Raw genomic sequence first — 121896 nt, forward strand, 5'->3', positions numbered from 1 at the left:
CAATGCCACTCTAACGGAGATCCAAACTTGGTTCAACGCTATCCACTTAAAACTCAATCCAGATAAAACAGAACTAATCCTATTCTCTCCTGTTAGACGGACCGGGAGGGTCGGCCGAGGACAAGGGGAGAGGTCTCCGGGGAGAGCCGTCTCCAGCGATCGTACAGACTAATAACTTCCCCCCCCCACTGATGTACACCACACAATGATAAGGTTCAACGTTCTTTATAAGCAAGCTTTCGGTACGATAGAATGGTACAAGGAGGTCAGGACTAAGGGGTCCCCTCGATTCTAGTCTCTTGGTTGGGGAAGGGGGTAGCGGGACAGTCTTGTTACCAATCTGGTGGGTGCGATGTTTATGATGGATGGCTCACAATACTCGAGCTCGGCGTTCTAGAAGGACGGGCCGCGGCAGCGCCAGCAGGTCCCGGAGAAGATGGTAGTTACACGGTCCGCGGCAGCGCCAGCAGGTCCTGATGAGGATGGTAGTTACGACGGTCCGCGGCAGCGCCAGCAGGTCCCGATGAGGATGGTAGTTACGACGGTCCGCGGCAGCGCCAGCAGGTCCCGATGAGGATGAATGATGCAGAAGGCCGCGGCAGCGCCAGCAGGCAGGATGATAGTTTACAAGGCAGGGCTACGGCTCTCGACTCCAGGATACAACTAACTTCCTGCTCTGGAGCTGCCCCAGTTATAGGTCTGACGCCCTTTGATGTCCGGACCCTCGCACTGGGAGGTCGGGAGGTCCGGGATGAGGGAGTCCAGACACCCAGCAGGGGGGTGGAGCCAGCGCCCGGGGAAGCTGGGGGGCGCTCGGCACCTTGCGGGGGAGAGCTATCGACACCTCTTTCTCCCGTTGACCTGTCAAGTGGTCCGTTCACCTCCTGGGTGGATGGTGGTGCCGGGATGTCGGGGCTTGGCCAGGCCCAGGGTTAGGGTCGAGCTGAGGCCACGCGGCCTCGTGGTGTAGTGTCCAAGATGGCGGCAGGGCCGGGCGAGGGGGCCGGTAGTGGTTCGGCCCCATGATACAGAGATGTCCGGGGGCAAGAGTCCCGTCTTGAGACGGGGTGCGGGGTGCTTCTGTGGGTAACACCTGGAGGGCCGGGGCTCGGGCCCTGTCATGCGGGGAGGGGGCAAGCCCTTCATGTGGCCTGTCCAACATGCGTCCCCCACAGCTGAAGGCGGGGAGAGTCACCCATCCTCTTGGGGACTCTCCTCGTCGAGGCGGAAAAAGCGTGACAGGCCATCCGCGTTGGCGTGGTCTTGGCCCGGTCGATGCTCCACAGTGAAGTCCATCCCCTGCAGGGAGATGGACCAACGCAATAGTTTGGGGTTTTCCCCCCGCATCTGCATTAGCCACTGCAGGGGCCGATGATCTGTTTGCACCCGGAAGTGTGTACCGAAGAGATAGGGCCGGAGCTTTTTGAGGGCCCACACCACTGCGAAGGCCTCCCTCTCGATAGTGCTCCAGCGCTGTTCTCGGGCCATGAGGCGTCGGCTGATGAAGGCCACCGGCTGGTCAAGTCCCTCGGAGTTCAACTGAAAGAGGACCGCCCCGATGCCATGGTCGGAGGCGTCTGTTTGCACGATGAATTCCCGACTGTAGTCGGGGGCCTGGAGCACAGGGGCAGTGCACATGGCGGCTTTCAGCTTCTCGAAGGCCGCTTGACAGTCGGGGGTCCAGTTGACCTTCTTCGGTTGGTTTTTGGATGTGAGTCCCGTGAGGGGGCCCACAATGCTGCCATAGTCCCTTACGAACCGCCGGTAGTAGCCGGTGAGCCCCAAGAATGCTCGGACCTCGGTCTGCGTGACTGGGGGCTGCCAGGACTGGATGGCAGCGATCTTGAGTTGTAGAGGGGCCACCAGGCCGCTTCCCACCTGGTGTCCGAGATAGGTCACGGACCCCTGACCAATTTGGCACTTGCTGGCCTTGATTGTGAGGCCGGCCCGTTGGAGGGCCTGCAGGACCTCTCGGAGGTGGTGGAGGTGGTCGGACCAGTGGCGGCTGTACACAGCGATATCGTCCAGGTAGGCGGCGCTGAACTCCTCTAGTCCCGCCAAGACCTGGTTCACCAGTCGCTGAAAAGTAGTTGGGGCATTCTTCATGCCGAAGGGCATGACCTTGAAGTGGTAGTGGCCATCTGGGGTAGAAAAGGCGGAGCGTTCTCGGGCCCGGGGTGTGAGACCGATCTGCCAGTAGCCCGCTGTCAGGTCGAAGATGCTGAGGTAGCGGGCCGCCCCCATGCGGTCGATCAGCTCATCCGCTCGGGGGATGGGATGAGCGTCGGTTCTGGTGACAGCATTCAAGCCCCGATAGTCGACGCAGAATCGGAGCTCAGGAGTGGTGCCGGGGGCAGCAGCCTTGGGGACCAGCACGACCGGGCTGGCCCAGGGGCTGTCCGAGGGCTCGATGACCCCGAGCGTGAGCATCTTTGATACCTCTTCTTGGATGCAGGCCCGTACCCGATCTGGTACGCGGTATGCCCGGTGTCTGATAGGGGGACTGTCCCCAGTGTCCACGTCGTGCAAGCACCAGGGGGTGACCCCTGGGGTGAGGGAAAACAGGGTCGCAAACTGCAGCAGGAGGTCCCGGCAGCCTTGGCGCTGTTCCGGGGTGAGGGCCTCGGAGAGCCGGACCCCGTCCACGGAACCATCTTTCTCACGCGCCTTCAGGAGATCAGGGAGAGGCTCGGAGTCTTCTTCCGCTCCACTGTCTGTAGCCATCAGGAGACTGAGCTCCGAGCGCACAAAGTGGGGTTTGAGTCTGTTGGTGTGGAGGACCCGGAGGGGGTTCCGTGGGGATTCCATATCGATGAGATAGGTGACGGGGCTCTTGCGCTCGACCACTTTGAAAGGCCCCGTCCACTTGTCCTGCAAGGCACATGGTTCGGTGGGGGACATCACCCACACTTGCTGGCCAGGTTCGAATTCGACGGAGGAGGCATTTCGATCGTACCATTTTTTCATGTCTTCCTGACTGGCCTCAAGGTTCGCTTTCGCCACCTCCCTGAATCGCCTGGTCTGATTGCGTAGGGTCAGGAGGTATTTGAAGACGTCTGGAGGGCTCTTTAGGGGGGCCATTTCCCAACCTTCTTTGACTAGGCTGAGGGGCCCTCGCACCGGGTGTCCGTACAGGAGCTCGAAAGGGCTGAAGCCGAGGGACTTCTGGGGGACTTCTCGATATGCGAATAGGAGGCACGTAAGTAGCACATCCCACTGGCGACGGAGGGGCTCTTCCAACCCCCCGATCATTCCCTTGAGCGTGCGGTTGAACCGTTCGACTAGTCCGTTTCCTTGAGGGTGATAGGGGGTCGTGAATCGGTAGGTGACCCCGCACTGTTGCCAGAGGGACTTCATATATTTTGAAATAAAGTTTGTGCCTCTGTTGCTGACGACTTCTCGGGGGAAGCCCACCCGGGAGAAGATCCCCATTAAGGCCCGGCCGACCACCGGGGCTGTCACAGTTCGCAGGGGCACAGCCTCGGGGTAGCGGGTGGCGTGGTCCACCAGTACCAGGATGAACCGATGTTCTTGTGCTGTACGGGGGTCCAGGGGGCCCACAATGTCTATTCCCACCCTCTCGAACGGGTGGTGACAACTGGGAAGGGTTGCAGAGGGGCTTTAAGTTTGCGGCCGCTCTTCCCGCTGGCCTGGCACGTGGGGCAGGACCGGCAGTGGTTGAGGACGTCGTTTCTCATCTTTGGCCAGAAAAAGTGCGTCACCAGGCGACTGTAGGTTTTGTCCTGGCCCAGGTGTCCAGCCAGAGGGACATCGTGGGCTAAATTTAACAAGAAGTCTTTAAAACGGAGGGGCACCACCAGCACTCAACTGGCCCCTAACTCCGCAATTCTCTGTTCACTGTACAACAGGTCGTTATCCCAATAGATCCAATGGGCTCCGGTGGTGTCCCCTGCGCTCTGGGCGAGGGCTTGCTGGCGGAGTCCCTCGAGGGAGGGACAGGTCTTCTGCTCCTGACGGAACTGTTCCTGGGTGGGCCCCCCTTCTTGACGCCACTGAGCCAGGTCGGGAAGGTCCTGGGTTTGAGCGAGCCCTTCGGGGGTTTGCTCTGGGGGGTCGGTATGGTCGGTGTCCTCTCCTGGAGCGATCGGGGGAGGAGGTGCTGGCCATTCTGGTTCTTCTGGTCGGGGGATGGCACGGGCGGCCATGGACCGGGTGGTTACGCACGCCCAGTCCGGGAGGCCCAACATCCCCAGGTGCTCTCTTCTTTCTACGGCGGCCCACGGGGAACTCTCAAGATCATTCCCCAGGAGACAGTCCACGGGGGCATCATCTCGGACCGTCACCTTCAACATGCCGGAGACTCCTCCCCATTCGAAGGGGACGCAGGCCATTCGACATAGACTCTCCGAATTGTCGGCTGAACGGACGGGGCAGAGAATGTTCGGCAGGATCTGCTCTGGTTTTACCAGGTGACAGCGGACGGCCGTCACACTGGCCCCCGTGTCACGTAGCGCTTCGGCCCGGCGTCCATTAATGTTCACCCACTGACTATATTTTCTGGTGTTGGCGGGTAAGGGAGCCCGCGGGACCATGTCTCTTCCCCCTAGGCACGCTAGCACCATGGCGGCCGGTTCCCACTCTTGTGGTTCCTGTTCGTATTCTTCCTGTCCTTCGGAGATCTGTTCTCCCCCCAGGGCGGCGGCAGCTACCTGGCGGGGTCTCGGAGTTTGGTTCTGTGGACAGTTCGGGTCGCTGGCGTAGTGGCCGACTCGCTGGCATCGGTGACACGTGACATTGGCTCGGAACCCCGGACGCATCGGGGGGTTGCCCCGGCTGACCGGGGGTGGGGTGCTGGCAGCGGGAGCGGCCGGGACGGTGTCTCTTCCTCGTCCCTGGCCTCCTCCTCCTCCTCGGGGCCGGTGCGGACCTTGGTTGTTCCGGTTCTGTTCGTGCGGCCCTCTCCGGCCTACTCGGGTGCTTTCCCCCCGGTCAGCTTCGGCGGCGAGTTGCCGTGGGTCAGTCAATTTACTGTCGAGGAGGTGCTGTCTGAGCTCGACGAAGCAGTTGTTAGAGAGGTGCTCCCATACCATGAGATTAAAAAGTTGCTCGTAGGTCGTTACGTGGCTTCCCTTGATCCAACCCTCGAAGGCTCGGCTGAAATAGTTGACGTATTCCACCCAAGTTGTACCCGGGATCCGGGTGCAGTCTCGGAACCTCTGGCGGTACATTTCGGGTGTGAGCCCATACCTGGTGAGGAGGGCAGCCTTCATGTGGTCATAGGATGACATCAGATGGTCTGGGAGCTGTAACAGGGCATCGCGGCCTTCATTGACGAACCTCCCCCATAGACCGGCTCCCCAGTCATTTCGATCGATCCGGTGGGAGGTCATGGCGATCTCGTAGGCCTTGAACCACTGCTGTATGTCGTCCTCTCGGAAATACTCTCGCACGACATCCTTGGGGATGTGGACTTTTTTTTCTGTCGCTCCTGAGGTGCGCGGTTGCTCGGGCACCTCCAGTTCTTTGTTCTGCTTCCGTAGGTCTATTTCTGCCAGTTTGCGCTCGTGTTCGTATGCTAGTCTCTTTTCTTCGAGCTCTCTCTGCCTCTGTTTTTCCTCCCGTTCTTCTCGGAGCCGCAGATGTTCTAGGTTCAGTTTTTGTTCGGCTAACTTTAGTTCACCGTCCATTTTGAGCCGTGCCATTTCTAACTCATGTAGTCTGTTCTTTTCTCTCTCTTGGATCTCTTCCTGCGAGAGGCCCGTTCTTCGCTCCTCGGTAGCTGTGGTGTCCCTCTCTGATGCTGCAATGTTTTGGTCCGGGGATCCGGCGGCCCCGGTTTCTGCCCATGACTCAATGGCGTGCTTGAAATCGTCTTTAGTACTCAGACCGGTGGTAGCAATGCCTAGTTCAATGCAGAATTGTTTCAACTCACGATGGCTGTACTCTTCCAATTTCTCCATTTGGAATTTCTCGGTAGATCCGCTCTCTTTGGTTGGCATTGTGGTTTTGTCGTGGGGTGAGCTACTCTCTGTACGGTTACGCGTTGATTCGGATCGCGCCGCTGGCCACCAATGTTAGACGGACCGGGAGGGTCGGCCGAGGACAAGGGGAGAGGTCTCCGGGGAGAGCCGTCTCCAGCGATCGTACAGACGAATAACTTCCCCCCCCACTGATGTACACCACACAATGATAAGGTTCAACGTTCTTTATAAGCAAGCTTTCGGTACGATAGAATGGTACAAGGAGGTCAGGACTCAGGGGTCCCCTCGATTCTAGTCTCTTGGTTGGGGAAGGGGGTAGCGGGACAGTCTTGTTACCAATCTGGTGGGTGCGATGTTTATGATGGATGGCTCACAATCCTCGAGCTCGGCGTTCTAGAAGGACGGGCCGCGGTAGCGCCAGCAGGTCCCAGAGAAGATGGTAGTTACACGGTCCGCGGCAGCGCCAGCAGGTCCCGATGAGGATGGTAGTTACGACGGTCCGCGGCAGCGCCAGCAGGTCCCGATGAGGATGGTAGTTACGCCGGTCCGCGGCAGCGCCAGCAGGTCCCGATGAGGATGAATGATGCAGAAGGCCGCGGCAGTGCCAGCAGGCAGGATGATAGTTCACAAGGCAGGGCTACGGCAGCGCCGGTAGTCCGTCAAGGATGAGTTCTTCACGGTGTCTCTCGACTCCAGGATACAACTAACTTCCTGCTCTGGAGCTGCCCCAGTTATAGGTCTGGCGCCCTTTGATGTCTGGACCCTCGCACTGGGAGGTCGGGAGGTCCGGGATGAGGGAGTCCAGACACCCAGCATGGGGGTGGAGCCAGCGCCCGGGGAAGCTGGGGGGCGCCCTCGGCACCTTGCGGGGGAGAGCTATCGACATCTCTTTCTCCCATTGACCTGTCAAGTGGTCCGTTCACCTCCTGGGTGGATGGTGGTGCCGGGATGTCGGGGCTTGGCCAGGCCCAGGGTTAGGGTCGAGCTGAGGCCACGCGGCCTCGTGGTGTAGTGTCCAAGATGGCGGCAGGGCCGGGCGAGGGGGCCGGTAGTGGTTCGGCCCCATGATACAGAGATGTCCGGGGGCAAGAGTCCCGTCTTGAGACGGGGTGCGGGGTGCTTCTGTGGGTAACACCTGGAGGGCCGGGGCTCGGGCCCTGTCATGCGGGGAGGGGACAAGCCCTTCATGTGGCCTGTCCAACATCTCCAAAAAGCAACCATCGTCCAATCCAAGAGTGGCTCAAGAATCTGGTCGCCCTAAACTGCCCCATCGTCTTATCTGACTCAGTGAAGTCTCTGGGCATCACCCTTGACAAGAACTTATCTTTGGAGGCCCACATCAAAAACTCTGCAAAAAGTGCTCTTTTCTCTCTAAAACACCTCAAGAAATTGAAACCTTTTCTTCCCCATGATGACCTCAAGACAGTAGTCCAATCCCTAGTTCTCTCTAAAATCGACTACGTCAACGCCATCCTAACAGGGACTCCAAAAGCTCACCTAGCCCCTCTAAAGGCAGTGTTGAACATGGCCGCTCGACTCGTATCTGGAGTAAAAAGATTTGATCACATCACTCCAGCTCTCAACTCCCTCAACTGGCTTCCCATGGAAGGGAGGTGTATTTACAAACTGGCCTGCATCACACACAAAACCCTTCACTCTCCGGCCCCTAACTACCTGAACAACAAACTGTTAAGAGCAGGTCAATCCAGATCGCTGAGAAGCTCCAACTCACTCCTTATTCATCGGAAACTGAAAAAGAAAACCACACAATACCGATCGTTCTGTGGCAACGCTCCCAGGATGTGGAATGCTCTCCCTATAGCCCTCAGATGCAACCCCTCCTTCTCCCGTTTCAAAAGGGACCTGAAAATCCATCTCCTTAACAAATACTTTCCTGACCAACGTCAACTAACCTAGACTTTAATATCCGAGTTTACTCCTCTCTCTTGACATTCAAGGATAGTTGGCTACCGGACTGTGTTAACCACCTTATCTTCCATGCTGTATTTTTTTTTATCCCTGGTTTTGCTTCCTTACTGCCTACTATGTAATGTAATTTCCGTCTGTTTTTCTTTACAGTATGTATGTAAAGCGCTCTGATACCTACGGGTCAAGCTAGCGCTATATAAAACTTTTAAAATAAAAATAAAATAATCGATAGCGCAGCGCCTGGTGAATCCAAGCTCCGGGATGGAGGCAATGCAAGATAATATTCTTACGAACCTGGCTATAAAACCTTGCTTATGTGCAGCTATTACTGATAAGGGCCACTCTCCCAGAGATTCTAGGGGACATAGTAGCGATATCCCGAGGGCGGGAGGGTACACCGGTATCCACCAGATTAACCACTAGATTAACAGCACTGGGCTACCCCTCCCAGGCCTCGAGTGGCAAATATGGACCCCCCTAAGCCCAAAAACAAAGTCTGGCACCAAGCACAAGCCCACTCAGGGTCCTCAGAGCGCAGTGTCACAGCTCGAATTGCCAAGCGCCTAACTGTGGGCCAGTATCAGTGAAGGGGAGGACCTTAAAAGGAACAGCCCAGTAGCACCAATTAGTCCTGCTCCGCCAGACGCCCCTCTATCCAGGAGAGCTAAGAAAAAGCTGAGGAAACAGCAAACAAAATGCCAAAGTTAAAAGAAGGTCAATATTGCTACTCACCTCGAACACACCAAGTCCAGGAAACTATATTGAAGGAAGGCCACTTTATCCAATTGTCACTGTCAAACAGGGGCCCAAACTAGGGGCAACAAAATATGGAAAGACTCAAGGGCCGAAGGCGCCTCTTCTCCTCAGCAACATACAGGACCCCCCAGGTCCCGAATGGTCAAAAACAGATCCTGGGCCTAAAGAAGTACCGGTGACAAGTCTCATGAAGACAGACGCCAGCACGCCCATCTCGGCAAACAGTACCTCAAGGGCCAAGGCACTAACAAACCCAGAAGGGTCTCCCACACTATCACAGCAGAGATTGATGATGAAGGAGAGTCCGGCCCCTGGCTCCCTAATCAGTACTCAGGGACAGGGCCTAGGAACAGCAGAAGCATTAGCCTTCAATGAAATCTCCCGTGCTATGGGGTAGTGCTTACTCCTAGATATTATATCAAGGGCACCCATGACATCTTGAACAGGAGTAACATCCTTCGCTTATTCAAACATGTAGCATCTCTTGTACAAGTCGATTCAGATGGAATGGGTAAGAGTCCTGAAACTCCCGGAGGTCACCCACGGCGACTCAACCCTAGTGGGATTATGCCGACAGCGACTTAAACTCACAGAACTAGGGGAATTGCAACAACTCGCTGATTGGGGTATAGATGCAGAGTCTCCCCGGCCAAAGAAATACCCACATGTCCTTAACCTCATCTACAGGACGAAGGAGATCCCCTCAGTCTTGCAGGGCACCAACAGCAACATTAAAGATGGCAGTATTAACCAAACTAGTCTAAGCACCCCAACTAATATCAGGGTCACTTATTGTAATAACCAACGAGCTGCGTACCTATATCAATCTGCCTCTGCTCCTATAGAAGTTAAAAAACACACAGAGGGGGGCGTGGTCTCGCCAGGAATGGAGTGAGACGTGCATTGCTTCGTCTCCGGGCCGCCGCCGCGACAATTTGCCTTCTTAAAGCGGCTCCGCGGCAGCAACGGAGTTCTGATCGACGCCCGAGTGGGGCTGAAGGCGAGGGGCACCCGGTGTGGGGCTCGGAGGTGCTGGCGGTACCAGAGGGCGCGGGACTCGGAGGTGGAGAAGGCCCGGAGATCGCTGTCCTGCCCGCCATTTTACCCGCCGAACACCACCAGCCTATGGCACCCGATACCTGAGGAGGGGGAGAGGTCGGAGGCCCGGCGGGCCGGGCGAATTGCAGTGAGCGGCCCTATTCTAGCCTCGGACATACCTGGTGGTGCAGCGGGCCCCAGACCGCCTGGGATACCGGTCTCGGGGCCTCCGGGGGCGGAGCCGCGGAGTGGCGGTCGCCATCTTCCTCCGGACTGGCCTTCCTTCCCGACTGACAGCCGGCTTGTGGCGCGGATTGGAGAGGCGGCGAGCAGTGGCGCGACGGCCGGGCCCGCAGAGACAGCACACGCAGGGGTGAGACGGGGGCAGGGGCCCGCGAGGAGAGCCGAGCCGTGGACTCCGGAGGGGAGATGCTCACCCGGAATAGCCAACCGCTGCTGAGGAGGGCTGCCGCTGTCTGAGGCGGGAGCGGAGGACGGGGTCGACCCCCTAGGAGAGTCCGGTGAGGTGACGGGCCCGTGTCTCTGGGAGTCCTCTGCTGGATCGCTGGTGATTCCTGGGACCCTTGAGGTTTCTGGGGCCTCGCACGAAGGTCGGCCGCCTGGCCTGCGCCGCCTCCCGGGATTGATGGTTTGAGGCAAGCACCGGAGCCGGGCCCTGGGAGCGTCCTCGGTGGCGTGAGTTGAGGCCCTGAGTCTCGCTGGGAGCCTGCATCTGCCCCGAGTTGGCTGGGAGCAGTGTCCTGGAGCTCCCGCCTGTGCCCCTGTGATCGCTGGGGGCCTGCTGCGCTCCCGCCGGAGCCCTGGGTTGGCGCTGGGGACCCGAGGAGTGACCGTCAGCTGCTGACCTGTCCGCGCTGGGCCTCGTGGCTGGCTCGAAGGGGGCAGGAGTCCGTGGAAGACCGACGACGGAGCCCTGCAGCGACGGCTAGCGCACAGTGAGTTGTTCCAGGGGGGTGACCTGCAGGCCCCTAGACTGTTGCCCGCCTTGCCGATACCGGGGTGTCCCGCGGGGGGTCTCCGCGCCCACTGGGGAGGGGCCTGAACGGCCGGAGGAATCTGCGGGTCCCCTGATTAGACTTAAACGGGAGCCGAGACACTGGCGTTGACCTCGGGGCTTGGGGTCTGCCCACGCGCGGCTCGCTGCGGGGACTCCACCACCTGGGAAGTGTGTAGACGGGGCCTGTGGAGGGGCCCCTGGAAGCGAGAGGTTGCCGATCCGGGGTTTCTGACCTACTGCCCGCCTCGGCGCGCTCGGCGGTGCTTGCCTGGGGGCGGCCTGTCAGCAGGGGGAACGGACCTGCCTGGCGCGGTCTGACACAGGCCGGTGTACAGCATGACTCGCACGAAGCCTGGGAAGGAACCCCCGGCGACCAAGGACACCTCAGTCGCCGACCTATGGGGGAAGTCGGGCGCTAACTCGTCAGGAGGGGGAACCCCGGCGGAACCGGTCACGCAGTCCTTCATGGCAACATTCATGCAGGAACTCAAGACTGAAATTGGGTCCCTTCGCACGGAAGTCCAGGCCTGCGTCAAGGACCTTCGGAAGGAGGTAGGAGATCTGGGAGATCGCGTGGATGATATGGAAAAAACTCTGGACGCCCGCACAGAGGATCAGGAACATCTCTGGCAGCGATTGGCGACCCTGGAGGAGCAGCATGTCGAGCTCCAGATCAAACAGGAAGATTTGGAAAATAGGGGGCGCCGAAACAACATTCGCATCAGGGGTGTTCCGATTGGGGCCGAAGGGGAGGATATAATGACATTTGTGGCGGACTTGCTTCAGGAGATCCGCGGGGACGATGATGCTTCGCCGCCAGCTCTAGACCGAGCGCATAGGGTAGCAGGACCGCCTGGGAGACCTGGACTCATCCCTGACATTCTGACGAGGGTCCACTTCTTTGTGGAGAAGGAAGCGATACTCAAAGCAGCCAGAGACAAGCCTGAAATTCGCTATAAAGGCGCGCCGGTTCAACTGTTCCAGGACCTGGCCTCTACGACCCTCAGACGTCGCAGGGACTTTCGGCCCATTACGGATAAGCTGCGAGAACTTAATATACGCTACCAGTGGGGCCACCCCTTCGCCCTCATCTTCCAGTGGGAATCCAAGCGCCGAGTGCTCCGCTCCTACCGGGAGGCGGCCCAGCTGCTCCAGATCCCGGACTCCCCTTCGGCCAGTCCGGCGCGGCGCAGTGCTGCTGATCGTGGGGCTCCTCGGGGACCGCAGTGGTCCACGGTGCGTCGATCCCGGCGCCCCTCCTCTCCAGCTGGCAGCAGATCATCAAGGGACAAGCAGGACATTATCAAGCACATCAAATCCTTGGAGGGCGGCTCGCCGCTTATGGGCTCACAGGTATCGCCCCTCAAATGAGACTCCCTGGGGTGCTCAACTCCTGATTTAGCCTGCTCTTCGGCATGACACGACGACTCTACAGGAGAGGCGGTGGCCCGGAGCGGGCTTTTGGTTCTGTGATCTATTGGCCGGGCGATGACAAACCCCCACGCCTATCCATGGGAGAGTGACATCTCTGGGACAGCTTGTGCCGCGAGGCCTGGCTACTCCTTAGACTGGATTAGGACATGTTGGCCAGGTTGGCCGGTTAAGACTGGATGTGGTTTTCTTTGGTTTTCCCCTTCCCTTTTTTCTCTCCTTCCTTGGTACCCCTGTGGCGGGGGGGGTGGGCGGGCGGGTGTATGAGAGGGATGCGGCATGCCGGGGGGTTCTGGGACTATGAATACTGAGCCGTGCTGGAAGGTCCTCTCCCTTAATGTGAAGGGGCTTAACTCGCCCAATAAGCGTCGCCAAGTGTGGCGTTACCTCTTGCTCCAGAATCCTGACCTCATTTTCTTACAGGAGACCCACCTTCTTAAGGCTGACGTGGCCCGTATGGCTCACCCTCGATACCCCCGACAGTTATGGGCCTCGGCTACTACCAAGACGGCGGGGGTGGCCATCCTCTGCAGGGCGGGAATTACCCCGGGGGGTTCTAAGGTGCTACGGGACAGCGAAGGTAGATTCTTGAGGGTCGAGGTCATGAGGGGACATCGCACTCTCACCCTATGTAACCTCTATGCTCCCAACCAGGGCCAAGATTCTTTTCTACGCAGGCTGATCAAGGATCATTTAGAGCAGATTGACACTGATCTCATAGTTGGGGGGGACTTCAACTTGGTGTGGGATGCGGGGCTGGATCGCTGCGGGGGCACCTTTCATGGGATGGGGGCCATGTCTGCGGCAGTGAAGAGTTCCCTCAGTGCCCTCAATTTAGTGGATGTTTGGCGCTACCATTCCCCAGGCTTGCGAGACTACACGTATTATTCGCATGCGCATCGCTCCTACTCTCGTATCGACCTGCTGTTGGTCTCGCACTCCCTGCTTAAAGACACCATAACGGCAACACACTCCAGCATCTCTATCTCTGACCACGCCCACGTGGAACTGAGTCTCCGCGAGCGCTGCACTGGTCCCCCGCGTCCGAGTCGGTGGAGGTTTCCAGACCACGTACTCCGGGACCCGGTAGACAGGGGGGAAATACAGGCCGCTATCCTAGCGTACTTTGCGGACAACGACCTACCAGGGACTCCCCTTCCCCTCTTGTGGGATGCCTTTAAAGCCACCATAAGGGGCACCCTCACCGCTATTGCGGCCGCGAGAGCACGGGAGTCTCGCCTGTACGAGCACAAGCTCGAGAGGGAGGTCAAACTGCTGGAGAAGATGGATCAAGAAAGTCCGACGATGACACGCAAACGCCGCCTGGCTATCCTTCGCGGCCAGCTCCGCGCCCACAGGACGAACAAGGCGGAGCGCGCCTTACTGGCGCTCAAGCAGCGTTACTATGCGGGCGGGGACAAGGTGGGAGCCGTGCTGGCACGACGCCTGCGTACGCGGGCGGCCAAGGCTCACATCGCTAAGTTGCAACGGGTGGACGGCTCCTGGGCCACCACGGAGTCGGCCAAGCTCCAAATGTTCCACGACTTCTACGCGGCACTCTACACCGCTGACACCCCAGCGCCGGATCTGATAGCCTCTGCCATGGGGGACTGTGTCTGGGACTCGTTAAGTGAGCACCAGTCGGGCCTCCTCGAGGCTCCCATCACGTCGGAGGAAATGGCTGGCGCCTTGCGGGATCTCCCACTGGGTAAAGCGCCAGGCCCGGATGGGTTGCCGGTGTCCTTCTACCGTGCCTACTGGCCGCAACTCCAACCGTATCTTCTTCGCCTTTTCAACTCGTTTGATGAGGCAACGGGCCCGTCGACAGATATGGCTATGGCCGAAATTGCTCTTATCCCGAAACCCGGGAAAGATCATACTCTCTGCTCCTCCTACCGGCCTATTGCACTGTTAAACACCGACCTCAAGTTGTACACTAAGCTGTTGGCAAAACGGCTCAGTGTCCACATGCCCAATCTCATCGAGCCGGACCAGGTGGGGTTCATCCAACACCGTCAGGGGGCCGACAATGTGCGCCGCGTAGCGCACATCGTCGGAAAAGCCAAACACTGGGGGATACCGGCGTGCTTGCTCTCGCTTGACGCGGAGAAAGCGTTCGATCGTGTTGACTGGCTGTTCCTCCGGGAGGTTCTACGGCGAGTGGGTCTGGGCCCGAAGATGGTGGCGCGCATTATGGCCCCCTACATCTCGCCAGTGGCTAGGGTACGAGTGAACGGTCAGCTTTCGCAGGCCTTCCCCATCTGTAGGGGTACCCGGCAGGGCTGCCCCCTGTCCCCCCTACTGTTCGCCCTGGTGGTGGAACCCCTGGCCATCATGATACGCCGGTCACCCGATATCCATGGTATCTCCCTTCGAGGGATGGAGCATAAGATTGCCCTCTTCGCAGACGACCTCCTTCTCACCCTATCGGACCCGCTGCATTCCCTGCCGGCGGTCCACTTGCTGCTTCAAGAGTTTGAACGGGCGTCCGGGCTCAAAATCAACCATGCGAAATCTTGGGCCCTCAATTTAACGATCCCAGATGGGGATCTCGTGGCGCTCCGGTCCTGTGTTCCCTATCAATGGGCGACCGAGTCGGTGCGCTACCTCGGCCTGAATCTGACCCCGGACCTGGCCACTTGGACGCAGGCCAATTGGCAGGAGTATAAATGTTCGGTCCAGACAGACCTGCGTGCGTGGAAAGCCCTGCCGCTATCTTGGCTGGGTAGACTCAACACGGTGAAGATGTCCATCCTCCCAAAGATCTTGTACCTCTTCCAAACGCTACCGACGCCGATCCCAGAACACCAGATTCAAGGGCTCCAACGCGAGCTGGTAGCGTTTATATGGGGTGGGAAGAAACCGCGTTTCTCTAACACGCTCCTGATGCTCCCCCGTGACAGGGGTGGCCTCGCGTGCCCGAATCTTCTTGAATACTATTGGGCATCGCATCTTCGTTACGTCTTAGAATGGGGGGCGTGGGAGAGCGAAAAGGTGTGGTTCCACATGGATCGGGCAGTCACCTGCCGCCCTTTGTGGGACCATGCCTGGCTACCTCGGGAGATGTGCCATCGCAGCGCTTATTTGGCTGTCCCCACTCGAACGGTCCTGGAGATATGGGACAAGGTGGCGGTTCGCAGGGGTCTCACCTCCTTCCCATCTCCGCACACCCCAATTGCGCGCAATCCGCAGTTCCCCCCTGCATGTCGTCCGCCCTTCTTTGCCAATTGGACGGAGACTGGCTGTAGGACGATTGGGGACCTCTTCACAGGGGGGGGCTTCAAGTCTTTCGCGCAATGCCAGCACGAATTTGGGCTCTCAGAGAACGACAAGTTCCAGTACATCCAGCTCCGACACTGGATCCAGGGCTCATCCCTGTCGCAGGCGGCTACACGGTCCTACACACCGTTCGAACAACTAGCACGGACATTCGGCACATATAAGGGGCTGATTTCGCGTATCTACCAGGTGTTGCAACACGCACAGCGGCCGGCTCCCCATCTATACCAGTTGAAGTGGCAGACAGTCTCTGGCTCGGGTGCCACCCCCTCTCAATGGGTGAGGCTGTGGAGGGACATCCCTAAAATTCTACGCAGCATCCCTCAGCAGGAGTCAGCCTATAAGGTGATGACTCAATGGTATTATACCCCGGTTCGGCTCCAGAAGATGTTCCCTAAGACGTCCCCTCTCTGTTGGCGATGCACGCAGGCGCCGGGAGATTTTATACACATTTGGTGGACCTGTCCCCTCCTAGCGATCTTTTGGAAGGAGATACTCAGTCATATCAAACGGGTGTTGGGGTACCCCCTACCTGCGGATCCACTGGTGGTTGTTCTGGGCCTCAGGCCAGTGGCTGTGAGAGCTATGACGGGGCGGGATCGGCACCTTAGCCTCCACATGTTGGGCGCCGCCAGGCAGACGGTGACGCTCTACTGGAAAAAGGCTGAGACGCCCTCCGTAAACGTTTGGTTTACCCGCTTGTGGCAGGTGGTGGCAATGGAGCTGCTCACAGCCCGTCTTCAATCCCGTGAGACTCAATATGGGAAACTCTGGAAGCCCCTGGTAGATCATTTAGGGCGGTTGGAGCATGCTCGGATGCAACCGCCGCGGCTGCGAGCCTTGAGGTTTTTTGAGGACGCTGTCTGCCCGGCGGATCCGGGACGTATTTGGGGGTTGTCTGAGGACGGAGTGGGGGGGCCTGATGCCGCCCCCCACCCCCATGGAGAGGAGGCCCCGAACCTGCAAACCCGGGATCTGGCGGCCTCAGCCGATTAGCCTAGTGATAGCGTTACTGACTCTTTCGCCTTCCGCCCCCCCTCGCCCCCCCCTCCGCATAGTCGGTGCCCTCCCTACCCTCCCACTGTTGTCTCACTTTCCCCTCAGTTAGTTGACCGCCTTATGGACACTCCTGGCATCAGGGACTGCCCCGGGGCCCCGTGCATCACCTCATTACTGCCGCATCTGAAATGCCTGGGGGCTGGCTTTACGTAGAAGTGGCTGGCCTGATAGCGGCTCTGCTTCCCCGTACCTTTTAGGTCCCTAGGGTTTGATGCTGGGCATTCAGGGACCATCACCCCGGTCTTAGCATACCGGCTGTGTGAGCATGGGTTGCTTGCTGCGAGGCGGGAATGGTGGGGCACTCGCCCGGGGTTGGACAGTTTGGACAAAACTTTGCTTCCAAGGCCGGGGCCTCGGCGCATTTAATGCTATTATATATGAAACTTAGCAGCCAAGAGGGAGTTCCAGATTTCAACACTCTGCAGGAACCCGCCCCCGCTGTAAGGGTTGCTGCTGCTGCGGGGTTTTGAATGGCGGGAGCGGGGGTCCCTTTCCATGATGGAACTGCATGTGTGCTTGTGCTCAAGACATGGCATGTAATCTTGATCTTCCGGGCCTTCGCCCTTGGTTGTTTGAAGAAGGTTGCTGCCGGCCCTTGTGGTTGTAGGCGAATAAGCTGTGTATTGAAGCCGGAGTGTTCCATTCCATTTAATAAAACAAAAAGTTGTTAAAAAAAAAAAAAAAAAAAAAAACACACAGAGGCATTAGTCTTAACAACAGGCACGGTCAGTCCATTGGGTATGGGGAAAGGGGAGAAGCCTCCGATCAACAACTGTCAATTATCTCCTGGAGCTCAGTAGGGTTTAGGAAAATCACTAAGGACAAGCCGATCCAGGACTATCGAGCCAATGGTGCTATTGCGTGTCTCCAGGGGTCTTCGGCCATGAGCACTACTCCATACGCAGGCTATTACTAGTCTCAAGTAGCAGCCTTCAAACTGAACATTTTGGCTGACCATCGGGAGGTCTCGCGGTCTTCTTAAAACATGCTCGAAAACTTGCTGCAACTACAATACCAATTGAATCACCTGATATCCAAGACTACCTTATTAAAGGCGTAAAACGTAACTCTCAACCCCTTTGTCTGTTGCTAATAAACTGATACATCAACCTTGCACAGACTCAGAAGACAGACACCAGGGAATCCCTAAGAATACTTGACGATCAGACTAAATACGATTCTCAGCAGGCAATTATAGCTGGGGACTTCAACATGAGGGACCTGGAGGAGACACCAGACTTTCCCAGGCGCGTAAGCGGGCCGCTCCCTTTCATACTTTTCTCCACAATCACAAACTATGCTCGACCTACTCACTAAAGGCACCCCGTTTTCCTTCCCGAAGCCAAAACTAACCTTTAGGAATGCGGCAACTGACTACATCTTATTAAGCGATACGATCGATCGCAGTCAGGCTTGTAGAATTTGAAATTGATGACAGAGGTGAAGGCGATTACAGGCCACTGCATGCCACTTTGCAATTAGCAGCCCCTATAGCGGTCTCATTCCAAGCCATTGGGGAAACTATAGGAGAAGAGCGGTACAAGGTTCGTCAAAGAATCCAATGGTCAGCTAAGCTTGGAGATAATCTGTCAGCGTGGGTGGAGAAGAGAAAGCTAGGCTCAAAGCCATCTTCCTCAACCTCAGTATTAGGTGATTGGGAAGCTCTCATCGCAGATCTTCAACAGAAGCTGGGGATCGCACAATACAAGATCCCGAGTAATAGCCTTGCAACAACATCATATGTTCTCCGCCATCTCACGAACTTAATCAACTCTAAATGCGTTCTTCACAGGGCCTTGGATGCCAAGAAAAGAGGAGGCAAATCAATTGACCGGCATTTCATTACAACTCTTAGGTCATCCTACAAAAAGAAAGTATGAAAAAGTGAAAGGGAGCACATCGAAACAGCGGCTTAAAGTCTTTTCTCTATTGAAGGGGGAAGAACCACTCCAGGCTGTGGAGGTACTTCAATCGGCTTGACAACTTAGGAAGGGCAAAGGAGATTGGGGTCACTGAACAGGCCTGTAGAAGGTATGTCAAACATCTCTACTCAACAGATTCACTGGATGAGGGGACCACTTCAATGAGTCACTCGGAAATAGTCCGTGTCCCCCCCCCCCCTCCAAGGCATTTCAATCATCGAAGGCAAAGTAATAGAGATCAATAAAATATGGAAAGATGAAGCACCAGGGCCAAACGGGATTCCTGCCGCAGCATTAAAATCAGCACAGCCCCTCTTTTTAATCACGGTTTTATCACCGCAACGACGCCGTGCTCTTGGAGAGGCTCTATAGTCTTTCCTATCAGTTAAAAAGGTGACCGCTCCAACCCAGCAAACTACAGGCTTGTTGCCTTGCTTGACCTAGAAGCAAAGGCTTATGCCAGAGTCCCCTTGAACAAGCAGGAGTCATGGGAAAAATAAATAGGAATCCTACGCTTTTTACAGTCAGGATTTCGGCCACATTCAACCATGGACATCATAGAGTCGGCATATCTATCCAAACAAGCGGTCAAGAAGAAGCAGCCATCCCTGTTCTGATATTTAATAGACTGCAGCATCGCCTTTGATAGGGTGGATTGCGGTAAATTATGGGAGGATCTCGCGTGAGCTCCTCAAGGTGGAAATATTGGGTTTATTAGGCTGTTGATCTGGAGAAATTCTCCATTTTTGTTTCAACAATTTTTGCAAATTGTCCTGGCCTGTGCCCCCCCCCCCAGATGTTGACGAGGTCTTATCCCCCAGTTTAGTCTCCAACTCCTCAATAAGATTTTCTATATCAGTTCAGACACAATTGTCTGCACAGTGTGTTACTGGCTTCATGTTCCTCTTCTCCCGCTGAAGGATTAACACAGCTTTCCTCTTTCCCATCTTGGCAGTATTTATTATATACGGCTCTCCTGAAGTGCCAAGGCACGGGTGTAATAAAAATTCAACATCAGAACACGATTAGGCCATTAAAGAATTCGGTTGAAGTGGGTCATACAAAGTTAGACCAGTGTATGAATCTGTTACCTTATTCTTGGCGCAATCAGGATGGCTACTCGTCATGGAATAAGGGCGCGTGAAACACTTGAGCCTGAGCTAAGAGGGGTTGTCCAGCCTGGCCCAGCGTCCTACGGGAGATGTCGGGCTGCTCTTGGCCCGGGCACATCCCACAGGAGCAGCAAGATCATTTTGACGCACCCACCCGCCTCTATGGTTGGTGCGGCATCCCAGCCGCCGAGCAGGATGGGCAAGGGAGTTCTGCTCCCCACCTGGGCAGAAATCAACTGTGCGTCCCAGAAGGATTATGTTACTTACCCTGTAAGCATCTGCTCTTGGCACGTAGAGCTGTAGATTCACATGTTTTGCATACTCCTGCCATCTAGTGTTGGGTCCGGATGTTTGCAAATTTTTTTTTTTCAAAGAAGTCTTTCCCAGTCACAAAGTAAGGTGACTTCTACTTTCGGTGATATTGCGCGTGGTCATCGACTACATTGTTAGACTCTTTTCCCGCAAGAGGGTGAGACTGGGGTAAGTAAGTGAAGTATAGAGATGGCCATGCTTATGTAATGTAAATGAGAACTACAACAACAGGTGTCCAGGGATGTGAAAGGGTGCATGTGAATGTACAGCTCTACATGCAAAGAACAGATGCTTACAGGTTAAGTAACAATCTGTACGAGAAATGTGTGCTGTTGATACACATGCTTAGCGTAGACTATAAAGCAGTATTCTCCCTAAGCGGTGGCTAACCTGTAGGTGTTGCAGTTGTTTGAAAAAGTGTATTAGAACTGCTTGCTCTTATTAGCTTGATGTGCGAACACATCCACACAATAATGTTTAGTAAAATTGTGTGGTGTAGAGCAGGTTGCTGCTTTACATATATCAGCTATGGGAATGTTCCCTAAAAAGGCCATAGATGCTCCTATTTTCCAAGTGGAATGTGTTCTAGGAAGTCTAGAACACAAGCAAAGGTGCACCACTAAATACTACACAGACTAGACACTTAATAAAACATCAAATACGTGTCCACAGCGATTTTTTCTTTTGATTATCTTCTTTTATTTCAAGTTGCATAAAGAATCATCCAAGACACAGAGACAGCCGACAAGTTTCGTCCAATCAAATGTTCTTCTTCAGGGCAGACAAACAAATAGAAAGGTTCTTGTGGTGAGTAAGTCTCAACAAAGAGTATCCATAATAGTGGATCTTTAAGTAGAACCGCGAGGTAGGTCTCACCTGGACCGTCGAGGTATTAACAACAATTCTGGCAATAATTTTCCTTCAAAATATATCCTGTGAGTGAGGTCCTTAGTACGGCACAACAAGATATAAAACACACGGAATTTCAAATTCACGACGGTATGTGCTCCTTTTAAGTATTATGGAGGACAATGATAGAACAACGCAACAAATTTTAAACTCAAAACAATGTGTGCTCCTTTTAAATATTGAGGAGAACAACGGTAAAAAAGTCAGAATGCAAAGAAACAAAAAATCTCATCAGAATCAGATGGACTGAATATGTAGGCAACAGTCACTGGCCTCGGCCTAGATAGGGTCGAACGCCAACCTCGCAACGCCTTTCGCAGTTTACTGACGGTCTGTTCTAGGAAGTAAAGATAAAGTTCTTTTAGCTTTAACATAGCAAGTTTGAATACATTTAACAATCCATCTGAAAATTTCAGATTTAGAGACAGGCTTGCCTTTGTGAGGTGGAGCAAATGCCACAAAAATGTGCTTTGTTTTATGAAACATCTTTTGTCCTCTCAATATAGTAGAATAGTGCTCTTCTGACATCAAGTGTGTGAAGAGGCCTTTCTGCCACTGGATCAGGTTGAGGAAAGAACACAGGTAACTCAACTGATTGGTTAATATGAAAAGCAGAAACCACTTTTGGAAGGAATTTTGGGTTTGTGCGAAGAACTACTCTATCTTTATGAAGCTGAAAGAAGGGTTCTTCTAAGGTTAATGCCTGTAGCTCACAAACTCTCCTTAATGAAGTGATAGCAATTAGAAAGGCAACTTTCAATGAGGGAGTAAACTGTCTCAAATATGGGGTAAATGGAATGAATATAGAGGTAATATTTATGTCCCGCCCTTTATTCCTTCCTGTCCTGTTTCACCTATGATATAAGATGCAGTACAGATATGTCATTTATTGTTGTTATATGCACCCAAATTTATACCGAAGATACAGATGCAAGTACCTCACTTGAACACTGTGAGGCAATGTTGCACTACGGTCATCAATAAAAAGATTTCTTAAAAAAAGAGAAAGGCAACTTTCCATGAAAGAAATTGTAATGAACAATTGTGTAATGGCTCAAAAGGTGGACCCATGAGCCTTGTGAGAACGATGTTAAGGTTCCGAACTGGTGCAGGTGGTACCCTGGGTGGTATTACTCTTTTAAGTCCTTCCATAAAGGCTTTAATTACTGGAACCTTGAACAAGGATATGTGTTGTCTGTTTTGCAAATACTCGGCTACTGCTGCAAGGTTCAATCGAATGACTGTATAGGCTAGACCAGCTTGCTGCAGAGGCAAAAGGCAACAAATAATATTTTGTATAGGTGCATCTAGCGGATTAATAATGTTGTTGCTACAATATACAACTTATCTCTTTCATTTCACCGCATAACAGGCCATGGAGGTAGGTTTTCCTTCTTCTTTAAGAACTGTCATACAATCTGGTGGTACATGTAAGTATCCAAACTCTGACTTCAGGATCCAGATCGCCAGGTTGAGCTCCTTGGGGTTTGGGTGTCTGATCTCTCCATGGTTCTGAGTGAGAAGGCTGGAACTGAGGTGCAGCTTTTGATGTGGAATCACTGATAGTTCTAACAGCGTGGTGAACCATGGTTGATGAGCCCATGTGGGAGCCACTAAAATCCGTGTGAGTGATGTCTGCCTGAGTTTCCGAACCAGAAACGGAAGGAGAGGAAGAGGCGGAAAAGCATAAGCAACTATCCCTGACTAGTTTATCCATATAGGCATTGCCTTTGGATAGAGGTGTGGTAACCAGAAGTCGAAGTTTTGGCATTTTGAGTTGTCTGCTGTGGTGAACAGAGCTATTTGTGGGAATCCCCATTTTTGGAAGGAGAACCTGGGGATGAAGTTCCCATTCATGTATTTGTTGTCACATCCTGCTGAGGAGGTCGACAATTTGATTGTTCACGCCTGGGAGATGCTCTGCCAGAACATGAATTCTGTGATGGATTGCCCAACACCAAATAGTCTGAGTGAGGCGTGACAGTTGTAGAGAGTGCCCCCACCCTCTATGTTTGTACATAGAACATGGCTGTCCTATTGTCTGTGCGACCTAGGACAACATTCCCTATGAGGTGAGGTTAAAAAGCTTTTAGTGCTAGATGCACAGCTAGAAGCTCTTGGTGGCTGATGTGGAGACTTTTGTGCTTGTTGTCCCATAGACCCCAACCTGTGAGAGAAGCGTCTGCTGTTAGTAAGATCTGTGGAACAGGGTCGATGAAGGGCCGCCCTTTTGATAGGGTTTGTGCGTTCCACCACTGCAGAGAGGGATGGGTGCGGCTGTCTACCAACACTAGATCTGTCAATCGACCCTGAGGTTGATTCCACTCACGTGCTAAGCATTCCTGTAGGGGACGCATGTGTAATCTTGCATGAGGCACTATTGCGATGCATGATGCCATCATCCCTAGTAGCTGCATAAAAGTCCTGACTAATAAGTATTTGTTGGTTTGAAATTGTAGTAACAGAGTTTGAAGACTTCGAACTCTGGCTGCATTGGGAGAGGCTAGAGCTGTGTGTGTTTAGAGTCGCTCCCAGATAGAACTGTATTCATGAGGGTTGAAGATGGGACTTTAGCGTATGGACTGTAAATCCCAATTGATGGAGAGGTGTAATGTAGCCTGAATGTGTGTTGCAAGCACTTTTACTGTGTGCTGGCTTGATGAGCTAATCGTCTAGATATGGGAAGACATGAATTTGTTTTCTTCTAAGAGGAGCTGCTACTACTGCTAGATATTTTGTGAACACTCTGGGTGCAGTAATAACTCTGAATGGGAGTACTTTGAACTGATAATGATTTCCTGCTATCACAAATCTGAGATACTTACGATGTACTGGGAGAACAGGAATGTGGAAGTATGCGTCTTTTAAGTCTAGTGTGGATATAAAGTCGCCTTGCTGTAGAAGTGAGAGCACTGGTTGAAGTGTAACCATATGGAAATGTTTTGACAGTATTTACAGGTTGAACATCCTTAGGGTCTAATATTGGTGTTAGGGACACGTCCTCTTTGGGAATTAGGAAGTACAGTGAGTCAACACCTGACCCTTGGTGTTGTAATGGAACTGGTTTCTATAGCTTTGTTTATTAAAAGAGTTTGTACTTCTTGTTTTCTTGTTTGAGGAGCTGTAGGTGCTGTAACAAACGTTTGTGAATGGGAGGTGGAATATTGGAAGGATTGCTGGTAAGCTCCAGGCAATATCTATGTTAGATAATTTCTAATACCCATTTGCCTGATGTTATTGATTGCCAAATGGGAAACAATTGTTGAAGTCTTCCCCCGACAGCTGTAAAATGATCAGGAGGAATTGTAGGGAAGTCACTGCTTATTGAGAGATTGGGCGGTATGTGTTGGTCTGCCTTTACCTCTACCCTTTAAATTGTTTCCTATCTACCCACCTTTATAGAAACCTCTTGATGGAGAGGGTTGCGTGTTGAATTTATATGAGGAGGCATTAGGGTCTGAGGAATTACCTCTAGATCCTGCTCTAGAGAATGAACGACCAAAGGAGCCTCTGTTAGATGGGGACTGAAGTGCTCCCATAGATTTTGCTATCACTATGTCTTTTTTCATTTTGAGTGCCTCATCTACTTGAGGTCCAAAAAGGTTTTCTTTGTCAAAAAGAGTATCGAGGATAGATTGATGAACCTCCGGTTTAAACCCCGAAATCCTAAGCCATGCGTGTCGTCTAAGGAGAATGCTGGTGTTAATTCCCCTTGCTGCAGTGTCAGCAGCATCTAGAGCACATCTTATGAAATAATTAGATATTAGTGTAACTTCTTGCACTAATTCTTGTGCTCTCTTTTTATGCTCATCAGGGAGGTGTTGGAGCAGGTCTTCCATTTCGACCCAGTGGGCCTTATCATATCTGGCTAATAAGTCGTGTGTGTTGGCAATGCTCCATTAGTTAGCGTCGAGCAGCTACGCTTTTACCGGATTCACCTATTCATTTGGACTCCTTGTCTGGAGGAGGTGCATCTGCTGAAGTGTGTGAATTTGCTCTTTTGCAAGCATTAGATACTACTAAAGAATCTAAAGTTAATTGTCCCTTAATAAAAATGGGATCAGACGGTGGAGGTATGTAATTTTTGTCAACACGGTGTTAATATACGTGCACCTACAGGGTCTTCAGAAATGTCATCGGCATACCTCATCATGCCTTTTAGCATAGGCAAACTTTGACTGGTTATATGTGTAGAACGTAGTGTCTCGAACAGAAATGTCATCTTCTAAAGACTCTTTGTATAATATAACCCCATGGTAAGATGCTGCCCTGGAAATCAACCCCTGATATGCTACATTGCCATCGGGAGGGGATGGTTTTGCAGGATATAAATCAGGGTCATTATCCATTGGCGGATCGATATTATAGTCATCCCATGTGTCTGTTGGTAGTAGACTATTATCTTTATCATCATCCCCTATATCAGGCAGTGTGTGGGGAGAACTCTTAGGTGTTATTAGTAACTGGTCAGAGCCTGGCAATGGTAGTAGTGGTGGAGATGGTGGAGGGGGTTGAGGATTAGGGTAGAAAGGACTTGTAGCCATGTCCTTTTTTAGAGGAATTTTGTAGCTGGTGTTCTCTGAGATAATCTTTCTTTTGGAAGGTGTTACACCTTTAGCCAGTATATGTCCAGTGTCTGGATTAATATAAAACTTTTTTTGCTTAGGGTACAGTTTCTCCTTCATAATGTCCAGGATAGGTTCCAGAGGCTTTTAAAGGGTATCTTTTAATTTCGGTGCCGAAGGTTTTTGGTGCTGAAGATGTCCTTTCTCGACTCGGTCCTGAGCCGGAAGTCTGAACTGACTGTTTCGGTGCCGAGCCAGAGGGCAGGGCGTTGGAAGCAGGGTCTCGGTGCTGACCATGGCCAGAAGGCAGTGGTGGTGTCGAAGCTTTTTGCTTAATTGAAGAGAGTTTGAGGGGGAAAGGGGGCTTTGCTACTCACGGCTCCCTGTCCTGGTGTAATGTCTTCGGACTCTAACTCGATTTCCAGCTCGGAGTCCGATTCTTGGATAGAGAAGGCCTCCCCCTCTTCTGCCACGGACACCTCCTTCTCTTCGTGTTCGGTGTGTTTCCCGAAGCTATTCAGAGTATGTTCAATGTTTTGACGGTGTATGTCCTTTCGTCGAACCCAACGATCCCGCAAAGTCTTTTTCGATCAGAACAATCGACAAGCATCGCAATCCTCTTCTGTGTGCTCTAGTGAGAGGCACAAGTTGCAGACTTTATGTAGGTTGGTGCGTGGGCACTTGAAGTGGCACCGAGGACAAAATTGAAACGGAGTCCGTTCCATCGGCAGAAAACTTGCTAATACTGAACGGAGTGGAAGTCAACCGATGCGGCTAGGTCCGAAGGCTGCCCACAATGTCTTCTCAATCGAAGATGGAGAGTTTTCTGATTAGGATAGGATAGGATAGGATGTATGCTTGTAGAGCGCTCGAATGCTGTGGCGTCTTGGCGCTAAAAAGGGTAAGAACCTAGTGGAGCCAACAGGCCTGTCACCTGCAACTATGTTCTGGTGAACAACAGAGTTTTCATGGCTCTCCTAAACGCCAATCTGTTAGGTTGTAGACGCATGGCTACCGGCAATGAGTTCCATAGTAGGGCGGCACGGTGTGAGAACGCTCTACCACCCCATCTCACTCTCCTTATCCTGTCCAGGCAGAGAAGATTCAAGTTACCCGATCGTAATGGTCGGACTGGGATGTAAGATCTAAATAATGTGCGCATAACCTCTGCCCCACCTCCATAAAGCGCCTTGTGGACCAGGCATAGAGCCTTAAATTCGACCCGATGCTGCATTGAGAGCCAATGTAAGGTTCGAATAGCCACAGAGGTGGGTTTACCTCTAGGTATGTCCAGGAGCAATCGGGCACCGGCATTCTGTAATGATTGAATCCTATTCATTTGCGTCTCATCAATTCCCAAAAATAGGCCATTACAGTAATCCAACTTTGATAGCAGGAGGGCCACCACCACTAGCTTCTGTTGTTCCTTCCTGATAAAAGGGAAGATCTTCTTTAGAGTTTTTATCAGGAAGAAGCAAGAGGAGGTAAGGCTGTTTACTTGGGCTGAAAAGGTTAATTTGCAATCAAAAATAACCCCCAAGTTTCCAATCTTGGACGCCGGAGTAGGGCACTGTCCAGCCATCGTGGGCCACCATGAGGCGTCCCATCTGGGTTGTCCCTGGCCGAATTCCATAACTTCCGTTTTGTCGGTGTTTATCTTAAGGTAGCTATGATTCATCCAGGCTATGATCTCCTCCAGGCAGGCATGGAACCTAACAGCCGTGTTCTCAGGATGTTTAGTCATAGAGACGATCAGCTGAGAATCATCGGCGTAGGATGTAAACTCAAAACCGTGCCTCCTGATCAGGGTAGCCAGTGGCAGCATATAAATATTAAAAAGTGTGGGTGACAAGGCAGAGCCCTGAGGTACCCCACATGGTAGAGAGAAACTCTCCGACTGCAAACCCTCCCAGCTCAAGCTCTGAACTCTTCCATCCAGGAAGGAAGACAGGAGGGACAAAGCTGTGCCCTTGATGCCCACCTCTTGGAGTTGTTGGACCAGCACTGTGTGGTTCACAGTGTCGAAAGCTGCCGACAGGTCCAATAGAACCAAGATTACGTTTCCCCCTTGATCTATGGTTCTACGAATCTCTTCTGTGACAACTATGAGGGCAGATTCAGTTGAATGGCTTGGTCTGAATCCGTGTTGGGCTTTATCCAATATTTCATTTGTTTCAAGATAGTCGGTCAAAGTTCTATTCATAGATTTTTCTATGATTTTGGCCGTAATGGGTAGTCCGGCTATCGGCCGATAATTCTTTGGCTCAGAAGGGTCAAGCGTGGCCTTCTTCAATATCGGCTTAATAATTGCCCTCTTCCAGCAAAGCGAGAATGTGCTAAGTTCTACAATCTGGTTTAACAATGGGGTTAACACCTCCCCAATTCTACCTGCGATACGATGCAGCATAGTGACAGGACAGGGATCGGTAGATGATCCTGATTTTAGGGAAAGAAGAATATCACCGACTTCCTCTGAACCCATTGTGGGGAAGCTAGCCAGATCCTCAAGAGGTGAACTCACTATCACTGCTGAATCTTGCCCCTTATCAGGGAGTGGGCAGATCTGCGAAAGGTCATTATAGATGTCTTGAACCTTCTTTTGAAAGAACATGGCCATCTTATCACACAGATTTTGGTCTGGATGAAAAGCGGAGCCCTGCTGAGCTTTAGAGAGTAGATTAACTGTTTTAAATAACTCTCTGGTGGAGTTACCTGCTTCGTCAATTTTATTTGCAAAAAACATCTTTTTTGCCTCAATAATGGCCATCTTATAATCTTTAAGGGCAGTATTATATATCACTTTTGCGGATGTGTCATATTCCTGCCGCCATTTACGTTCAGCAGTTCTACATTTAACCTTGATAGCTTTAAGCTGGGAGTTATACCAGGGGGAGGTTGGCTTATGCCTTCTGATGGTAGACCATCTTACAGGGGCTACCTGGTCGGCCGCTGACTGTAACCAGTCATTGATATTAAGGGCAGCCGTGTTGCAATCTTGAGGTATCAATCAATCAATCAGTCTTTATTTCGACTTGTTGTCATAAAAGACAAATTAAAAACACAATTCATCATCAGATACATAAAAAAAAAACACAGTTCATCATCAGGTACATCCGTTAGAGCTACACATTTAAGTTATACACAGAAAGCATAACACTGAAACTAAAAACAGCAGGATTTAAGTTCACTACATAAATGGTATTCCTACTCTACCAAATAAGAAAATAAATATCTGTCTTCCATAAAAACATACTAAGACTATAAAAAAGTACCACAATTGTACTGGGTTTACTTTAGGGCGACTGGAGAGCTTTCAGTTTCCCAACTCTTATTGTCCACATCCATTTAAAAAATTTTGCTATCGCTATCACTATTGTTTCAGAACAGTCAGTTTGAAATATTCTCAGTGCAGTAATCCCCATCATAATACCCTTTTGAATGCAAACTGCTCTTATCCATTTGTGACGGGGGGCCTTATATTCTGGGCAGATAAACAAAACATGAGCTATGGTTTCCGGGTGTGTTATGCAGAAAGGGCACATTTGATCACTTTTACTAGATGCCCATTTACAGGTGACCATATTCAATGGGAGGGTACCTACCCTAAACTGATGGAATAATTTCCTATCATGAGGCATTGTAATCAGATCCCAGTACATCTCATACCCAGGAGTGTGTTTCAGCTCCAAAAAAGCCTTAGTATACGATGGAGCAGTGTGTGACTGAAACTCCTCCTGGGATATGAATGACCAGTAGGCCTCTTTTAACTGTTGTTTGGTAGGAAATAATGTCTCCTGAGGATTATCCCAAAGATCCCCCATACCTAGAGACTTAAGGAGAGGTTTAACCTTTCTAAATTATAGAATTTTACCCCCAGAGTCCATTTCACGCGTTTCCAGGAGTGCTAACGCATAGTGATGCAATTCTGGGGTTACCCACAGTCTTCTCCAATAGGCAACTGGTCTAAATCTACAGATATTTTCTAGACTCTGACATCCCAGATCCATGCGCAGAGGTACGAGTGGTGTGGAATGTGGAAGCCCTGTTATACAGTGGAGAAATTTGTTGTGTGCTTTTTGTAGACCTGCTATATCAGACGACCCCCACAGTTCAGCTCCATATAACATGGAAGATCTTACTCTTGAGTCATAAATTCTTAATACTGGGGCTACAGGTTTAGTGGCTGACAACTTAAATTCTCTTAGAAGGGCACCAGATAGTTGTGCGTGCTTGGAGATTAAATGGGCCACATGCGGCTTCCACTGTAACCTAGAGCCCAATGTGATACCCAGGTAGCTGAAGCTATCAGTCTGCTCTAACGGTTCCCCATTCATAAAGACTCTGCCCCTAATGTTCCTATGCCTATGCATCGTCATAAATTTGGTTTTAGAAACATTAACAGAGAGGCCATAGTCATTGCAAAATTTTTCAAAGCAGTCTATTGCCTTCTGAAGCCCTTCCTGAGTCTTTGATAATAGGAGGGTATCATCGGCAAACATTAGCAGGGGGACGGGGATGCCGTTCTGTTTGGGTGCATCAGTAGTAGAGTCCCTATAATAATCTATAACTCTGTTTATATATAGTGTGAATAATGTGGGTGCCAGCACACACCCTTGCCGCACACCCCTTTCCGTTGGAAATCTGACGGTCACCTGGCTCTGGTTACCCCATCTGACCTGCGCGTAGTTATTTTCATGTAGTTTTATCAAAACCGCAAGCAGTTCTGGTGGGATACCCTGCTCGTGGAGCGCTCTCCACAGCCTATCTCTTGGGACTAGGTCGAATGCAGCCTTTAAATCAACAAAGGCTGCATAAAGTGTGCCACCCCCCAGGACCACCCATTTCCAATATATTGTGGAAAATCTAAAAACTTGATCTACCGTACTAGTCAGGGGTCGGAAGCCAGCCTGTAAAGTAGACATGACTCCCGAGTCCTCGATCCAATTCTGGACCCTAAGAAGTACCATTCTGGCCACAACCTTCTGAATACAGGCTATTAGGCTAATTGGCCTGTAGTTTCCCGGGTCAGCTCGGTCACCCTTCTTAAAAATTGGTATGATTTCTGCTCCCCGCCATATATCCGGCACCGTAGTGCCTTTGGCAATAGTGTTCGCCAGTAGTTCGATGTAAGGGACCCAGACTGATTTACTATGCAGAAACAAATCTGCAGGAATTTTATCTAAGCCCGGGGCCCTGCCCTTGGGTATTAAGTTAAGGGCACATTCAACATCTTTCTTGGTGAACACTAGCGTGTTTGCTAATAAAGGACGGCTGAAAGAGGCTAGGGCAGGTGTTGGGACATTATTTGTGTTAGCAAACTGGGACTTAAAGTGCTTAACCCAGTGTTCTGGCGGGACATGATTAACCGGGGTTGGTTTTTGGTTCCCCGTGCCCCACCTCACAAGATGCCAGAAGTCCGTCGAATCTCTGGACTTACTGGCTACCAATAACTCCTCCCAGTATTTAGTGTCCCACGCTTTTTTCGCGGCATTTTGTGTCCATTTGTAATGGTTCCTTGCCGCCCGAATGGCCTCCCTATCAGTGGATCGCACTGCATCAGCTAAAGATTTGTATGCAGTCCTGCAGTTTTTATCATACCATGACTCCGGTTTTCTTTTCCCCTTACTAGAGTTCCTCTTCCTCGGAATACTAAAATATTTACTTAGTTTAAAAAAAAGGGTCGAGTGAATATGGACTACCCTGCTGCAGTAATCCTCATAATCCAGCTGCCCCTGTATTTCAATGATTGCTTCATTTACCATGTCATTCATTTCACTAATGGTTTCGGGTTTACCCAGACACTCGGCCCATCTAACCCGCCGAGTATCATTTGCCATGACGATGTCATCTATTATATCATTTGGTATTAACCCCAGCCCTTTGTGAAGCTGTAGCTCAAGACTGAGAGGGTTGTGGTCACTTTCGATACGATGAATTACAGTCATATCACATATTGATGACCAGAATTCAAGATTGACCAGAATATAGTCAATTCTACTGGTGCTCAGTCCGTTATTAAAAGTTGGATTACCCTGCTCATCCCCTCGTGTCCTACCATTCACTGCTCTCAACCCGTGTTCTAAACTGAAGGTCTTAAGTTGTAGAGCTGCCTGGGTCCACCGTTTAATAGGGGTTATACTAAGGGGGGGATTTGCCAACAGATATCCTCTGCCTCCGTGAGCTCTAGATCCATATGGTCCAGAGGCTCATAGGAGCAGTTGAAATCTCCGCAAATTAATATATTAGCACCTCCCCTCCAAATACTAACATAGTGTCCCAGTGCCACCACAACTTCTGACGATTTCCCTCCCGGCTTTCCCCTGGCGTACACGTTATAAATAATGAGTTCACCAAATGAGGGAGATTTTAACTTGACCCCCAGAATATCCCTTGAATTAATTGCTAGTTGTGTAGTTGTAAATCCATCATCCTGTTTTACCCAAGTGGTCAGTCCCCCCTTAGGTCTTCCTTTATTTGTTTTGGTTGCAGCTATTGCAAAGTGAAGATACCCTGATCTATGTTGGGGTTCTAATGCCCATGTTTCTTGCATACTGACAATCATATAATTATCAATAAAGGTAGCCCAATCCCTGGAGGCCATCTTATTTTTGAGACCTGCCACATTCCACGAGACCAAAAACTGGCTCTCCACATTACTGCTTAAAGGATTGTGAACATATGTAGTATCTCCTATGCTGCTGTTAGCCAGCACTCCCTCTGTCTCTGGTCCACTGACCTCCACCAGACATCCAGTTTCATTGGCCTTCCCTGAACAGTTACTAGGTGTAAAATAACCTGTGACTCCAGGGACAGCTTCGTAGTTGGTTAGACCATGGATTGTTGTATCACTTACACGGCTACCTTGGTTGTCTGTTTGTGTGTAGTGGTCAGAATTATTTGGCACATTTATAATGACACTAGTCGGATCAGAAACTCCATCAGATATACTTGGAACAATGGGTACATTCCCTTCCAAAGCCTCAACCAAACCACCTGTAGTTAAAAAATGTGCACCCACTGTCTCCTCCCCTCCTGACTGTAGACTTCAATCACAGGCATCCAGACCACTAAAGATGTCAAACCTATTTGACATTTCCAGTGGAGTGAATGGCACTGGATAGTCCGTGCTCCTATGTACAGTGATACTTGGCCTAGTAGGTACTATATTCCACCCAGATGTTTCTGCAATTGAAGCTGCATGATGCACATAGGCTGAATTCCTATTATTCATCATAATGGGGAAGTTGGTAGTAGGAAAAGAGTAACCATGGGCAGGTTGGGAAGGAAATACTACAGATCTTGGGTAGAAGTAGGTCAGAGGGCGTGGAATGATGCTACTGTTAAGATTTACCTGAGGCCAATTCAGGATGTAGCGTACTGCATTGTGATCTCTAAAATTGACCACAACCACGTCCCCCCCAATGTCTTTAGGTCTTCCACCCAACCACTGAAGACGGCGTACATGGATTATTTCGCCATCTATGTTGCTGGCAATTGGCCTGTGTGATGTCAGCCAGTGTGTTATTTTGTTCTTTAGTTAGGAAAAACCCTCTCTCTTGTTCACTGGGAGCTCTGGTACCCCTGTGAGAATCACTACATATGGTGCGGCCTCTGGCGGAAGATCCGGTAGTGGTCTCCTTAACTGTTCCCCCCGGGTCTGCCTGAGGCCTCCCTCCTCATGTCTCGTTGATCCAATCGGGCAATTGCCCAGGTCTCTGGTAGATTTATTATCAGAGATTGTTGGATAACAGTTAGTTTTAACTGTTGCAATGCTTACAGGAGCATTCGTCTGATTAGTAGTGAAATTATTATGAACGAGTTTAGGAGCAGGAGCTGTCCCATTCGAAGGGTGACTACTAGAGGACGGGGCGTCTAATATGGGGTTATTTGAAATTGTATTTAAAACGGACACAATTTCGGTAGGTGATGGTCGAGAGTTATTGGCGGATTTAACCGCTAGGGAAGGAACTGAGACCAGTTTAAGCTCTAAATTAGCTTTTTGTCTAGTAGGGCTTCTCTTCCTACCCAGGTCTGCTTCTATTTTCCCTAATCTGTTCTCCATATTTTTCAATCTTTCCACTATTGCTAGAGTATAGGTTCGCATAATCATCTCAATACTATCCAAAAGATTACTGGTATGTATTGTATTAGACCCACTGTCCTCCAAGCTATGTTTAGTACTATGTTCCCCCTCTGTATGTGCAGAAGTTAACACTGATATAGGAGCATTATCCATTCCAGTCACGTCCGTGAGAACTGCAGCAGTTATAACATTAGTACTAGAGGGGATGGCCTTTTTCCCCAAAGTCAGTAGAGCTCAGCTTCTGCTTGGAAGGTTCCATCCTATTGCGTCTCTTCTTGGTAGGTGGTGGACCATACTTTGTACAGGTTTCTTAGACCTTTGTCGTATTGTCTTAGGAGGAGTGGGTGTCACAGCAATCAGAACTCCAGAAGTACTGGGAATGCAAAAAGGATTATGTGGTGAGATTGGAATATCTATTCCAGTAGAACAAGTGCTGGGCACTTCACAATCTCTCAGCAAAAGAGGTACACCATCTGTGAATAAGGTATCATTAGCAAGGTCTGGGGCTAACTCATTATTAGGAATGGCTGCGGGGTTAGGCTCAGACAGTGCCCTATTCTTAATATTTTCAATAGAGCGTCGACGCTCAGCTCGGCGCTCTGCAAGTGAAAGTTCTGTTAAGCCACCGGATGGTGTTCTAATAATATAATTATCCAGGGTGCCATTCAATAAAGTCCCCACTCTATCAGCCACCGTTATTATCGGACTCAGCACAATCGAGGACATGTTATAAACTTGACAAGTAGATGTCGTAGCGATAGAGTGTAATAGCAACTTACTGTATGCTGGGTTCTTTTGAATCACAGTTTGCCCAGGGGGACGGGTCCAGTCCAATCTTGTAGGTCCTCGGAGGGCCACAGAGGGCCCGCCCTTTGCCCGGGCTTAGCCCGGCGCGTCCCGCACGCGTCCCGCGAGGCGGGCCTCCCCGATCTATGTAGGCGTCACCTGGCGCTCTCAGCGCGTCAGCTGTACGCGCCGCCGCTGGGGCTGCCGGGAGATTGAGTCCCGGGGCGGCGACGCAATGATTTGGTTCAGGTGCTACTGCTGCTGTACACGGTGTTGGCCCCCGTATGACTCCTGGCGGTGGCGGCTGTGAAAATATCGCCGTGACCCAGGTAAGGTTTGCTGCTTTTCCTCCTCCTTTTCAATCTTGAGGTAGTAATCCCGGACCTAAACTAAGGGCCGATAAGAGGTCCTCTGTGTTAACTTTATTCCACCGTCGAGTCAGAACTTTCGTAGATTTTATTTGTTTCTGTGATGGTGGAAGAGGAAATCTGATCCGAAACAAAATTGCATAGTGGTCAGTCCAAATCAAAGGTGTAACTTTTTCCACATCTATATTGGGGTCATTCGAAAAGATCCCATCCAGGGTGTGACCCACCTGGTGAGTAGGTTCTGCAACCAGCTGGACAAGACTAAAAGTAGTGAGAGTGTCAAGAAGTCTTTCCGTGTCAGCATTATCCCCCAGCTCTAGATGGAAATTGAAGTCGCCAAGCAACAAGGATGACCCTTGATCAGTTTGTGATTCTAGGTAAGTCATCAATGATTGAGCAAATCCTACTTTTGGGCCGGGTGGGCCCCTGAAAATTAGTCACATTATTTCTAGTGATGATGAAATGCAGGGCCTCTGCTGAGAGATCTTGAATGGGCTGTATCCGTAGGTTAATATAATCCCGATGAATGATTGCAATGCCCCCCCCTTTTCCACCTTCTCTGTTATGTGATGCCACCACGTAGCCTTGAGGAAGGGCTATGTTCCAATCTGGACACGAGGCTTCATCTGCCCAAGTCTCAGTCAAGAACATCATGTCGATATTAGTGCTTTGAATTATATCTTCAATTTGATACTTATGTTTGCTCAAGGAGCGAACATTAAGCAGCATGCATTGGAAGTATTGTTCCTGGACAACCAGGTGATGACCAGCCACCTTCGGTTGATGGGGGGGAACATTCAGCCTATCTCCAAAAGCTTCCGATGAACTAGCCTCCCTCTCCCCTATTTTTGCCTCCTTCAGGCCACCCACGTGAAATAGGCAGCTTGCACAGTCAGTCTTACCTAATGGAATTAAGTTGTGTAGTTTACATCGGCCTCGATCACAGGCCAACAGCTCCAGCCTGCTGTATTTGATGGGGCAAAATCGACCAGGGGTCATGGCGCTGGGCGCGAGACGGACGCGCCTTTGGCGCGCCTGCTGCACGCGTCCGCTGCGCGTCCGCCGCCTCGCGCCTAATAAGTGCTCCGTAATAATGGAGGATGAAGAAAGACTAGCGCGCCAACCCTGTGTGCTGTGCGGTCCCGTTCTACATCCGGGTCCCGCCAGCATCAAGCGCGACAGAAAGCGCGATTAAAATTATGGAGGAACCAGCAAGTAGGTGTTTACATGTAGAATGACTTCCCCAAAAAGACCTCCAGGGTTCCCAATCCGGGGTATACACAAAATTAGTAAAAACGAGGTTGAGGGTGGATATTTAAAATGAAACACAAGGTTACAGATGATTCTTTTAAAAACGATGGTACAACTATCTAAAATAACAGTCAGAGTCCCCAATACAATAGCAGCAAGAATAAAGTGCAATTCGATTTTAAAATAGCAGGATAGCTTTTTAAATTTCAATTATCCACACATAACACAGCAGCAACAACAGAACTGTCGGTGCACTAAGGATCTTTACCCACTGCGCGTCTGCCGCCTCGCGCCTAATAAGTGCTCCGTAATAATGGAGGACGAAGAAAGACTAGCGCACCAACCCTGTGTGCTGTGCGGTCCCGTTCTACATCCGGGTCCCGCCAGGGTCGAGCGCGACTGAAAGCGCGATTAAAATTATGGAGGAACCAGCAAGTAGGTGTTTACAAGTAGAATGACTTCCCCAAATTCGATACACGGAGAATAGTGAAACGCGCCGCAATTCAAGTCAAAACCTGATTGTGGAAAGAAAGCAATCTTACGATGGAGTCGATGCCCACGCACAATACCATCGAAAGGAAGAGTCGCCTTACCTTGTGACTGGGAAAGACTTCTTCGAAGAAAAACAACTAGCAAACATCCAGAACCAACACTAGATGGCAGCAGTATGCAAAGCATGCAAATCTACAGCACACATGCCTCAAACACGTGTTATTCTAGGAGACTTTGGAGCAAAGAGAAGTGCTCTGACCAGGGTTAGGCCAAAGTCTGCACAGACAGCAGGGGTGCTTGGCAGAATTTGGTGTTGCCCTAGGGCAAGGGTACTCACAAACTTTCTCTTGGGGGCCAGATTTACAGTGTGGTTTGTGGCCGAGGGCCTCACCGGTGGGGGTGAGGCCAGTGAGGGAGGGGGCGGGGTTAGAGTACACAAAAAAACTGTGACCATGAGGTTGAACACAGGCCCCTGCAGCAGACGCCTTAGTCCACTGAGTCACCAGACCCGGTATACACACATCTCTCTCTCTCTCTGCCTCTGTCTGCCCCTGTCATTGTCTGTCTCTGTCTCTATCTGTCTCCCTCCCTCTGTCTCCACCATACTCCCTCTCTCTCTGTCTCCCTCTCTGTCTCCCCGTTTCCCTCTCTCTCTGTCTCCCTCCCTCTGTCTCCCTCGCTCTGTCTGTCTCCCTCGGTCTGTCACCCTCTGTCTCCGTACCTCTGTCTCCCTCTGTTTGTCACCCTCTGTCTCCCTCCCTCTGTCTCCCTCCTCGTCCCTCTCTCTCTGTCTGCCCCTGTCTGTCTACATCCCTCTCTGTCTCCAACCCTCTGTCTCCCTCCCTGTCTCCCTCTCCCTCCCTCTCTCTCCTCCATACTCCCTCCCTCTTTCTCCCTCTTTCTCCCTCTGTCTCCCTCTGTCTCCCTCTCTGTCTCCCTCTCTCTGTCTCCCTATCTCTCCGTCTCCCCCTGTTTCCCTCTCTCTCTCAGTCTCCCTCCCCCTGTCTGTCTGTCTCCCTCCCTCTGTCTGTCTCGCTTGCTCTCTGCCTCCGTCCCTCTGCCTCCGTCCCTCTGTCTCCGTCCCTCTGTCTCCGTCCCTCTGTCTCCGTCCCTCTGTCTCCGTCCCTCTGTCTCCGTCCCTCTGTCTCCCTCCCTCTGTCCCCCCTTCCTCTGTCCCCCCTTCCTCTGTCTGTCACCCTCTGTCTCCATCTCTCTGACTCACTCCCTATGTCTCCCTCTCCCTCTGTCTCCTCCATACTCCCTCCCTGTCTCCCTCTGCCTCCCCCGTCTCCCTCCCTCTGTGTCCCTCTCCTTCTAGCTCCCCATTTCCCTCTATCTCGGTCTCCCTCCCTCTGTCTGTCTCCCTCTGTCTGTCTCCCTCCCTCTGGCTCCCTCTCCATCGGTCTCCCTCTGTCTCCTCCATACTCCCTCCCTCTGTCTCCCTTTGCCACCCTCTGTCTCCCTCCCTCTGTCTCCCTCTCTTTCTGTCTCCCTGTTTCCCTCTCTCTCTGTCTCCCTCCCTCTGTCTGTCTCCCTCCCTCTGTCTCCCTCTGTCTGTCACAATCCCTCCCTCTGTCTGTCACCCTGTCTCCGTACCTCTGTCTCCCTCCCCGTCTCTCTGTCTCTGCCTCTGTCTGCCCCTGTCTGTCTGTGTCTACCTCCCTCTCTGTCTCCCTCAGTCTCCCTCTCCCTCTCTCTCCTCCGTACTCCCCCGTCTCCCTCTCTCTGTCTCCCTCCCTCTGTCTCCCTCTCTCTCTGTCTCCCCCGTTTCCCTCTCAGTCTCCCTCCCTCTGTCTCCTTCTGTCTGTCTCTCTCTGTCTCCCTCCCTCTGTCAGGACCCCAAGATTACAAATAGGTTTAATTGCGCATCGAAGACTCAAAGTTTGTACACCCCGAGCAATGGAGGGTACATGGGTGGAGCTAACTCGGAAATGGCGCCAGAAAAGGCCACCAGAACCGAGTAGCTGTTAGCGTTCTAGTGTTTGGCAGAGAACGTGCTGGAATCCTAGGTGAGGCTCGCGCTGCCTAGGAACTGCGCACTTCACCAAGAATTCTAGAGAGTCAGGTGCGCACTTCAGAGCGCGCTGACAAAAAGTGTTTCAGGTTTTGTTTGAAGGCTTTTTAAGAATCAAAACTGAAGGGCTTTCGGAAGTCTCTAGATACAAGTTAGAAACCCGAGTTCAATGAAGTAGAGTGACGTGTGAGGAGAACAGCAAGTCTCAGTCTGAGAAGATTTCGCACCGAGTCGTCAGGGAGAGGAAGCAGCGTCTACAGGAGCATCTGAAGGAAGAAAAACGAAGCTAAGTTAACGAGTGTATATTTGTCACGTCAGAGAACTGAAGTAAATTACTGATATCAATAGAGTTATAGAACTTACTGTGAGGAAAGTGGCTTACTGTAATTCTTCACAGAGGTAACGAGTTGTAACGGCAAGTCCTGAAAAAACGAAGAGAGAATTACAATACATGTTAGAACGCTTGAGCAACTACAAATAATTAGAATAAGATAAAACAATACTTACCACAGAAATAAGTCGTCGGACAGTAGCTAAGGACAGAGAGTAAAATACCACCACGAAAAGAATAAGAAGAGAAAACATTAAATACACAGATGAATAATTACAAATAGGAAAAGACCTCAAACTCAGTAAGTAGAATACCAAATTAAAATAGATAATACCAAGTTAAAAGAGAGCAGAAGTTCTTAACAGATAAATGTAAATATATTGCAGGTGTGCAAAAAGAAAAGAAAACTGCGAACTAAAGCAGATACCAAGGAAGATAAAACATAGGAGAGTGAAAAGAAAAATAGGAAAGTAAGTAAGAAGCACAGGGAGAAAGATTCATATGAGGCAGAAAAACTTTGGGTACTAGCTATTTCCTTTTTAATTGCAGAAGAAGAATATAGTTAAGGAATAAAAGGCACACACAGAAAAGAAATAAAAGAAATAGAAGAGAAGCAGAGTTCTGGAATTGGCATGGTAAGGAAACAAGGCAATAGGGGTTAAGAGATAAGAGAGGTTAAGGACTAAAGGTTTATGATAACAATAACTCTTGTCTACAGGTTACCTCTTCAGCAATCGAAGTCTGCTGGACGGACTCCTGAAGGAAGCCGCAGAACAGTCTCTTCTCTCTTTTGTTATTTTATCCATTTTCCCCCTTCCCCCAAGATAGCCACTCTAGAGACTTGTCACACTAAGCTCTGGATTGCTGTCGGGGTGGGTTTGGGAACTAGCATCTCTGTTCCTGTGTAGTTGAGTACCGTAACTAGAGTCTGACACCCTCCCTCTGTCCCCCCTCCCTCTCTCTGTCGCCCTCTGTCTCCGTCCCTCTGTCTTCTTCCCTCTGTCTCCATCCCTCTGTCTGCCTCCCTCTCTCTCCGTCTCCTGTTTCCCTCTCTCTCTGTCTCCCGGTTTCCCTCTCTCTGTGTCTCCCTCTGTCTGCCTCCCTCTGTCTCCCTCCCTGTCTCTCTGTCTCTGCCTCTGTCTGCCCCTGTCCCTGTCTGTCTCTGTCTGTGTCTCCCTCCCTCTGTCTCCCTCTCCCTCTGTATTCTTCTCTCTCCCTCTGTCTCCTCCGTACTCCCTCCCCCTGTCTCCCTCCTTCTGTCTCCCTCTCTCTCTGTCTCCCTCCCTCTCTCTTTCTCCCCCGGTTTCCCTCTCTCGGTCTCCCACCCTCTGTCTGTCTCTCTCTGTCTGTCTCCCTCCCTCCCTCTGTCTGTCTCTCCCCCTCCCTCTGTCTCCCTCCCTCTGTCTTCCTCCCTCAGTCTTCCTCCCTCCCTCTGTCGCCCCCTCCCTCTGTCTGTCTCCCTCTGTCTGTCTCCCTCCCTCTGTCGGTCTCCCTCAGTCGCCCTCTGTCTCCCTCTGTCTCCGTCCCTCTGTCTTCGTCCCTCTGTCTGCCTCCCTCTGTCTGCCTCCCTCTGTCTGCCTCCCTCTGTCTGCCTCCTTCCCTCTCTGTCTCCCTCTCTCTCTGTCTCCCCCTGTTTCCCTCTCTCTCTCTCTCGGTCTCCCTCTCTCTAGGTCTCCCTCTGTCTCCCTCCCTCTGTTTCCCTCCTTGTCTCCCTCCCTCTGTTTCCCTCCCTGTCTCCCTCTCTCTGTCTCCATCTGTCTGTCTACCTCTGTCTGTCACCCTCTGGCATCTCACCCCAGCTTCCCGGGCACACACACAGCTGCACCTCACAGGTCTTTAAAAGACCATTTACTTGTTAATGAGGCTTTGTTGTGAATCGCCCAGCCCCCATAGAGCAGTGTCTCGGAGTCTGCGCTGCTGCGGCGGTGTTTGCTGACACTTTAATTTTCTTTTTTTTTTTTTTTTTTAAACACAGGTACAATGGTTGCAAGGTCCACGGGCCGCCAAGGAAGGCTTGCCGGGCCGCTGGCGGCCTGCAGGCTGTACTAGGAGTACCCGTGCCCTAGGGGAAGGAGAATCACAAAATCATGGGGTAATCTCTGCAAGTGGCATGCTTGGAATGCTGCGAGACTGCCTCAGATCCAAACAGCCTGATGCTGGGCACGGTTAACATTCTCCCTCTTTCCTACTGCACAAGGTTGGTGCCACTGCTTCTGTGAGCCCCAACCAGGCACCAACTGCAATATACTTATACATTTACAACCTTGTCAGCAAAAGCTACCTAAACATCCCAATCACAATGCTCCTTTTCTAGAGAAGAAGGAATTTGAGGAAGGTGATGAGAGCAGTGGTGACTTCGTTTTGCATTTGAGGGAAGCTTGCATTACTGGTCCTTGAGTTTGTGCTTGGACTCCTCTTTGCAAGTTGGTGAAGCCTGGTAATATATTTTCACTACAAAAAAGCCAAAAAGATTGGCATGGCCCACGCTCGGTTATTATAGTTATAAATAGGTTAACTAAAAGGACCCACAAGAAGCAGGAGAGCACAAACTACAACTTCAAACAGCCTACAGGGCACACAGAACAGTCACTCACACTACAACCTGAAGAAGCACAACAAAACACTCACAAATCCAGGAGAGGACAGGAGATTTGACAGGGCATTCCGGGTGAGGGATTATGTAACAGCAGGGGAGGGATTAAATAGTTTCCTTTTACTGGGCAAGCAATGTTGCCTCTCTTTAGAAACACTTACCATAATAAGGATTCATGAGGGTAGCACTTTGACTGCATTTAACTCTGGTCACTGAAACAAAACTGATGGATTAATTGTGTGCAGAATCCGGGGTACTTGGCAGATCACAGATCCAAATCAGAGTAAAGTTCAGATGTAAACAAAAGAAGACAGGTAATACTAGCACTGGTTCTTTGCAGCACAACATAACTGCAAAACAGCGGTAAAAAATGTAAAGTGTCAGACAAGTGTGTTCGGTGGCCCAGCAGCTTCCGCCATTCCGTAGTCAGGCCCATGGTCTCCGCATGAAGCCCACCGTTAAGACTTCATTAGTTTGAGGTTGAAAGGGGGGGACCTTTGATGCATCGCAAGAAGGACAGTATGGAGAATTTTACCTTCTTAGATTAGTAATTTAACACATACAGTGTTCACCTTCCAGAATTTTTTAATTCATTTTGTGTTTTTGCTACTGATAATGACATTCATATCTATACAAGAATTATTCATTGTTTAAGTACAGAAGAGTTTCAAAAAATGTATACATCTATAATACAGTAAAATGTATCAGATCCTGATTCAGATAGTTCACAGTTCTAGAATATGTCTGTAAAACGAACATATCCTGCAGCTTCTACTATGAACCAAGACCAGCCTCTATTCAGTTTGGTCTTTGAAAATAATAATGGAAACATTTTCAGGTAAACATCCTCGCCAGCAGGTTATGAAAAAAAGAAAAAAAAAAAAGAAAAAAAAAGAGCTTACAGTGAAAAGAACCCGTAACATGAAGGTGCGCTGCTGAATGGGAGGAATGGTACAGTACTAGTGATTTTTCCTCAGTTTTTCCTTATTGCCTTCTGTCTCGAGGTAAATGTAATAACCCGATTCCTTTTCATGTGTGTATGCGTTGGTGCCTGATCACATAGTATGGCTGGCGGAACCCCTTTCCGCAGTAAGCACATGTGTAAGGTTTCGCTTCCGTGTGTTTGACTGCCTGGTGCTTAACAAGGGCTGACTTATTCCTAAAACGCCTCCCACAGACAGTGCATGTGTAAGGCCGCTCCCCAGTATGTGTTCTCAGATGTTTAACTAGGGAAGACTTATCCGTGAAACCCTTTCCACATTCACTGCAGACAAACGGTTTCTCTCCAGTGTGTGTTCGCTCATGTTTAATCAAGGATGCCTTATGGGTGAAACAATCACCACATGTGAGACATGCAAATGGCTTCTCTCCAGTGTGTATCATCTGATGGGCTGTCAGCTGTGATGACTGACGGAACCTCTTCCCACAGTCACTGCACGTAAAGGGCTTCTCTCCAGTGTGTGTGCGGTGATGTCGGTCGACGCAGGATTTCTGTCTGAACCTTTTCCCACAAACACTGCATTTGTATGGCTTCTCACCTGTGTGTGTTCGCCGGTGTGTACTAAGGGACGACGAGTCACCAAAACACTTTCCACAAAACAGACAACTGTAGGGCTTTTCTCCGGTGTGTTTCCGTTGATGTATAGTTAGAGTTGAGATATGGCTAAAGTTCTTGTTACATTCATTGCAAGTGTACTGTTTCTGCCCTATATGTATTTGTTGGTGATTAATCAAGTGGGACGACTGGTTGAACCTCTTCCCGCATTCTTTACACTCATACTGTTTCTCTCCTGTGTGTATTAGCTGGTGTCGTAGCATGTGAGACGAGGAGCCAAACACCTTCCCACATTCGCTACATTTATATGGTTTCTCTCCTGTATGTACTTGCTGGTGTTTTATCCTTGTGGATAAATGAGTAAAACTCTTCCCACAGATGGGACACACATATGGTTTCTCGCCTGTATGAGTCCTTCTGTGGCTGTGGAACGAAGAAAGGTACATATAGCTTTTTCCACATTCAGTGCATGTATAAATCCTCTGGTGGGTCTTTCTTCTCTCTGGTGTGCTACTATGAGATGGTTGGCTTACATTTTCCTCAGTTTTAATGGCCATTTTGTGCAATTTGTGATTTCTGTTTTGTGTCTTGTGTTGCTTTTCTCTATCTTTTTTCAGTTCTGAATAATTCACGACCATCTCTTTTTCTTTTCTTGATTTTTCTAAACGAGACTTCAAAAATGTTGTAAACTCTTCTTGGTCCATTTTCTGAAATTTACTCTGGAACCCACTGTCTGTTGGATTGAAAGAAAGTTCAGACATTATATCAAAAGCCATTGCAAACAGAGATTTGGTTAATCAGGTACGACTGGAAAATTTCAAGTTAGAGCACTCTTGATAAATCTGGAGAATTTGCTATGCCAGGGCTTATTACCTACACACCGCGGTTCAGTGTTTTTTTATCAACAAGTAACATACGTTTTCACAAAATAACTAGATATTTCGAACAAGTCATAATGAGATGAAGAAAATCCGACTTAAGAAAATTCCCCCTTAATGCTCATGCAACATGCTTTCAAGCAGTCATTTCTGAATGTATGAGTGGATTACAAAGACCATTAAATTCACAGTATTTAAGGAGCCAAACCGTATCACCTGCAACAAAAATGGAAGTATATGTATTGGTATTGGTATTTATAGAGAAGCGACTGTCGCTCCGGAAGGAGCATCCTGGCGCTAACTGGAAAGTATGCTTGAGGTTGAGGGAAGGCGGGATTAGATGGCGTCCAGTACGTACTCGTCAGAAAGGCTGAAGATCCAGGTTTTTAGTTGTTTCCTAAAATGGATTTCCTTGGTTAAGGACCTCAGGTGCTGGGGCATGGAATTCCAGGCTCTAGAAGATAAGTGGGTGAGGGTTTTACCCCCTTTGGTTTTTAGGTTGAAGTTGGATGGTTTTAGTAGATTGTTATTGGAGGATCTCATGTATCATGATCAAAGGTGGACGCGAGCCAGACTGTTTATGAATAGAAGCATTTAATGAATTACATTTTCTGTAAGTTTTCTAAATGGAAATATTAGAGCATTGTTTTTAGCCTTATTCCATCTGGAGAGGCACAGGCAGTCAGGAAAAAAAAAAAAAATTAGAATAAATCTAATTTCGCAAGAGGCACAATAATTTTCTCATTTGCCAGAAGATTTGACCCAACCACAGCAGTTTGTGTGGGGTAAGGTTTAAGCTTTTCATCAAAAACTAAGCAATTGAGTGAGTCATAAAAATGAAATTCATTCCACTTGCACACATATTGGGTTGGTTGAGTTAGTTGTGTTGCACTTGCATTTATTTTATAAACGGGTCATAGTAGCCAGAGGAGTAGAGTATTTTATTTACTCCTGTACTGTGTCATATGCTCAAGCCTGTGCCTCAGGCACTACACACCAGTTGATGCTGCATTTTTCCCCGTTTGAGAGTGCTGCTGTGGACGACAGGAGCAAATTCCGTCTGTTTGTGTGTCCAGACTGGTAGATACTCTTGTTTCTCTCGTCCTTTTCAGGACATACCCTTTCTGGACTGACACACTAAAAGGCCGATACAGGTAATGGACACCTAGAAGCACAACGGTATAATTAGCGAAGCTCCATGTTACAGGTCGCTTTAGGATTCACAAGGACTGATCCAGGACACCTCTGGATCTTCCCATTACAGGGTTGTGTGAGTAGGGAGGTGTTAGATGATTCTCTTGGCACACAGAGAGTTACAGGACATACAGTCCCGGATTTCCTAAAAAATTACTTTTCATCCATCACCTTTCCACCAATATGTATACATTAGTTCTTCATACAGCTATTTTGCTATTATCATGACATTATTGTCTGCTAGTTTAGTAGGTAAGATTATTACTAATGCTAAAGGACAGACTATAGGTATACGCTGTGCAGGCTTTATTGCTGCTGTTGAGTTCTTTATGTGTTTAGTTCTCACAATATATGTTCACGTTTACAAGGGGAACTTTCTCACATATGGCATGGGAAAGGAACACCTGTGTTTCACAAACTTTTTCTGCTTATTACCAGTATAAAAATGCCTGCCTCACACTTGCTCAGGAAGAGCATCTTTGTACCACAGGGAGCCTCACACTGCGTTTAATGGAGTACAGCACAAGGCTCTCACATGCTGTAGCGCGAGATGCCCCCATTAAAAAGTAAGGTATGTGTATCAATGAAGCAGCAGGACGGTATAGGGATGCCATAAAGAAACAAATATTATGTTGACTATTTTCTTATTATTTATTTTTCTTGCGTTTGTCTATGATGTTGTAATTACTACGATAATCCTTTTGCACATCTTCAAGCCTGTATAAACCATAAATAAATGGTACTTAGCTATAACAATTGGTTTGTGGCTTTTAGTGTTAACCACATGCTCTGCTTTCACCGGACATCTAGTATTCGGTTCCAAGTGAATACGTTACTTACCTCCAGTAATGGGTTTTGTAGTAGAGACTCTATTTAGTCACCTCCGGAGGGAGGTTTTCAGCTACTGCTCCTCAATGTCCAAACATGATGGTGGAGATGGTGATGCCCGAGGTCAGAACCCTTCCCTGTTGTTGAAACAGTAAGTCCTCCTGGAAGGGCAGCCTAATCAGAGATCAGATGCTCCAGCCCAGGAGTTCTGGATACCATACTCTACGTGCCCAATCTGGGGCCACTGGATGGTTAAGCCCCACTCTCTTTTCTGATCTTGTTGAGAACTCAGGCAGGAGTCGAATGGAATTGGGGGGATGCATAGCGCAGTCCCAAGTTCTACTCGCAGCGGAACGTGCCTCCGGAAACTCCAGCCCGCAGAACTGTTGATATTCCACGTTCTTAGAGGTGGAGTATAAATAAAGCCATGATTCTTCCCATTCCCGGACGAGAGCTGGCGCAACCCCCAGGTGTAGCTGCCACTTGTGATCCACAAGGCACTGACGGCTCATCCGCCCTGGCATTCAATGATCCTGCCAGGAGGTTCACCACCAAGACAATCACCAGAGGCAAGTTGTTGAAGATCTGTCACAGACATTTGATTGCTACAGTCCTTATTGGACTTAAAACCTGTTTTGGGAGGTGACATGTACATGGCACACTGTGAAATAAGTTTTTGATTGCGGTAAGAGTTCCTAAGAAATTAGCGATTGCTCTAGATCCGCCAGGTGTGGTGAAAAGAAAGGAACTGACATCAGCACATGGGAGTGGCGCCTACATAGGCTCTTCACATCATTTCTGGTGCAGAACAGCATCAGTGTATAGCTGCATGGCGCCACCGCCCCCCTTGCAAAGGTACTGTTGAATGGGGGCATATATCATGTGCAGAATGACTCATATTAATGCTCCCTGAAAGTCAGAATGCAATTGTCTCCTCATGTGTTTTCCTGTCAGAATTGAGATGTCTGCATACTTGTGAGAATAGTTTGTACCATTACTTCATTTGTAAATCTACAGGCTGCCTACGTGGAACACCCAGTGTGCAAAGTGTTCAGTTTGCAACCTGTATTGCCGTAGATCACATGCTATACACAGAGAGTAAGGCAGTCCCCTCCATCTGCAGCAACTGATGTCCATTTTGAAGCCCCACTGATAGAGGCCAACAAAGTGTTTCAACAGAAATAAATAGCAGCCCTTATCTGTAGAATGAGAACATGATGGGCGGTCGACCTCGATTCTGGGGAACCGGGTTAGAGTCTCTGCAATGACGCTGAACATCCTGTGATTCTGGGCAAATCACTTAATCTCCCTGTGCCTAACAAAAATTTATGTGTCCTCGTGTAATGCAACTGGTGCTATGTAAAGCGTTCTGATACCCGACACCTTCGGGTCAAGTTCGCGCTATATAAAACTCCATAAAAATTTTTTTAAAAAGATTTCTCCCAGAGAACCCTTTATCCATGCAAAACAGATCTGTATTGAAGAATATCCCAGTGTGAAATCCCAGACTTGGAGATTATTTTACCCACACGTTGGAGAAAAAATGCCACAACTGATTCATCTTTCGTATCGACATCATCCTGACAATGAAATAAATTAAAGCTTTTTCAAGAGAATACAAATTTGGGACAAAAGTAGACTGTAGACTATTCCATTGCCTGATTAATATGGAATTGGAAAATTAGTTCTGGGAGGAAAGTTGGGTACATATACAAACCATCTCTGTTCATGTACCTGAACAGCAGACTCAAATTCCACGCACCCCAAAGGATCCCACGATGAGCCCAGCTCTCCTACGCCGTGGTAACACGCACCAGAAAGACCAGATCGGGAGGCCGCTCTCTCTCCTTCCTCGCGGCCAAAGCATGGAACGCCCTTCCACTTCACCTCACGCAGACATCTCTCCCCATCTTCGCAAGAAACCTCAAAACCTGGCTCTTCGACAGACCCCCTCCTTGATGGAATGGATCCTGCACCCTCCTTACCCCTGACGCCTTGAAACCCTGACGGGTGAGTAGTCGCGCCTTAACAAACCCCCGATTGATTGATTGATGTACCTGCATATGTGGTTCTTCAACAGAAGGATGCCAAAGGTCATTCATCCTGTGCAAGAAAATGACAGACAACAAAAAGCCAATGTTCCACATTAGAGCTTGTAAGGTACTAGCATGTAATGGATCACAGGAAGGCACCAGTGCTTAATACTTAACACCAGCACTAATTTATGACAGAAGGGGCAGACCACACCCCGGGGGAGAGGCAGCCCCCCCAGCCCCCGGGAGAGAGGCAGACCTCACGCCCCCAGGGGAGAGGCAGACCCCAACGTCCCAGAGGGAGAGGCAGACCCCAATGCTTGCAGGGAGAGGCAGACCCCCCTCCCCACTCCCGTGGGGAGAGGCAGAGCTCCACACCCCCAGGGAAGAGGCAGACCCCAACGCACCCGGGGAAGAGGCGGACCGTTACACCCCCTGGGAAGTGTGGAAATGTGGATTTCCCTGATCAGTTATGTCCCCTATCTTGGACCCCAACGGTTCTATGTGCATGTTACAAACACATGTATGTTCCCTCCAGTTCCAGTTTCGAAGACGCAAACACATGTGCGTCCACCATCAACATGTCCTCTGTCAGATCCGCCATTAATGGGTTGGATATTCGAGTCCTAAGTATGAAAGGCCACCGACTTTATATGGCTAAGTTACTCCATTTTTACAGTTCAGGCGAGTAGGCCCGATTCTGTCCTCAAAGCCTTTCCCTGCTCTCTGCCTTTGACAGCTTCAGCTGGAGCTCGCATCTGTATCCATGAACTTTGTCCTACTTCCTGTGCAGCTAACGGTGCCTGCCTCGGCCAGTTTTGCCTGCCTGCCAAGAAGCTGTATTTCACCTTCGAATTATCTACTTTGCTCCTCAGCCGATGCATTCCTGTCTAGTAGTTTAGGTAAACATTTCCTTTAGCTCCGAGCAAAGGGCCCGGCCTCTCTGTCCTCATGCAAGTAATTCATAAGCCCTGTTGCCATGGAAAGTTTTCTGCCCCTTACATCTCATATAGACACTTAGACGCTTGTGCACGCACACACAGTCAGTATAGAATAGATTCTGTCCGAGAGTCCTTCCTTGTGGATAACATAGTTCTTTAAACATAGGATGCTAGATATGATTTGGGATTAGGTTGACTTGACCCCCCAGACTTGTCGTCTCCACATGTAGAGCTAAATGTCAAGTCCCCTTCACCCCCTAGTTGCACGTCAATCACACGTCATGCTGCTGCGCGCGCATCTATGCCAAGTATTATCTTATAGATCCACCTATGTATGATAATCATAACCAATCATGTTTCTTTTTACTCCTTATTACGCCCAGTTTCGGTTACGCACTTACAGTATCGTTTCTCTTATCAATTGTTACGCCTTCTACATTCGTTTCATTGTAATGTATGTTCTATAAAAGCAATTTCCTGTCAATAACATATTGTACTTCACTTCCTGAACCTCCGTGGTGACGGAACCTGAAGGCCGCGACTCGAGTCGGCCATTTTGGAATAAAGCCCATTCAGAAACCTCTTATACCACGGATTCTGCCTCTTATTATTCTGAGCTATTTTATTTAAGATACAGTATGAAATTCAGTCCAGGTAAAAGAATATTTACCACATAAATGGCGCCCGAATAGGGACACTTTCTCATCTCACGCGCCGGCGGTGCGTTGCAGGCCCGGTCTCCTGCCACAGCTGGACGGACCATAACGCGTACCAGCAGGATTTCCTGTAGCTCCCTCCGGTCAAGCGGGGGCGACTGAGGCTGCGATCAACCCAGACGAGGCGGTGAGAAGTGCGAAGTATCCCGACCAGAGCCTAGCTGAGAGAGCAAGATCCGAGGTATACAGAGGCCCACCAGGTTTTCGAAGTCCCGATGTCCAGAGGGTCCGATGTCCGCAGTCGTCGAGTCTAGTCCATTCTCCGAGGCCTTTTCGTTTTGAGCTACCCGGTGAGTACCATCGCCGGGGAGGCGTTTTGACGCGCACATAGGTTGTGCCGGTCAAGACGGATTTGGGTACACAAATCCGGCCTGCACTGTTATAGCAGTGTATCTGTACTGTTTAGCAGTATATCAAGTATTCCGAAGTATCTAGTTATTGTCAAGAATTTTGCCTGGTGATTAGTTATGCAGACTATCATCATTGTTGGTCATTTTTAAGGGTTTAAAATGTTCAATGTTTAATGTGTTAAAATGTCCTGCATATTGTGGTATGAATGATTGTTCATTATTGTGTTTTTTCGTGCTAAGTGTGTTCAAGATTAAGTATCAGATCAGTTGTGTTCAAGATTAAGTACCAGATTAGTTGTCAATATGCCGCTCTTTTCGAAGCTAAGACAGATTACTACTAGAAAAGGGGTGCTTGAAGAAGCAGTTCCTATTCCTCCTAGGGACACTCCAGGGCACTTTATGTATCATAAGCATGGCTTAGACGCCATATTATTCCTTGATCTATGGGTAGATTACACCAAAGAGTTACCGGAAAGTCAGAGATGGCCCGTAGCTGGGACCTGGGATGCAGAATGTATTATGAAAGTCGAAGAAGAGTTGTGGAAGAGGAAAGCTAGACAGTCACAGAAAGACGCTGTTGAATTATGGCGTAAAGAATCGCATAGACGCACCGAGAAAGCATTAAGACAGGAAGAGAGAAGTAAAGAAAGTGCAAATAAAGTCCGAGAAGGTTTGTTGATCGAAGAAGGTATACGAGTAAAAGCAGAACAAACAGATAGACAAAGAAATGCCCTTATAATTCTACACCACCCCGAATGAGTAAACTTACCTTTCAAGAAACAGTACATGCACGTACGCCCAAACTTGTAAATCCCCGTATGCTTAAAGATCTTATGATAGATTGTAGATATGATCCGGTGCCTGGCAAAGAGGACGAGATGGTCCTAGCATCGTTACGTGTTAGACGAGCTGCATCGTTTTTAGGGAAGCTACCAGGAATGGCTATGCATTTAGATAGCATATATCATTTTGTCCAAACAGGGAGAGATCCTGAATGCATTAACAGAGCTATGGAATATCAGAAAGTAGAAATACAGGGAGAATTGTTACGTTTCCTTGTAAATTGTGTGATCAGAAATCAAGACCGACCGGGGGTGGACCCGGGAATAATGCAAACTCTTACGAAATGGAGTCAGAATATATCAGACGGAAGACATGATAAACAAGGAAGTATAGTAGCCATGTGCCGAAAAATTAGGAAAGAAGTAGAACGTATACATGAAGAGAGATTGGAGACAGACGAGTTCGAGCAAGATGAAGCGTCCGAATCAGGGGATTCCGTAAGACAGCCAGACACCATAGCCTATGTAGGTAGAGGAAGACCCTGTAATAATACTAGATGTTTTTCTGATCCAATACACTCTGTATGTCCAAACAATAGCAGAACGTATCCAACGCCTATAATAAATCCGAAGTCTCCCGAACATTTGTTTCAAGTCGCAGATAAAATACTCCGAGAACGAAGGGGTTATCACCTCCTCGATTCTATGGACGAGCAAGAATTAGCAAGGTCAGCTGTTCATTGGATTGACAGTCCTGGAAAATACGGTGATGAGACCATAGCACATACGTTTTTAAACCTCAGCCCAGATGAACAACGTTTAGCTGGAATCTATATGATTCAGCAACTTCTTATATTATATAAGAACGAACATGCTGATCCTGGTCCCTTACCTGATATATTAACTGAACTACTCACGAATAGATGGAGAGGTTCTAGTAATAAGTTAATTAAAGAAATACTGGTATCAAGAAAGCAGTACATCCTTTTTGTAAGTCCAGATCCTTTCTCATTGCCCAGCAAGGAAAGAACGCCGTATTACATGGATAGACAAAATCCCTTACGAGAAGTGCACCCAATAAAAGGCGAGGACAATCAGTTTCACCGTGTATTTGTATATACACCCATAACAAAAATCGAATTGTTGGAAATGAAGAAAGTAGTACCGAGTCATGACAAAGACCCAGCGGGTTTCCACCGAGAAATTAAAGACATGTTACTGATGGGAGAGTATACCTATCCTGATATTATGACGATATTAAAGGTGCTCTTGCCTGCTGGCATTTATGAAAAACTGAAAGAAAAAGAGTGGGAAGTGGGAGACCAAAAGATAGATTGGACAGCCTTAGAAGCAGAAGAAAAGGCCCGAACTGCAGGTTCAGGGCTCGGGGATAAAGTTAAAGCGTTACCAGGTTTACTAGTACAGGTACTGCCACGTTTATTAACAACGAAAAAGGAAGATTGGGGTGCAATCTCAGCCTGTAAACAAAAGCATGATGAAGACACAAGTGATTATTATGCCCGATTTGAAAAATGTTTTGGTATAAATAGTGGTATAAAAGCAAGTAGTGAGTCGTATCCACATTATTTGTGACAAAATTAGTGGAAAATGCATTGCCTCCAGTGAAGAATAGAATATTGAAATTCGAGAGTACCTGGCAAAGTAACACTCCGTCACAAATGCTACAAATGTTACAGTATCATCACAATAGAATTAGAGATGAACAAGAACACGAGCAAAGACGTATGAAGGATACAAAAATGAAAATGCTAGTTTCCCAGACAGTACCAGCGGATGGTCACAAAAAGGGTGTGACACATCCTGGAGATTCAGCAGCTCCTGTAAAAGGAACATGCAATTACTGTAAACAACTAGGCCATTATGTACACGATTGTCAAGTCCTGAAGCGTAATATAGCCATAGGTATTGCAAAAGAGAGACCATGACCATTCAGACAGGATCAGAATGAACAAGGAGCTTCACAGCATGCACAGTCCATGCCAGCTCAGCAACAGTCTATGCCAGCTTCACAACAGCCCATACAGTTTGTGCCAGCTGCACCACCGTTGCCTGCTGCTGCCACACAAACAACAACACGACAACTGTATCAGACCGCACAGTACGAATACCCTGAGTATCAACGTTACGCATGAACCAGCCTAGAGAGGGAAGTTGACTTACCCCTTATTGAGATCCCAGTAGATCAAGAAGGACCTTATGTGCATAGTGAGTTATTAGGTCAAGACAGAAAATTTTTACTTGATACAGGGGCAAGTCGAACAACCATAAAACGTAGTGAAGTTCCAGGGGCACCCCTCTCAGGCTCTCAAAATGTTTCCCTTGGTTTTTCAGGAAAACCTATTGTTAATGAAGTATCACAGCCACTTCCACTTACGATTGGTCCCTTGACACGAACTACAGATTTATTGCTTACTAAATCATGTCCAGAAAACTTGTTAGGTATAAAGACATTGAAAGCTCTAGGGGCTATTATATGTTGTTCTCCGGAAGGAGTAAGATTGTTTTTACGTGATTTTAAAGGTCATTAGGTGTCCAGAGACATGGATTCTCGATTACAGACTTTACCAGCACATCTATGGGCACAAGGCCCTACTGATGTTGGATGCATGAACATTACACCATATCGAGTCACACTAAAGGCAGGAGTGGTACTACCACGAATGCGACAATACAAGTTACCACCAGATGCTGTAGTGGCTTTACTGAAAATCATTGACGAGCTTATTGCCCAAGGAGTGGTAGTGGAAACCGACTCCAATGTATGTAATTCACCGATAATTCCGATTCTTAAACGAACTGATCCAATGGCTCCGCCAGTGTATCGACTGATTATTGATCTGCGCGAACTAAACAAGTGCATTGTGCCACAATTTCCTGTGGTCCCCGATATCTCATCATTATTGACAGCCATTGATTCACAAGCAACGTTCTTTACAGTAATTGATCTCAAGAATGCCTTTTTCAGCGTCCCCATAGATCCGGAAAGCCAATATCTATTCGGATTTAGTTTGAATGGACGAAGCTTTAAATTCACACGCGCTCCTCAAGGATTTACAGAAAGTCCCAGCATCTATAGCCAAGCACTGAAACGAGAACTTGACAGTATACACATGCCAGTTAACACTGCACTGCTTCAATACGTCGATGATCTGCTGATCACCGCCCGAAGCGAACCTGAATGTGAACAGGCTTCACTGATAGTTTTACATTTTCTAGCAGACAAGGGGCACAAGGTGTCTCCTTCTAAGCTGCAATTCTGTGTCCAGCGAGTTGTGTATCTTGGTCACTCGCTGTCCAAGGAGGGAAGACAGCTTACACCCGACCGCATTCAGTTAATTGCTAACATGTCAATACCCAAGACACAAAAGGAGGTGCGGGCTTTCATAGGCCTCACTTCATATTGTAGGCAGTGGATCCCTAAATATGCATTTCTAGCAAAACCACTCATTCAGTTGACAACGCAGGAAGTAGCCACATCGACTGTCCTCCCTTGGACTCAGGAACACACACTAGCTTTTGAAAGCTTGAAGAAAGCTCTATGTCAAGCACCTGTTTTAGCGACACCATGTTACAGCAAACATTTTACACTCTTTGTTACAGAACGTGAAGGTACTGCCTTGTCAGTACTCACTCAGGAACAAGCAGGATCATGCAAACCATGTGCTTATTTCTCCAGCACATTAGATCCCGTAGCTCAAGCTTTGCCTGCGTGCCTGAAATCAGTAGCAGCAACAGCTTTAGCAATCAGACAAAGCGATGCCATAGTGTTAGGACATCCATTGACAGTGCAAGTACCACATGCAGTAGAGGTTCTTGTGAACCGAACGCAAACACAACACTTGACCATAGCAAGACTTACTGGTTATGAACTGACATTGTTTCAGCCACATATAGAAATCCGACGCTGTAATACGTTGAATCCTGCTACACTTTTACCTGTAATCGGAACAGACCCACTAGCTCATGATTGTGTTGAAGTTATTGAAATAAAGACGAAACCCAGACAAGACTTAACAGACGTTCCATTGTTAGATCCAGACCTGACGTTGTATGTAGACGGATCGTGCATGAGAACAAGTACAGGAGGTTTAGTGGCCGCGTATGCAGTCACAACAGATACTGAAGTCATTGAAACAAACTGTATAGATACTTTGTCAGCCCAAGCAGCAGAGCTTATTGCTCTAACACAAGCCTGTATTCAAGCCACAAGTAAGAAAGTTAACATATACACTGATTCACGTTATGCATTCGGAGTTGTACATGACTTCGGGGTGCTTTGGCGAGAGAGGGGTTATTTAACTTCTCATGGTACCCATATTCAGCATGGGTCCCTCATTCATGCTTTGTTAGACGCAATTCATCTGCCCACTGCTATATCGATTATGAAATGTAAAGCACACACGAAGGTTACTGATATCATTTCTCAAGGCAATGATTTAGCTGACAGAACAGCTAAACAGACTGCTCAGACTCGCACATTCGACATGACAAAGCCAATAGTTCCGACACCAACACAGTGTATGACGATTAAGGATCCCGCACTTGACGTAATTGACATACAGACACATGCTACTGCAGAAGAATTAAAGAAATGGACTGAACTAGGAGGGATCCAGACAGATCAGGGATGGATGACGAAGGAGAAATCTGTATGGTTTCTTCCTGATTCTATGGTCCAAGCCATTATAGCTACAATTCACAGTCCGGCACATCTAGGAGAGAAAGCTATGCTAGACAGCATTCAACACATTTGGTTCAACAAACATTTACGAGCAGCAGCTAAACAAAAAGTCCGTACCTGTATGATATGTTGTCAGTTTAACCCAGGGAAAAGTGTTCCTGTAGAGCAGGGTGGATTTCAGCCTCCTGACCATTCTTTTGAAGTCCTCCAGATGGATTATATCCAGATGGAACGATGTCGAGGATTCAAATATGTTCTCGTAGTTGTCTGCGCTCTTTCCCGATGGACTGAAGCGTACCCAGTATCAGATTACACTGCCCCGACTACTGCCAAGCAGCTAGTTCGAGAATTCTTCCCACGGTACGGTTTACCACGTGTTGTTTATTCAGATAACGGCCAGCCTTTCTCATCCGAATTGATGAAACATGTTTCACTTTTGCTGGGATATCAGTGGAAATTTCATTGTGTCCGACACCCCGAGGCAGCAGGTCTCGTGGAACGACATAATCAAATTTTGAAAATCAGATTGTCTAAAATATGTGAGGAAAAAGGTGTTGACTGGATAGTAGCTTTACCAGTTGCACTATTTTACATGAGAATGGTAGCGCACTCTCGAACAGGGCTATCCCCTTATGAGGTGATCTTTGGCAGACCGCCGAATATGTGGGGGACGCCTATACCCCGTAAAATAACTGATGTTGACTGTAATATGCTGACAGATTACTTGGCTTCCTTGATGTCTGCACTACAATCTTGTCGTTCACAGGTAGCTGCAGCCTTTCCTGACAACACTGAGGTGAAACCCCATGACGTAATCCCTGGTGATTTTGTCCTTGTAAGGAACTTTGACCGAAAGACTCAACTGGAGCCCAGGTGGAAGACGCCCAAGCTAGTCCTGTTGACCACAAGGACAGCCGTGAAGATCGAGGGAAGAAAGGGTTGGATCCATTCAAGCCACATCAAGAAATTTCATGGACTTCCTTCGGATATAAACAGTCCTCCTCGTGTGTCTTCACCCATTGACTCAAAGCTACCTTTGGCTGAGGCCAGTAGCACAGACCTTTACAAATTAAAACTCAGACCCAGGCCGTCGGCCGATTTGATTGTTTAAGTCCTCTCCAAGGTGAAGCGGTTGAATCTGTCCCGACATGTATCCCTTAGGTCTGAATCATGAACAATCAAGAACAATGTTGAAACGACATACATACTGTAAAGCACTGCGTAGCCACTGTATAGTGACATTATTAATTTTGTTTTTCTTGAGTCTTATAATAATCACTGCAAGTATATTGTTGCATATGTATTATCCTATCTCTAAACGGGTTTTCAATATAACCGATGAACATTCTTTTAGTGACCTACCCCCACATGAGTTGTCCTATAGACTTGCGCTGCGTAATAACACTTTCATTAGTATGTTACATCATTCCCATCAGACTAGTAATGCTACTAATTGTTGGGTGTGTGGCCGACTCCCTCCCTATCAGAATAACAAAGGAGTTCTGCCTTTCTTTCCACATCCATTTACACACAATGGCTCCTGTGGAGCATGGTTTAGTTTATTAAATTCCATAGACTCAGACACAGCAGTTTATCAACACCATTGGATATGGGGGAATCTGAACATAGTGTTATACAAAGTCTGTCACCCTGATAAGGAGGGTCACCCCAGTAGAACAGGAACTGATCTAGAAAACGAAGTGTATAGATTAGGTAATTTTACACCTAATCTTATGATTCTGAATGTCGAATCCGAAGTCGAGCTAATTTTGCCCACCATGTCAGTATTTCCAGTTAAGGGTGAATTATGTGTAAGAAAAGTTGGTTCCATCCATATGGGCCATAGCAAATGCGTTACCACAGTAGAATATAGTGATCAAGGTAAATCTTCATTTAGAGCTTCTCGCCATTCCTACTTTATATGTGGTCAGACCGCATATATGCGTCTACCTCTAGGTTGGGATGGTACCTGTTACATTGCATTCCTTCTGCCACCTGTTTTCCTAGCTCCTCCTGATTATTACCGAAATGTTCATTTAGTACACAATAGAGAGCGGAGAGATCTCCCAGTTGTCGATTATACTGAGACGGCATGGGACAAATATGTAGATTTCAATAAAGGCATTTTTCCTTATATAGGTACAATTTCCAATAGTAAGCTGATACGTAGATTAACCAAGACTCTTGAAGCTGTAGTGAATGAAACTATAGCCGCCCTAGGCAATCTGACAGAGGAGCAATCTGTGATGAGAATTGTTGTTCTTCAAAATCGTCTTGTCCTTGACGTCATCCTGGCCGATAGGGGCGGAGCTTGTAGGGTCATCGGATCAAGTTGCTGCGTATTCATACCAGAAAATTCGCCATCTGTATATAAAGCTATAACACGCCATCATAAGATTGTGAGCCAGATACACGAGAATCCAGGCACTTGGACTTGGTCCGGGTGGTTTTGGAGTGTGATATCAGCCTGGGGATGGAGAGTTCTATCCTTCCTAGGTATTGGCCTTCTTATACTATTCAGTTGCTGCTTATGCCTGCAATGTGGACCAGCGATTTGTGGTCTGTGTGCCACATCGTGTATTCCGCATCATGGTTTTCGCTCAAGATCCCGGAAGAAGAAAGAAGAAGAAATGATGCTCCATGAGCAAATCGATGGATTAATGAAGATTGATGTTTCTTGACGGGCAAGTAGGGGACAAGGAGGGAATGTGGAAATGTGGATTTCCCTGATCAGTTATGTCCCCTATCTTGGACCCCAACGGTTCTATGTGCATGTTACAAACACATGTATGTTCCCTCCAGTTCCAGTTTCGAAGACGCAAACACATGTGCGTCCACCATCAACATGTCCTCTGTCAGATCCGCCATTAATGGGTTGGATATTCGAGTCCTAAGTATGAAAGGCCACCGACTTTATATGGCTAAGTTACTCCATTTTTACAGTTCAGGCGAGTAGGCCCGATTCTGTCCTCAAAGCCTTTCCCTGCTCTCTGCCTTTGACAGCTTCAGCTGGAGCTCGCATCTGTATCCATGAACTTTGTCCTACTTCCTGTGCAGCTAACGGTGCCTGCCTCGGCCAGTTTTGCCTGCCTGCCAAGAAGCTGTATTTCACCTTCGAATTATCTACTTTGCTCCTCAGCCGATGCATTCCTGTCTAGTAGTTTAGGTAAACATTTCCTTTAGCTCCGAGCAAAGGGCCCGGCCTCTCTGTCCTCATGCAAGTAATTCATAAGCCCTGTTGCCATGGAAAGTTTTCTGCCCCTTACATCTCATATAGACACTTAGACGCTTGTGCACGCACACACAGTCAGTATAGAATAGATTCTGTCCGAGAGTCCTTCCTTGTGGATAACATAGTTCTTTAAACATAGGATGCTAGATATGATTTGGGATTAGGTTGACTTGACCCCCCAGACTTGTCGTCTCCACATGTAGAGCTAAATGTCAAGTCCCCTTCACCCCCTAGTTGCACGTCAATCACACGTCATGCTGCTGCGCGCGCATCTATGCCAAGTATTATCTTATAGATCCACCTATGTATGATAATCATAACCAATCATGTTTCTTTTTACTCCTTATTACGCCCAGTTTCGGTTACGCACTTACAGTATCGTTTCTCTTATCAATTGTTACGCCTTCTACATTCGTTTCATTGTAATGTATGTTCTATAAAAGCAATTTCCTGTCAATAACATATTGTACTTCACTTCCTGAACCTCCGTGGTGACGGAACCTGAAGGCCGCGACTCGAGTCGGCCATTTTGGAATAAAGCCCATTCAGAAACCTCTTATACCACGGATTCTGCCTCTTATTATTCTGAGCTATTTTATTTAAGATACAGTATGAAATTCAGTCCAGGTAAAAGAATATTTACCACAGAAGAAGCAGACACCCAGGGATCACTCCCCTGGGGGAGAGGCAGACCCTCACTCCCTCGGGGGGCGAGAAAGACTCCCAAGCCCCCAGGGGAGAGGCAGACCCCCACGCCCTCTGGGGAGAGGCAGGCCAGAATCGTCCTGCCTAAAGAAAAAACAAACATAATTATAGGGGGACACTAGAACATGATCGTGGATCAATTGATGGCTCGATCAGTTAAAACCTGACCTGAGGCGCCCAAGAGATAGGCATTCTGAAGAATATGATTTCAGACCATGGTCTAATGGACCCCTGGAGACTGGCACACTGGGTAGAAAGGAACTACACTTACTTTACTTGCATGGATAGGTCACAATAACGTACTGATCACTTATTAATGTCATGGCAAAATCTGAGAAGAATGTCTATAGACACCTCTAAAACCAGACTCACTAAAAATCATAAAATACTTAGGTTATTTCTTGCAACACATTTGAGTGGCGAAGGCTCAGTCACCTCAATGGAGAGGTTATGGGCTGCAGTGAAGGCATATGTCGAAGGTGAAATAACCAGGGATTTTGCCATAACCAGTAAGTAAGTTGGAGAAAAACAAGTCCAAATGGAAAGAGACCTAATAGAACTCCTGCTTACAGTGAAGCAACTAAGACCATCGCTCTGAGCGCATTAGTTGAAGCAAAATATGAGCTCAGCACTTAATTTACTTCCAAAGCAGAGGTGACATTAGCACGGATGAAACACATCATTAACAAGGAGAAAAGGAGGTCAAATTATTGGCCACGTCATTAAAATTGAAGGATTCAACACATATTATCCCAGCAACCCTTGACAGACAAGGTACATTACTAACAAACCCTTTGGAAATGATCGATACCTTAACCTCCTCCTCTTGCGCATTATATCACTATGATCTCAATGATGTTATTATCACCATGTTGACGAGATAAAGACATATTTGTCAAGGGTTTATCTCAGAAAAAGTAATTGTAAAAGCCATAGATATCATGAACACAGGGAAAGTACCAGGACAGACTCCCAGCGGAATCCTGCAAGATAAACAAAACACATATAGGGCCTCTGCTGTGTCAAGTGTATTGGTTATAGACCTATATTGCTCTTACATGTAGACATTGTAGGACACCCACCTCTCTATATAGTGCAACACAACGGAGTAAACTGTGCAGAGACGTCGACGAGACCCGTATTGGTTTACAGAGGCAAATGTAGAGAATACCAATGTTCTACTATTTTGTGGTACTGTGAGCGAGCAATTATGCTTATCAGAGGGTAGTGCTAAGCATTTGTTGTTCACACCAAGGCAAGAAATGATACACAAACTCAAGAATTGAGTTGAGACCAAATTAGAAAAAGAACACTTCTTTTTTATATAAATATTTAGACCAAGAACTTCTGGTACAAGGTAAATACTTTTCGCAATACGAGAAAATCATAGTAAATGCAATATCTACAGTTGTTATGTTATGGGATTTTGTATAGCGCGTGAATCACCCTGGGGCATCTCGGCGCTTGCTTTGTTCAGTTCCGAGGAAGAGTATGGAAAATCCTTTATTATCATTATGGAGCAAGGAATAGCAGGGTTTTCAGTTTTTTCTTGAAAGTAGTGAAAGATGAGCATTTCCGAATGTCGATTGGCAGCAGCTATTACGCACAATACATTTACGATGGAAGGAAAAGGCAATTGGAAAACGCAATGCAGTACAGTTGTTGTGTGGTTACCCTTTAAGAAAAGCTCCAAAGTGCCAAGACCAAGTTCTCAGGAGTTTACCGGTTTTCACCGGGAGTAAGGAACCAAGGGGCTTTGTAGCTGGTGCGCTACGAAGAAAGGGAGCCACCTGCAAAAGCAATGCAAAGGAGGAGTTGCAAGCAAGTGCGAAGGCTCTCAAGAGAGAATAGTGGTCGCAAGGGATCTGGGGCATCAGGAGCACAGCTGGTTTGAAGAGGCCCCGGCCAGGCTGGGTGCAGTAAAGATGTGCAGCTGGGCAAAGGCATGCAAGGATGAACTTCACAGCCAGGGGCTGGCACCTTGAAGCAACGATTCTGGAGCTGCCGGGTCACTGCTGAGGTGGGTCTCCAGAGTTCTGATGTCCCTCGTCGGATGCTGGCTCGCTGCAAAGTTAAGAGTCCACCAGGACTCAGCCTTGAAGGTTTTTGCAGCTGGGTGTCCGGTACCCTGGGTATTCGTGCCTTTAAGCTCCGGTGGGCCCTGGGGCCTCAAGATTTGGTGTAGAGGCGAGCTGACCCTTCATAGGAGGTGTACCTCACACTGGTACTTGGAGACACTGGTCGGGCTGGGGAGCTGGACGACGCTGGGTCAGACTTTGCTGTTTTTGGTGCCTGGGGCTGTAGAAAGATATTACCTGTATCTTGAAGGAGTTTGTGGGCAATTTGAGAAAAAGTGCTGACACACAGCGAAAAGACGAGCTGGAGGAAGGCAATTGTCTAGTTCTGTGGCGGCAGGCAGGAGATCTTGCCCAAAAGTCCACCACGAGGTCTGCAGTTCTCGGTCAACCAGCGTTTCTTATTGTGAGCATGGAATCTAGTTTGATGGTTTGGGGGTGCCACCTAAATACTAAATTTAGGTGCGTTTGGGCGTTTACAAGGGATTAACAGGTAGTGGCCAAAGGGCCTTTTACCTGGGGTGTCTACACCCTCTATCATGCCCACCTTCTTTAGGAGAGGGACATAGTCCTAGCTCTGATTGGAGAAGTCCCTTCTTGGAAACATTTACTTCACCTCGCCTCCAGCACCATAAGGGTGAGGTTGGCTGAGGTGGCGCACACTTACTCTTTCATTGTTTTCCCGCCTGTCTTTCCGCAAAAAGGGGTGAGGACAGGAGGAGGTGCTCCTTCAATCAGGAGTGGCGGGGGTCACGTTTCAAAGGAGGCAAGGCCGTTGAAGCTACCCGCCAAAGATGGTTCTTCCTGACCGGGGGATGTGTGAACACCAAGGACAGGCATTGCTTCGGATCACTGAGCATGCTGCAGCTCACCCCATGAGGTCGGAACTCTGTCTGATGGTGACAGGCTAGCTTAGACCAGTCAGTGACACGGTAAGGGTTGGTAGGTTTTCAGGGGACCCTTGTAAGGGATCCTCCGTTTGCATTAATTAATAAATCTGACACCGGAATCAGTGCAGGTTTATTAAGAGGAGATGTTTGGTAGCAATCATCCCATATTACAGTGAAGCCATCAGGGAGCCGGGGAGTTCATAATGAGGAGCGTCCAGCCCCTGCACTCCGTATGGCCTCCCTGTTCACTTACAATATCCAAGACTCAATGTGGCTATTGCAAGGGCACATCTGCTCATGCAGATACGTCCTCACAGGAGATATAGTCACTCTGCCTTAGGACTAAAAGGCCTGCTAGAGGGTGCCTTAATTATATCCCATGCAGTTGCTGTAGGCATGGCACACAGGTGTGTGCCATGAGGACTCTTCGGCTTTGATTACACAAAGGCATGCCATCTGCAGTGGCAGTGTGTATGGCCTTGGTGAGGGATCCATAGGGTGGCACAATTTGTGCTGCTACCTTTGGGGTCCCTCTTCAGTCCCAATACCGTAGGTACCGAGGTACCATTTACTAGGGACTTACAAGGGCCACTGAAGTTGTATCAATTGTGGCATCGTTTTAGGGAAAAAAACACTGGTAGTGGGAACCTGGTTGGCAGGGACCCAGAACACCTCATTGAAAGTTACATCAAAGACCAGGCAAAAAGTGGGGGAGGCTTCAACAGACACCCAGTTTCTCACAGACATGAAAATATTGTCTAAGATACCGGCATTTAGACTGAAATTGTCCAAACCATACTTCATTCACAATACTCAAGTGGGATTTGTCCCAAATTGCTCATCTACTACGCATCTGAGAAACACGATCTCACCCCTTGTAGTAAGTCAGGAATGATGATGATAAACACACAGTTTCATCAGATACTGAAAAGGCCTTTGATTGTGGAGATATTTATTTAAGGTAATGGCAGGAGTGGGACTTGGAGAGGAGTTTATTTAAGTAGCGAGATGGTTTTATAAAGAACCATCAGCGGTGGCGAACTGCGAAGGTTTCGTGTCAGAATCTTGAGAAACACAAAGAGGCACTAGGCAAGCCTGTCCACTGACACCACAACTGTTTCTAATAGCACTGGAGCCATCAGCGATTGCCAATCATCAATCTAAAGACATAACCGGCAGCAGGAGAAAGAAAAAGTACCATTGTGCGCTGATGATATCGCGATAACTGTGATGAATCCACAAGCCTCTGTTCCAGCACCGATCTCATGGATTTCTGCCTTTCCAAAGACTCTGCACACAGAATTAATTGAGGACAATGTGAGGCTTTAGCACTGACAAAAATCACTATGAAAGCCTCCCTGGGTCATGCACCTTTTCAATGGAAAGAATCCAGTCTAAAATATCTATCTGTGCTGGTTACTTGGGGGCTGGAAAATATGACGAGGGACAATTTGAATACTTTTATAGAGATGATTTCAGCACAATTACTTTCATGGTCTAGATTACAGATCTCACTAGGCAGACCTTAAAAATTCATAATAATTTCACTAGACCTTCAGGTCTAGTAACTTGAATAATCAACGCAACCTAACTCGAATGTAAACTGGTCTCAAATAGTGTGAACCTAGGAAAATGTTTTATTTTATGGAGCTTCCTTTTAATTCATCATCAGATATAAGAGAACCTCCAAATAAACGAGTTCAGCATTCCTGCTGTACAAAAAAACATTTTTTATTTAATAAACTAAACATTTGCTCCATGTATATTAAGAATCGAGCCCACTATAGAGTATGCATGACCCCTGATTTACCTCTTAGTTCACTAACAGCATTGTCATCAGGGCGGGAGCAGGAATATTTGTCCGTTCATATTTAAAAACTCACTTTTAGTAAATGCATCACTAAAGCAAGATGTGGTGGTGCACTGTTATTTAAAGACAGCACATTTTCTATTAAAATGGACACAAACTTACCCACTAAAAAGCGGTTTTACTGATAAAGCTATATAGCGTACAAACAATGTTTGGAAATTGGGTTTCATCAAAAATATTTATCATTGTCCCATCACCAAGTAAATTGTTCTGATTTGTTTTCATCCTATACAAATATCTTTTTCACCACACAAATACAAAAATGTCCTTCGATAACTACTGAAATATATTGTGAAATGTTTGTACAGTTCCCTTATTAGCTATTTCAATGTTGTGTTAGAAAAAAAGTCTAACATCTTCCAGCCTTTCATTTCATACGCTCTGAAAAGCAGGATTGTCAGAAAGTTCACTTTCCAAAATCCTCTGATTCAGTTAGAGAACAAAAAGTGAACGTAGTAAGATAAGCTGACTTTTGACCACTGTCTCTGAATGCAGAGGAAACGTGACAAGATAAACAAAAAGGTTTGGCATTTTTATTGCTTATTCGCTTTGTGAGTGAACACAACAGCTGTTATTTGTCTGCTCAACAGAACGGGCAAGTAGGCTCTAAAAATAGCTTGATGAAATCTGACTCGCCATAGCGAGTGGGCGTGTAGATCTCTCGAGGGCTGCTAAGGGAGGGTGTAGACCATTAAAATGAATGTAGCACTTCGTCTCACTTATACCTTTGCCGTGGTTCCTTTACGAATCACTAAAGAACTGTTAACGGTGATACTGCGGAAAATATAGACATGTCTATGGGGATAATCTAAGCCAAGGACAGCCAGGATACATGCACCCAGAGTGTACGGGGCTGTAGACTACCATATATGGGAGATAACTGTATCGCAAATCAATTAACTCATAGTATATACTGACTGAAGGCCTGACTCACAAAGGTAAATTACGCTTTTGTGCAAGTTTACGATTGTTCGGTATTCACAAATAGATTTACGAAAACTATGTTTACAAGAGCGGAGTATCCGCACATAAAAAGATTGGACTGAGAGTTCAGAGCGGAGCTGTTTGTATGAGGAGGGTAGAGATGGAAGATAAACTGCATAGATGGAAATATAGTCGAATGACAAAGTTGTTGGCTGTAGCTGTAGTTGTTGGCTGTAGACAGCGCGCCTATGGAACGCCCTTCCTCGAGACCTGAGGAAAGAATCAAACTATTTACGATTCAGGAAACGACTCAAAACCCACTTGTTTCCTTAAAACAGCTTTTAACCACTTCTTTTTTGCTCTGTTTAAAATTGCTTCTGTCTAAAATTGCTGTACCCCCCTTTCCCCCCCCCCCCCCCCCCCCCCCCAATGGTGTAGGGATTTTTTTTAGCGCTGGGATACCTCCGGGTGACTACGCGCTCTATAAAATTTTAATAATAATAATCATGGCCGTTCCTGAGTTTACAATTCCACACTCAGACAAATACCGTATCTGACAAAACGGTGATTGTCTATGCCGACAAACTGTCTTAAGTGCTGTGCAGAAATGTATATCCCTGCCGAGGTACATAGGTTTCAAGTAACATTAGAAGTGTGCGGGTGGGAGGATGATATAGGATCAGTTTTTTGAGTCTATCAGAAGTTCAAGCACCTCAAGTAATTCATAACACTGAAGCCTTTCAATGTAAGTACATTTTGAGACCATGTGCGCCTGCACACAAACGATCTGATGGATACGGTTCAAGTTGTGTTTGCAAAATGACTTGGGTGTAAATTAAATCAGAATATTAAGAATATTTCAATTACATTCAGCGGGTCCTTCTCAAGAGTCCTATCGTTTGACTGGGGGCATAAAAGACTTGGTTTCATGACCAGCCAATCCCCTGGAAGCAGTTTATTTTCATCTGAACAGAAATAGCTAAAATAAAAATAAGAAAAAAAGGGATAGAAGCAGGACAAGGCAATTACAAGGAATCCTACCATCACCAGCCAGTTGGTCGAGACGGCATGGTCCACAATTCATCGCAAAGATGCCTGGTTGGCCAAGGCCCTGATTTCACTCAAATAATTCAACACAGTGACCAGAGTGGTGGAAGCAAGAGAAAGAGACAGGAAGTGATGTTTTTTCAGAGAGCAGCGAGGGTGGTTGTATGCTGTGGAAGTCTGAATCACTTATAAATCCAATGAGACTTTGTGGCCAACTAGGTTTTCATCCACTGAAGACTAAGGTGGAATTTATAAAGGAGGTACCTGGACGTATTTGCAGATGTAACAATTTTTGGTAAATATGTAATCACCGATCATTATGTCTGCAATGGCATGTATTGAATGTTGCATTTTCTATCTACACTACCACTTGTGCACAAATTTGCAGGTTTCAATTACAAAGGGCTGTTAAGGAATAGGTTACTGTTGCATTCTGTTTTATATTAATGCTAGTATGCATTGCTGTATAACTCTGTTTACTGGAACATGGAACATAGTACCTTCATGGTACGATCTATGTTCCATGTTCCAGGAATTGACAGTTGCCTGTGATCTTCCAGTACCTTGTAGTGCTGTGTCTCTATTCCTGCGCATAAAGCTAATTCATTTAAATTTACCTTGTTTCCTGGATATCTGTATTTTACAAATTGGCGACGGGTCATGGAAGGATTCTTCTGCCACATCCTTGCTGAGACACAGGTGCGCTGAAACCTTCCTCCGGATCCACGTTGACTGCGGTGATTAGGAAGCGATGGATACCCTCATCTTTTTGCCGGTGCCTGATTCATGCTGATCCTGGAAATCCCGAGGCTGACGGTGCTTCACTTCACAAGTTGTTCATTTTTGTTCATTTTCCTGTTTTACGCTGTGTATGTGCACGAGCCTCCAGTGGGTTGCCTGGATACCTCGATGCCTCGTGAAGAGCTCTCTCAAAATTCGTCTCTAAAGAGCACGTGAGCTCACGTTGCTTGGTTACCCTATCAAGATGCTCTTTGTGCCGATACATACGCACGATTACAAAAAGAAGGCTGTGATTGGATGCATGTGATGTCATCACGCTGGCGGCCATTTTGGTAAAACAGTACCTACAAGGAAGCTATACTATCGGCAAAGGTTACTTCTACTCGGATTTTAAGGCATTAGTCCTCACGCTTTAAAGATTGTTTCTCTGGAAGTGGATGCTACGCGTGAGGTAATTTTGTGTGTATTTAACAGTGGAACAGTTTATACTGAAAAACAATTGACTATTTTTGGGCTACTATTACAGATTGTCATTTTTGAACTGCAACAGTTAATTTGAGAAGCTGAGGAGTTGATTAGGAGCAACTATATATATATATAAAAATAAAAAAAACTCTTCCAACGTGTTTATCATAATACTTTCATTTTTTTGGGGAGTGCACAACATAACTTTTAACGAGTGGTCCTCAGTTAAAAAGACTCATATCTGTGACTTACTGCATGGTATGGATTTTAATGTGTGGAACAATTTTTATAAGATTCCACATTGTGCTTCACCTCATGTTTTAGTGTCCGCAGACTTCAAAGCTTGAACTAGTTTACATTGGGTCACTTTCCTTTTCATTCAAGCATGCAATTTGATCCGCCTTCTAAGTTTTTACAAAATAAAGGTGAACCACCAATTCCCTGGACAAGATGGAAGGAGGAATTTTTTACTTTTTTAAAGGCCATCGACGGAGAACGCATGTCAGCGGAAAGAATAAAAAACATTTTTCTCCATTCCTTAGGTTCTGAAGGGCAATTAGTTTTTAGAACTCTTCCTCCAGTCAGGTCTGGTGGAGATCACAACGTTTATGATGAAGCAATTTTACGTATAGAAGGAAGGTTTAAACCTACTACTAGTGTGGCACTTAATAGGTTTAAATTCTATACTAGAGCTCAAGATGAAAGTGAGAGTTTTGATGAATTTCTTACTGCTCTACGTGCGTTATCTTTGCATTGTAATTTTGGTCTAATGACTGATGAGATGATCAGGGACCAGATTATAGCACATGTTAAAAGTAAAAAGGTTCAAGAACAACTGTGGATCTTAGGTGATCCTAGTTTGGAGACGGCAATAAGTACTGCCAAAGCTCTAGAGCAATCTGATAGATGGATTAGAGCACTTGACAAGGATACGAAATCTGTCACTTCAAATGAAGTTAGCGTGGTTAATCCAAAGGGATTTTCTTCTCAAAAGAGTGAAAGTAGGTCCAGACAAGTTTATTGCTATAGATGTGGCAATCCGGAGCACATAGCTTCGTTTCCGCAGTGTTCCGCTATAGGGAAGGAGTGTAATAAATGTGGACGTCCTGGGCATTTTTTCAAAATTGTGCAAAAATGTATTTAAACCTAATTCGGATTATAAAAAGTTTACTCCATCTCCTTCAAATGTTGGAAGAGGAAAGGTTTCTTATGTTGCATGTGAGAATTTGCCAAATGATTGTTCCTTTGGAGGTGTAGAGTCTGGTGTGGTAGTTTCTATTCAAAATTCTTTTGATATGTCGGAAGCTGATAAAATTAGTTCACCCAAATGCGTTGTTGACATTTTGGGGAAGAACCTGGAACTCATGGCAGACTCTGGATCTCCTTGGACAATTGTTACTAAAGAGTATTGCTCCCAGTGTTTGGGTGATCTAGTTAATATTGGTTCCCTATGTGAGCCGGATATTTTGGCTTTCAACTTTGATGGGTCTAAAATTGATTTTATAGGTTACAAAGAGGTACCCATTCAGTTTAAAGGGAATTCCACCACTATTAAGTTATACGTTACTTTCAAAGGTGTCAATGTGCTAGGTTGGCGTGACCAAGCCAGGCTAGGCATTCTTTTAAATCCCAGAGACAAAGAACCAGATTCGGTACTTGCTTTATCTTTGTCTACGGTAGATTTTTCACAGTTCTTTCCTCAAGTTTTCTCAGAAAGTTTAGGGAAACTCAAAGGTTTCACTCACAGGATCAAAGTCAAATTGGGTTCAGTTCCCATAAAACAAAAGTTAAGAGGGGTTCCCATCAATATCAGAAATGATTTAAGAGATATGTTGGATACCATGATTAAGGATGACATTATTGAAGAGGTTGAGTCTTCAGAATGGGTGTCTCCCATTGTTTTAGCCCTTAAACCGGATAAAATTATTAGGCTATGTGTTGACTTAAGGGCACTCAATACCAATTTAGTTGTAGATTGTCATCCTCTTCCCAATATCAATGAAATGCTTTGTATGTTAGATGGAGCATGTGTGTTTTCCACTCTTGACCTTCGGTCAGCCTATCATCAGATTGAACTCACAGATGATTCAAAACACTACACTGCATTCATAACACCTCATGGCCTCTTTCAATTTAAGAGGATGCCTTTTGGCCTAGCTTCGGCCGCTTCTGTGTTCCAGAGAGCTATGTATCACATTTTCAGAGATCTTCCTACATTTGTCAAATGTTTTCAAGAGGATATCTTGATCTTTTCAAAGAATGATGATGAACATTATCACCATCTTAAAGAGGTGTGCTCTAGGTTAGGTGAGTACGGGTTAACACTCAAGGCCAGTAAATGTAAATTTTTCTGTCAATCTGTAGAATATCTAGGGCACACGCTATCTGGTGAAGGTGTAGTACCTAAGAAGGCTTTGGTGGATGCTATAATCAATGCACCGGCCCCTGACAATAAGGATAAACTGCTTTCTTTTGCAGGATTATGTGAATATTATAGCAAGTTTATACAGAATTTTGCCACGAAAATGGAACCTCTCAGAGAGTTAATGAGGAAGTCTTCTGAGTTTGTCTGTACAGATAAACAGGATGCAGCGTTTAAACTTATTAAAGAGGAGATTATCAATGCTCCCACCTTAAGGTCATTTTGTGTCAACAAAAAATGCATTATTACAGTGGATGCTAGTCTTTATGGACTGGGAGGAGTTCTTAGCAAATGTGCTGGTAAAGATGAATGGTGTGTAGCGTTTGCATCAAAGACTCTTTCTGAGACGGAGAGAAGGTATGCAGTAATTGAAAAAGAATTACTAGCATGCATCGGGGCCATTGAGCATTTTCGCAACTATGTATGGGGAAGTAGGTTCATACTTGGAACTGACCATAAGCCTCTTGTTGGTATTTTATCTCCAGGAGGTGGTTGGAACTCCACTGCCCGCATAGCTCGTCTCACATCTCGTTTACAGGAGTATGATTTTGAAGTGGCATATGTTCCGGGCAGAAACAACGTCACTGCTGATTTTTTGTCTAGGTTACCTTGTAGTGATGGCTGTGTCTCTTCGATCGAACAAGACATAGACATAGTTGCCACGTTAAAAGATTATGTGTCTCAGGATTTTGTAAATTTATCTGAGAATGATTGGTCATTGGAAATGAAAAATGATCCTTTATATCAGAAAATTTTGGGTTGTGTGAAAAATGGGCGGCCTAAGGAAAAGGGCGCTTCTGCTGATCTTGCTCCTTTTTGTCGGGTATCTGCGGATATTGAAGAAAGTGAGGGTTTACTTTTCAAAGGGGGTAAGATCGTTCCTCCTATTTCCATGCAAAAGAGAATTTTGTTTCTTACTCATCAAACTCACTTGGGTATGTCTTCTATGAAGCGTTTGATTAGAGCTAACTTTTGGTGGCTGGGCCTTGACAAAATGGTGGATAGAACGGTCAGAGAATGCCCAGAATGCATTAACAGTGATAGGATGTTGCACACTTCATCTGCTCCTCTTAAGCCTGTTGTGTGGCCAGCATTTCCTTGGCAAAAAGTGGCCTTTGACATCTCTGGACCATTTAGTAATTTGCCCTCAAATGCTCGTTTTGCTTTAGTCATGGTTGACTATCATTCCAAATGGCCAGAGGTCAAATTTGTGGCTAATACATCAACCCAGGTGATTGTTACTTTCTTTAGGGAAGTTTTTGCTCATGAAGGTTATCCTGAGATAATTGTAACTGATAATGGAGTACAGCTCACATCTCATGAAATGGAAGATTTCTTGAGTATGTGTATATTAAACATGTCACTACTTCTCTATATGAACCAAGGGAAAATGGTCAAGTAGAAAGGTTTAATCGAGTTCTCAAAGATAGTGTTCAAGTGGCACAAATGTCCAGTGAACCTTGGTTAGATGTGGTTCGGAAGAAGCTGTGGCTGTACCGTATCACTCCACATTCAGTGACTGGTATAAGTCCCTTCAAGTTATTGAAAGGGAGAGAACCTCCATCTGAAATTTGTCCATGGTGGATTAAAAAGATCAACAAAACCAATGACGCAACGGATATCAATGCTGTTGCTAGACATGTTAAAGATAAACAAGATGAAATGAAAAGAAGGTTTGATTATAAAATGAATGTCAAGACTCCTGCCTTTGTAGTAGGGGAATGGGTCAGGATCAGGAAGCCTGGGTTTTTGGCTAAGGGGTATTCCAAGTTTTACCATCCTATCAAAGTGGTGAAAGCATGTAAAAACAGTGTAATTACCCAGGATGGTAGGGTCTGGAATGTAAGGAGGGTTGCAAAGTGCAAAATGTTAATTCATGATAAACCCTATGTATTGCATAAATCTTCTGATCTTTCGAATGATGTTCCTCACTCTACACGTTCAGTGGCATCTAGAGTTAAGAACAATCTTCGGGAAAAGAGATTACCTGTAAGGTTTTTGGATTAATATGTTCTATTTGTTAGAAGGGAAATGTGTTGCATTCTGTTTTATATTAATGCTAGTATGCATTGCTGTATAACTCTGTTTACTGGAACATGGAACATAGTACCTTCATGGTACGATCTATGTTCCATGTTCCAGGAATTGACAGTTGTCTGTGATATTCCAGTACCTTGTAGTGCTGTGTCTCTATTCCTGCGCATAAAGCGAATTCATTTAAATTTACCTTGTTTCCTGGATATCTGTATTTTACAGTTACTTACCTTGTAAGCATCTGTGCGTGTCATGCACTGATGTAGATTCACATGCTTTGCATACCCCTGCCATCTAGTGTTGGGTCTGGATGTGTGCAAGATGTTTTTCATCGAAAAATTCTTGATTCACGAGGTAGAGTGACTACCCCTCTTGGTGATAATGCGCTTTGGCATTTCCGCCATAGCTAGATTGTTTTACCGCAAGTGGGTGAGAATGGAGTGTAAGGTAAGTGCAAGTAAAGCGATGAAATGTGTATACGAAGATAACTGCAACAGCCACAGATGTCCGGGAAAGAGGGTGTTACCAAACATAAGGATCCACCTCTTGAAGAAAACAAAAATACCTGGGTTCAGAAAAACACTGGGGTGGTGGAGTGTGCGTGTCCTACAATGGTTGGACATACACTGAGTTCTTTAAATACCCCTCACACACCAAGAATGACCCATAGTGTCATGCTTCATCCTAGGGGTCTTCCCGCCCCGCTGCGGGACGGGGCGTGCTACGACCTGCGACTACGCGGGAGCACTGATGATAAAGTGCTATGTGTGATGCAAAAGGAGGGTCTGGGGTAAATGTAACTGTGAGTTAAAAAAGGACCTGGCCCCTTAAGACAAAAAAACTTTAATATGTCGAGGGGGGCTGGTGCTGGTAAAAAGGTGGTGCGGAGATTCCCTACTTAATGTGTGGTTACTCCTAGTACGTCAACATGTTTCGATGCAAAAGGATCTTCATCAGGACAGGGCTAAGATCCCTCCTATGTGGAAAGCGTGTACTTATGAAATAACTATAAACATAAGTGAAGATGCACATAATAATGCATAAATATACGATACCTAATAGTATACTCGTATATTTTATGTGTATGTGAGGTTTATGCCTCATGAACCTTGAGAACGGGTGGAGAAATCAAGGTGCCTGAATGGTGCCCTTGTGCTGCTTCTAGCTCAATGTACGTCCATCCCGCGGTTCCGCTGATATGCATATACAAGTATACTATTAGGTATCGTATATTTATGCATTATGTGCATCTTCACTTATGATTATAGTTATTTCATAAGTACACGCTTTCCACATAGGAGGGATCTTAGCCCTGACCTGATGAAGATGCTTTTGCATCGAAACATGTTGACGTACTAGGAGTAACCACACATTAAGTAGGGAATCTCCGCACCACCTTTTTACCAGCACCAGCCCCCCTCGACATATTAAAATTTTTTTGTCTTAAGGGGCCAGGTCCTTTTTTAACTCACACAGTTACATTTACCCCAGACCCTCCTTTTGCATCACACATAGCACTTTATCATCAGTGCTCCCGCGTTGTCGCAGGTCGTAGCACGCCCCGTCCCGCAGCTGGGCGGGAAGACCCCTATGATGAAGCATGACACCATGGGTCATTCTTGGTGTGTGAGGGGTATTTAAACAACTCAGTGTATGTCCAACCATTGTAGGACACGCACACTCCACCACCCCAGTGTTTTTCTGAACCCAGGTTTTTTTTGTTTTCTTCAAGAGGTGGATCCTTATGTTTGGTAACTTATTCTGAGTGGAGGACGTATCCACCTCGAGTGCCCGTGCAGGGCTTTTCCTCTACACTCCCTAATCCTGTTATTATCGGGAAAGAGGGTGGGCACATGTGAATCTACAGCACTGCATGCCACAAATGGATGACTACAGGGTAAGTAACATATTCTGTTTGAAGAATGTGTGGCTGTAGATACACATGCTTTGCATAGACTGTAAAGCGGTCCTCCTCAGAAGTGGTGGCTAACCTGTTGGTTGGAAAAGTGTACGTAGCACCGCCTGACCCACATTAGCTTGTTGGCTTGCTAGGACATCCAAACAATAATGTTTAGTAAAAGTGTGTGATGTAAACCATGTAGCGGTTTTCCATATATCAGCTATTGGAAGGTTTCCTAGGAAAGCCATGGATGCTCGTTTCTTCTGAGTAGAGCGTGCTCTAGGAGGTATAGGTAGAGTTCTTTTGGCTTTAGCGTAACATGTGTGAATGCACTTAACTATGCATCTGGCAAGACCGGATCTGGATATAGGCTTTCCTTTATGAGGTGGTGAAAAAGCAACACATAGATGTTTAGGGTTTCTTAAAGTTTTAGTTCTATCAAAGTAGAACATAGGGCTCTTTTGACATTTAGTGTGGGGAGAGCTCTTTCCGCAACAAAGTCTGGTTGAAGAGAAAAAAAAATGGCAAATGTGTTAAGCTGGAAGAAATGTTCTGACAAGGTTAATGCGTGGATCTAACTAACATGTCTAAGTGAGGTAACAGCAATTGAAATTGCCACCTTCCGAGAGAGATATTGAAGGGGGCAAGTATGCAGGGACTCAAATGAAGGGCCAGAGAGCCGTGTATGAACAATATTAAGATTCCAAGAGGGTGCAGGTGGAAACGGTTCTGGAATTACTCTCTTAAGACCCTCTATGAAGACTTTTAATGACTGGTATTTTGAATAAAGACATGTGCTGCTGGTTTTGTAGATAGGCAGCTACTGCAGCGAGATGTAACCTTATAGAGGTAAATGCTAGAGCAGAGAGTTGTAAATGAAGGTGGTAACAATGTTTTGTACAGTGACATTGTACGGATCAATTTGTTTTGAATGACAATAACAAACAAACTTATTCCACTTAGGTGCGTAGCACGCTTGAATGGTAGGCTTACGGGCTTCCTTAAGAATCATCATACATTCAGGTGTGAGATTCAAGTAACCAAATTCTATGACCTAAGGAGCCAGATCGCTAGGTTGAGAACCTTGGGATGTCGGTGTCAGATTTCGTCCCGGTTCTGAGTGAGAAAGTCCGGCCGGTTGAGGAGCTTCTCATGGGGAACTACAGAGAGGTTCAGTAATGTTGTAAAGCAGGGTTGATTGGTCCATGTGGAAGCTACTACTATTAGTGTGAGAGATGTTTGCCTGACCTTCTGAACCAGAAATGGAAGGAGAGGGAGAGGAGAAAAAGTGTAAGCCAATATACCTGAGCAACTCGTCCATAGTGAATTGGCCTTGGATTGTGCGTGTGGGAACCTGGACCCGAAGTTTGAGCATTTTGCAGTGTCTGTGGCTGCAAACTGATCTATTTGAGGGAACCACAATCTGTGAAAGAATGGAAAGAGTACTTGGGGGTTGAGGTCCCTCTTGTGAACATGTTGCAGCATCCTGCTGAGAAGGTCTGCAAAATTGTAGTCTGTTCCTGGAAAGTATTGCGCTAACAGATTAATGTTGTGATGTAAAGCCCATCTCCAAGTAGTCAGAGATAGGTGAGATAATTTTGGAGAATGTGCCCTCCCGTTTTCGTAGCTAATACATGGATGTTATATTATCTGTCTGGACTTGAACAACCTTAACAATCAGGTACGGTAGGAACACTTTCAGTGCTAGGTGAACAGTTTGAAGCACTAGGCAGCTGATTTGGAGACCCAAGTGTTTGGTGTCTCAGAGACCCTGTACTGTGAGAACCTGCATGTGTGCATCCCATCCCGTGAGTGGTGCATCCTTTGTGGCAGTGATGTGGGGAACAGGGTCGAGGAAAGGCCGCCCTTGAGACAGGTTGTTGGTGTTCCACCACTGCAGAGAGTGCTGCGTACGGTGGTCTATCAACACTAGATCTTCTGAGTGACCCTGTGACGGAGGCCACTGTTGAGCTAGGCACTCCTTTAACAGACACATGTGTAGTCACGCATGAAGTACTACAGAAATGCATGAAGCCATCATACCTAAGAGGCGCATGACTGTCCTCAGTGCGAGTTATTGATTTGTCTGGAATTGGGTCATTAAAGCTTACAAATTCAAGATTTTTGCAGTATTGGGATAGGCTAATCCTACTTCTGTGTTTAGAATAGCCCCTAAATACGTTTGAACCTGCAGAGGTTGATGGTGAGACCTGGTGACGTTGATGGTGAATCCTAATCGATGGAGCAGATTTATTGTAACCTGTGTGTGTTGCTGGCACTGCTGATGAGTTTTGGCTTTGATAAGCCAATTGTCCAGATATAGAAATACGTGGACTTGTCTGCGTAGATCGGCTGCCACCACTGCTAGACACTTGGTGAATACCTGAGCTGCAGTAGTCACCTGAAAGGAAGGACTTTGAAATGATAATGTTTACCACCCACCACAAACCAGATATTTACGATGTGATGGCTGTATTGTTATGTGAAAATACGCGTCCTTTAGGTATACTGTTGCCATAAAGTCACCTTATTGGAGAAGTGGGATCACATTTTGTAAAGTGACCATATGGAAGTGCTCGGACAGGATGTGCTCGTTTAGGAGCCTGAGGTCTAGAATTGGCCGTAAAGATCCATCCTTTCTGGGTAATAGGAAGTATGAAGAGTATATCCCGATGACGTAGAGGGATGGGTTTGAGAAGAAGAGCTTAGACTTCCTGTTTGAGCAAAGTTTGATGTTCCAGAGATAGCCTTTGAGTGCGAGGTGGAACGTTGGGAGGTGTGGTTATGAGCTTCAGAAAATAACCATGTTGGATAATGTCCAACACCCACTAGTCTGATGTAATGGTTTGTCATGTGGGTAGAAAATCCTGGAAGCGACCTCTGATAGGTGTTATATGGTCGGGGGATAGTAGAGGGAAGGCATTGCTTGGCAGTCGGTATTGTGTCGTGTGGGGAAGCACCCTTATGTCTGCCCTTGGCATTGTTACCCCTATAGGAGCCTCGGAAACAACTTGTAGGAGGGGTCTGTTGACCTTCATTACGGTGGTAAGAGGTGTCGGAAGATACTGCCTTGGAACCTCCATGATAATTGGGGCAGCGAAAGGAGTCACAGGTAGTCGGTGTCTAGAGGGCCCCCATTGCATTAGCTGTCTCCATGTCTTTTTAAATTATCTCTAGTGCTTGTTTTACTTGGGGACCAAACAGATGTTCCTTTTTAAAAAGCATTTTAAGGGCATTAGGAGCCATTCATGGCATCTGAGCAAGTTGCTGGTGTTGATACCCCGAGCTGCAGTGTCAGAAGAGTCTAAAGCACAGCTTATTGAGGCATTTGATATAAGCTTGCCTTCAGAGAACGTGTTTGTCCTGGCTTTTTGTGTTCCTCAGAGATATTGGAGCAGATCCTTCATCTCATCCCTGTGAGCATGACCATAACAAGCAAGTAGGCCCATTAAATTGGCAATACACAAATGATTGGCGAGTTGTGCTGCAACCCTCTTCCCTGCTGCTTCAATACATTTGCTATCTTCATCAGAAAGCGGGGCATCTCCACAAGCTTGCGAGTTGGCACACTTGTGAGCAGTGGTGATAACAAGTCAGTGGTAAGTGCTTGATGGTGAAGGCTTCAGCTTTTTTTGGTGTTTCGGCACCGAGACGGAGGGTGAGGCATCTGAACCCATTGCTCGGTGCCGACCATGGCCAGAAGGCATTAGTTGACTGAGAGACTCCGTCTGTTGAACCAGATGGGCCGAGTGTCTTTTAGAGTGAACGAAACTGTGTTGAGGGACCGGAGGTACCGTACTCATGGACTGCTGAGCCGGTGTAACTTCCTCCATTTCCAGGTCGACTTTGAGGTTGGAGCCGAACTGCCCGCTATGGATACCACATCCTCCTCCGCAACTGGCGGCTGAGGGTGTTTTCCTCTTCTTGGACGTCTTCACGACCAAAGATGTCTAGAGTATACTTGATGCTCCTCTGTGACATTTTAAGCCAATGTGCTTGATGGTCCCGAAGGGTTTTCTTGGAGCAGAAGGAGTGGCAGACGTTGCAATCTGCTTCTCTGTCTTCTGGGGACAAACACAGATTACAGATATATTGTAAAAGATACTTCTTGTGGCCGCGAGGGCAGAAACAGAAGGGAATTGTTCCATCGCCAGCAAGGCATTCTCTGAGAAATTGATGGAGGCTGGAGCAGAGCCCGTAGGGTGAGGCCCTGCAGGGGGCTGTGGCCTAAGCAAATCGAATCAATGCGTGATCTACCTATAACTCAATAAGCAGAATGGAAAATGTGATCTAAACAATGACGATGAGGGGAATAGTGTTGTACAAACCAAAAATAGGACTGTGACAGCGTTGAACCAGAGTGGAGGCACACACGTCCAAACCAGACGGCGGAAAGAAAACAATCTAACAATTGAGTTGATGCCCTGTGCATTATCAATAAGAGGGGGCGTCACTCTACCTTGTGTCTCAAAAGGCTTCTTCAAAGAAAAACAACTTGCACCCAACACTAGATAGCAGAAGTATGCAAAGCATGTGAATCTACAGCCACACACGCTTTGAAAACATATACACAGTTTATAAGCATTTTTACTCTCAATAACTCCACCTAAGCTCTTCGGATGGAGCCCTGTAAACAGCTAAATGAATTAAAATGAATTAGAATACATTCTCTTCAAAGAAGCTATTTAAACTAAGTGCACTTTAAACCGCCTAAACGCAAGATGAACTACAGCTATGTCAGGACACCATGCACTGGCAGCCATCACAGGATGAGCTCCAATTTTGTCCAATTTGTGTTTAAAATCCCTGGGTGTGGAGGAAGAACTTTCCTTCAATATACATCGGATGCAGGAACAACATGGCGCTTACCAAAGGCACTGCTTGTAATCGTCTCACTGTCGCAACAAAACGTGAAATCTTGCAAGGGGACCACGCCTCTTTCGTCTAACGTCGGCACTATTTCTGTTTCCAGCTTCATAAAGCCTGAAGCACAAAATAAAATCCATAAATCAAAAGTTTGTAATTGTACATCGGTAGGTTAATTACGGTAAGTAGGTATTTTTGTGCAAGTAGATTATCGAGGGCATGGCATGTAGTGTTGGTAGGTGTACTAGGGAGGATAGGAATGGTAGGTTATGGGTGGTAGGTTAGTTATGTTAATACTAGTATGATGAGGAGGAGGATAATAGCACACTTTAAGATCCTAGGCCGGTCCAACCAGTGGTTGGTATGACTTGTCACAAGTGCTCGTCCCTTATTCTCATCAACCTCTAGTGTAGGATTAACGCCTCTTCCATGCCCTGCTCAGGGCAGTGCCACTCAAGAGGTCACCTGTGCTGGTATAAGGAGTTGTGCAGCCCAGGACTGTGGCTGTCACTTGTGTGCTGCTGTGTTGTGATCCCCTCCCCAATCACCAGCAGAGCCAATATTGCCAGTCTGGCAGTGTGATGTACAAGCGACCACACCGTTGACAAATGTAGTGCAGAAGACAAATCCCAATGATCCCATTTACTTCTCTAATCCCGACCCAGGCTGGTGCCTGATGGACCCCGATCGCTCTCCACAACCACCCAACAGACGGCTCCTCTTTACGTCAGCTCAACTCAGAGGTTCCTGCTTTTCTACCTCACGCCCCACACCAATTATGAAAAAAACAGGTTTCAGTTCAGACAATTACTAAAATCTCTCAATTTACTATAGGCCAACTGACATTTGAAAAGTGTGCACCATGCAAGAAGGACGTGTCCACTTCCCTAAGAAGCAATATGCTCTTCTCACTGGGTGTTGACGCCACTACTGTTCAGATTACTACTACAAATCCATGAATACAAGAGCTGTCTTGCAATGAAAATAACATATCCATGAAGAAGAAAAACATTAATTGCTTTAATTACCAATTGCCCTTTGCTCTCTTGTGCTCACTGTCCTCTTGCAGAAATCCTTGGGAGGTGCTCCAAAATGCTCCTTCTTCCTTTCATAGTGGCAGGCTTTCATGATATCATGCAACTCAATCGCCAACTAAAACCAACAATCGACACCTAGATTAGTAAGCGTCTTTTGGCATGGTATTGCTTTCCTAAATAGAAATTTTAGTGAGATAAGTACACAACCCAGATTCAAACTTTATCTGTGACAACACCCATCCTACACATGCTATGTAAAAACACAACTTCACATGGTGTTATTAGAGGATGAACATTGTTGAGATATTGTTTGCCGTGACTTGGAGCATCAACAAGCTCTTTAATTTGGTGACTATAATTGGCAATGAACTCCTTGGAACCGCATAGAAAATTCCCGAATTAGAGATAATTTTTCTGGACTGACCTGGGCTAAAGGCAATTTTAGCCGAGACTATCAAACTAGCACTTACTCTAAAATATACCTGTCCAAGTAAATGCAGAGAAACCAGGATATCTTATGGGGAGTGCTGAGCTCCTTTCCTGCGAGCAAGCAACCGAATGTGTAAGCCACAAGATGGAAAGGGAATAAGGGTGATAAATGTACTGAGAGCCAGCATGCAAGGTTCTTGGAACCTAAAAGGCCAGAGAGGTTGCAAAGCACAGTGAAGCCCATACGAGTAGGCGCTGAAGGGAGGGGGGGTCACTACTGCTCGAATAGCCAGGTCTTGAGGTGTTTCGTGAAGGTGAGATGGTCCTGGGTCAGTCGCAGGTGTGCGGGGAGGGAGTTCCATGTCTTGGCGGCCAGGTAGTAGAATGATCTTCCTCCGGTGGTGGTTCTGCGAATCCGTGGGACGGTGGCGAGGGCGAGGCTGGCGGAGCGGAGCTGGCGGGTAGGAGTGTAGAACGAGAGGCGGTTGTTGAGGTATTCGGGGCCCATGTCGTGGAGTGCTTTGTGTGCGTGGGTGAGGAGCCTGAACGTAATCCTCTTGCTGACGGGGAGCCAGTGCAGGTTTCTCAGGTGGGCTGATATATGGCTGTGACGAGGAATGTCGAGGATGAGTCGTGCGGAGGCATTCTGTATGCACTGAAGTCGATTCTGAAGTTTGGCTGTAATTCCCGCGTAAAGGGCGTTCCCGTAGTCAAGTCGGCTGGTGACGAGGGCCTGGGTGACCGTATTTCTAGTTTCGGTGGGGATCCACCGGAAGATCTTTCGGAGCATGTGCAGGGTGTTAAAGCAAGAGGATGAGATGGCGTTGACTTGTTTGGTCATCGTGAGGGAGGAGTCCAGGATGAATCCCAGGTTGCGTGCGTGGTCCGTGGGTGTTGGTGCGGTGCCCAGTGCTGTGGGCCACCAGGAGTCATCCCAGGCGGATGGGGATTGTCCGAGGATGAGAACCTCCGAATTTTCTAAGTTCAGTTTCAGCCGACAGAGCTTCATCCATTCCGCGACGTCTTTCATTCCATCCTGGAGGTTGGTTTTGGCGGTGGCTGGGTCTTTGGTGAGGGAGAGTATCAGCTGGGTGTCGTCGGCGTAGGAGATGATGTTGAGGTGGTGTTTGCGTGCGATGGCAGCGAGGGGACTCATGTAGATATTGAAGGGGGTTGGGCTGAGCAAGGAGCCTTGGGGTACGCCGCAGATGATCTTGGTGGCCGCGGAGCGGAACAGCGGGAGGCGGACTCTCTGGGTTCTGTTGGAGAGAAACGAGGTGATCCAGTCCAGGGCTTTTCCTTGGATCCCAGTGTTGTAGAAGCGGTTTATTAGGGTGCGGTGGCAGACGGTATCGAAGGCGGCTGAGAGGTCTAGGAGGATGAGGGCGGTTGTCTCCCCGTTGTCCATCAGGGTCCTGATGTCGTCGGTGGCTGCGATGAGGGCGGTTTCGGTGCTGTGGTTGGCTCGAAATCCGGACTGGGATGGGTCGAGCAGTTGTTTGTCTCGAGGAATGCAGTCAGCTGTTTGTTGACGGTCTTCTCGATGACTTTCGCCGGGAAGGGAAGAAGGGAGATGGGGCGGAAGTTCTTGAGGTCTTTAGGGTCTGCTGTGGGTTTTTTCAGAAGGGCGTTGATCTCTGCGTGCTTCCAGCTCTCTGGGAAGGTGGCTGACGCGAAGGAGTTGTTTATGACGTTCCGGAGGTGGGGTGCGATGATGGTGTCGGCTTTGTTGTAGATGTGATGGGGGCATGGGTCAGAGGGCGATCCAGAGTGGATGGTGTTCAAGGCGTGGGTGGTGTCTTCAGTGCTGATGGTGGTCCAGGCGCTGTGGGTGGTTGTGGGTGTCGTTTGTTTAGTGACTTGTGGCACAGGGCCCGATTCACAGACCTAACTGAAGACAAAATCCTAAACTTACTACCATTTTGGTATTCACAGAAGGCACTTACTCATTGTGGTATTCACAGAAGTTAGGAGTCCTAACTTTAGGACTCCTAAATGCCTTCTGTGAATACCGAAAGTCTTAAAATTAGGATTTTTCTCAATTTAGTAGTAGTAAAGTTAGGACTCCTAACTTTAGGACTCCTAAATGCCTTCTGTGATTGCCGAATGTCTTAAAATTAGGATTTTTCTCAATTTAGTAGTAGTAGTAGTAGTAGTAAAGTTAGGACTCCTAACTTTAGGACTAAACAGAGAAAAGTCCTAATTGTAAGACTTCCGGTATTCACAGAAGTCATTTAGGAGTCCTAAAGTTAGGACTCCTAACTTCTGTGAATACCGAAGTGAGTAAGTGTCTTCTGTGAATACCAAAATGAATAAGTGCCTTCTGTGAATACGAAAATGGTAGTAAGTTTAGGATTTTGTCTTAAGTTAGTTCTGTGAATCGGGCCCACAGTCTGGCTGTCAAAGCTGTTGTGTATATCTGCGATCTTGCGGTAGAAGAACGTGGCGAGGGAGTTGCAGAGGTCTTGCGACGGTGTGATGTTGTTGTTGCTGGCGCTGGGGTTGGAGAGCTCTTTTACGATGCTGAAGAGTTCCTTGCTGTTGTGGGTGTTGTTGTCTAGCCGCTCTTTAAACGATGTCCTTTTGGTGGTGCGGATCAGCTGGTGGTGTTCGCGAGTGGCGTTCTTGAGGGCTGTCATGTTTTCCGTCGTCTGTTCGTGGCGCCAGGTTTTTTCGAGAGTACGGCAGGATTTCTTTGAGTCTTAGATGGCGTCGGTGAACCATGTGGTTTTCCTGTTGCTGGTATTGCCTGGGTTCTTCAGTGGAGCAAGGTTGTCGGCGCAGTTGGTGATGCACTGTGCGAGATTGTGGGCTGCGTCGTTGGGTGTCAGACGTGTCGGCTGGAGGGTTCTGACGATGGTTTCGCTGAATTGTGTGCGTGGGCCCGGGGGTCTGTAGATGAGGGTTCCTCTGAGTGTGGTTTTGGGGTCGGTGTGGATTTGGAAGTGTAGGTGTTCGGCGGCGGGGAGTGTGTCTTCGTCGTTGGTTGTGACGCTGATGGTGTTCCTGTAGATGATGGCGATTCCTCCTCCGGTTTGGTTGATGCGGTCCTTCTGGGTGATCTTGTAGCCGTCCGGGATGGCTATGGCAATGTCGGGGGCCGAGGAGGCGTTCATCCATGTTTCCGTGAGGAAGGCGACGTCCGGTGCTGTTGTGTCGAGGAGGTCCCAGAGTTCGACGGCGTGCTTGTGGACGGAGCGGGTGTTGAGGAGGATGCACTTGAGGTGGTTCTTGTTGATGTTAGGTCCGGCGGGCGTGGTGCAGGTTCGGAGGCAGGTGAAATTGCAGGCTAGGCAGGTGAAAGGTCCGTGGGTGCGCCTCGGGTGGCTCGGTAGCAGGCGGGTGGTCGTCTGGTGTTGAGTGCGTTGAGGGCGGCGGTGTCGTATCTCAGTCGGGTACCCTGGCTCCGGCGGGGGCCAGGGGTTCTGGCGCTGGACGCGGTCTATGCGCGGACAGGCGCAGACAGGCATGCCTTTGGCGCGCCAGCAGCGCGCCCGCTGCGCACGGCCTCCATATGAGGGGCTGTGGGAGGGAGGAGCAGCTGGGAGGCGGTAGCGGGGCGGGGAATGGGACAGCAGGGGGCGGGGCTGCAGGGACGCAGCGGCGGGAAGGTGACACAGAGGCAAAAAACGGGGGACAGGGGGGCGAGGACACAAAGGGCACAACAGTAACAGTAGAAAATACAATAAGGCAACAATATAGTACAATAAGGCAACAAGTGATAAAAAACACAAAGGGGCAACAGAAGACGGAAAACGGCGGAGGACGGACGCAGAACAACAATCACCGGCAAAGACAAGGGCAAGGCCGACCTCAGAGAGGCGGTCTAATCAAAGCAGAAGCGGGGGCAGCGTCACAGGAGGACCGTGGGCGGCTGGGGGGGCCACCTACCTGAGGACAGGGTCAAAGGTCGCTTTGTCACAGCAGGCGAGGGCTCTTTGAGGCACAAAATAAAATTCCTCCTTGTTATGTTATGTTTTTAGGTCTCGCCTTGCTATCGCGTAAGCGATCGCAAAGCGAGACTATTGTAAGCGGGGTTTAAAAGTGCTCCCAAAAATCGGATTGCATGGCTAGTACGCGCACGCGCACAATCACGCGCATCGTGCCGCCATGCAATCCGCTTTTTGGGAGCACTTCAAAGGGTCCTCTCTCCCGCCTGGAATGCGCTCCCCCGCCCCAAGCGCGCGCGCGCACCACGCTCCGCCGGGCTTGTCTTTTTTTTTTTTTTTTACTTTAAGCGCGAGTCGCGCGTGCGGCCAATGCTTGTTTTTAAAACGTTGCTTTCGGTCCCGGACCCTTGCTGTTTCCGCCTTCTTACCACCCTCTGACAGAAGCACAGCATTTCCAATGTAAATGCTATGGTGCTGGACATCAGTTTGTTGTTATTTACCTGTCCGGCTTCTTTTCATTTGAATTTTTTTATTTACATAGTCTCCTTCCTTCCGCCCCTCACAGTTTGTTTTCCTTGCACCGCCCCTTCTTACAGTCCCTTTAACCATTTTGGTACGGCGGTGATGGTGTTGCTCAGCCCCAACTAGCATGTTATTGTCAAGCCTCCAAATGTGCAGCACAAACACGGCGTACAAAGAGATTAACGTGTTGCCTGGAGCACATTTCGGGAAGAACATTAAATGAAAGCCCAAACCCGCTTTATGGTACCGCAACTTTGTTTCACTTGTTTCTCTAGGACGGTACAAAATCAGTGCCTGTTCGGCCTCACACATAAAGAGAGTTTATAAATTGAAATTCAGCAGTCTTCTGTTTACCTTCTTTTTTATGCCCAGTTAAAACAATGAGTGACAATCCCACTTGGAGCCCAGCTTAAGTAAGCAGATGTCAATGAACGTCTCATGGCGACTTTCTACTTTTACCGAACTTTCCCGTATCAGGGTGGCTTTCTACTTTTACTTCTTGTCAGTACCCCAGTACTTCCAGTGAGACGGCATGGTGCTTCTCAGCTCGGCTGCTGCGCTTTTAAATTGGACACCACCGGAACTGATGAAGGTGAGTGCTTTAGTGTAAGGCACCAGCACTTAGGAGGCATTTATAGCAGACTGCATCAGCACCCCTGAGGAAGCGTGTTAATTGGATAGTACTGGCGCCTCTCAGCAGGGTGCCTTTATTTTTAATAGGATAACACCAGCACTTGAGTCTACGTGCATATTTTAATCGCACTCGAGTCTGTGCATACTGCAGGCACTTCAGTCATTGTGTAGATTTTAATAGGACGATGCAAGCGCTTTAGTTTATTTTGTATGCGCTTTTATTATGACACTGCCGGTACTTCAGTCTGTAATGTGTATACTTTTGATAGGCCAATGCCAGCACTTCCTTACAACAGGACAGCACCTGTTTTTTGAGCAGGGATGTGAATCGTACGGTGCCAGCACCTTTCAGCATGGTTGTTCATATGACAGTCATTACTTTAAAAAAGAGAGTGTCCGTACTTCTGAGCGGGATGGTGAATCGGAAAGTGCCAGCACTTATAGCAGGGAGGGTGCTCCAATAATGGCACAGCAGAGCAGCAGTCCTAACTGTATATTATTATAAAACGCACACGCAGTCCTCGGCCGACGTAATGGGACAGTGATTCTGCACTTTCTTCGGTTTTAAGCAATGCGCGCTAAGACTGGCGTAGTACAACCGCGACATCCCACATCCAGAGAGCGGCGCCTAGGGGAGGGGTTGGAGGGGGGCTTCCTCGGCGTTCCTGTGCCGGCGGCCGCGAGAGCCTCTCCCACTCCCCCCTCCACCGCTTCCCTCGAGCCCCCTTCATTATATCCAAGTCTCTGGCCGTCGTACAATTAAGCGAGGTCGCAGAGCAGCAAGCTTTCCTGTCTAACCCCATTATAGGGTTTCACATCCTGGAGCCCGAGCCTCGAAGGAGAACAACCCCCACCCCCTCTCAAAACCTGCCATCTGCTTCCAGGAGACATTTTGTTACCTAAACATATGTACCTGCTAATCCACTGTTGCTGCCGGTAACCAGACACGCTTAAAAAGAGCCCCCAGTTTAACACCTCCCTGTTAGGCTCCCGGTGTCTGCAAGGAGCCACTTTGTCTGCCATTTGCTGTTTATGTGTTGTTTTTTACATGTTCTGTGTATCTGGAATGCTTTCATAAAAATAATTTTCGTCATAAAAGCTTACACTCATCCACTCCACACCACACAATTCCACCACTAAGAATACCAATTCAACCCACAAAATTCTACCCACTCCTAACTAAAACACATAAGTAGAATACATTGTCATTTACAATGCAAATAGCTCTTACTCTTACAAATGCGAGACCTATTGCATTGCAAATGCTTGATTTATATAGTGCACAGCTGCCTCAGCGAAGAGGCGTCCCAGCGCTAGTAGCAGTGTCAATGAGAAAGCATGGGACTAAACCACGGGAAAGAGGTAGGTTTTGGCAGCCTTCCGAAAAGACAGCAGGCTATCCAGACAACGAATCTGAGTGGGCAGAGAATTCCACAGCTTGGCCGCTAAACAGCAAAAAGGACGTCCTTCAGCTTGGAGACGCTTCACTCGAAGGACCATAGCCAGATATTGCCCAGCTGAGCGTAGCTGGCGCGTGGATACGTAGGGTACCAGTAGATTGGACAGGATCTCAGGGGAAGAAAGTTTTAAAATTTTAAAAGTAAGGCACGGAGTCTTGAATTCGATCCTTTTAGTCATAGGCAGCCAATGTAGACGGCGAATGGCCCGCGTCGCAGAGCAGGTTCGGGGAAGCCTCAATAGGACTCGAGCTGCAGCGTTCTGGACACGCTGCAGGTGAGTCGTTTCGGCCTTATTTGCCCCTAGCAGGAGCGAGTTAGCATAGTCCAATCTGGACAAGATGGCTGCCTGTACTATTATCTGGCAGGTAGAGGGATCAAAGAACCCCAGCAAGGGCCTTAAACCCCGGAGTAGGCCAAAGCAGGCACCTGCTATTTTCTTGGTGTGCTCCTGAAAGCTGAGAGTGTCATCCAGCCACACCCCAAGATCTTTTACTACCAACTTGGGGGTGGGAGCACAACCCAGGATCTTGGGCCACCAATGCTCACTCCATAGTCCCTTATCTCTCCCCACCAACAACACATCGGACTTATTGGCGTTGAGCTTGAGGCAGTTGGTGTTCATCCACCCCGTGACCGCCGCTAGGCCATTCCGAAATTTAGCAGCGCCCTGCATAGGGTCGTCAGAGAGGACCACCACCAAATGCGTGTCATCAGCATACGAGACCATGGTAAGACCATTGTCCCTGGCCACCGTGGCAAGGGGTTGAACATATAGATTGAAAAGTGCGGGGCTTAGAGCAGAGCCTTGAGGAACACCCTGCCCGATGGCCTGGGCGCAGAAGAGAAAGGGGGGAGGGCAGATACTTGGAATGTTCTGTCTGACAGAAACGATCTAAACCAAACCAGGGCTAGGCCTATGACACCAGCCTCTTCTAGACGATCTAGGAGGATCCGGTGAGAGACCGTGTCAAACGCGGCACTAAGATCAAGCAGTATCAGCGCCGCGGTGTGCCCCTCATCCAGAATGGTCCGTAGATGTTCGGTCATAGCTAGGAGAGCAGTCTCCGTGCTGTGCCCGGGGCGGAAAGCATTTTGGGACAGATCCAAGAAGCGGATGTTGTTCAGAAAGCACATGAGGGTGTTGTTAACATGTGCCTCAGCAATTTTAGCTACCCATGGTAGCAACGATATAGGGTGGAACTTTTCCAATTTTGCTGGATCCAGTGACGGTTTCTTAAGTAGAGGGACTACCCTTGCTTGCTTCCACATCGTAGGCACAATTGCTGTGGTAAGCGAGATATTAATCATCTGACACAATGGTGCAGGTAGCACAGGTAGGGAATCCCTAAACTGAGCAGGTTTCATTGGATCCATGGGAGAGGCAGATTTAACTTTCTTACTTAGCAGGAGAAACTCATCCTGAGAACTAGGGGGGATGGCTGCCAGAGTGTGCATGGGAGGGGGAGCATGCGTAGCAGCGAGACCCGTGGTGGCCCCAGGAAAGGATTTATAAATCACCTCCACCCTCCTCACAAAAAAGTAGCCAGGTCCTCGCACAGCCGCTCAGACGAAATTACAGAAGTAGCAGAGTCCTTCCTACGTTTAAGATTGTTATGGATTTTAAAAATACACTTGGCAGGGTTGTTAATGGACTTAATCTCCTTAGTAAAGTAGGCCGCCCATGCGGAGTGTATGGCCCTATGATAGTTCTTGATAGCAGCCTGGCAGCCTCATTTGGCCACAGGGTCATAGTCCCTTCGCCAGACCCTTTCTAGTTTTTTACAAGATTTGTGCATAGCGGCCAATGAGCCATTAAACCATGGATTGGAATTTGTGCAGCGGCTCTTGGACCATTTGGCTGGAATAAGTGAATCCAAAGCAAGTAAAATCCAGCCACAAAGTGTTTTGCATGCCAGATCGGGGACACTGGCTAAAATAGGGGGACTAAGTGACAGGATGGCACGGAACTCCTCCAGATTCAATGAAGGCCACGGAACTCCTCCAGATTCAATGAATGCCAACGTCATCGAAAGGAAGCCGCTGGGTCAGCTCTGTACACAGGCTCGTACAACGGAAGTGACATAGAAACTACAAAATGGTCGGACCAGCACACTGGGCCAGGAGTCTTGACAATGAGGGAAGAAATGGTAGAGAAAACAGGGTCAAGCAAGTGACCAGCGCTGTGAGTAGGGCCCACCACGAGCTGATTTAACTGACAAGCAGCAAAGTCAGCAAGTAGATTGCTGATTTCAGGATCAGCAGAGCGATAGAAATGAAGATTTAGATCGCCTATAATGCTGAAATTAGCCGCCGTCAATGCCAGGGAGCCTACAGCCTCGAGGATAGCAGTTTTAAATTCTGTGGCTGGCCCCGGGGGGTGATATATTAACAGCCCTGTCATGGTAAAATTAGCGCTAAAGGAGATCCTGAAGCGAGTGCATTCGCAGCCCGCCACATCCTCCTCGACAAATGAGCAATGATAGCAAGATTTAAAGATGACAGCTATACCCCCGCCTCTGGACTCCCTATTTGAAGTCAAGATGCTAAAACCTGGGGAAGCGCCAAACCAGGCTCAGCCACCATCTCATCAGACAACCAAGTTTCAGTAAAAAAGAAAACAACCGGTGCTTCCATCCTGTATTACTGATGAACAAAAAGAGCAATTTGCCCATTTTATGGTATTGGAAGTCAGTGGCGGTTTACAACTATATTTAAAACATATTAAAGCTAAAAACACTAAGAGGTGGGGGCTGAAATTTAGACTTGGGCAAGCCATTGCGTGTATTAAACTGATAGCATTTTTGATGAAATGTGAATGTATGAGATTATGTTTTAAACAGAATTTTATTTAGAAAGGAACAGAATAGCTGACAAAAGAATAATCATACACAATTCGTTTTTTTTGTGGACATAATGGAGGCTTTTGAGCATCAGACCATCAAACCTGACTATGTTTCCTCCCTAGCACTTTTTGGCATCTTTGCGTAATACAGAACAGCAAAGGCACATCGTATACTTGAGGGAGATCTCATGTCTAACCCACAGCAGGGATGCATTACCTCTCATGTGCACTTTAAAGAATAATTTATAGCACATTTAGTCAGAATTTTATGGTCTACATATGATTTTTTATAATAAAAATCTTTTACAACAATTTTTGCATTTTTACACATCATATATAGCTGGTAGTCCTTCAAACAAGTTGGGCTGACTTCAGGCACAACTGAGAGCTAGACTTTACTGTTGGCCTCTGCCTGGGACCCTGAGAGTCAATTGTGCCTTCCGAAGGAGTCCAGGGGGCCTTAGACGTGTATGCCTTTAGATGTTTGGGCACCAGAAGAAAGTCTGGAAACTTTTGTAAATTTTTCCTCCAGAGCGTCAGCAGGAACTGCCGGTAAAAGTATTCGACTACCAGTTCCACAGAGTCATACTGAATTTCAGCTTCGACCCACTCAAATGTCCTCTGAAAAAACATCTAAGTCCCATTCTGCGTTGGGACAAAGAACATTTTTAGTTACAAATTTCCAAAGCTCCAGAGTGTCAAAAGAACCAACCTACTTCAGGTATTCAGCCTTCTGTTCCACAGCAGCGGCTACAATTTCAGCGGGGAGAATTTTTCTTCTCATAAAGTGACAAACTGCTTTGGGAATTTGGAGAAATTTCAAAGCTTTTCCTCTCAAGAAGTGGTAAAGCCCTCTTCTGATGTGGAACTTTTTTAAGAGTTTTGACTTACAGACGTTTACCTGGATGAATCCACTTGGTGTATTCAACCAGGGCTTTATTATGATTGACATCAAACTGCACTTAGGTCCTGGTTTTACCACTTCCATAAACTGTGCTTGATGCTTTTCGGTGCCATTTCTCCTTAAAGCTTTAGAAATTCATATTCCGGTTCCCCCTTATTGGATTTCTGTGTCATTTTATTTATTAACTTTTACTCAGTTTTTCTAATTTGGTTTGGAATAGTTATTACTTGGGGTTTTGAATTTATTACAGATTGGTATTGCATAAATACTTTACACATTGCCCCAAGTTACGCAGGTCTGCTCTGTGCCATAGCTACCAGGGGGTTCAGCTCAGGATAATTTAGGGACTTTGAGGGTTCAACCTGACAAGGGCTGCGATTGTTCCTTGACACGGGTAGTCACTCACCCCAAATAATATTGCAATTTCTTACAAATAGGAATGGATGACCACCAGGAATCTGATGAAAGTGATTGCATCTGGAGTGTTAGTAGATGAAATACTAGTAAAAGTTTAGACCTAATTTAAAAAATTGGGGAGTTAACATGAATTGAAATTTGGTGGAAACAGGAGACATTTGATTCAGGCAATGTGAAGCAAGCAGAAAAAACAACATTTAGACCATCGTACATCAAATAAAATCATGTTCTTACTTTCCAGTTACTTTTAGTTAAGTTAAAAAAAGTTTGGTTAAGTTAAAAGGGACGGGAATGTAAGGACGGTTTTAGAAAATCTCTTATCTTACTCAATGTCAAGAGGTGGCTGCAACTATGGAGTCTTTTTCTCTTGCCAATATAGCCAAATGTAAGGGTGGGGGGACGTTTTCCTGCAGCCATAATTTTGTTGGATTGCAGAGAAACTAAGAGTACTTGGACTGCCTCTGGAAGACCGAAAGCAGCAAACGTCTGCCTGAAAAGCGTGTTCTCAAATCTCAACTCTGAACTGCTGAAGTCTGAGCTTTCTGGTGGAAGTTGGCTGCGAGGTCATGTGCAGGACCCATGTCAAGGTTAAGGAAATGCTGGCACAGCAATCTGGCAAGTGATGGATGCAACAGGCGAGGATTCTTCTCGTCAGGTTGGTCGGAAGGCAGCAGGCTTCTTGTGTTAAGGGAGGCAAGCAACCAGGAACCCCGAGACAGATTTGAGGACCAGATCCACCAGGAGGCTCCGCAGACTAAGTGAGGGAAGAATAAAGAACCCACATGCGCTGGGAAAAAATATCATGATTCAAAAAACAGTAACAAGGGAGGGAACCCGATGCCAAAGTTACTGGAGTGCTTGCAACGTGTTGCACAGACAGCTCCTTGTACATGGAGAAACAGGAAGTAAGGGCGGGGAAATAAGAAGGGACATACAAAAGGTGTATCCCCCATGATGGAGTAGGAAACTAGTAGACATTGTTGACGGGAAATCATTGCGGTTGGGGAAAAACAAAAAGTTTCACTTCCTGTTTCAGATAAAGAGTGGAATGGAGAAGTGTCATCGACGAATCAGAAGAAACTCCTAAAAAAACCCTAACAGTGTTTTTTCAGGTACAGTGGTCACAATCAATGTCATGGTTATGAGAGCACAGCTTGCCTCCAAATAATCTCCAGTCAGTAAGCAGAGAACGTGAGTGTCCAAGCCCTTTCAAGAACAGCCATGATCTTCAGCCTCCCACCTGGAGAGATGCAAGTGAAAAAGACACAAGCCAATCTCCAGTACAAACTACCAAGAGGACAGTCAGGCGACTGACTAGTAGGCGGAAGAAGGACAGCAAAGAAGTTACTCAAACATGCCTTTCTCAAGAGAAGCCGCACACTCGGAGACACAACGCTGAATTCCAAACTTCTCCATATTCTTATCTAGCTATCTCATATTGAGATGAGTCAAGATTCCATTATAAAAATGATCATTTATTAGTATGGTGGCAAATTAATACTTGGTGACGTGCAAAATTTAACACGTGGTATGATAATAAAAAAGGTCAGTAAAACGGAGTGCTGCCATTGGAGGAACGGTGTGCCACTCATGAGAGGATGCTAAACGGACTGCTGCCATTGGAGGAACGGTTTGCCACTCATGAGAGGATGCTAAACGGACTGCTGCCATTGGAGGAACGGTTTGCCACTCATGAGAGGATGCTGGGGGTGATTCAGAGATATGTCCTCCCGACAGGGTGATGTTTTTCGGTATGGTTTTCAATAACCTTATCACAACTGTGCATGTAATATTTGGAACAATATTCCAATGCTGCAGCACCAAAGAAGTTGAATCTGCGGCTTCAAGGAAGGCAAAACGCAGTGATGTTCAGCACAGTTCGCCGTTGAAAAACATAATGGTCATGGAACCCAGTGTTCATAAGGTTACTACCAGGATTTATCAGACATTCATTAATAACACACAAGATACTTTTGGAAAACTGAAAAGCTGTTGACAGAGTATTACTGACCCCTATTTTACTCGGAATGGAAAGAGGCAAGATGGTTAGTTCAACAGAAGATCCTACACTGTGTGTTCTGCACACACTTCGCTGGTGCAGTTCACGAGAATCAAAGATGTCTTGTGTCGAAGGGGAAATTTGTGAGAGACATTTTTGTCCATAACATCAGGGAGTGTCCCGGGGTTCAGGAATTCTGGAAGAAAGTGGCTGACCATCACGTTCTGGTTACTGGTATCCCAATATGATTAGATGCCAATGAATCTAGGTATCTGGGGTATCATTCCAAACCTGAATTACACAGACCTTTTATTAATTTGGGATTGGCAGTTGCGTTATAACGCTGCACAATTGCGGGGTAGCCAACTGTTACCAAGAATAAAAGGATTGCAGGTCTACAGAGATGATGCTGTACGCAAGCAGAGTTGTCTGAAAGTTTGGAAAGTTATTGGATGATTTGTGTGAATATCATACACTTAACTGACCTGTGTGTACTGTTTATATTTAATTTTATGATCCATATCTTAGCTAAATTGCAGATGATGCTAAATGATTAATATCATTAAATGCACATGATGCGCCTGTTCAACTTGCTGGGGATTAATGTAACAAAAGGTGGACACTAGACAGAGATTTGTGTCATCCATGTAGAGAAGAGGATGTATCAGTACACCAGAGATCGTTAGATATTTTGACTTTGGTCTTGAGTGTTCTAAAATAAATACATTTCTTATCATTCAAAATGCTCCGGCGAAGACATAACTTATTTTTATGTGTGGGAGAACATTAGCTTAACTATTCGCAGATTGAATTAGCTCCTGATTTGTAACCATGTGAGGTGTCACATTGTGGTTACAATCCACAGATCTTCTGACAGGCAGGTCTGGATCCTTGGGCATCAAGTTCAATGTCTTTACTCAAAGGTCTTGTTTAGGGCCTCAGGGTGAAGGATGGTGGATTCTGATCTATTTCAAAAAGACAATGCTGGTGGGACATTGCTGCTGGCCACTGAGTTAAATGAAACAGCAAAGAGTATCCAGTGGGCAGAGTTCAAAAAGGGTTTGTAAACACTACCTTTATAGCTGCTTCCTTTCCTTGGTTGGGGTTTGGTACTTCACTTTAAATTATCAGCACGAACGAAATGAGACCGTGGGATCTACTCTTGAAATGAAAGCAATCAGCTCTCAGAAGCCACACTTTCCTGTATCGTTGAAAACATCCCAGAGAACTGGAACAATTGCATTCAATGTCTTTGATAACATTTCACAGTGAACCTGATGATGATGATACATTCATAAAGCGCTACTAATACCCTGAGGTGTCAAGGCGCTACATTCAGACAGACAGAGCTAGGTGCAATAGCTAAGGCTCACCCTTTAAAAAGCCAGGTTTTAAGACCCTTTCTAAATTTCAACAGATTTGTTTCTTTTTTAAGAGAGATTGGCAAGGAGTTCCAGAGTGTGGCCGTAGTGACGGTAAAACTCCTGCCACCCCAGTTGACCCTGCGCTCTCTAGGGACAACGAGATTTCCGTGCTCGGCTGCTCTAAGAGATCCTGTTGGAGCGTATGGCTTAAGAAAGCTTGACATCTGCTCTGACCCTAGTTTGTTCAAAGATGTAAAAGCTATGCAAAGGGAGTTGAACTGGATCCGCTCTGCCACCGGCAGCCAGTGCAGTTGACACAGGGCCTTTGAAGCAGATTCAAATCTGGTGATCCCCAGGAGCACTCTAGCTCCCGCATTTTGGGCAGTCTGGAGCTTTTGGATACTGCATTTCAGTGCGCTGGTGACGGGGTACAGCAGTAATCCAATCTGGACGAGATAAGTGCAGATACCACTGTTTTTCTTAGATCAAAAGGGATCGAAGGAAGTATTTTCCTCAGAATTTTAAGGATAAAGGAACAGGTGGAAGTAACGTAATTAGTTAGGGCTTCAAATGACAGTTTTGTATCAAAAGCCCCTCCTAGGTTTTTAGCTTTGCAAACTGGTATTTGCAAAGGGCCAAGTTGAGAAGACCACCAACAAGCTGTCCAGATAGAGGAGCTATTGCCAAATAGGAGAACCTCGGTCTTGGAGGAGTAGAGCTTTAGACAATTCTCTACCATCCAGTTTCCTATATGACTCATGCAGACACGGAACATGATGGCTGTAGAGCTAGACGCGCTATTCACAGAGACAATTATCTATGTATCGTCAGCATAACATGCTAACGCAAAACCATAACTTTTGATTCGTTTAGCCAGGGGGGTGGCATACAAATTAAATAGTGTTGGGCTCCGGGAAGATCCCTGAGGGACGCCGCAGGGTAGTGAAAAGGAGGGTGAGATAGTCTTCCAATGCTACCACTTGAGAGCGTTCTGACAGAAAGGGAGAGTGCTTTATCCCTGATCCCAAGAGAGGCTGGACAGTTTATCAGCAGCTCGTGGTTAACCATATCAAACGCTGCTTAGAATTATAGAAGGATCAGGGCAGTATCCCCCCGCCATCCAGGGTCTGACTGAACTCTTCAATGGTGGTAATGAGCCAGCTCCCTGCTGTATGGAGCGTGAAATCCAAATGCAGATGGATCAAGAATAGCGTTCTCATTGACAAAGGAAGATAATTCCATGTTAATGGCTTTTTCTATCACCTTTGAACGAAAAGGGAGTCTTGATATAGGTCTGTAGTTGAGGGTGTCCTTAGCGTCCAAGTTAGGTTTTTTCAATAGTGGCAGTATGGAAGCCTTCTCCCACTCCGTTGGAAAGCGCCCTTGCGTGATCGTTGAGTTGAAGATGGCAGTGAGGGGCATAGCTATGGTTTCTAGGGACAGGTGAAGAATTCTGGGAGAACACGGATCTGTCAATACCAAGTGACTTTCCAACCTTCTTACAGTTAATGGCATTTTTTTATGTTTTTCTCACTTTGGATTCAGCATCCATCTGACCGGTTTCTTCACTGGACAAAACAAGTAAAATATTTTGTTGAAAAATAGTTTTAAATCCTCCTTGCCACTAATAGGTCCTTGTGAGAAGTTGGCCTGATGTATGATGTCACTAGTTATAGTGTACACCTTATATCAGTCCAAATACCCTTATGGTGATTGGTTGTAAAGTCAACCTTATAGACCAGCTATCCTAGTGGTAGCATGGACAAGAGCAGTCTTAGGCTAAACTCTGAATGGCATGTGAAGCCAGCTGTGATACCATATATAATCCCTTGAATACCAAATGAAAGGACACCACAACAGATATATGTATAAAATAAAGTGTATTTATTCTAAGCAAACCCTCAGCACTCTTTATGAGTTTAGAGGTAAGTACAACACAGTCTTATTAATGCATACAGTAAGTCACACAGGTAAGTAATACAGTTAGGCCCTAGGGGCCACGCAAACCATATACTAAATAAGTGGTATAAGAACCACTGTCACGGAAATAGAATAGGCCTAGGCCTAGGGAATCGCTGGGGCTACACTACACTAGCGTTAGTTAGGGAGTGGGAGGCCCACGGGATTCGTGTGCAGAGTGGAAACACTCACGCGTAATGCGTAACAGTCAATAGCAATGTTACAGTTTAGAAATAGATAGATTTAGGACACTTCCGGAGTAGCTAGGAAGTTGAGACTTGAAAACTAGACACCAGGATAGTCACTATCCTGATGAGCACCGGAGTACCCAAGTTACCTAGCCCACAGGCTGCGGGTGCATAGGGGTGAAGATGCGTCGTTTTCGTCGTCGACTCCTATGGATGCCTGAAGAAAGATGCTGACAGGCAGTCAGGGGAGAGTGTCCGGTGGATCCCAAGCCTGGGATCAAGAAGAGAAGAAACCTGCAAGCAGAGGGGACAGAGTCAAGGTCACTAGCCAGTGACCACGTGGAACCAGGAAGGAACCAGGCGATGTCGTGAAGAGTTGCAGGGGAAGGTGAAGCTTGTCGCTGGAGCCAGGAGGACCAGGAAGCGTCGAGGACGACCAGGACCAGGAGGCGAGCTGTCCCACGAAGGCTCTTGCTGTCGGCGGCGTCGAAGTTGGACTAGGACTCACCAAGCCTTGGCAAGCGGAACCCACGAAGAACAAGGGACTTGCTTCTGGTGCAGACCAGGAAGGTCTGGGGTGCTTCTTCTTTGCAGAGAAGCGGGAGCCAGTCTGGAGGAGCCAAACCAGCGCAGAAGATTTTAGGGAGCGTCGTCACAAAGGCCACTAGCCAGCGGGCAAGCAACCGGACAGACGCGGCAAGCAGGAAAATGCTGAAGGGCCCCACGCAGGACTCGTGGAGTGTGGGGGGCTGGTCTTCGGTGCAGATGGTGCTTGGGGTTGGGGCTTCTCAATCCCCGGTGCACAACTTCGAGGGTACCTCAGAAGCTGCGCTGTAAGTTACTAGCCACTTTTCCCAGGTAGCCGGTCCCACGTCGCTCGTCGCCTCCACGGATCTCAGCTCTGCTGCAGATGTGGATGAGGGTCGGAGAAGTCTGGAAATCAAGGCTCTGGTCGGGCTCTGCAGTCGGTTCCTCGTCGAACGTTTCACAAAGCAAAGGGTAGTCACTTGATGGTGCCTGTTTGCACAGGGTAGCCACTCCTTGGCTACAAGGGAGATTCTTCAGTCTTCTTCTTTCGTCGAATGTCGAAGGTCCAGAGTTTCTGTTCAGTTTTGCAGGTTCAGGATAATCTAATCTCTTGAGGCCCAACTCCCACTCTTATACTAATCTGGGGGGCTGGGATACCTGCTAGGTCACGCCTTATGGGTGGGACCTGGGAGGGGGTGGTTACACCCACTTCCCTTTGTCCAGTTTCGCGCCAGAGCTGGGGCTGGAGTGCCCCAGCACCGGTTTGAACTGGACTATGCAAGGAACACCTTGTGTGCCCCAGGCATGTCTCATTCCTTTCAGCCCACCCTGCCCCAATACACTAAAGGCTGTCTGGGGAGGTGCTAGCACCTCCCCAAGCAGGAAACCTATTGTCCAGGCCTCCCTGGCTGGGATCACTCCCAGCTGCAGGAGGTCAGACTTGTGTCGTGGCAGCAGCATCCATTTTGTGATGCTGAGGCTTTGGTCAGAGGTTACACAGCAAAGTATGATTTTAACATGTCTCTCCCTCTAGAAGGGAGGAATAATATCCTCATCACCAGAAATGGTATGGGGGTATTATTCCAAAGTGTTAGACACCTTACACGACATGTTTTGATACAGCCCAACCATAGTTACCATAACCGTTTAAGATTATAAGGCACTTTAAGAGTATATGGTAGGCTATATCATAGAACAGCTATAAGGACATGGTTCCGAAAGCTGCAGACAGGCTCAGCTCATGCTAGAGCACCATCTCACATGTTACCAAGCACTCTGCCTCCAGGATTGTTAAGGCCTGCCATAGGAGTGACTGATAGGTACACATGTGTCTATATATAAGGGTAGATATAGGCATACTATATCTAAGCAAGGGGTGATTACACGACCTTGCCCCAGCTGAGTGATCAGCCAGTTGTGTCTGATTGGAAGGCCAGACCAGGGGTGGCATAATACATGCTGCAGCCCCTGGGAGGCCTAGGGTACACCTATGCCCTGGGTACCTAGGGTACACTGTACAGGGTCCAATAAGGTGACCCTTACCAATTGGTTATGTACCTAGGGTACCCGGAGTCCATTTTACAGAGAGAGCAGACAGCCTGAGACCCTGAATGGCAGGATCTCAGGCCAACTAAGTCGAAAAACCAGCTAGACACTAGGCAAAAAGTTGGGGGTAACCATAGTCAGATATCCACCTTCCTACACAACCCCCCCCCAAACGAAAGGAGATAAGGCTGGCCTTGACAAGGTAAGCCTCTATTGCCTGAGTGGCCATATAAGGAAGAACCAGCACTGGCATGGTTACCCCCTGTCTCATGGTCCACTAAGCAATCCCTCATCCTAAAGATATCATAGGGTCTCCACCATAGGGAATCCCTACCTTTGGTGTGTCTTTGCAAAGAAAAAGGCTGGTGTTGAGATGGAGTACTGAAGTGAGTGCCCTCAAAGTGAGGCCTCAGCTTCCTCCAATCATCCTCCACCATGGATGCCTTTCTTTCTCTAACTGAGTTGCACTGTGCTCTCAGGGTCAGCCTCTGGCTACCTAAAGCTGGAGGCTGGGTCCCTTTTGTGGGCTTACTGGAGGGACAGGTCAGGTTTGGGGCCCTAAGGTCCCATGTTTGCCTGTGCCCAACAGAATCCCTCTGGGGGAGGTCCCTAACTACCTGTGAAGGGGATCCCTCAGGAATGTTTTTACCCATCACCTGGCTAGGGCAACTAACCAGGCAATCCTCATTCTTTTGAAGGGGGGGTTCTTGTGGACAGGGGCCCTCTTGGGGTCCACTGGCCTCCCTGACCTCTGCAGCCCTGGGCTGACTGAGGCAGGGTAGAGAGAGGCAGGCTACCTGCACCAGACTGGGTCCCACCTTGGAAGGGGCCACTGACATCAGAGGCTCTGCCAGGCCAGGCCTGGCTACCTCTGGGGCAGTTCCTTCACAAGGGGTGAGGTCAGATCCCTGAGGAGGCTGACCTCTTCCTAATGTCTGGGGAGAGGGAGACTTTTCTTCCTCCCCACTACTCTCTGTTTGTGTGGAGTGATCCATAGTTTCAGGCTTCACTACACCTATATCAGTCTGAGTGTGGGCTGAGACCATTACAGCCTTGCCAACCTTTTCAGGAAGGCACTCAGTTGGTGTTTGAGCTGTGACTGTCACAGCTCTGCCAATTTCTACAGGGAAGTCTGTCTGTGCCTGGGCTGTGGCTACCACTGCCCTTCCAACCTTTTCAGGGAGGAAAGCTACTTGGACAGGGGTTGTGACTGGCACAACCCCACTACCCTTTTTGGAAAGGCCTACCATTTTAGAATGGGTGTCTTGTTCAACTCCAGCCCAAGCTGAGAGTTCTAAGTCATTCCCCAGCAAGCAGTCCACAGGCAAGGTTGGAGACACTGCCACCCTTTTAGGGCCAGTGACACCTCCCCAGCTGAGACATACCTCTGCCATGGGATGACTGTTCTGCTTGCCATCAATGTTAGTTACCTGGTATGAGAAACCAGGCAAAAGCTGCTCAGAGGGAACTAGCCTATGGGCCACCATAGTGATGCTAGCTCCAGTGTCTCTGTAGGCCTCAGCTTTTCTACCATTGATGTAGGGTTCCTGTCTGTACCTACCCAAAGTGTTGGGACAGGCAGTGAAGTTGGCAAACCCCATGCCACCATCACAGACAAGAGTAGCTGCTGTAGGGGAATTGGCTAAGCCAGGATCCCCCTGTGTTCCCCAAGAAAACCCAACCAAATTTTTGGGGGCACTCCCACCACCTGGGGGATTACTGCTGACAGTAATAGGTGGTGTGACAGGAGTAGTTGGAGGAACAGTTTTGTTTTTAGCCTGTGGACAACTGCTGTCAGTTTTCCAATGCCCAGGTGTTTTACACACATGGCAGTAAGGCTTTTTAACTGTGGTAGAGGAGGGAGCTTGGGACCCACCACCCTGTGTGGAGTTTTGGGGCCCTGAGGAAGATTTCTCTTTTGCTTTATCCCCACCCTTCTCTTGAGGTTTGGTGGTATCTTTCTTTTGGTCACCACCCTGATTTTTAGGCCTAATCCTGGTCCTGACCCATTTATCTGCCCTCTTTCCCAATTCTTGGGGAGAGGTCAAATCTGAGTCTACCAGGTGTTGATGGAGAAGCTGGTTCTGACAATTACTAAGGATCTGCTCCCTCATAATCAAGTTGTACAATCCTGTGTAGTCCTGCACCTTGCTGCCAGTTAACCAACCTTCCAAAGCCTTAGTGGCACAATCCACAAAATCAGACCAGTCCTGTGTCTGTGTCTTCTGGGTGTCTCTGAACAACAACCTATATTGCTCAGTGGTTAAGCCAAACCCATCTATCAGAGCACTCTTCAGGACTTTGTAATTGTTTGCATCCTCATCACTGACTGTGAGGAGCTTGTCTCTACCTTTGTCAGAAAAGGAGAGCCACAAGATAGCTGCCCACTGACTTTGGGGTACCTGCTGTACTTTGCAGGCCCTCTCCAAAGCAGTCATCCATTTGTGGATGTCATCCCCATTCTGGTATGGGGGGACTATCTTGCTTAGGTTTCTATGGTCATAAGACCTATCCCTATCTCTAGGGATGTTGCTGCCACCAGTGGGTTCTGACCCACACAATTTTTGCTCTCTAGCCAGAGCAAGCTTCTCTTTGGCAAGGGCAATTTCTTCCCTCTGAATCCTCAGATTAGCTTCCCTCATTCTGGCTTTATGCTCCTTTCTCTCAGGTGAAGTCATTCCCCTGTGAGAGGAAGCATTAGAGATGCTAGAGACATGGGAGTGGATGGATTCCCCTGAAGGGGATCTGTCCCTCCTGTTTCTCTGTGAATGCCTACTTGTGGGTCTGTATGGGGGGACCCCATGCAAACTCCCATGTAAGCTTAGGTTAGCCTGGCTAAGTCTCCTTACTTGGCCCTGGCTGTCTACCTCCCCATCTGAAGGCCCATCTGACTCCTCTGTGGTGGGTAGACCCCTATCTACAGCTATGGCACCATCCCTGGCAGCTCTTTCAGCATCATAGGCCTCCAGAAGCTCCACTAGCTGTCTAAGGGTAGGGTTTGCACCCTGTTTTATTCCTCTGGAGGTACACAAGTGTCTCATCTCCTGGAATGTGAATGCATCATACCTAGAGGGAACCTGTCTAGGATTCTCCTCTCCTGAGGGAGCATCAGTGTGATCTCCATTCAGGGGCATGATTCTAGTGAGGGTGTGGTGTGTGCACCTACCTACACTAGTTGTTTCTACTAAACCTCTCTAGTAGTTGTAGTCAGGGTGTGTTACTCCCTTCAACCTACCACTACTAAGTCCAGTAGGACTTAAGTATACTAGACTATGTTATATGTACCTAGACAATATCTGTGTGATCTTCCAATTTAGTATCTCAAGATTATAATGGTATTACAACAGCAAGCTCAGATCCCAACCGCTGCTCACCAATGTGAGAAGTTGGCCTGATGTATGATGTCACTAGTTATAGTGTACACCTTATATCAGTCCAAATACCCTTATGGTGATTGGTTGTAAAGTCAACCTTATAGACCAGCTATCCTAGTGGTAGCATGGACAAGAGCAGTCTTAGGCTAAACTCTGAATGGCATGTGAAGCCAGCTGTGATACCATATATAATCCCTTGAATACCAAATGAAAGGACACCACAACAGATATATGTATAAAATAAAGTGTATTTATTCTAAGCAAACCCTCAGCACTCTTTATGAGTTTAGAGGTAAGTACAACACAGTCTTATTAATGCATACAGTAAGTCACACAGGTAAGTAATACAGTTAGGCCCTAGGGGCCACGCAAACCATATACTAAATAAGTGGTATAAGAACCACTGTCACGGAAATAGAATAGGCCTAGGCCTAGGGAATCGCTGGGGCTACACTACACTAGCGTTAGTTAGGGAGTGGGAGGCCCACGGGATTCGTGTGCAGAGTGGAAACACTCACGCGTAATGCGTAACAGTCAATAGCAATGTTACAGTTTAGAAATAGATAGATTTAGGACACTTCCGGAGTAGCTAGGAAGTTGAGACTTGAAAACTAGACACCAGGATAGTCACTATCCTGATGAGCACCGGAGTACCCAAGTTACCTAGCCCACAGGCTGCGGGTGCATAGGGGTGAAGATGCGTCGTTTTCGTCGTCGACTCCTATGGATGCCTGAAGAAAGATGCTGACAGGCAGTCAGGGGAGAGTGTCCGGTGGATCCCAAGCCTGGGATCAAGAAGAGAAGAAACCTGCAAGCAGAGGGGACAGAGTCAAGGTCACTAGCCAGTGACCACGTGGAACCAGGAAGGAACCAGGCGATGTCGTGAAGAGTTGCAGGGGAAGGTGAAGCTTGTCGCTGGAGCCAGGAGGACCAGGAAGCGTCGAGGACGACCAGGACCAGGAGGCGAGCTGTCCCACGAAGGCTCTTGCTGTCGGCGGCGTCGAAGTTGGACTAGGACTCACCAAGCCTTGGCAAGCGGAACCCACGAAGAACAAGGGACTTGCTTCTGGTGCAGACCAGGAAGGTCTGGGGTGCTTCTTCTTTGCAGAGAAGCGGGAGCCAGTCTGGAGGAGCCAAACCAGCGCAGAAGATTTTAGGGAGCGTCGTCACAAAGGCCACTAGCCAGCGGGCAAGCAACCGGACAGACGCGGCAAGCAGGAAAATGCTGAAGGGCCCCACGCAGGACTCGTGGAGTGTGGGGGGCTGGTCTTCGGTGCAGATGGTGCTTGGGGTTGGGGCTTCTCAATCCCCGGTGCACAACTTCGAGGGTACCTCAGAAGCTGCGCTGTAAGTTACTAGCCACTTTTCCCAGGTAGCCGGTCCCACGTCGCTCGTCGCCTCCACGGATCTCAGCTCTGCTGCAGATGTGGATGAGGGTCGGAGAAGTCTGGAAATCAAGGCTCTGGTCGGGCTCTGCAGTCGGTTCCTCGTCGAACGTTTCACAAAGCAAAGGGTAGTCACTTGATGGTGCCTGTTTGCACAGGGTAGCCACTCCTTGGCTACAAGGGAGATTCTTCAGTCTTCTTCTTTCGTCGAATGTCGAAGGTCCAGAGTTTCTGTTCAGTTTTGCAGGTTCAGGATAATCTAATCTCTTGAGGCCCAACTCCCACTCTTATACTAATCTGGGGGGCTGGGATACCTGCTAGGTCACGCCTTATGGGTGGGACCTGGGAGGGGGTGGTTACACCCACTTCCCTTTGTCCAGTTTCGCGCCAGAGCTGGGGCTGGAGTGCCCCAGCACCGGTTTGAACTGGACTATGCAAGGAACACCTTGTGTGCCCCAGGCATGTCTCATTCCTTTCAGCCCACCCTGCCCCAATACACTAAAGGCTGTCTGGGGAGGTGCTAGCACCTCCCCAAGCAGGAAACCTATTGTCCAGGCCTCCCTGGCTGGGATCACTCCCAGCTGCAGGAGGTCAGACTTGTGTCGTGGCAGCAGCATCCATTTTGTGATGCTGAGGCTTTGGTCAGAGGTTACACAGCAAAGTATGATTTTAACATGTCTCTCCCTCTAGAAGGGAGGAATAATATCCTCATCACCAGAAATGGTATGGGGGTATTATTCCAAAGTGTTAGACACCTTACACGACATGTTTTGATACAGCCCAACCATAGTTACCATAACCGTTTAAGATTATAAGGCACTTTAAGAGTATATGGTAGGCTATATCATAGAACAGCTATAAGGACATGGTTCCGAAAGCTGCAGACAGGCTCAGCTCATGCTAGAGCACCATCTCACATGTTACCAAGCACTCTGCCTCCAGGATTGTTAAGGCCTGCCATAGGAGTGACTGATAGGTACACATGTGTCTATATATAAGGGTAGATATAGGCATACTATATCTAAGCAAGGGGTGATTACACGACCTTGCCCCAGCTGAGTGATCAGCCAGTTGTGTCTGATTGGAAGGCCAGACCAGGGGTGGCATAATACATGCTGCAGCCCCTGGGAGGCCTAGGGTACACCTATGCCCTGGGTACCTAGGGTACACTGTACAGGGTCCAATAAGGTGACCCTTACCAATTGGTTATGTACCTAGGGTACCCGGAGTCCATTTTACAGAGAGAGCAGACAGCCTGAGACCCTGAATGGCAGGATCTCAGGCCAACTAAGTCGAAAAACCAGCTAGACACTAGGCAAAAAGTTGGGGGTAACCATAGTCAGATATCCACCTTCCTACAGTCCTCACAATACAGTATCTTGTAAAAATGAGCTTCGTCAGTTTCAATTTTCATTGGAAAATAATTGTTTCTCAGGTCTCTTTAATATTTAGACTGGTTACACCAGGTTTCTGTCATTCAGAATAGAGAAATTTAGTCTCCAGGGTTGGTTTGCCAAATCAGAATTTCTAAAATCAGATCCAAGCATGCGTCTTTATGGTTGGAAAAACATATTTTGCTCACGATTGCAAACATAACTTCATCCATCAGATGATAAGAAATCCAAAAAAGATTTACATGCGGATATAATTGATGTAGTTAAGAAAGGAAGGTGTAATCCCTCTTGATAAGATATCGATATCAGTAGCTGCAACTACCGATGAAACAAAACCCCATAAACCAAGATCCTGCTTAACCGAGAACAAACACACACAAAACTCTCTCAGCATGCCCTGAACAAACCCAGAATAATTAGTGATAGCCTGCAATCACTGTTCAGCTTTCAATCTCCACCATACCTTCACTCCAGGCCTCCCTCACCCTAGATCACTCACAGGATCCACCCAATTAAGAAAATAATGAGATCCTTTCCCCACAAATGAAGAACCCTGGATGCTGCAAACTGGCACCTGACACTTTGAGATATGCCTCTGAAATGGTGACATCTTCCTACTTCCAACTCCTGTCACTTCTCTCAGATTTTACCCCATCAACCTGCACACACAGTCAAATCTCTGTCATTGCAGTCTGTAGAGAAAACTCCAACTAAACGCCCACCGTCAAAAGCATTCTAAAGCCACTACTCATTGCACCGCCTGTTTCAACATAGGAGTCCTGAAACATATCCATGTGCCCGTGTTAGCATCTCCTGTGCACTCTCTGGCTCGGTCAGATCTCCTTTTCTGGAGTCCTGACATCCCTCACAACACTACGTAGCCACTCATTTCCTTCAAGGATAAGCCACCCACGTGCTCTCTGTTCTACACAAACTGTACGAGACCGTAGAGGACCACAGAACAAAGAGCAACCAGAGGCCCACCACTTACTGTGCAGTGACGCATCTTGAAATCCATAAATTCTACTACTGGAATACTACCACTCTTTTTAGGCACGCTCTTGTCACATTCCAGCACAGCAGCATCAAAGCCCTACAAATAGGAGAGAATAAAAACATTGTTAATGGACACATCATGAGCGACCGTAGAATCTCACAACAACATTAACTGCAAAGCACAACTAGAGTTAAATTCAAAGGCTGGTGCACTGAGCACTTCGTACCATTAGTGCAACTCAGAAGGTATTAAAACGAGGCTAGCAGCAGTGGGAAATAGGAACTGCACAAGAAGTAGTCCAAAAGAAAGACAAACCGCGCACAAGGAGCCGTGGAGTCTAAAGAAGACCTGCAGAACACAACATGTCATAAGGTCCACCATCAGCATCAAGGAGAAGCAGGTCCAAGTATTGGTCACGGACTACATGGGAGATGGTTGGGATGGAGAGTTAAATAGTGGCTGGGGTGGAGAGTCAGTCAGTCAAGATTACTTTTATTTGATTTCGTTAAAAATCAGAAAAGGATGGAAAAAACACATAGTAAAAAATGATTTAAAAAAGGGGGTCTGTAAGGTACAAAAAATGAAAACATAGTGCGGTCAGATACTCAAACGTCATCAATGGTTAAAATAAGAATGTTATAATTATGATTAGTGCAATTTATAAAAGATGCATGATGGTCCAATGGATAAAATTGGTAAATAGTGTCAATGCAGATAAAGAGTGTCCGGGCAGTCATCTCGTAGCCACACAAGTTGGTTCAACATATTTTCTATCCCATTCTTTGGCTGCCATTTTCCAAAAAGTGATGGCTCGACAGAAAAGTTGGGTTGACAGGCCTCCGAGGCATTGTATGACTGCGGCTCTGCATGACCTTAGTTGGTTTTTCCTGAAGATCTCGTTTTTCGAGATTCTAGTAGCGAAGGGCCGATGCATAGAAGGTGTAGTAGCGACTGTTCTTGATCGTACAGGCGACATTTTTTTGTTGGCATGTAAACTTCCATTTCGGGGTCAGATCCTTCGTGGAGGGAATGATCCTAGCCGCAACAGTGTCAAATAGTGCTTTTTGTGATGAGAGAAGTGGTGAGACAAATATGGCTGGGGTTTCAGCAACGGGTACGATTGAATCGCAGCCCATGCATGATGCAGTTTTATCCATTGGCTGAGGTAGAGAGGCTGCATGGAATGCTGCACTATCACCTCATATCCAGCTGCTCATCACTCCAGGGCGGATCCTTCAATGGCAGGTGAAGTACAGAGCCAGCAAGTCAAGGACCACTCTCCTCTTTTATCCTATTCTTCTTTACTGTTCCATCAGCTCCAGGCCTTTCACAGCCGCCAGCTTCATGATTTTTCATGTTATGCTGCACTTCCGCCAAAACTGCTGCCAAACACTTTAACTCACTCAGCACAAATTCTATTCCTCATCTCCCGACGGCTCCAACTCTCTTTTTTGGCCACAAAACTTGATATGCAGCTGTGTGATCTGGCTGGAATCCTCCTTCTCTAGCAATGCCTCTGCAGCCCTGTGGCAGGAGATAAACATGTGTTATATCTACCACTGAATCTCCTTCCACACAACTTGGGAAATGTGTCTGTTTTGCCATTAGGACTCTCCAGCTTCTACGCACATACAAGCACCATTCATTACCGACTACAGGCAGTCTGCCAGAATTCACGCCTTGTGTATACTGCCAAAGCTGGTTTTCAACTCTATGCTAGACCGTGCCAGTATCACTCTCCCAGGCTGTTTTTTAGGTGCCCATCCGATAGAACTGTGTGTTCTGCCTTCATTCCAAAGCTGCCATTTACCCCCTCAGGATTCCATTCTTTCTACTCCACTGTATTTCTGGAAAGTGGGACGACGGGAGGGTGGGGAAGGCCGAGTCGCATAGCGGAGTGGTAGACAGTTCATGTCGCAGGTGATGAGAATGGGGGTGACCCTGAATGTGAGGCAGCCCCACATTCAAGATCCCCCTCAGCTCCCAGGGCCTTTGACCCGTCCTAATGATTAACTAAAGCAAGATGTTTATGCATTTCCATAAATATAAAATGTTTACGAATGATGAAAAACACTCTACGTTGCATTCAGCAGCAAATCAACGTTGCATGATATAATTTGATTTACATACAAAATAAAAAAGAACAGACATTGGATAAACAATAGATCTGGCGTGTTTTAGGGATATGAGTACTTTGTTGCAATGGTGGCATGTTTGTTGTTGACACACATGCATAGCAATAATATGCAGATGTATGCACAGACTTATGCAGTTAGACAACAGGTATGCACGCATGTGAAAACAGATGTATAAAGAAGTTATGTGGTTATATAAAACGATGAAATGATTGTGGGAAGGCTGAGGGTGCTACTATAATGTGCAAATGGCTATGAGGTTCAACAGCTGGATGGATGCCAGTGTGGATGGATGAACGATTAGTTACGAGTTGATGGATGAACACTTGGGTGTCGGTGGATGGATGTGGCATGGAACTGGGCAGACGGATGCAAATTGTAGTAAGAGTACTGTAAGTAAGAATAAATCTTATTAGGAGTAAGAGTAGATTAAAACAGGATAAAGAGTTGTAATAAATAGAGGTAAATACACGAACAGTAGAAGAAAAAGTAATTCTGCAGGAAGTACAAGTAAGTGCAAGTATGAATCAATATTAAAGTAGGGTAAATTACAAGAGTGGCTGTAAGCAGGAGTAAGAGCGCGCGTCTGAGTAAGTGAAGAAGAACAGAATCAATCAGAAGTCGGCAGAAGCAAGTAGCATTAGCAGTAGAAACGTCAGACTGAGCATGTCGGTGCCAAAGCCCTTGTCTGGGTCCCAAACCACCTTGACTCTTAAGCTGACATTCTTACTACTTTGTCCTCTTCTCTTCTACTGGACGAAATGCCATGTACTCGAACCTGCGCCCATATTTCTTGCCCACTGTTCACAGCACCCTTGTGTCTGGCTGTACCATGTCCTATATACGCTATGTAAAGCGCGCTAAAAACCTCTTGGATGAAGTCAAAGCTACAGAAATCTTTAAAATAAAAAGCACAAATAAATAGGCGAGTATGATTCCAAGTAAGAGTAGGTGTGAGTAGGATTAAAGGTTGATGTAAAAGTAAATAAGAGTCCGCTTTAAAAGCACTGTTGATGCATCTGGTTCAGTAAGTGTCAGCACTCCTCTTCAGTCCTGAAAACAGCCTGTTAAAAGCGGCCCTGGCTCTTCGCTTACTGTACGGACGAACCCCTCATCCGCAATCCTGAGAACGTGCTGTGTTAAAAGTACCCTGGCCGTTTTGCTCATTGTACCCCACATTGGCAGAAAGGATAACACCCAGCTGCCACACACAGATGACTGTGGTGTAGAAAAGACAACCTCCTCAGGCAACAGTCCAAGGGGTAGAAATCCAGGCAAAGTCATTTCCATTAAATGCTTCTTCCACCGAAATACACTCATTGCTCAGCAGCCTCCATCATTCATGCACTGGAAATCATACACACTACTGAGCAAGCTGACGTCATTCACAGCTGTAGAAATGTAAACATCTGCAAAATTCCCTGGCTGGATCCAGGATGCGAGGGATTCTACCATGATATTTAAGTTATCCCCCAACATATCGTCAAGGTAAGTGCATGGGAAGTTAAGAACAGTAAATTTATTCATCGCTGCGCGCGCTCGCCTTGTGGAACAGCTATTCATGGAGGTTGATATTCCTAACCCTAGATATTGTGACAGACAAACTTAATGTGAATGACACTTCAGAAGGCGCTTCCTCGCTATGTATTTGTGTGTTAATTACAGGAACTCTGGCATCATCCAAAACTTTCTCTAGCCAGACCAACCAAGGAATGACAATTGTTTCACTTATTGGATATATATTCAATATGCTTTTTAAAATGGGATCCCACAATCATTTGTCTAAAGCTGATAGAATCAAAATCCTAAGTTTAAAAGAATGCAGTGAGTGATGAACAGAAAGTAAATTAATTGTACTACTTATACAAAAAAATAATACTCAGGTGCAATAGTCAGAAGTCCAGTAGCTGAGGTGTATATTGTATATATGACTGTTTATTCGTCTTAGTTGCAGGTAAGTTCCAGTAGTATGCCTCAATGAGAATCCCCACCAGGAACAGCTTCGCACCCCTCCCGCACCAAAACATTCCAACACATCACCATGCACCAATATTCCATACAGGACACTCATACTGGCTGAGCAGCAGGTTATGACAACAGGTTGGACTTAAATAGCCAGTCATGCATAATTACAATACACCTCTGTCCCAGTAAATTATCCAGGACAGTCACAACAAACGGGTCACCTAGGCTTTGGCACCAATTGCCTCCTGGCAGAAATTTCTTCCAGGACTGAGTCTATCTCTAAAAATACAAAAGGTGCGACCCATCTCCTACCTGAGCAGTAACCTGTGCAGACATTTCCAGACTCATGCATCCAGAAGAGTGGGCACATGCTCCAGGTGCATCGGGCGTGGTGCGAGTTAGGTCATATCACCCCAATTCCGAACTGCAAGATTAAAGGACGCAGCCTCCGCTGTTCGATGAACTATTGATGGTGAGGGTTCGGGTACGAAGGACACACTGCCTGCATCCAGGAAAGAAATGTAAGATTTGCTTAGTGTGCAGCCAGTTCTAATACAAATTGTTTTAATCACATTAAGAAAACAGCTCTCCTATCTGGGACATGGAGATGAGCACATCTTCAGCTAGAAGCCTTGCAATTATGGGACTGCTACACAGGTAGATGTCCTGCTTCCTGCCTGCAGGAGCAGAGGATGCAGCAGGTGCTTTGAAGGGTTTGGGGCAGTATGCACTGGCCGCTATTTGCACAGACACACAGCCGCCTTTCTGAAGGCTAAGGAAAGTGCAAAAGGCACACTGGAGCTTGCAGTAGTGTGGGTCTGTAAACAAAGATCAGGGGCACAAACTGGTCCCTTAAGTACAGGGTGTGAAAGGAACAGATAATCGGGACACTTAAGGTCTTAAGAGGGCGTGTGAGGTGCATAAATATGCCCAGTTGCACAGACAAATGCAGTACTTCCAATCTGCACGGCAAGGTGATAAATTGAAGTCTGACCAAAATGAGTTGCATATGGCTAGTCGCCTTCTGTAATTGTAGATGTATGGAATTATAAGTGGATAACAGTGGACTATAGGGATGTTTTTTACTGAGGGGTTCAGAGTGATGTCAAATAGAAAACGAGAGCAAAGCTTGATTTGTTTATGTTGTGACTCAGAACCCCAACATGAAAAATATGCTTGTAATGGACTTTTTACCCATCAATAATTGTATGTTGTGTATTGCAGCCCAAATCGATCTGCCCCGCTTTAACCGGCTTCGCAGAGGCAGAGAAAAATGGAGGGCCATACATGATATGGTCTCCCCTAACTGTCCCAAAAGTAAAAAATAAATACCCTACCTGCCATGCTTAAACAGGCCCCATCACCTTACCTGCCTTCCTTCTCCTCTTGCAGTTGTGCTTTCTGCCAAAGCAGATAAGCTGCACTGCATGGACACACTCTAAGACAGCTCTCGCAGCCGGGCCTGGAAGGCCTCATGGCAAAGCAACAGCGCCTAATAGGTTTTGCTATCAACTGTGGCAACGTCATAGTGAGGAGATATGACATTTAGAAACAGAAATAAACATTAATGGTTTTCTATCAGAGTTATATACAACAACTTAAATGATTAAATGGAATCCCCCAGAAGAAATAACACTGCTTCAGACTGAGTCAAGCATTTCCATTTTCAACTATGTGTGGTTCAGACGTATGTGATGCACTCAAGGCTGTGATGGGGAACAGGTTGAAATCGGTAATTAAAGGTCAGCGGTATAGGCATGCCCACTGTTTTCTGGTGCAGACTGATTTATGTACGTACATTGGATGCTGTAGAGTTTAAACGTGGTTACAAGTCGATGCTTTAAAGAGACACCCTGCTTCATCCACCTCCGTGGCTGGGACAAACAGCAGCATTTTAGAAGAGGAAAGAGGGAGATTTAAAAACAGCAAAAGTAAGCTTTTTCTTTGGGCTTCAAAAATCGGGAGTCTCCCGTCTGCATCGGGTCTATTGACATTTACGCAACAGGAATGAGATGCACAGACACATACCACTTCCTCCCCTATGTGCACATTTCAGGCAAGAGGCAACTGCACATAATGCAGCATGGTTGCTGTCTACATGTTGTAGTGATGTAGTAAATTATACTGTTTACGTGGTGCATGCTTATACTACACATGTTCAGGTGTTAGATGTGGTGGGGGCTTCCTGCAGGTGGGGCCTGGTGCACAGCACACAGCAGGTGGTGTCTGCAGACATGGCTAGTTGCACGGGAGGACTTTTTCCTGCCTGGGGGTGTAGTAGAGATGTGTTAGGATGAAGGATTTCCTCAGGCTTGAGGGGGGAGCACCGGGTGAAGGAGCTCTAAAGACGGCTGACACCGACGGTGAGCTCACCTGACACTGCGTGCTGCACGGGAGGGCGGGGTGGGGGGAGTTTGGGCTTCCGGGAGGCCGGGCAGGGTCAAAGGATACCAGAGGCAGGAAGGGATCAGTCTGTATGGTCCACAAATGCACTGGATGCAGGGAGAGGGGTGAGGCTTGGTAAAGGTAAAACACGTGCAGATGGCTGGCAGAGGACAGAGTGGGGGATGTAAATATTACTAACCCACTACAGGAGAGGATAGAGTGAGGATGGGAGTCAGGGACCAGCTGCACGGGGGGGGGGGGACGTTTCATAGAGGGTAATCCTGTGCACTGGGGGCATGGGAGCCGGGGGGGGTGCACGGGGGCCAGGCTGGAGCACTCGTAGTTCATGTGGTGGGGGCCAGGCTGGACCACTCGTAGTTCATGTGGTGGGGGTCAGGCTGGAGCACCCGTACAGATACAGCGCTTCCTCACCGAGGGTGCACACAGGCTGAGGAGCGCTGATGCCGGAAGAGGTCGGTTGGGCTCCATACAGCTGCGCAGGTCAGGGGGGTAAATAACCTTTGCCCCTCGGACACCCCGCACGTGCCGCGGTTGTCAGGCTCCGCTTCGGTACACGGGGGAGGGCGAGCGGCACTGCTTGTGCTGTCGCTGCCCACGCCGCGCCGGAAGTGCCTCTCTATATCACGCAGCAGCGGAGCTAAGCACCAGGAAAATACCGTGGTATTCTTCCGGGGTCATGCGAAGACACGTGGGCTCCCCTGGTTGGAGGAACGCGCGCTGAGCAGCTTGTGCCTCCGCTGCCTCCGCCGCCCCGGTAGCGATGGATCTTGTCCTGCAGCGAAGCGGCTATTTATTTATTTATTTGATGCTTTTTAGGTCTCGCCTGAGACAGCGCTTTAGCGCTGCTCTGGCGAGACTTATAGTAAGCGAGTTTTGGAAGTGCAAACAGTGGCTTTTCAGGCCTTCAAATACAGTGCATGTGCGCCGTCCGGGCGCGCGCACCATTTGGAGGCCTGAAAGCACTCGTTTGCTTTCACTTTCGCGGGACACACGGCCGCTTTAAAGTGTGATCGCGATCACTTACATTTCGCAGGCGCTTTGATGTTCTCAGTGAGCCGTGCGGCCACTGCGAACATCAAAGCACCCGCGAACCAACGAGCCCTCCATCCAAATGTAACCCTCGCCTACACCCCCTCTCGACAGAACCTAACCACCTACCCCCTGCTCCACCAAAACCAACCTCAAACTATGCCATTCCCCCATGCTCCGACCACAGTAAAGTCTCACCCGTTCCAATAAAACAACCCCTCCCTAACTCCAACACACAGGCTAATCTCGACAAAAACACATCCAAATCACCTCTTCGTAAACACAACTTTGGCCTCCCCCCCCCCTCCCCAAATTAAAACCTCGCCCCAAAACAGGAGTCTAAGAAAATCAACTCAGGCCAACGTCCCCTTTCCACAAACAAATAACCTCGAACCGCCCACCCCTTTATCCGTCAAAACGAACCTCGGCCAACGACCTGCTTACCGACCACGTTACATCTCCATTGCGCCCCACAGGGCAACCTCGACCAACCCCACCTTTTCATTAAACTACCCGTCTTCCACCTACTTAACTCCAAAGTCTCCCTCCCCTATCGAGCAAACTAAATCCAACCAACAACTTTGAAAGATCAAACCCAACCGCCCCCTCTCCTACACCCTCCTCCCCCCCCCCCGTCCGATTAAAAAGCCAGTTCGAATCAGCCCCCATTCCAAAACACTAAATAGGGGCAAGGAGAAGATAAAAGGACCCCTCCAAACTAGTTCCCCACCCAAGTAGTTGTCAACAGGTAATGACCCGCCGCATTACACCATTTTTCCTTGCGGGTGGACGGACGCAAAGTCCACTGCTCAAGGACAACGCCGGGTCCAAAGGCTTGTTTTCCTTCAGATTGCCAGCGGCCCTAAATCACCGCTCTTGGTTCATTAGTTCACACTTGAGTGCAGCAGGGGCGGTGGTGGGAACAGAGGGGCAAATATTTTCTGATCTGACTCGATAACAATAATTGGATTATTCGTGCCCCGTGTCCCCGCAGGAAATGATTTCTTTCTGCGCGCTTGGAAACAGACGCACGCAGACAGGAAGTTCGAGTAAAACAGAGGTTAAAGGGTAGTGCGCTGCAAGGAATTAACACAGGGCTAATTTTAGCTCGAGTGCTGTTTCTCATTCTAGTTTTATGGGAAGTGGGGACGGGTCTCACAGAGATGGATATCATAGGGGGGAATGCGGCCTCCCTCAAACTGCACTCGCACTGTGGAGAAATATATGCGCGGCTGTTAAAAATCCATATAAGGAGGCCATCAGGTTCTGCTTTTATTGTTTTTATTCTGACTTATGGCTCGCATACGCTTGTATTATACTTGTTTTTGTTTCACCAACACTTGGTTAGACTTTCTGCTAACGCAAGTAGCTACAAGAACACAAGAATGGAGAGAACGACGTCAGACCAAACTCAACATTGTCCGACTACAACCAGGATGAATCTCTCAAAAGGCACGCTCAAAACCAGCACACACTAAACCAGTTCAAGCCAAATCAAGGGAAACCCAAACCACATTGAACAAATCAGCTCGGCACAGTACAAACTGTTCTAAATCCACAAACCAAGCCCAGGCCAGACCAGCACACACAGCACATCTAAAACTAGTATAGTTAACATAATACTGGCCGTGCTAACAAAGTAACAGCAAGAACCATGCCAATTCAGCAACAAGTATTTGCAATGCAATACGTCTCGCAGTTGTTAAAAGTTTGAGCTATTGGCATTGTAAATGGCAATGCCTTTTATTTATCTGTGGGTTTTTAAAACATAAATAAAAGGCATTGTCATTTACAATGCCAATAGCTCAAACTCGTATAAATGCGAGACCTATTGCCTTGCAAATGCTTGTTTATATAGCGCGGACTTTACCCGAAGGTGTCAGAGCGCTTCACAATAGGAACAGTAATGATACATGAGGAGAAAAATGACACGTGAGCATGTTACAAAAGCAAACGTTACGTTACATGAGGCAATAGTGACAATTGTGCAAGTATCCGGAGCAAACAAAATACAAGAGGTAGCAAACGATACGTTAAATGAGGAAAAAGTGACGTGTGCATGTTACAAAAGAGTACAGAGTACAGGTAGAGGTATAATACTGCACTAAATGGCAGACACTCGAACCACAAGAACACACTCTGAAGGCCCTTCTATAGGCATGGAGAACAGAATTTCCTATAATGGAAGGACTTCCTGCAGATAATAGAGAGGGCGTGAATTAAATTTGGAAGTGTATTTGAAGGAGGAGAGCTTTGAGGTCAGTTTTGAAGGCCTGGGAAGAGGTGGTGGTCCGGAGCTGAGGCGGAAGTGAGACAGGAGACCCCCGGGGGAGGAGGGGGCAGGCCCTGCTGGGGCCCCAGAGGGCAGGCCCTGCTGGGGCCCCAGAGGGTAGGCCCTGCAGGGGCCCCAGAGGGCAGAGGTTACTAGAGTGACACTTACGAATGGCCCGGTTAGGCCCAGTGACCTGGTGTGGGGGGCCTCGGGGCAGGAGTGCAGTCAGTGCTTGAAATGGAAGGATGAAAGCGCAGGCACTGAGTACCTGCGGTGGTTGGTGATAGAGTGTGTGTTACACATCCTTTGCTCGGTTGCTCTCTTTGCACGCTTCATGAATTCATTCAGGTATCTCATGTATTCTTTCAAGTATCCACTTGTTCCACCTTCTGGAAGCGGTTACACTTCAGTTGCACTGTGGCGGTCCAGATGGAGGATGCTCCAATAAAGTGCGGCTCAACTGAAACATCTGAAAACTCTTTGTACTACACCTGCTTGTTTCTGAGAAGTGCCGGCACTCTCCAATTAAAAGTATTACGTCTCTCTTGAGAAGTGCGGGTACTCTCCCTCTCAAAATAAACAAGCATTGGCATAGCCAATAGGTCTCGCTTTTGGGACCTTATCAGTATTTAGTTATGCAGCACAATATCCTTCGTGCAACAACATCACCTGTTGCATGGCTAAACACTTATAAGGTCCCAAAGGCGGGACTATTGGCTATGCCAATGCTTGTTTGTTTAGATGGCAGTAGGTTGATCCTGTTAATTGTTGCATTCTTTGATCCAGTTTCGTATGTTAATATATGTGGCACCAGTAACCTACAGATGGCTAGGTGGATGTTAGCGAAATGTAGATGTTTGAGTGTGAATTCGTCTGTAGGCATTTTCATTGAAGGAATCGCTTTGCAGGATACGGCGACCTGTTGCTTAAATAATGTATGCTGCTTGAGGAGGGATGTGGTAGCATGACAGTAATGCACAATGTAAGGATTTGTGTTATAGTTTCGAGGTTCGGATGCTATGTTAAAAAGAAGGCTGTAATAAAGTTTTGTAAGGTTGTTTCAGCCAAAGACAGAAAGCGCATCAAATCTTAATTAATGCTCTGTATACAGTTATTCCTAATAAGTTAATGCATTCTTACAGCTGGTAGGATATCTTAGCGAGTTCAGTGTTCACTGTTGTAATTTGTGTGTAATATACACACTGTAGAGTGGTCTACCCTCCGATTATTTAAAAACTTTTAAAAACTGGCGAGAGTGCACTTTGAGCATGTTGCCAAGTACCAATATTTCGTGTTTTTTAACACCGCATTTTATTAGTTTGAAATGAATATTTAGTTAAAAGGCCATGTGTCCTAAACTATATGTGACCTAGCTGTACATTTACCAGTTATACAAAAACTTTTCATCTGCATACTTACTTAACTGGCGAGTGTGCACTTCAAGCATGTTGCCAAGTACCAATATTTCAAGTTTTGTAACACCGCATGTTTTCTGTTTGAAATTAAGATTTGCAATATACACAGCTGGCAAAGGCCGCAAAGGGCAAAAAAGAAATAATGAAAGATAAACACAATTGAAAATGGAAAAAAAGCGAAAGGAACTTAGACTTCTCACAAAAAATGAAGAGAGAAAGAGAGGGTTAAAGGTGAACGATAATAAAAGGCGAGAGAGATGAAGAGGGTCGCCATAAGGGAAGAAGCAGAGAGATGAGGGAAGCAGAAGAATGAGAAAGAAGAATAAAAGGTAGAGAGGGGTGAACTGATGGCTTATCCGCACTATCGCATATTATATGTTTTACACGAAAAATTGCTGGTTTACATACTATTTGATACTAAGCGTTTTATCAGACACCTGTTAACATTAAGCCCCTGGAAAGCATAGATTCTATATAGATTGGTGAGCTAAACGCGCGCTTATAATTTGAATTAATCAGCAGGTCATAAATTGGAGAATGGACAAGAAAAGGGGGTAAATAAAACAGATTGAGTGGGATGAATAAAGGGAGTGAGAGAGAGAAGCAGACGAGAGAGAGAGAGAGAATGTAATCAGATTTTATCTGTAGTATAGCTCAACTGCCCGAGCGAGTAGGGAAAGGACTCCAGGGTTTAAATTAGGGAAAACAAATGTTTGTTATCCGGGACTCCCCTAGCTTTAATGCATTATTACAACTGTCAGGATAGGTCAGCGAGTTCTGTGTTCACTGCTGTAATTTGTGTGTCATATGCAGGCCGCACAGTGATCTACCCTCCGATTATTTTGAGGCTGAAAGGGCAAATGCTACTAGGATGGTGACAGCAGGCACTGTACCAGGGGGCAACTTGATGTGTGGCATAAAGACGGGTGTTTTTATAAAAATGTACACCCAAGACAACATTGGGAAAGCCAACGTTTAGCACAGTACTAATGATACACAGTTGAAACTCAGTTATATGCCTGTGAGAGGCAGGTGCTCACGTGCGCGACCAACAATGTTTTGTTTACCTTTCACTGGGCCTACCTATGTTTGTATTTTAGCCCAGACCAACCCGAACAGGACGAGGCGTGAAAGAAACCAGGGAACGGGTAAAACTTTGATTTCAAAAGCGCATTTATAAACCCGCCTATCGCTTGGGATATGGCATTTGTAGATGCCTTTCGATGAAAAGCGTTCTGGAAAACACTAGTTTAAATTAAGCCCCTGTATGGGTAATGTGGCGCTGCCAGGAGTGCTGGGGTTTTTGTTTTGCTTTAGTAAGGTGGATATGTTTACAAAGAATAATTAAAAATAAACGCACCTTAGGAGACGCAGCCTTGTTACAAACACCTCGTTTGACTGCCTAGAAAGAGCCTAAGGCGAGGTGGGTGGGGAGGAGGGGGGGGGGGGGGGGGGTCTGTGGTGAAACTAAGCAGAGTCTGCCCTGGAACCATTCCACGGCCTAACCTGTTGTTCTAACAAATCTGCAGACTAGGGACATGTGTCCACAATTAAAAAGGTGGCTGTAAAAACATCCTAAGGGAGGACAGCGGTAAACAAGCACCGGAAGCTGTAAATGTATTAGTAAGAGGATACGAGTTTAAGCAAAGGCAGCAGCTTTTGTAAAGGCAATTCTTTTATCACTATCTGGCACATGTATCAATGTAGGCTTTTGCGATTCCTTAATTGCGATTATTAAGGAATCGCAATTAAGGAATTGCAAAAGCCTATGCATGTAGGAATCGCTATACAAATAGCGATTCCTACACATTCCTTAATTGCGACTTGCAAATTGCGAGTCGCAATTAAGGAATGCCGTCCCATTCATTCCTATGGGCCTCCAGGCCCATAGGAATGAATTGGAGATTGCATGAGCAAGTTGCGAGTACCAGTAGGTACTCGCAAATTGCTCATGCAATTTCAAGGGTGCAAGGGTATCAAAAGGACACCCTATTGCACCCTTCAAATTGATCTGTGCACATATGTTGTACACACACATGCCCTAAGGGCATGTGTGTGCGCAACATGAAACTTTGAAAAATGCACAAAAGTGCATTTTTCAATGTTTTTGCAAATTACCATGAAGTTCAACCTCATGGTAATTTGCTCCCCCTATTAGCGAAATCGCTAATTTTTTTACTTTAATGCATTGCATGTAAGGAATCTCAATTTGGGATTCCTTAAATACAATCGCAATTTAAGTAATCGCAATTTAGAGATTCCTTAAATTGCGATTTTTGCATTTGGGATGATGTATCCCAAATGCAAAAATACCGATCGCAAAGGGGCAGATTCGGAGAATCTGCCAGTTTGCGACCGGTTTTTCCTTTGATGCATGTGCCTGAAAATGTTTATTATTTCAGAGGAAATATTTGTATTTCTATGCAGTTTACACAATGTTACTGCTTTATTGCTTTTTAAATCAGATGGGTTACTTGCACTAGCGCATGGTAAAACAGATGTAAAACAAGCATTGGCATAGCCAATAGGTCTCGCCTTTGGGACCTTATAAGTGTTTAGCCATGCAGCAGTTGATGTTGTTGCACCAAGGATATTGTGCTGCATAACTAAATACTTATAAGATCCCAAAAGCGAGACCTATTGCCGCTCGAGGATTTGGACTTGGCTGAAGAACTCTGCGGCTTCTCTCCTACACCGGTCATTGCGTTTTGAAGGACGCCACGCTGTCTGCTGCTTTCTGCCAAAGGGGAGAGTTTGTCATCGGATAATCACGCACTCGGGACTGCGAGGACCAGGGTGCTGTGCGCACTGCACATCAGCTGCACCTGGCCCTCTTCCCGACTCCTCCCCCGCAGACCTTATCACGACTCGCGGCCCCCGCTTCGCGGGAGCCGCTCGAGGATTTGGACTTGGCTGAAGAACTCTGGGGCTTCTCTCCTACACCGGTCATTGCGTTTTGAAGGACGCCACGCTGTCTGCTGCTTTCTGCCAAAGGGGAGAGTTTGTCATCGGATAATCACGCACTCGGGACTGTGAGGACCAGGGTGCTGTGCGCGCTGCACATCAGCTGCACCTGGCCCTCTTCCCGACTCCTCCCCTATTTCCGCCTTCTTCTTCTTCATTACTATACTACCGCCCACACGCGTTAGCGGGACGCGTGCGGGACGAGAGCCGGGGCGAAGACCGGGCAAAGAGCGGGCCGTTTGAGGCCGTTCGAGAACGGGCGTGATCGGCTCTGGCTCAGTGACTCTGGACCTTGTGTATTCCATGTAAACAACGCGTGAACCCGGAAAATGTCTACAAGAGAAACAAGAAGCAAGACCATGATGGCCACAGGGAAGCCACAAGGTACTTTAGACACTTATTTCGCTAAGGCTGGATCACTCCTAATCGATGAAATCTCCATCCTAGAAAGACGTATTTCTCAAGAAATAGAGTGGGTAAGGAGATCGTCATTGGGCCCACTTGCCCATGCAACATCCCCCGCACAAAGACTTGAACATACATTACCAGATAGCGGGGAGAGGGGTGAAGACAACAATGATATGTGTGACATAGTTGGACTGTCAGGCTCTATTGCTACCCATAGTGAATGCGATATCTCACCATCGGTGGACCTTGCCTTACTACCCTTACCCTCCTTAATGGTCCCTTTGTTACCATCCACTCCAAACATTGTTTTACCTCCGTCGGAGGGAATTGTTGAGACAAGGGACCTCCAACATAAGATCACAAGGCAGAGAGAGAGGGAGGGAGCAATCCCAAAAAACAAAGAGAGGGCACAGAGCAATAGAGGGAGAAAACCAAAACCTGTTAATTATCAAACAGTAAGTGTTGGAAGGAATAAGGGTGTCTCCAAGAAAGGGCAAAAAATGATTGCATCAAACAAATCACCAATGCCTAAAATATCAAGGCAGACTCCCATTAATACCAGTATTAACATCAACTCTGAGGAGGAGGATATCACTCTTTCTGATATCAGAGTATTGTTGAGGGCAGCGCTCCAACCCTTGGAGGCACGTCTAGCAAAGATGGAATTCTGCCTACATAAGATCGAAAAAGTTCTGGCACATTTATCAGGTACCCGGCCCCAAGACACCCAAACGCTAGAAAAAGGGCTGAATCAAATCTCTGTGAAGGATAAAATAGTCCCGACAATCAAAGAAACGGCCCCTGTGGTAAATCATATTAAAACCCAATCCTCTTGCCACAACGTGAATTCTCAACCCCTAGACTTGCTAGCAAATACTTGTGAAAGTGAAATTCATGGTATCGCTAATGATAAAAACCCGAGGATAATAAATCTGCCACCAGAGGCAAGTCCGTATATAATTATTCTGGCTGGCATCCCCGAACTAAAACAATCCGTCCGTGAATCCACTGAATCGTTAAAAAACAAGGTCATTAATTGACTTGCTACAAATAGACCCCTCCCCGAAGGTGCAAGGAGTGAGATTCTCATGAAAAGAAGAGCACCATGGCTTGGCTCCACCTGGAAATCTATTTCCGGAGACTGTGTCCTGGTGAACTTCAGGGATCCCTGGACTGTCTCCCATATTTGCAGCTGGCCATATCGAGATAAAAGGGACCCAAATTCAAGTTCTGCCGCTATCCTTCTTTTACCCACCCCCTAGATTGGATCAGGGTGAAGAGGGCTGGGATTTAGTAAACATTAGAGGGCCCAAAAACGGAAACAAAGAAACAGGGACTTTATATCCACCCCAAAGACTAGATCAGCTAGAAGATGGTTGGGAAGTAGTAAACAGAAGAAGGGTTAGATGGGGTAATAAAGAATATGGGATTCCCCGCCATGTGAGCATGTATTCTGATGACTACCCTACAACCTGCAACAGATATAGCAATTTAGATCTGGTCGATTGACTGAGTAAAAAGGGCAGCCGAGAGTATAACGGAGATGCGATTCAAACCCTCTCCCAAATCTGTATGACGCCTCCCTCAGTGGAATTTACCATCGAGGAGAGCTCCATTTCTGGTGTGAGGGAAACTTTGGGCGTTCCCTTCCCATCCCCTAATAAGGAGATAGAGAAGGCTCTGCGGGCTACCATATCCACAATCACCTCCCCCGGTTCCCTAGCTAGTAGTAGTTCAGTTTCAAATACATCATTAAATAACCCTCGCCCCCCCTCACTGAAGCTACTTTCCTGGAATGTGGCGGGACTGTCAAATAAATTGCACTGCCCAGACTGGAACTCATATGTTGAGGCCAAAGATATCTGTTTGTTCCAGGAGACCTGGGCCCGGGAGGAGGTTTTACACAATGGTTTTGCTACATTTTCCCATAATGCGAAATGGGGAGGCAAAGGACGACCGTCGGGCGGTCTTGCCACTTGGGTGGCTACCGTTTTGGGATGCACGGCTACCTTACTTCCCATTGATAAGGAGGATATTCTAGCCGTCTTGTTGGTATGGCCTAACTCAGGCAGGCTCCTGTTGATAAATGTTTATT

At 47.4% G+C, this 121896-nt stretch overlaps 1 protein-coding gene across 3 annotated transcripts; it reads right to left on the reverse strand.

The window, feature by feature from the left end:
- Positions 1-41757: 41757 nt before the first annotated feature.
- LOC146808606 (uncharacterized) lies at positions 41758-112326 on the reverse strand. 3 transcript variants are annotated; one of them, XM_085623626.1, is made up of 6 exons: positions 112125-112326; positions 109620-109809; positions 105202-105303; positions 79369-79492; positions 78344-78457; positions 41758-43478 (listed from the first exon to the last, which is right to left on the reverse strand). In XM_085623626.1, exons 2-6 carry the CDS (start codon positions 109653-109655, stop codon positions 42220-42222), a joined length of 1635 nt encoding a protein of 544 aa, XP_085479752.1. In that variant the 5' UTR covers positions 109656-109809; positions 112125-112326; the 3' UTR covers positions 41758-42219. The 3 variants fall into 3 exon arrangements, with proteins under 3 accessions (XP_085479752.1, XP_085479751.1, XP_085479753.1); XM_085623625.1 differs by lacking the exon at positions 109620-109809 and having other exon boundaries at positions 112125-112320; XM_085623627.1 differs by lacking the exon at positions 105202-105303 and having other exon boundaries at positions 112125-112317.
- Positions 112327-121896: the final 9570 nt, after the last annotated feature.

Source organism: Triturus cristatus, chromosome 8 (assembly GCF_964204655.1).
Source record: "Triturus cristatus chromosome 8, aTriCri1.1, whole genome shotgun sequence".
Taxonomy (NCBI): domain Eukaryota; kingdom Metazoa; phylum Chordata; class Amphibia; order Caudata; family Salamandridae; genus Triturus; species Triturus cristatus.

Bases quoted from the DNA above. Each gene is read 5' to 3' on its own strand.
- LOC146808606 (XM_085623625.1), bottom strand. From the start codon at position 112,181: ATGGAGCCCAACCGACCTCTTCCGGCATCAGCGCTCCTCAGCCTGTGT. The intron at 79,493-105,201 runs GTAAGTGGTGGG...TGTTGGTTTTAG, and splicing joins TCAAGATGCGTCACTGCACA to TTGGCGATTGAGTTGCATGA. The intron at 78,458-79,368 runs GTAATTAAAGCA...TTTGTGCTTCAG, and splicing joins AAGAGAGCAAAGGGCAATTG to GCTTTATGAAGCTGGAAACA.